At 40.9% G+C, this 144,179-nt stretch overlaps 3 protein-coding genes across 11 annotated transcripts; 2 read left to right on the top strand and 1 right to left on the bottom strand.

Moving 5' to 3' along the window:
* Nucleotides 1-28,227: 28,227 nt before the first annotated feature.
* LOC133509631 (signal-induced proliferation-associated 1-like protein 2) lies at nt 28,228-130,225 on the bottom strand. Of its 7 annotated transcripts, XM_061836861.1 has the most exons (22): nt 130,031-130,225; nt 79,905-81,667; nt 76,796-76,929; nt 73,831-74,019; nt 69,669-69,843; nt 69,190-69,293; nt 68,185-68,342; nt 67,115-67,691; nt 60,502-60,776; nt 54,789-55,043; nt 53,028-53,174; nt 51,392-51,495; nt 51,230-51,318; nt 50,001-50,374; nt 42,192-42,467; nt 41,305-41,358; nt 39,835-39,973; nt 36,605-36,824; nt 35,183-35,314; nt 32,993-33,110; nt 30,496-30,571; nt 28,228-29,776 (listed from the first exon to the last, which is right to left on the bottom strand). In XM_061836861.1, exons 2-22 carry the CDS (start codon nt 81,322-81,324, stop codon nt 29,630-29,632), a joined length of 5,163 nt encoding a protein of 1,720 aa, XP_061692845.1. In that variant the 5' UTR covers nt 81,325-81,667; nt 130,031-130,225; the 3' UTR covers nt 28,228-29,629. The 7 variants fall into 7 exon arrangements, with proteins under 7 accessions (XP_061692845.1, XP_061692838.1, XP_061692839.1 ...); XM_061836854.1 differs by lacking the exon at nt 41,305-41,358 and having other exon boundaries at nt 130,031-130,224; XM_061836855.1 differs by lacking the exon at nt 41,305-41,358 and having other exon boundaries at nt 130,036-130,224.
* Nucleotides 130,226-131,249: 1,024 nt separating this feature from the next.
* Nucleotides 131,250-133,754, top strand: map10 (microtubule associated protein 10). The gene has a single exon (XM_061837942.1). The coding sequence runs from the start codon at nt 131,357-131,359 to the stop codon at nt 133,634-133,636; it is 2,280 nt and encodes a 759-aa protein (XP_061693926.1). The 5' UTR covers nt 131,250-131,356; the 3' UTR covers nt 133,637-133,754.
* Nucleotides 133,755-135,142: 1,388 nt separating this feature from the next.
* Nucleotides 135,143-141,204, top strand: ntpcr (nucleoside-triphosphatase, cancer-related). 3 transcript variants are annotated; one of them, XM_061837880.1, is made up of 6 exons: nt 135,145-135,250; nt 137,377-137,448; nt 137,606-137,768; nt 137,851-137,953; nt 140,074-140,283; nt 140,727-141,204. In XM_061837880.1, the coding sequence occupies exons 2-6, from the start codon at nt 137,445-137,447 to the stop codon at nt 140,793-140,795; spliced, it is 549 nt and encodes a 182-aa protein (XP_061693864.1). In that variant the 5' UTR covers nt 135,145-135,250; nt 137,377-137,444; the 3' UTR covers nt 140,796-141,204. The 3 variants fall into 3 exon arrangements, with proteins under 3 accessions (XP_061693863.1, XP_061693864.1, XP_061693865.1); XM_061837881.1 differs by having other exon boundaries at nt 135,188-135,224; XM_061837879.1 differs by lacking the exon at nt 137,377-137,448 and having other exon boundaries at nt 135,143-135,250.
* The last annotated feature ends 2,975 nt before the right edge of the window (nt 141,205-144,179 follow it).

Raw genomic sequence — 144,179 nt, 5'->3', positions numbered from 1 at the left:
TTCCCCCTCCACTTTTCTCATTCACGCACATATATTCTGTTTTACTTCGGCTAATCTTCATTCCTCCCCATCTTTCTAATTGTTCCTCTGCATGCTCCCTGCTTTCACTGCATATCACAATATCATCTGCGAACATCATGGTCCAAGGGGATTCCAGTCTAACCTCATCTGTCAGCCTATCCATTACCACTCCAAACAGGAAGGGGCTCAGAGCTGATCCCTGATGCAGTCCCACCTCCACCTTAAATTCCTCTGTCACACCTAAGGCACACCTCACCATTGTTCTGCTGCCATCATACATGTCCTGTACTATTTTAACATACTTCTCTGCCACACCAGACTTACGCATGCAGTACCACAGTTCCTCTCTTGGTACTCTGTCATAGGCTTTCTCTAGATCCACAAAGACACAATGTAGCTCCTGCTGACCTTCTCTGTACTTTTCCACGAGCATCCTCAAGGCAAATAATGCATCTGTGGTACTCTTTCTAGGCATGAAACCATACTGTTGCTCGCAGATACTTACTTCTGTCCTGAGTCTAGCCTCCACTACTCTTTCCCATAACTTCATTGTGTGGCTCATCAACTTTATTCCTCTATAGTTCCCACAGCTCTGAACATCCCCTTTGTTCTTAAAAATGGGAACTAGAACACTTTTCCTCCATTCTTCAGGCATCTTTTCGCCCGCTAGTATTCTGTTGAATAAGTTGGTCAAAAACTCCACAGCCATCTCTCCAAATTGCTTCCATACCTCTACCGGTATGTCATCAGGACCAACTGCCTTTCCATTTTTCATCCTTTGTAGTGCCTTTCTGACTTCCCCCTTAGTAATCATTTCCACTTCCTGGTCCTTCACTCTTGCCTCTTCAACTCTTCCTTCTCTCTCATTTTCTTCATTCATCAACTTCTCAAAGTATTCTTTCCATCTATTTAGTACACTACCGGCACCAGTCAACACATTTCCATCTCTATCCTTAATCACCCTGACCTGCTGCACATCCTTCCCATCTCTATCCCTCTGTCTGGCCAACCTGTAGAGATCCTTTTCTCCTTCTTTCGTGTCCAACCTGGTGTACATGTCTTCATATGCCTCTTGTTTAGCCTTTGCCACCTCTACCTTTGCCCTACGTCACATCTCGATGTACTCCTTTCGCCTCTCCTCAGTCCTCTCAGTATCCCACTTCTTCTTCGCTAATCTCTTTCCTTGTATGACTCCCTGTATTTTGGGGTTCCACCACCAAGTCTCCTTCTCCCCTTTCCTACCAGATGACACACCAAGTACTCTCCTGCCTGTCTCTCTGATCACCTTGGCTGTCGTCGTCCAGTCTTCCGGGAGCTTCGGTTGTCCATCGAGAGCCTGTCTCACCTCTTTCCGGAAGGCTGCACAACATTCTTCCTTTTTCAGCTTCCACCACATGGTTCTCTGCTCTACCTTTGTCTTCTTAATCTTCCTACCCACCACCAGAATCATCATACATACTACCATCCTATGCTGTCGAGCTACACTCTCCCCTACCACTACTTTACAGTCAGTAACCTCCTTCAGATTACATCGTCTGCACAAAATATAATCTACCTGCGTGGTTCTACCTCCGCTCTTGTAGGTCACTATATGTTCCTCCCTCTTCTGGAAATAAGTGTTCACTACAGCCATCTCCATCCTTTTTGCAAAGTCCACCACCATCTGCCCTTCAAAGTTCCTTTCCTGGATGCCGTACTTACCCATCACTTCTTCATCGCCCCTGTTTCCTTTACCAATATGTCCATTACAATCTGCACCAATCACAACTCTCTCGCTGTCTGGGATGCTCAGAACTACTTCATCTAGTTCCTTCCAGAATTTCTCTTTCAACTCTTGGTCACATCCTACCTGTGGTGCATAGCCGCTAACCACATTATACATAACACCCTCAATTTCAAATTTTAGTCTCATCACTCGAAATGATACTCTTTTCACCTCCAAGACATTCTTAGCCAGCTCTTCCTTTAAAATAACCCCTACTCCATTTCTCTTCCCATCTACTCCGTGGTAGAATAATTTAAACCCTGCTCCCAAACTTCTAGCCTTACTACCTTTCCACCTGCTCTCTTGGATGCACAGAATATCAACCTTTCTCCTAATCATCATGTCAACCAACTCCTGTGCTTTTCCTGTCATAGTCCCAACATTCAAAGTCCCTACACTCAGTTGTAGGCTCTGTGCATTTCTCTTTTTCTTCTGACGCTGGATCCGGTTTCCTCCTCTTCTTTGTCTTCGACCCACAGTAGCTGAATTTCCACCGACGCCCTGCAGGTTAGCAGTGCCGGGGGCGGGCGTTGTTAACCCGGGCCATGACCGATCCGGTATGGGATTCTTTAGATGAACGCTCATATTTGTTTGGCACAGTTTTTACGCCGGATGCCCTTCCTGACGCAACCCTCTGCATTTATCCGGGCTTGGGACCGGCCTACAGATTGCACTGGTTTGTGCCCCCATAGGGCTGCATTTGAGAGCCAATTCACAATCCACCTCAAAGTGTTTGTAGTTTGTACTGTCTGTCACTCACAAACTCAAATTATGAGCGTTAATGCTGGCAATCCACCAAATGTAACTTGTTCCTAAATCACATCGTCTGAACGAGAAATACTAACTGACAACAACAATGAAGGAGAACAAAGCCTGCATATTTACTTGTGGGCATGTGGTTGTTGGCAAGAGGAGACTGTTCAGAGACAAGTCACAGCGACAGGGTGTGTGTGTATGTGGTTATGTTTTTTGTTTGCTTTTTGCGATGTCTACCACTGTACTGTATCCTGAAATTCCATGTTTAAGTATTAATGATGAATCTGCTCATGCCAGGTAGTAGAAACAGTATCGACTAACAGACAAAAATTAATGCCGAGTCAAGCAGTGACAGCTCAAACGGATACAGTCATTTGGAAATTGAAAATGTAGGTTTTTGTGGTGTTGAGGCAAAAGCAAAACACTGCATGAACAAAGTCCATCCATCCATTTTCCGTCCCGCTTTTACCGCTCGTACCTGGAGAAAACCCACGCAGGCACAGGGAAAAAACACAGGCTGGGCCCAATTTAAACGGAAGCTGGTGTGTTAACCAGCCATCCACCCTGCCCCCCATTAGCAAAGTCCAAAAACCTAAATTAAAAGTAACAAAGAAAAAAAAAAAACAACACACCAAAGCAAGAAACATGTTGTCATGTTTCTTGTTGTGGTAACTACAACATTGTAAGATACCATGACACATTATGACCAAGCTCCAACATAGATTGACTGAACACGGCGAGCTAAATACAACCAAACTGACAAGACAAAATGTACACCTGGACAAAGCACAAGCGGCTGGAAGGCGCTGATCTATAGATGCAAGGAACAAGGTTGATGAGAACAATGAATTAATGTGTGGGTACACACACATCAAGCATGAACTTAAACAACAAAGTAAATCTTTTATATATGCCTAGTCTCGAGATGTGAAAGATGAAGCTGTTTTTCTTTTGTGTTGTTGTGTGTGTGCCAAAATTTTAAATTTTAATGTCACAACTCTCTGTATTTACCACATGAAAGGATCTGCCGGTTCCATACAATCACTGGCGTGAATGTCATTATGGTTTGGATGGGCTTTTGTTCAGGCCCTGGACTCAAGTAATTACCACCTAGCTCCACCTCTAGTTGTTATGGTAACGGTGGGGCCACACCCAGCAATAGAGGGGATGGAGTAATTGGCTCATTTATGTGAAACAGGACCGCCCCCTCGAAAGCAGATGATTTCAAAAAGGATGAAAAAAGGAAATGAAAGTGTTCTGTAAAAATTGACCCTTTACGTATTTTTTAAAAAAGCATTTCACAGAACCGATTAGAATACACAGAATATTTGCCTTTTCTATAAATCTTTGGTAATACTGTACGTCTTCTTTAAACTGTAGTTCCCCACAAGCAAAATTACAAGAGGTATAAAGTGAGTCTTCAGGCCTCTAGCCTACCATCTGCCAGTGCCTGAGAAGGTAGACGCAAGTTACTGTGAAGCACCAGGTTCACGTAGTGTACTGGGCACCAGACCAGAAGTGGTCATGCTGTCGCCATGACTGCAACTGAGATGACAACCAGTCAAAGTCCTAATAAGACTGTTTTCACACTGATACACCGCAGGGTTCCAAAAAATATTACGTTCCATTCTCGTCGGACTGTTTTCCACATTCTGAGGTTTTGTTTTTATCAAGATGACATATTAAGATGGTTTCAACATCTGTGGATTTGCTTCAGATGTCAGCAGTAAAACCCGATGACCATGTGTCTTTCCAAGTGTTTGCAATCAGACGCTTTCCATATCTGCTTTTCCTCTGATCTCTTCGACACAGATGTTGTCTCTTGAGCACAAAGCGCTCCCTCGCTCATATTCTATTCATTTCTCTTTCAATTGCTTAGCGCTCAGCTGCACCTGCGCCACCACATTCCCTCCTTATTTTTTTTTTACCTGGGGGGAAGGTGAGCGAAGAGGTTGCTGATTTATATTCATTTGTGGATGATCTCCGAAGAGCGAAAAAGCCAGGCAGACATACTGAGAGAAGGACCTTGTGTCCCCTCATAGAATCATCGAAGCACCTTCACTACCGCCGAAACAGGACCCATTCAATCACTGTGATTCTACCCAAAGGCTTGTCCAATCAACTTGTGACCTGGAACAGAAATTAATCACCACACCGTCGCTAATAATTGATGGCACCAAGCAGAGCGTGTACATTTCAAAGGCCAGAACATGTGGGGACCTGAACACGTCGGAACCTCCCCCACATCCTTCCCAGCATTTGAGTTTCTCTTCTAAGGCTAACTCCTGTGCTTCGTCGTTCTTATTAGTTCATTTGATTGATTACTTTGGTTCAAGATGTTTTCACTCACATGTGCAAGTACAAAAGGTTGAAGTTCAGTCATGCGCATCTGCCTTTCAACCAAGATGGATGAATTCAAACTTCAGATAGCCACCTATGATGAGTTAATCAGACTTTAAAATATGGTGATATATTTCAGTGATATGGCTCCATGGGTACTTGAAAAAAATATATAGCTATAATTAAATGACTAACCCTTCGTTTCAACTAGGCTTGACATATATTGGGAGACAAACTGGATCACGAGCTAAACTCGCTAAATTAGGAAGTATGTCTGAGGCAAAAAAAAAAAAAACTACACAAACATATTTTGTATATCACCAGTCACAATTGCTCATTTTTATCACTCAAAATATCTGTAAAAAATACCACTGTTCTTACTAAAAACCTTAAAATTAAAAAATCTTTATATCTGTGTAGATTCACAATCATGCAGGGTGAATCAAGGAAAACAGACAACGTTGTTTGATTTTTTTTTTAACTGCTTTGAATGTGAGTCTTACTTACTTACTTACTTCACATAACGTTACATCAATCTTCCTCTTTTCTCAAGACCTCCTGTTGGCGCTGGTCCATTTTTTGCAACAAGTACCCCCGGAACCACCACCACCACCCAAAAATGCAAAAAGGACATAAGTTCATCCCTTTGACAAATGCTGAACTGACCTCACACAAGCAATACAACGTCCTACTGTTGTAACACTGCATGATTGTTTCAACACTTTGGAGAACAGATTTCTCCAAACATCCAAATCTTGCAAGCTACCAATTGTATATAATTGCAAGACAAGAGAAGATGGTTAGATTACAGTGGAGAGCATCAATTTCCAAAATACACAACCTCAAAGACAGTGTCAAAGCAGTACATACTATATATTTTTCTTACCCAGGTCAAGTTAAACGGCTACTAGCTGAATAGCAGAAGATTCCATATGTTGTTGCCGTACCGTGTGTGGTTTTACTAAAGAACATGGTAATTGTGCTCAGCAACAGCTTGGAGGGTAATTGTGCGTGGTGTCTCTAGAAGCCCCTGCAGGCACAGAGGGGGATTTAAAAGGGTTCGAGAAGGGTGGGAGGCATGACGGATAACGGCTTCGCATCAGATCTCCTCTTCATTACCAACGGACCCACTACTGGCATTAGACAATCTGTCAATCTATATGTTGACATACTCCAAATGCTTGAGAGGAAGAATCTGCTCATGGCTTTCCATAAGAGTAGACAGTAGCTACTGTCAAGATCTTGCCGTGGGAAGATCCTCCCGCAAAACATAGTTTGCCCGGTCAACAACATCCCCTCTGGAGTTCGATGTAATGTATAGACAAATTGTGTTTAAATACTTCCCAAGAAGAGAATAATTAGCTTCCAACCGGGGTGCCCGCCATTTCTCCTCCACATTAAGGTGAAAATAAATTGTTTCTTGGACCATGCAGTGCTGACTATATAAACCTGTGTTCCCCGTCCACAGACTGTGAAACTGATTAGCACAGGTTAGTGGTGTGATTTGCTGTCTTTGTGTGAGTGGACAAGCATCATTTTCATGAAAGTCTTCATGTAATAACTGTTTCTTGTCTCTCTGCTCACCATCAGAGAAAATATTGTCTCCCACAGGAGAGTCTCAACATTTTTTATGATTAAAAGAGAAGTGCTCGATGAAGGAGGCCATTTGTCAGAATTGAATCTTTTCTTTCTGTAATGAAGATGAAGTAGAAATCTGGCAGAGAGACAAACCACACCTTCAAAACCTATAAAGTTATCTCACGGTGTAAAATCTACCAGGGGAAAGGTTGCATTGATATCCCTGATTTAAAATATCTTCAGAATCTGAGAAATGGATCATCTACTTTATGATTTATATCATTTATGTCTACCTGCAAAAGGGCAGCCGCTCGACAAACATGTCGTCCTGCTGGGGACTGATGATTGATGATGGGGTCTGCAAGAAGCACGTCGCTGACCGTTTACAACTGTGACATGTACTAATGAGATGTCTGGGAGCAACAAATCACTAGAACCATTAAATGCACAACAACTAAAATCAATGAAATTAGTATGCATCTGGGAATTCCTTTCATTAACTTGATCAGTAATAGAGTAGATGTGAGGTTTTAATACTTTGAAATTTATTGTTGCTGATTTGCATTCGTAGTGTTGGGTTGGTGGAGGGACTGGTGCAATCCAGCGCCTGCATCCTCTAACGTGTGGACCTGTGCAGTTTCCTGGGTCCACCTGGACTGGTATTGAGCAACCGCCTCCACAGTTTTGGTACTATTTCTATTTAGGAATACATAAGTGACAAATAAAAGTTTGAGTGAAAGCAATTGCTGCTATCCAAGCTATCAACAACCCCTGTCGTCAACCAGCTGCCCTACAATCGGCTACGTACTGTCCATCCCAACAACTGACTGCTGAGCATCTGCATAGTATCTCAGCCAGCACAACTATTTTCGGTTGTCATCGTGTCCTAAGCATTCTGTTAGATTTTTCTAAAAGCTATTGACTTGCAGTGGTGTGAAGTCAGGACCAGGAAGTGCACTGACCTCAACACTGACTGCTGACACTCAACCACTATCTGACATAAGATTACAACTCAAGACACATGATTGATAGACTGCTGTAAGTAAATGCATCAATAAATAAGACAACAATGGGGCTAGCTAACAATGTGCTTACAAAGCTTACAGAGTTGATAACATCAGAAACTGGAATTTGAAACTTACCTTCACACTGTAGTCATGGGAATACTGTATATAGTTTGACATGGACAGCAGGAAGCCTTCGTCCTTCATGGCAACAGCTGTGGAGGAATTCCCTTTAGTACAGCAAAATTTTTGGTATGTTTGTGTTAAGCAATCCTTTGAAGAATGCAGTCCTTTTGCTTCATCAAGTTGACTGAGTCCATACAATGGAAATTTTGTTGTATGTAGTCAATTGACTAACAACTACTTGGTGTAGTTGCCAGAATATACAGTGGACAAAAAAAATATTTTCCATTAGCAATACAAATGAGTATGAAAACAAAATGCTTTGGGGGGCTAAGCACCCTACAGATCCGCATTCATCCATTTTCCATCTTGAATGTCCTCCTTGGGGTTACGGGTCAGCCAAAGCCTATCCCAGTAGACTTTGGTGGCCAGATTAATCGCAGGATACATACAAATAAACAGCCCATCAATCATAGACACAGCTATAGGCAATTTAGACTGTTAAATTAAGCCAACATGCATAATTTTTGGAATCTGGCAACACACCAGAGTACCTCGAGAAAACCCACAGCAGCATTAAGACAACATGCAAACTCCACACAGAAAGGCCTGAGCTGAGATTCTAACTCAGAACTTCTTGACTGCGACCAAAATGTGGTAACCTAAACCACACCGTGCTATCCCTTAACCAGGATGTCCAGACAATTAACTGATGGATAATTTCACTAAGATAGCTGAGTGACATGTTTCTTTTGTGTCTCGTGCTTCAAGGTGGAGAAGTTCAGGTTCCTCTGAGGCAATGTTGCACTGACTGAAGTACTAACTACAATTGCAGAAAAATGAACAGGAAAAGCTGCTTTTGCGGAACACAACAATTGTTTGGTGGTGCACTTCTGAGTGATTCAGAGTCAAGGCAGATGGCAACAACACACTCATCAGATAACAGCCATTTTAGTAGTATGCATCAGTCAAGAAACACTGTGTTCCCTCCCATAAGATCCTATCTGCTTTGTACCAACTGTGTAAAACAGGGCAGCGGAGTGGCACAGTGAAGAAGGTGACAAGGAATCTGGCAAAGAAGCCATTTGCTCCAAAGCTGATAACCACTGACCCAGACATTATCGTCCTGAAGCCCTAAAGGAATCTGAATGTGTGGCGTCACTGCCTCCAAACAAGCATCTCCACGCTGTCACATACGATCTACGTTCACAGGGTGGGACAGTCCTCGTTGTGAGGGGGAAAAGGACAAAGAACAGCACGACTAGCTGCCAACTAGGAATGTTGATACAACACAGAGATGCTGCATGTGCCAGCTTTAACCCTTGACTGTGAGAAAGAAGACGTGAGGTCCGAAAAAAAATAAACCACTAACTTGTAATGATTATAACAACATGCAGTACATAGAGCCCTGTTTAGACAGATACTTTGGCTATAGTATTTTTGCACAGATTCTAGTGACCAAATCTTTTGGCTATTTGGTAACAAAGCAAATTATTCTCATTAAGTTAACATAATAGAAAAAAAAAAGAAAAAAGTCTTTGGTTTTGTAAGAACAGCTTTCCTGAGCTTAACATGTCAATTGCGTCATCCCGTGAGAACTGAACTGGTCATCACTTACAATGATGGTTATTTTGGTTGAGCAAGACTGTGAAAACATAAATTTGGCTTCAGGGCCCCTGGCTTAAAGTGGCCCTAAATCCTACTTTTAGAGTCGTTTCATTCTGAGATTTTCTGTTTTCATATGTCTGCCAGCAAATTCATTTTTTGCGAGCCAGAATACTTCTAAGATTAGTAAATCTGCCTCCAGGGTACAGGCTTGACCCAGAAAGGGCTTCAGGCAATGAACCATATTTGGTAACTGGGTGAGTGTTCAAAAATGGACCACACATGCCTCACCATAATCAAACAGTATATATTTCTCCCACCCAATCAGCACAGAACATTCTAATCATGAAATTGAGAGAATAAAATGAAATGTACTGTCCTTATCGCACATTTTTATGATACCACATACACGCATGCACACGCGTGCACATGCACACACACACACACTGTAGTTCCAAGGTGTTTCTATTATGTCTGTGACATGTATCAATCAAAATAGGTTATAAAAATAAATACAGTAAGCCAAAATCCAAAGCAGCTTTGCTTACCTTTTGGTTTCTTATAGTGACATCCGGAGGTTGAACTCTGACTGCCATTTGAAAGCTGCTCTGCATCTAAAAAACAAAAACCATACAAACATGTATATTCACACCAACTTTGACTGATCATATTTTTTTTCATTTATTTTCTGAACAGCAAAAAAACATGAAATAAGATTTTGGGAATACTGATCTGGAGTACATGTGGAGGTACTGTCCTTCAAAGCACATTACAAAGGGATGGACTATGAATGCAACCTCAGTGTACAACGAAAGATTGAAGTACTTAAGTCCCTACATGTACACATAAGTCATACATGCATTACTTTTGTTTTTGTTTTCTGCATCACTAGAATTCATACTGAAATGAGATCAGATCACTTGCAAATCACTTTCAGTGAGGGCAATACAGCCTCAGAACCAGGTTGGAGAAACTAATCACATTTGCTGCGTTGTGAACAAGGCCTTTGTTGAACAATGTGTGTTTATTTTGGAGTTGATGGAGGCAAATATAGTAGTAAAAGCACACATTTCTGGAGATGGCTAAAACAAACAACAATGGTAGCACTGCACTCTTCGTTGTTGTTTTGGTTTTGAAACACATGTACCCTGAGCCCTTTTAACATGTCTTCCAGATAAATGCTTGCTGTCTTCACTCAGAAATCAAAACGGTGTCATTGAAATGTCTTGAAAATGTGACACCTTTAAAACAGTGTTGCGTGAGTGTAAAATTCTGCCTTTGAGGAATTCCATTTCAAATCTTTCTTTCAGTGTTTTTTTTCCTCTTCTTAAAAAAAAGCAACACACAAACACACACACACACACGATCCGTTTTTGGCTGTCCCTATCTTTTTCACTGCAGTTTGAATGGTTCAAGAGGACACAAAACCTGATGTCTTTGTGTTTGTGCAGACATCAGCTGATTTCCTTCTGCCCCTGGCAACGTGAGGAAACAGGAGAAAAAGAGAGAGAAAGAAAGATTGCAAAGTCACTCTCCCCAACGTGGCGTTGCAGTTTGAATGCTTCCTACGATGCAGCCTTGTCCTTGAGCTCATGTCCACTCCCTCCCGCCTGAGCTATCTTACTGTCAGGCTGTTTGTAGGTTTTGGCTGGAGATGAGAGCTTCCTCCGATGCCGTATCACAACACGACACTGGTGAACACCGACTGTTCTTTTCAACTGTCTACACGAATTACAGTTGTCCTTTTCTTTCTGCCTCTTTCTGCTCGCTTCCTACGCTGCTTGGGACTGGATTGGGCTGGCCCTCTGACTGAAACTTTTGCACTCATTAAATCCTGTCGACAATTGTCTGACTGTCCTAGCAGAAATGTGCTAGTCAAAAAGTCCATTAGGGAACCAAAAAAAAAAAAACATATTGGAAGCAACCCTGTCACTACAAAAGATGTTTGATTTATAGTCCTACATTATCTTATTGAGCAGCGCAGTGGACTGTGGAGTTGGCTTGTTCTGCCTCCGCTAGCATGGGTTATTTTGGCCATGATGGCATCCTAATTGAATACTTTAAACTGTCCAATGACGTCAACGATAAGTTATTTGCCTATGTGCATCCTGTGAATGGGGACCAGTACAGGGTATCAGATGCAATGGACTCCAGTTGTCTATTCACAGCTCACAAAGGTGAATGGATGGATGTTTATCTGTTTAACTTATCTGTTTAACCTGTTTTTTTTTTTTTAGAATAAAGAAAATATTTTTCATACTATTTTTTTTAAATCACATAATTAAATTCCGTTCTATACTTTAGCTGATTAGCCGGTGTGTTAAGCCAATAAAAGCAATTTTAAGAAGTCTATGTCCACTGAATGCAAAGTGCAAAAATTGCATGGTTTTACTGCCTCATAAAAAGTGTGGGGTCCAAAGTTACATCTTTGCGGCACAAAGGCTCACTAAAAATGGCTAGCATGATAGTTGTTAGAGGTTGTTGCCTATAGCATGACGAGATATTTCTCCGGCGTTATGCTAATTAGGTGCTGGCAGGAGCTTTGTGTTTCCTTTACACATTTGGGATGGTACCAATAACCTTCAGTAAAAAGCTATTCATACCATAATTAGGACATGCGCACAGTTTTCATAATGCATTCTTAAAAGGGCAAAATCAAGCAGCTTGCTGAAACTAAAAAATGTATTCAACATTTTGAAAACTCATTCATTTTTTTACCCATCCAATCATTTTCCATCGAGTTGATCCTCATTAGGATTACATGTGGGCTGAAACCTACACCAGCTGATTTGGGGATAAAGGCAGTGTACGTTCTGGACTGGACTCCAGCCACTCACAGGTCATAAATAAACAAGTATCGACAAACAAGCATTTATTTTCAGATTCACACTTGGTGCAATTAAAAATCTTGATTTAACATACCATTCATGTTCTTGGATTCTGGGAGGAAAGAGGAGTACCTGGGGAAAACCTGCACAAGCATGGCGAGGACATGCAAACACCACAAAGCAAATTATTATTATTATTATTATCATCATCATCTCATCTCAGATGTCTTTAGATAACTGTCCTTTGATTTCGAGGCCGATCCATAAAGTGGGATTATTCTGGTGCATACGTTTCACCTCATCGTATATATGTAGTTCAATAAGGTATTTGGATAGGTGCCCGGATAAGAGCATTCAGCTCTGCAGCCACCGCTCGGGAATGACACTAATCCATGTGAGGAATGTGCTAATAAGTCTTGTATGCAAGTGCTCAGACAGAGTGCAAGGCAGCTGGCAAAGACCAACAAGTCAACTCATACGACCGTGACCGCATTTAATCAGCAGCAGCCTCAGATAATGACAGTTGTTGAGAAGCACTGCAGAGACAAACACAAACCTTGCAAGTATACTACACTCTAATACACATTACACCATCATAACATACAAATATAATAAATAACATCACTTCAGTCGATTTCTATGAGCTAAGATGATTCTTCTTTTTTTCCATTGGTATTAAATAAGTGGGATGAGTGAGTATATTTAAATACAAAGGAATTAGGGAGAACAATCATTCTTAATTGAAATACTTGTATTGTGTTTGGTGATGCGTCTACCACACGTGGATATAAAATTTAACGTTTCTGTGGTTAATTTGTTTCACACCGTCTGACTGACAGAGAATAGTACAAAACCCGATTGCAATATTTCCTTTAGGAAAGATTATAAAAACCAAGGAATCTGTTCTCGACCGCCAAAAATATGAACAAAAAATATTTTTTTTCTCGAAATTAACTATAGCTTTACATAAACAAAACTGTGGGGGAAAATGTAAAGTATTAATGAAGTGGGTAAATGAACATTCAGTTTGATGTTAATTGAAGACTCTTAAAAACCTAGTATAATGCAAAGAGGCCGCAGAAAGGGAAGCCATTGAGCTTTTTTGGGAATGTCTATATTGTTTTTGGCCTTCTTTTTCAAATGGCTGGAACCTTCTGTTGCATCAAGTATAAAGGGTTGAACAGATGTCAAGGCTTATTCACTTTGCGAGCTCTTATGTACAAAAGAAGGCAATAACAAGCCCACCTGTCTGTGGCAACACAAGGACAAGTTGAGCTAAACATGTCATAACGGGTCAAATGTTGGCCATTGGAAAGAAAAGCACTTGTATAATAATGGTTTGACCACATTTTTGGGGGGTTATGGAACTTATTTATCAATTGCACTCAAACGATGGTGTGGCACAATAAAGTGTTGTCAAACATTATATTTATTACTTACATGGAAGACACAAGTCTCGATACTTTTTGAACTCATCAGACACGCTTTGCTGTCTGTTGACCCCCACTCCCTAACTTGGGAAATACTTTGTTTGGATGAGTGCGCATTCATACTACGAAATAAACGGCCAAACGGTGGTTGTACGAAAAACCGGACAAAATCTAGACCGAAAGATTTTTTTCACCTTTAACCGGTCAAAAGTACATCGAATCATATTCTGGGCTACAGAATAAATTTTTACGACATCTTCCAAAACAAAAAAAAAAAAAAAGAAAGTTCAACCACTGAAAAACAACATGCTAAAACCCGGGGAACAGTTCTAAAAACAGTGGGAGAAAAAACACTTTGCGTTAAAGGATTCTGTGTTAATATTTTGTGTCATCATACATTGCCTAACAGGAGTCACTAATGGAGTAGTGGTACACATGCCTGCCTTTGATGCAGGCAGCGTGGGATCGATTCCTGCTCGGTGATGGTGTCGATATCTGCCCTGCGACTGACTGGCGACCAGTTCAGGGTGTAGTCCGCCTTTTCCCCGAAGCTAGCTGGGATAGGTTCCAGCTTTCCCACAACCCTTGTGAGGATAAATGGCTTGGATAATGACATGACATGACATTGCCTGACTTCGGTGCAAGCCACATGGGTCAATTGGTATTATGTGTTAAAATACTTATGGCAGTATTGTTGAGTATAAATGAGTGTAAATAGGTCTGAATAATAATATTAGCACTAATGCAAACACAAGGGTTGTCCAGTTAAAATAGACTGTCCATCCATTCATTATCTGAACTGCTTATCCTGTTCAGGTTTCAGGATTTTTCAAAGGATCGACTAGACCCTGGACTGGTCACCATTCAATCACAGGTTACAAATAGAGTCAGACAGACAACCAATCACACACACGTTGAGACATGCTCCCATTGTAAGTAGGTAATGAAACACATGATGAAGAAGTTCGGCAAATCAACTACTACACCAGCAGTGAAAGAGCACTACACAGTGCTTCTAAATGATTGATGAAACAAATTAAAGGTCTGAAACTGAAGACAATGCTTTTATTATTTTGCATCCATCACTACCACGAACAATAGTGTTTTTTTTAAGATCAAAATGAAAATGTCTATCGTGTATCTGTTTGCTCCAGGAGGTGTCCTCCTTGCTGATGCTGACCTCTTTCCCCTGCTTACGTCCCTATTGAAATGGCTGCAAAAGGCTAGAAGGAGAGCTCTGTACACTGTGCTTGCGGCAACTTACCACTTAAGAGTTTGTGAGAGATGAAGTATTGATTTGTTTGTTGCTGTAACAGAAAAACCCTCTTAGAAAAGAAAAAAAAAGGCAAGGACAAAAAAGGACCATCTTATACTGTACAATATGGCTACAGGGCACGTTACCCACATCTGTTGGTGTGCAAACAAACCCAGCATCAGTTGAGCTTGGAGGTTGACAATAAACCCCAGAATATGTTTGTGCCCAGGACGGAGCATAGGTAGACAAAGCAAGACTTTTTTTTTCCTTTAGACTGAAATTAAAAGAAATACACTCTTACAATATATTGCTGAGAGCTGTGCCTCACATCACAGAAAAGGAGAAAAAACACCAGTCAATATCAGGTGAGTATTTGCCTCTGTGTGTTAGCTTTTAAAGAGACATTCCATCGATACGTTTTCATTGGCATTTCAGCTCCTAAACAATCAAGAGACGCTGTAAACTTAGCTGCATGACTTTCCTTTGATCGAAAAGAGTAAACACCAAGGAGTTAAAACTATAAAGAGAGAAACAATTTTTCCTCGATTATGTTGCTGTAATGTTAATATTGGTAGAATCGCCCCTCGGATCTAATGACATAAAACTACTCGTCTTGTAGGGTTAATTTGGGGCGATTGTTTCCACATCTGGATGGTATCAAATCACAACATATCACAGCAATCCCTGTTAAAATTCTGTCACGTTAGTAATAGTGGTTTTTTTTCTTTTTTTTTTTTTTTATAAAACCACTATATTGTAGATTCCAGTATTATAACACTGGAGACTCGGTCTTGGTCTCAAGACAACATTCTGAAGGACTTTGGCTTGTCTCGTACTCAAAAATCTTTTGGTTTTGACAGGGTCTAGGAATGGCCAGACTCGGGATTTCCCATCGAGATTGGTCGAGATCAGCATCATTCTCCTGTTGTTGAACTTAACGGGATATCATTTATTAACGTGATTATGTGCAGAAACAGATGGTAAAACAGCAAATATCTTCAATTTATGTGTTACTAACGCCCAACTACCGCCATAATGATGTTATGACCAGGGTACATTCCCCCACCTCACTACTCCCCCACCCACATAAACACACAGACACTAGCAAAAGGTGTGAGATGTGTATACGAAACTGAGGAAGCATGATATGTTCACTAACTGAATGCTACTTAAATTTTGGCCTCCTCAACCACAAAAACTTCATATGTAAAAAAAAAAAGATAAAGCAAACACTCTTGTGTCTGGAAATTCTGTGTTTTTCAACTCACTGAAAGCAGGGACAACATCAAACTTTAAACTTAAAATCATAAAACAACAGGTCACCTTACATGAGGCAAATCTAATTTGGTCTTTCTGATTTGAATATATCTTCAAAGAAAGATTTCTCTTTAACAGTTCCACCTTCTGGTGGTTTTTAAAATGGATTTTTTTCTGGTATTGGTCTTAGCTTGTTTAAGTCTCAGTCGTGTCTCAGCCTCACCTTGCCTCGGTCATGGTATTGACTCGGTGTCGACTTCCAAAAGTTTGTGTTGGTCACGATGAGTTCTGGTCTTGGGCAAGTCTTCGTCTCAGATACCGTGGTCATTATCACAACTTTAGTAGACTCTATGCAGGTAGCCAATGTAACTAAATTATTAGTTACAAAATTTTTAGGCACTAATAATTTACATTCTACTAAGGCGCCAGTCGGTGGTTGGTCATTCTCTGGACGTCTTTGGCAGAAAACAGAACAGAATTGGTTGAAAAATGGAAAAAAAAAAGATGTAGAAAATGTAAACAAAAACAAAAGAGGTGGAAAAAGAAAAATCAGCTACTGGACTCCATTTATTGCATCTGTAGACCCTAACCCTAACCCTGTACCGATCCAAGACCTGAGTAGTAATGCAGGTCTTCGACGAACTTATTTCCAAGTTAAATTACATTCTATGAAAATGCCAAAATATGTTACAATAGATACATCAGAATATTGAACACCAATCTTGACTGTAATAAAAACGGATAGACTGCAATAGCACAAAATTTTCAGACTTTCCATTTTTCAGCAGGCGTCTCAAATGCCGCAATTGTTCTAAGAATCCAACTACTGCTGCCACTTTATCAGCTTGGCAGAAAATCTCGAAACCAAACAATCCCAGTTTCCACTGTGTCATTTGTTCCCAATCTGGCACAATCCTGATTCACTTATGAATGGGAAAATATGGCCCATATACGAGTACATTTGAATTCGGAAATAGTAAAACATTTTTCACAAATATTCCAATGAGCAGATTAGGTGAGAAAAAAATATTCTAAACTCACCCCACACCACAGGAAAGTGGAAAGATAGATAGAATCTTTTTGTGACATGTGATAATCTGACTTTTGATGACTTTGATTAGAACATTAAAAACAGAAAAATGCTCATATCAGAATTATCACTACGTATGTACAGTATCACTCCAGGAAAAAAAAAAGCACCTACAGCAGTGAACTACAAAATCACTTATCCCAAATGAGCTCTTTATTGTTGACTTGCTAATTATCTCTTAAATTCTGACAATGCTGCTATGAGACAGTGTTAGCATGTGAATTGCATGGGCTCATCATAACAATGTTTTTGGCACAGGGCATCATGTGAATATGTGAATATATGATGAGACTTCATCTTGCACACTACCAGATCCTAGGTCTGTTTTAGTCGCAGATGGTGGCTTATTAGATCTTGTATATTGTGTGTGTATAGTGTGAAGCACACAAGGACCAGTGAAGCAATTTGTTTACATCAACCACACTTTGGCATAATGATGCTTCGTGATGGCTTCACGATACCTGAAAGAGCGGAGGGATTGCCAATACCTCCATCTCTTGATCATACAACTTCCTGGGAGTCCCTTCTAGAAAAAACAACAAATAAATGCATCGAAACCTGAGAACTGTTATTTTGTTTGGTCGAGATAGTTATGATTTTGCATGACAGTCCAAAATTCAATAATCCCACATAATATTCTGGTCTGGTCTGGAATCACTTTACAAAAAGAAAAGAAAAGAAAGTAAATCCACAAAAAGAAACAGAGGAAGTCATGTTACAGCATATTATCAGACTGTTGAAGTTATGTATACGAAGCATAATGGTAACTAAAAGCATTTAAATGACTTAATTATCTAGACGTTTTTCAATGATCTAAGGTGTGATAATATTCTTGGGATGCACATTTTCCACACCTTGGATCAGCCCATATACTCAGATGAAAACTACAAGCAGGAACGAGGGCAGAAAGATGTCTGTCTCGGAGATGGTGTAGCCCTGTTACAATGTTCATTGTCTGTCTGAAAATACTGCACGATACACTGAGGAGAATGACAGCTCAGGGCAAACAACGTGTAAACCCCCCACCCCACACCCACCCGCTCAACACACACACATGCACATCTTTTGAAGCTGTCTGCCAAGAAGTAGCATCGCAACACCTTGAATGGAACACGAGTGAAAAGTAAGAAGACAAACTTTTTAGATATATCACAAAGGCCTGTTCTCACAATTGGGCTTTCTCAGAAAAGTAAACTCCAATAGACACTGAAAGATGGAACTTGAAATTATCATATGATTTTTATGCAAAAGGTTCTGCACAGTTTTGTCAATTAGTATTTTGTAGTCAACTCTACCCCTATCAACCCCATTATGTCTTTGCTAAAAGTAGCACAGCATGTCAGCCATGTTTTTGGAGTGTTCTGAAACTGGACCTGCCATTGGGATCCCAATGTGAATAAGTGGGCATATGTATGGCACTCAGGCAGGGATCCTGCTGCTCCACTTGACACATTCAGTGCCACTGCGTGCGAACATACATGGTACGCAGTTCAACATATTTTAATTGAATGCGATGATTTACAGGGTGGCACGGGGGTGCTACTGGTCAGTCCGTTGGCCTCACAAAGCTGTGGTTCAAATCCCGGGGCTGCCTATGTGGAGTTTGGATGTTCGCCCCGTGGCTGCGTGGGTTTCCTTCGGGCACTCCGGTTTCATCCCACATCCCAAAAACATGCATTATTAATTGAACACTCTAAATTGCCCGTTGGCTTTATTGTGAGTGCGACTCTTGTACGTCTCTCTGTGCCCTGTGAAAGGCTGTTGCACAGTTCAGGGTCTACCCCACTTCCTACCCAATAATAACTGGGATAGGCTCCAGGACTCCCGCGACCCTTGTGAGGAAAGGTGGCTTTGAAAATGGATGGATGGATAGTTTACAATTTTTTAGTTCTCATGAGATCAATACTTTCACAGTGAGGTGTAAATTTAGACGGCAATATACAAAGTCAAAGTTCACGATGTCTAGCTGATCTAAGGCGATTCTGCCAATGTTGTATTTCCTCCTCCTCCTGTCGATCTAGCCATTTACCATGCAGCAATGCATTGTGGGTGGTCACTCTTTGCAGATGCTGTTGTGGTTTGATCTCCTCGAGCTGCATGAGCCACCGCTGCAGCTCCCCCGCTTAATTACATTTGCCACAAACTGGAGAAGAGGAAAGGGATAAGGGATGTTGCTGTTGTTGATTTTTGTGTCTGGTCTGGTAGCCCAATGCCTTAAACAAATGTTTTTCTCAAAAATGATGAAGCTGTGAGAAGTGTATAACCTCAGCCAAGAAAGTGCTGACTTGCTGGATTGTGACTCTTTGTAAATACACACATCAATTAGACAGACGGCATCGTGAGCTTGTGATGTCACTCCAGGGAATAAGCATTCTATTGCTGAGATTGAATGTTTTCATCAGGAGAAAATGGCTGTTTGCATTTCATTCTAATGTTCTACCATATTGATCAAATTGGGAATCGATGCAAAATAATGCCTGAGGGCAAAGGTCAAGGCATTGTTCATGGATTTAATTAGTCCATAGATGGGTAACATGAGCTAGAAAAATCCAGCTCAGAGTCTGATTGTTCACACGCACACAATTTTTCATTTATGCAAAAACATATCATACTCAAGTATTCTAAGTGATATTTCAAGGGCAGAATCAGGTATTTAGTATAAGTGTTCCTTCACCCCACTTGAGTGTATTTTTCTTTTTTTTTGTCTTTCCACATCGTAAATTAAGCTATCACTCACTCAACTGAAAACAGGTGAACTTTAACTTGTACTTATTGAAGCGGATAATGAACTATTCAGCGGAATTATTTTACAGCGGAGCATGTGAAGTTGAATGCCCATGAAGTATGACATTTGGGTGTTTAATTGGAGCCTGCATTTAGCCAACAATTTCAAAATGGTAATGATTGTTTTTATAGTCAATAAAATATAGCCACTTGTTCCAAATATTCCACGGTGTAATCTCACCCAAAGTCAGATGGGATAGGCTGCAGCTCACCCACAACCCTGATGAGGCGATCTAAGCCATAGAAAATGGATGGATAACTTGAAGCCTTGATGTCGTCTTTATGACAGATTTCAGAGATGTGGGGGATAGAATATTCCATGTATATATATTATATGTATATCCATATTCAGCAATCCTCACTTGCAAATGTTTGTCCAATAAATCAGCACTGTAAATTTGAGTCTTCAATGACAATGTTAGTTGGGTAGAGTTGCAGATCAGGTTACTACAATTATAATTGACATTCAAAACCATCCAAGGATTTCACAAACAGTGTTGCGGAAGAATACATCCAGCAGAAAGTATCCCTGGGCACTTTTCTATTCCCTCATTAAACCGAATCCATCCTAGTCAGAGTCAGAGGCGATTTGCAGCCTATCCCATGTGATTTGTGGTATAGCCAGGAGTGATCGCCACTCATCACAGGGCACATAAAGCCAAACAAGCATTGACACTCACATTTACACCTACAGACAATTTACATTCTTCAATTAACCTTACGTGCATGTTTTTGGAATGTGGGAGGAGGCTAGCGTATCAAGGGGGGGAAAAAACAGAAACATAGGGTTAACGTAAATTCCCCAAGGGGAAGACGTGAGTCCAAACTAAAAACCAAAACTTTTAACTGTGTGGCTGATATGGGACTTACTTGCTCTACTATTGGACCAACTTAAAATTGTACTTTTTAAAGGAATATCAACTGAAACTACGGCACCCCGGATAGCTTCTTTTCTTTCACAGTTCATGTCAAAATGTCACAAAACATCACCTATACATCCATTTTAATGAGCCACTAATCATTTACAGTTGATAAAGTTTTTCCGTATATTGCCATAATTTCCTGTTGGAAAAAAAAAGGTTTCAAAAGCTGAACAAATCACCCTCAGGAGATTCATCTGTACCTTCTTTCTTTGTTATATTATAGTACCTGTTAAGCATGAAGGGGTATATTTTCATGACCATCTTAAATCAGTCAAGGTGTGTGGCTTGACTGTGCGTGGAGGTAGGCTAGATCAAGTTTTTGTAATTTGGGCGATGCAGACGGCCAGTGTATGTAAAAAAAAGGGCCGTCAGACCACTATGGTGTGTCAACAGGTGACTTCCTTTATCACCAATCAAAGCTGCTCCTCTCATTCCCTTTCAATGTGGCACAATAGTTTTTTTTTTTTTTTTTTTGGGAAGCATGCCAATGTTTTACTGGTGGAAATAGCCACCAGAATAGATATGTATGAGAATATAGCCGCTTATTCTCACAAGGTTCACGGGAGTGTTGGAGCCTGTCCCATCTATCAACGGGCAGGAGGCGGGGTACACCCTCAACTGGTTGCAAGCCAATCGCAGGGCACATGGAGACAAACAACAATCTCACTCACCATCACACCTAAGGGCAATTTAGAGTCTTCAATTAATGCATGTTTTTTGGGATGTGGGAGGAAACTGGAGTGGCCGGAGAAAACCCACGCAGGCACGGGGAGAACATGCAAACTCCACACAGGTGGGGCTGGGATTTGAACCACAGTCCTCAGAACTGTGAGGCCGAGACTCTTACCAGTTGCGGCACCGCCACAAAAAAAATTTACACACACACACGCACACAACACAATATATCATCTAGGAGCTTCTCAAGGGAACTCAAAGAATTGAGCAGACAGAACACCCCAAAAGGCAGATGTCCAAGATGGTGGCCATCGTTGACCCACAAGGTTGAGGTTATCAGTGCTGACACATGGCTGCTCCCATCTGCCAAATCTGCTGCTCGTCTGGCCTCAACCCCTGATGTAGTTGTTTATGCCCATCCTCTTACTTCAGCATAGTGAGTTGAAATCATACCCTGTGCTTCTTTGTCATTGAGGAGACAGGTAAAGAACATTAACAATGTGGTCATTATTGCGCTACTGCCATAATAGGACAGACACCTTTCACAATTGGACCTTATTGTTTCCATACTACACATCTATCGTGCATTGTAGCAAATGCATTTAAATGCTTTCAGTATATCGGCAGTATCTACATAAAATTTGCGCTTGACTATGCTGTAGTTAATGCTATGGGGTTTCTCTGGGTAGACGTGCTCCAGCTTCCTCTTACATTCAAGAATGTCTCTTGGGTTAACTGAAGAATCTAAATCTTCCATAGTCTAAGCGTGACTGCGAGTGGGAAAGGTTGTTGGTCAATTGAAGCTGTTCTTAACAAAGTGCTAAATGATAAAAGGTTAAATACTGACTCAGGAAAGGGGTAAATTTTGGTCTTATTAGATCTTAGTGCGGCTTTTGATAGGGTAGATCATAATATACTGTAAAATAGGTTGGAAACGTTTGTAGGGCTAAATGGAACGCTCCTTAAATGGTTCATGACCTACCTGGAGGAAAGAAGCTACTTAATAACCACTGGAAGTCCTCGATTTCAACAAATGGAAATAACCTATGGGGTCCTTCAAGGGTCAGTTCTTGCACCCCTCCTGTTCAGCTGTATATGGTACCCTAGGGTCAAATTTTCTAGAATTTCAATTTGACTATCGTGGCTATGCAGATGACACACAGTTATATTTAGTAGTGTCTCCAGATGACTACACCTCAATTGAGGTGTTGTGCCACTGTCTAAAGCAGATAAATAACTAGATGATACTAAATTGTTCTTCAACTAAAACATAACAAAACTGAGATAATTATTTTAACTTAAGAAAAGAAAGAAAATTGCTATTTATAAATGCCTAGACTTACTATCTTTTAAAACCAAAGACCAAGTCCAAAACCTTGGTGTTGTGATAAGATCCAGACTGACTCTCAACAGTCATACCAAATCAATTACTTTTTACCATCTGAAGAACCCATCTAGAAGGCTTGTATGTGTCAAGCAGACCAGGAGAAGCTCATCCATACTTGTATCTCAAGTTGATTTGACTATTGTAATGGTCTTCTCAAAAGTACCGGTACATCAAACAGCTCCAGGTCATTCAAAATGCTGCATCTTGGGTTCTGACCAAAATGAAGAAGTCAGAGCATATTATTCCATTTTAAAGTCTTTAAACTGGTTTCCAGTCAGTTTTAGAATAGATTTTAAAGATCTGCTATACTAAATGGTTTAGGTCAGGGGCGCGACGAGTCGTTCTGCAATATTGGCTCATGCTGTTATGCAAGGCAAACAAACATACATTTACACATAAAGAATCCTCAATGTACTTTAAAATAAATGTTTTACAGTTTTGTAGTGGTTAGATCTTTGTGACTTGGTCATTCTATTTCATCATTGGTCATTGTAAAAGGATGTCAGCCGAACCCTAAATAGTCGAGCCCAGAGTCCAAAGCAAACATGGTGAAGCAGAATTTAGCTATTATGATGTACTCAAATGGAATAAGTTGCCAAAAGAGGTGATGTCAGGTCAAACAGTGAATATTTTCAAATCCAGGTTAAAATCTTTTTTCCCCATTGCATTTAAGAGTACTTCCACTTTTCAATTACATTTATTGCACTGTAAGCTGTTTTAATCGTACTTTTATTTTCATCCATCCATCCATCCATTTTCTGAGGCCCTTATGCTCATGAAGATGCGGGAGTGCTGGAACCACTCTCAACTGTCATTCGGCAGGAGGCAGGGTACACCCTGAACTGGTTGCCAGCCAACGGCAGCGCACATGGAGACAGACAACAGACACACTCAGAATCACACTTAGGGGCAACTTAGAGTGTCCAATTAATGTTGCATGTTTTTGGGATGTGGGAAGAAACTGGAGTGCTCGGAGAAAACCCGCACAGCCCCCGTAGCTGAATGTTTTTCAATGTATTTGAATGGTTTTAAGTCTGTACAGTACATTGCGTTACCTTGTGTGTGAAAAGTGCTATATAAATAAATTTGCTTTGCTTTGCTTTATAGGTACCTGGTTATTGTCGGTTGACCAGTTCAAGGTGTACTTTGCCCCTTACGTTGAGTCAACTGGGATAGGCTTAAGATTACTTGCAACTCTTGTGAAGACAAGCAATGCAGAAAATGGATGGATGGATTAATGCACATTTTTCAAATGTCATGGGAAGCTGCAGTACAGACACAATGGTAGAAGCACACTATGGACTGGATACCCAACCAATATAGGCAAAGAATCATTCACACTCATATTCAGACATTCTTACCAATCACCTATTTATAGTCTCCAAATTATTTATAAGTTTTTGGAATGTGGGAGGAAGATGGAGAAAACCCAAAAAAGCATGCGGTAGACACACAAAGTCTTGAATGGAGATTCCAACTTCAAACCTCAGAACTGTGAAGTGCTGAATCAACAGCCCAAATGAGGCTGTGACACTTCACCAATAGCAGTGGTGGGATGGATAGAGCTTTGTCGGATTTTGTGCAAAAGGCTGGTAAGGGTGCAAAATCAATGAGGTCATAATCTGTTCATGTGGCCAAAGCTTGCGTTGCATGACACAGTTTTATGGGAAAGCATGTGCAAAAATGACTGATATTTATCGATCCCACATTATTTATTTCCACAATTTGCATTTGACCTCCTGCTTCCACGTTGGCTCGATCACAGCTCCAGGTTAAGCTTTTATACCTCTTGATGGGTAAGTAGGGTTACGATACACCCCCTCTGTCACACCTTGCGTTCACCCTGTGGATATCGATATTCCCATGACCCTTCCTATCACCACACAGACCGGGACTGAGATGTATGCAACTTTGCATAATCAATATGTTTAAAAAAACGTAGCATATGAACACCTCGTCAGCAGAACCTACCCACTCCCAGCAAGAGGAGGCCAATTGAGAATCGATTGCATTGCTCATCGCTCGAAGGCTGAAAAGGACGAGAGACAAGGACATCCATGGACACCGAGATAATTCCGCCCTGCTGTATCTATTTGTTCCAGTCCCTCAAACTCATTTACACGTTCACCACAAGAGACAGGCGTGACCTTTGGAAAGGTTTTCCCTCCTCTCTCATTCTTTCTGATGTGTTTGAGGTCAGATGGGCCAGCAGGGTGGCCATCATTCATAGGGTACGTCCCTTCTCTGGCCTCATTACGAGGGTTTTCACCTGTGACTTGATTGGCATGTGTAGTGATGGCTGTGTTGGGATCTGAGAGGCAGATAGAAGAGTTCACTGTATGTTGCTTTAGTGGAGCTTCTTCCTCTTCAGTCTGTATGTCTGTCTGAGAGGGGTGGGATGAGGCCTGCCTGTTCCCCAAAGACCCAGAGGGAGTTTCAAAGTAGAGGGATGACAGATAAGCAATCCTGCTGAGAGACTGAATCCTGCTGTTACGCCTCCCAGGCACACATCACTTGAGAGTTCTAGCCTGGCCACACACAAGAGGGTTATGTTTCAACCTGTACTCGTATGTTTGTTGGCAGTAATACCCAAAGACTACTCAGATAATCCTCGCTGAACCAGGAGGAAGATTTAAATCCAGATCCTGATGGTTTTGAGTGGTTAACACTCCAACTTCACAGTTCTGAGCTCTGGTATTCTTAGCTGAGTTTCGACAGTCCTGCGATCTGTTTACATGCTCTACCCATGCTTCTGTGGGCTTTTTTGGGACATCCACCTTCCTCACCAATCCCCAAAATATATATGTTGGGTTCATCGAAGACTAAAGTACAGGTTTCAAACTAAGGTGCCAAACACAAATGTATTTTTTTATATAGTAACTTAATTGAAGTTACTGCATTTGTGTGTGGTTTTCCAGCTCCACAGTTGGAGACAAGACAGTGCTCCAGTACCAAGAACATTACTGGTGTCTCCCTTCTTTCCTTGGTGAATACAGTTATCACTGCCGGAGGAAATAAATATACAGTAGATATAAAAAGTCTACACACCCCTCTTCAAATGGAAGTACCATGGATTTAGCGATACAGAAAATGAGACTAGGATGAACTATTTCAAAACTTTTTCCAGCAACAATTTGCTTTGCTTTTGAAATTGAAATTAAAAAGTAAAAAAAAAAAATGGGTTTGCAAAAGTGTGCACACTCATATCTGTGTTCAGAATTAACACGTTAAGTTGGAGTCAACATCTAGCAGCAAGCATTTAGTGCCTCTGATTGACCCCAAATAAAGTTAAGCTGTTCTCGTTGGCTTTAACAGAAATGTGTTTCTAACAGAAGGCTTACAATGAATAATGAATAGTAATAATAAGGAATGAATAAGCGTAACACTGATACAGAAGTTTGATACAATAGCAACAATTAACATAGGCTGACCCTCACATGGTCGACAGATACGCAACCCCACCACCTCTGCACCCCACACACAGCCCCACCTTCTCCACTGTGCCAGCTGTGCTTTGGGCACTTTGAGTCCTATTGTGAGGAACATGATCCCAACTATGGTGACAGTCACAGCAGGCGAGGATCTGCTGAGGGATAACCATGTGCCTCTCTAATGTTGTGTTTATGGAGAAGTGCTGAGGTATGCTCCATAAAATGCTCAAACATTATTTCCTTGACTGTAAAGTCTAGTTGAGAAGGTTTTAGCCAATTGGATGCAACTTTTCTTCTAGTCAGCATGAGGCCAGTGTGCCACTGCCTGTCTCCGCATATGAATCTGAATCCAGCTTTCTCAGAATCTCACTCCATTTGGCACCTGTCTTTGGCTGTCGTTTGAACTCACGATCATAGCCTGCGCAGCGCCTGCCTGTAAATCTCCCCCATCTGAAACAACACTGGCAACACTTGCACCTTGGGCCGAAGCGGCCCCCCCATCTGCTGTCCTGGCAGCGTGCATACGAATGGAGATTATCTAGTTAATCTCAGTCCTCAAAACCAGAGCGCCTCCACATGCACGCACACGGCCGTGCGGCCTTCTCTGGCTGGACTGAGGTCAGATAGCGATCACGAGGTTCCCGAGGGAGTTAGCGCATGTGGTCTGGTAACATGACCTCTGCAGGTTTGTTCACTGGGACATCATTTTCGAAACCTTGTCCGCACTCGATTAGCAACGAATGCATTATGAGAATGCGTGCAACTCCATCACGCATATGGGTCACAGAAAGATTAAAGAAGACCCCTAAAAGACAGGACAAGAGGTCTCACTCTTGCTTTATCCACAATACACCGGGTGCCTGAGAACTTTGTGACACAATAGGCCACATGCTCCGGCAGTCCTGGAAGGAAGTGGCAGACAAATTGGACTGTTTTTCAGTGAACACTCAGAGGGAATTGCGATTAATTATGCAGCAAGCAGGTCCTCGCTGTCCCTGCAGTGAAAGCAACATCTGCCATTTATTTAAAGCCATCCGCATCTCATAAACACATTACAATTTCATGTTCATCTATTTTGTACATCCTAATATGAACACAGAAGACTCATTCAAGATTGTTTTCCACATAAACAAATGCGTTACTACCTTAATTCAAAACATTTTTATCTTAATGCAACACATCTTCCTTAATGTAACAGTTAAGATCTTAACATCAGGTGTTAACAATGCCTGGCAGCTGGGTTGGCCACAATCCGACAGTACAATTTGACTACAAATATATTTTTACAAGCTTCTGAAAGCCATAAACAACTGTAACCCCTGAAGAGATTAGCATGGATGTTTCCATAAGACCAGCTTCAGCAGAACAGCACATTTTATCTTCATGAAAAGATGAAAAGAACAGCACGGGAGGGATTTTGATTGTTTTCTGTCATTGAGAAACAGTGGCAACTTGAAAAACAATTTAAACGCAGAACACACTTTATCATTCTTGTTTTTTCTACCTATTGATGTCATCGACCCAACTAATTTGTCTGATTCCATTTCATTTTTGTGGCTGCAGACTCGGTGACCTTGTGAGGTTCACGTCATGACCACTCTTTGGCCGCCGTTGTTCATCTTTTAATCAATGCTACAATTAAGGTGCAACCACCCCGGGCGAACTGGATCCTCTCCCAGCTGACTTTGGGCAAGAGGTGGGTGTGGTGCACCTTGGTTTGGTCGCCAGCTATTGCGATCTAATGGTTCAAATAAACAAAATAAGCACATTTATCTTTAGGCCATTAAAGTCTATTTTGTGTGTTAGTTGGCAGCCTACTTTCTGGTCCATGGCAGATGAGGAATAGACAGTTGGTCATTATGAATCCGGGGGACGGATTGCGGACTTTTATCCAGCTCTTCATCAAAGTGTAATGGGCTCTTCCTTTCTCCCAATTTTCTGGAATCAAATGAAGAAAAGAAACACTAAAAACAAATATTTCCAACTACATTTATTAAAAAAAATAGAGCAAAACACAAAAACAACAACGAATGTTTCCCCCTCCCCGGCTATGAGACAGAGTGACATGTTTAAAAGCATACAAACCAGCACACTGTAATCTAGCAGCATCCAAATGTTGGAATCTCCAAGGTCATCATTTATATATTTAAATATACATTTCATTTTTGTTTTTTGCTTTTTTTTGCCCTGCCCAGCTACACACTTTACAACATACACAGAGCTTTATATGTCCTTAGTGCACAAAAAGAAAATCAATGACCCTTAATAAAATAAACAACTTTAGGTTAAATAAGCTTAAATAACAGTGTTAAATACAAGACACTTCTGTGGCCAGTATGTACAGAAATAAACACATTTGGCATTGCATTTGTGGTTCACTGATGCTTGCTCGAACGCCCTTAAAAACAACTGCAAGAGAATACCATTTTTCTGCGCTAAACTACACAATCTCACACACACAGGCACAGTCTCACACACACACACACACACACACACACACACACACACACACACACACACACACACACACGTTTCTATCAGTGAGCCACAGACAAGGCATGTGTTAAGAAAAGCCAAGAAAAACAATCCGATTTCCACCCAAGAGTTTTAGGCACAATCTCCTGCTTTAGAATACAACTGCTTCATGTTTCGGCTAACTTCTTCATAGTTTTATTCCTAACACAGTTTCATAACTACAACTTGTTATTGCTAGGACAGCGTAACAGTGAATGGAGACTACCGACAATCGTGTGTAGGGAAAAGCACCTTTGAACATCAAAACTGCTGCCGAAATGTGACACTTCATCACAACACTGAAGGAACAAAAAAGTGGAGCTGAGTTGAAATCAAATGAAAAGAAAAAGGCGCAAATGTAAACCCCCCCCCCTTTTTTTGAGTCACTTAGGGAACCAAAGAAATCTCAAGTTGAGGTACATTCATTATTCCGCTGTACTTTTCACCCAGGAGTGGATTTCCTGTTAAGCGTGTACCATTTCATGAAATCCTCTTTCCAAGCTAGCTGTTACAGCGTGTGGGGCGGAATACAGCTGTAGGTACAGTACAGTAGACTGACGTGATGTACAGTACGTAGGTAGGATACAAGTTGACTACAGTAAATGAGCTTTACATTCCACTACTGTAAGAGGATCTCGTGGAAGAATTCCTTCCTCCGGCTGGAGATGAGGGGATTTCCCGAGAGGACTCTCAGGTGGCGTGAGGGAGATACTGTTAATGTCAGGGCCGTTCACATATTATATGTCTCTCCATCCTGGAACTCTTTCTTTTGTCTTTGCGAGACAATTCACAAGTGTTTTCGACGGGTCTGGGAGCTTTCAGTACGAGTCGAGTGTGCGACGTCCGCCTCATCCATCTCCACCTCAGGGCTTCTTGTCTATGCTGTGAAAGAACCACTCGGTGAACTTCCTGAGCTGAGCCGACGCCGTCTGGCTCTCCTCCTGCAGCCGCATGTTGTCCTGCCTCAGGTGCTGCACCTCCTCCTGTAGCATCGCTTTGTCCTCCTTCTCCTAAACACACAGTCCAGAAGACCACTTGAAAAAATGGCGGCGATCACGAATTAGAATTGTTGAAGATGTTTGTAATACGTTCACCAAAATGTTTTGATCCTAGGAAGAATACCAACTTGTCAAAACTATACTACGTAGATTGCTGCAAATGACAGACATGAAGCATACAAGACATAAGCAAACCAATGCTAATGAAAACAAGTCTCCTTAGCTATTTTTCATTTTTATATGCACAAGCTTTCAAGCTCACGTTTACACTGTGGACCATTTAGTCTTCAATCAATTAACCTAACAGCCATGTGGGAGGCAGCCGGAGTACCCAAGCGAGCATGGGGAGAAAAGCCAGAACTGAGATTCAACCTCTAGTTTCAGAACTGTGAAGCACACGTGCTAACCATTTTTTTTGAAGAGGTGGATGAAAGTGTTGACATTACAAACGATTTTCGTGATGAAAGAGAGATATTAACATAGCAAAGCAGCCTTTTTAGCTTGATAAAAGTAAAGTTGCTCCAGCATTTCTAAGCGAGCGATTATATCAGCATAAACATGAAGGCCTGATACAAACTGGCAAGGAAAGCAGGCTTTTGAATAAAGGGGGACAAGCAGCTATTGCGCAGTCCTCACAGGCCAGTCTATTCTGAGCTTGGCTGGGATGGAGATCGGTTGCAAACAGAACAGTTAAAAGCTAAAAGGAAACATTTTTAGGGGGGTGAGGTTACCTTTCGGAGATCATGCTGAAGCTGCCTGAGGATCACTTCGAGCTGGTTCACTTTTCCAGTGAGTGTAGACGGGGAGCTGCAGCGTGAGAACAAAATAATAATAATAACAAAAAAAGTTGTATTAGTCATGCAATGATGAAATTCTTGAATTACAGAAGAGAGTCCCCACACGGAACAATAAATTTACCAAAAATCCCAAAATATCAAAGTTTAAAAAAAAACATGCAATGAGAGAGAAGAATGAGTATACAAGGCAACTTGACATGAATAATAAATAATATTGAGACATGTGAATGGCAAACTCTCAAATTTATATTGTAGGTACAATATACTGAATATGAAATAGGGATGTAAAGATATCTATCTCACGGTTTAGTTTTATCATGGTATTAATTTCAGGGTATGATATAATTAATGCACAAACAAGGGAAATCTCACAGTGTTGTAGGAAGGTTCACAGTAAATGTCAGGCAAAGAGGTGAAAGTAAGAAGAACGCCAAAACCTCTTTTTTGTGCTGCTCTTCTACTTAACTCATGTCGAGTTCTCAATAGGTTTTAGTAGTTTGAGTCCAAAAGTCCAAGTGAAGTCATAAACGTAGGAAGAATCATAAAGCCATAACAACCCAAAGTTTCTTTTTACTGTGTTTAGTGATACTGCAGGATGGTTTATTTTTCTGAGCAGCCTCTGTAATGTTTTCATTTGAAATGTGGACAGTTCATTTGAAGAGAGGGAATAATGTCAGATTTATTTTGGCATTGATAACTGTATTAGTATAGAGTGGATGGGTTTCATTATTTCATTTTTTGGACCCTTGTAATGTATGGTTGGAAGGATATGGTGCAATGGGGAGTAAGAATCGTTATTCTCTCACCGTGTGATGTTCTATCAGCCAAGACTTTTAACTTGAGAGAAACACTCACTGGTATATCACTTAAGAGTGCTGCTGTTACAATACAATTAGCCAGATCATTTCTTTAACGGGGACTGTTGGTGCCGGGCCTCTGGTGCTTCCCTTTGACGGCTGCAACTGGCAGGGATGCGACTTCGCAAATAGGAGGTCCACTATCGGCCGATGCCTGCTAGTGAGTCAGCGTTTGCTGGGATGGGTTTGGCGTGATCAACATTGCGCTTCTCGCTGAATCGATTATGACGTATCGGTCACAGCGGCGACAATGAAGTCTTGGGAGTTGTTTCTACATCCCTTTTTGGTATTTTCCATTTGTTTTCAAGTTTCAATATGGACCCAAGAAAAGTAATGGATGGACTTTAAAAAAAAAAGAAAAAGACTATTTTGTGAGGAGTATATCAATGGCACATGCACCGCAAAACTTCCTAGCAGGTACACTGCAATATGAAAGAAACAACTCCATAACTGTCACTATTGTGGGAAAAAAGGGACATGTTTTCGATGCTAACATGACTGAGGGAGTGAATTATCTTTGAAAGGACAGAGAAACTTTGAATTTGAAACACTGTTGCTGATTTGGCTAAACCGGAAAACAGCTACTGAGTGATAGCATTTCTGAGATTATTTTCCAGAAGGCAAGACACGTGCACGCCGATTTAAGAGAAGATGATGCAAGCCAGGAAGTCAATGAAAAGTGGATTTCTTTCTCTGTTTTGTTCTTCATAAATGTAAAAACATTGCTGTCGTTAAAATGAAAGGGTTTTGTGATTTCCAACTGGACATGAATGCACCAGAGGTACTTGTGACACTGTCAGGGTCAGCAGGTCAGCTGCATTTGTGTCAAGAGAACAGTTCTGCTTGTTGCTGCTGTTGCTGTTAACTTGGGTAATAAAGAGATTTATGATTGATCACCCCCTGTCCTGTTTTTAATACACAGTACTGTATACCTTTATGATGTTCCGTTTTTATATACAGTACTACATGGGTTTATTGAGTTCAATGTTTTGATATACAGTACTGTATACATTTTTTTGTTAACGTACACAAACTATGAAAATAGGGACTTTTGTCAAGGCTGTCTAATTATTTCTATGGAGATAATTATTTTAAAAGTACTAACATTTTGATTTATAAAGAACGTTAAAGAACCAAGGCGGCACAGTGGAACAGCTATAAAACGTTGGCCTCACAGTTCTGCGGCGTTTGCATGTTCTCCCCGTGCCTGCGTGGATTTTCTCTGGGCATTCCGGTTTCTGCCCACATCCCAAAAACATGCAACACTAATTGGACACTCTAAATTGCCCCTAGGTGTGACTCTGTGTTTCCAATGTGCGCCGCATCTGGCTGGCAACCAGTTCAAGGTGTACCCCACCTCCTGCCCTATGAGAGCTTGGATAGGCTCCAGCACTCCCGCGACCCTTGTGAGGATAAGTGGCTATGAAAATGGATGAATGGGTTAAAGAACCAACAAAGTTAATAAATTGAGGTTCCCCTGACCTCGCTTACTGTAATTGAGAGTGCAAAAGCGAGCAGATCAAGTCATTCACAAAAGTGCTTGCTTGGGCTTTTACGCTCACGTCGGTACGTACTCGGCATCCAGCGCAGCCCCTTCCGCCTCCACAACACGCCTGGTCAGCTCTCTTGACAGCTCCAATGCTTCGGCTCGCTGCATGTCCGTCATGGTGCAGAAAGATGCCACACGCTGGTCTGCAGACACAAAATTTTAGGTCAGAATGTGCATTAAAAAAAACACATTCTGGTTACAATTGAACGACTCATGAAAGCCAAATATGAAAATGTTTTTGTTTTAAGAGTGTTAAAAAAAAGTGATGGATCCTCTCACTCTCCCACAGAGCGATTAGGAGGCAGACAATATGGAACAAGGTGGTAAACAGAGCATTGAGTCCACCCCCTCTGAGTTTTCCTCTGGCAGCTGTTTGGTTCTTAATGGGCTGAGAGGAATCAGGCATGCTTATTTTCCCGTATCAGGCCCTTAAGCTTTCTCAAATCCCACTGGAAAAGCCAAATTTAGCATGTTATGCTCTGGACTGCTCAGTTTTTCAGGCATAATACTCTTTGCCCGAGTAAACGCATCCTCTCTGTCCTGCGCCCATGGTGTGAGACAGAAGATAGGGAAATCTGCATATTCATAGGAGAGATTAAGAAAAACCCTTCCTTTAATGTTGCACTAATCCAGTCAGAGACAAAAAGCTAATGGAGTCTGGAGATGGATGCTGAGACGAGCCAGGAAAAGGACACCGAGCTTTCATTTACATATGAATGAATATTTCCTTCATATTCCACAAACCTATTTGAATGATTATAGACAGAGAAAAGCAGTTTTTGTGTTTTAGGGAACGCAGCACCCAGCTTCAATGGACAAACAGATGAAACGGGCAGTAGCTACAAGTCTTGTTGAAATGAGGCGATTGAAATGTAATATTTTTCTTGCTAAAATGTACTACACTGGTTGTGCAACTCCTTTGTGCGAGCGTTTGAGGGTGAGTAGTTGCAGTAAATGCATAGATCCAAGTTGTGCTGGTTAAGCATACATGTACACGGCACAACAAAAGAATCGCGGCACGTTCTACTCCAACAACAAGCCGCCATCACTACACGCTGTCGTTCTCGTACAGTTGGCCTGCTTGTCACGGCCCGAATCGTCGTCACTGTTTCTATTCCACTTAAATGCATTGCTGTGGGGCAAAGCAGCAGAAAATGCGTCATAGAGAAATCTGAATCCGGAGTTCCTATTAATTATGACAAATGAGTAGTCACATGCTACATTGCCCGCTCAGTGGACTCTGGGGTCAGAGGGAGTTCAAGCATGCTGGCACTTCTGTGACAAATGGGAAATACTGAGCAAGCAGTCTGGTAAAAATACTTTCAGCTTGAACGAAATAAAAAGAGCATGATGCTGATTATGAAGAAATGATCATGTGTGTCATCCCTTCTTAAATGTCATTCAAGCGTTTTCTGATTAGATAGGGCCAGTCACTGTGTACCTCCTGAGAAGACAACAGTTTGTTATAAATTTGGGTGGAAAAAAAAATTGGATGTGGCATGGTTGAGGTATTTCTGTTGACATGCTCCTTTTCCTATGTTAGCACCACAGTATTATGCAAAAAATCGATTTCAGTTAACTTTGATGAGGAGTTGGCTGAGGAAGAACACATTAAATTACGATTTGTATCGGGGGGGGGGGGGGTAGCAGGATCCAGGAATGTATCTCATGTATCTATAATTGTGGATGACATTAGAACTAAGTAGAAGACAGGAGTGCAACAGTATTTTGTTATTATATTAGTATCAGAACAAGTTTGCAAATGGCATGCTGCTGAAAGCATTATATATTCCGTTATTCTGGGAGAGAGGAGTCTACCTCATAAGCAGTATTCTTGGCGGAGAAAAAGCTGCACAACCAATTTTCATGAAATGACCACTCTGTGTAAAAAGAGGCCAAAATCCTCCCGAAGGCTGATTACGTACTGAGGAGTAATATGTTTGGCTTACAGTGTTAAAAAAAAGGCTGTATTTCCAAGCATAATCGCTTGACAGAAATCAGAATGAGGCTCAGAGAAGAGGATAACAGGCAAACAATTTCCAAAAGTTGTCTCCATGAAGAGACAGGAAGAAACAAACAGTATTCTAAACCTACCTACACATGCAAGAGAGAAAGTTCTTGCAGACTGCAGACAAACAAACACATAAGCTAAGCAGCGAAGACAAAGGGCAGGTGGGGTCTAGGGGGCGCTAGCAGCTTCAGGAAGGCAGGTTACCTTCAAAGGCTCTTGCTGCATCAACCAGGTGAGACCAGTCCAGGCCTGTGGCAGTGTCTGGGAGGGGCATGAGGCCAGGATCGCTGGACTTGGACCTGTCTGCCAAGAAGCCGTCAGAGAACCAAAACTCATCTGCAGAGACAGCCGGGTGCCCAGATCAGTGTCTAGGCCTGCTCCTCATCTTGGAGTTGCCCATCAATTTGCATCAGGTCATATATGAAGGGTCAGGAAGGGAGTGGGCATCAGGTAGTGGGAGTTGCAATCTCACTTCATTAGAATGCATATCAACAACACCAAGCTTCAAAGGAGGCTTAGTTAAACAGCTCATTTGAAATCTGGTATTTAAGACAATATTGAAGCTGAATGCCTTAAAATGCAAAATTAACTTTCGAACAAAAGCCTGTGCACGATTCCGTGGGGTGACATTAAACCAACTTCTCTGCATAACAATAGCAAAACGCTGACCGAAAGGCAATAAATTACTTGTCAAAGTGAATATCCTCATGTTTCACTCCATATCACCCTTCTCCGCAACTGTCTTCATCCGAGCCCCAGCGGTAAAAAATATTCAGTATAATTAAAAGGCCACCAGCCCGAAAAGAGGCATTTCGAGAAGCGTGAGATGGGAAGCACAGAGAGACGGTAAGAGAACCGGAGCTGATGTTTCCATTCTACTTAGGCACCAGGTTGAGGGATTCACTGTTTAATAAATTGAGCTGTTTCAAAATTGGAAAAAAAACCTGACAGCCTCTATTCTCAACCACCCTTCAAAACAATCAGGAATCCATCAGGATGACAGCTAGACGAGGCTGAGGAGCCAAGCACCCCCCACAACACACACCCAAAAGCTGTTTTCTGTTTAGCAGCTGAAGCCTGTGACGGCTGTGGAATAATGTGGAAATGAGACATGAGGGACAAAGAAGGAAAACAGACAGTGACTGATGAGTGAATGATGCATCGCGTCTGACACACACTGTCACACCAGGCTGGAAACACGGGCATGTTCAAGTCACGTTGGAGCTGAGCTCAAAGACCTGCAGCGGTGCAAACAGGACACATCCCACCTCTTCACTATTACATATTCAGAGACTGCTGTGGCAAGATGAGCCAGCAGTGACAGGTGTCGGCTGGCTGCAGGCGGCGCAACAAGACTCTTGTAGGCATCATGCCGCCGAAAACAGACTTCCAATTAGGTGGCGATGCCAAGGAGTTTTGTTCAAGTGTTTTGCTGGCGGGGCCAGTGAAATTGTTTGATACAAGTAGCTCTTCAAACAAGTATCTATATACTGACACTCATTTGCAACAGAGCCTTGCTTTTGCGAAGAGGTACTTCAATATGATGACTTGTTGGCATAAAACCATACAATTGGAGTAAATATTGTGTCACTTTATATTTATCTTCTGTAGCAAGCTTGTACTTACTCCGCAGGTTGGACTGCGGCTGGTTGTGGCTCATGCGAGGAGGCAGTGTGCAGTGGTAAGGTGGTGTGGTGCTGAATAAGATGTCATTTGGCATGGCTTGGTCCAGCATGGAGCTGTGGGAGCTGGCGTAGGATGAACCTTTGCGGTTGCTACATACACTCTCGTCCGATAATGTCCGGTACAGGGAGTGACGTGGGGAGAGATTTCCTGTTACAGACAGCTGGGTGGAAAAAAGAAAGAAACAAGAACAACTTATCAAAACGGAGCCATCAAGAACACCAAAACACTTTGTGTGCGATTTAATCAGCACATCGGGTAGTTAAGGAGTTAACAGAGGCGATAACATCCATAATTTGCAGGAATACTTATTACAACGTAGGAATCCGCTACACATATCTTGGCGGTGCAATAGAATGTGGCTAAAGTCAGTATCCATCATAAAAGAGGAACACAAAGCACACCAAAAAATTTGTTAATGTAAAGGGATGCATCGTGCTGGCACACATAGAATAAAAGCAACCTTTTATTGTTTGTACAGTTTACATGTGGTTAATTCATTTACACCCGTATCAAAAATCAGCTCAAGACATTGCTTTTATAGTTAAGCATTTTATGATATTATATATAGACTATATACCAATTAAAAATGAATATATTGATTTATATAATTAATATTTAGTATTTTACATTTGGACAGTTTGAATTAATTCACTTCACATTTCACATCAAACAAACAAATCATAAATCGCATTCTGCTTAAATCCAGAATACAATACAACAGTTTAGTTGCCATCACAAAACACTTGCCTGTACATTGCTACTTTTGCAGCTCTATTAGAAACTTCTGGCGTAGGGTTTTACCCAGGTCCTATCAATAGTGGAGTCTATGCAAACATTTTTGCTGAGACTAATGCATACTTACTTAAGGTGGTATATAGTGTGCAAACTGCTCTGTCTGCCTGCGCGCCCTCCACAATAGGCCAAGAATGGACTCCCAAAGGCCAGTGCAGCAATCACCATACAAAGTTAAGAACAACCATGGCATGACAGTTGGAAAAGCATTTTCCTCCTGAGTGGGACGTCTGTTTGTGGAGCAGTATTCCACAATGGATACATACAGAGTTTCAAGGCTGCGGCCGGAATTTTGACAGGGATCTCCAAATGAAACACGCAAAACCACACAGAGCGACCAAATCCGTCATTGGCCTTTTTAGCTTACATAAATATTGCTGGAGAGGCATCAAAAGTAGCCACAAATGATATGCGGGGCTGTCAGCCAGATGGGTAAATGTCGGTCTTCAGCCTCCCGACTGTAACCAACACTGACTGGCATCCACGCAGGCCAACACCCAACCATCTCTATTTCAAAGACAGAACTGCCGCGAAACCCACAGTGAAAAGGTAACAAACTAGCCCATCTTTAGAGTGAAGATATACTGTAATTCAAAGCAGTGTACACACACTGCCTCCTGACAAGCACTCAGAGGGTTTTACTTGAGATGGTTGTCTTTTATTGCAACTTCTCCAATCCTACTGTAGAAGATTAAACACTGGTAAGTTCTCAGTCATCAAAAAAACAAACAAAAAACAAACAAACAAACAAAAAAACTTTTTAACTACGATTCAGAACGCTCGCTCACATGGAGCAAAAGTAGCTCAGATTAGAGCACAAGTAAATGGAGTAAATAAAAACATATGCAATTGAGCTTTCCATAAGCACCCTTTTTTTTTACTGCCTTTATGGCTTTCATCAGAACATGTAGGATTTCTGGACCTGATGCAGACATTGTAAAGAATATATCGAAGAAAACCTTGCATGCTTTTTCTAGGTGCCAATGGTTATCATCACTGGAAAAACGGCCACGCTCATATCAGCTGCACTAACACATCCACCTATTCCCCCCCCGGTTATCTGACTTTTTCTTCAATGGACAAAGCCAATAAGTGGTACATGGAAGCCTTTGACGTGCCACTTGGGAGGATGTGTTGGACAACCACCTATTCAGTTGCCTGTTTGTTTCCCACAAGAGAAGCAATGCGGTAGAATAAGCTGCAAACCACCTTTCCTTTACGTCAACCGCACAATAGGCAGCCTGTCTGTGGAAAGGACGTCCCAGCGGACATCGTGGCTGCCAAAGAAAATCTATCAGCACCTGCTTACCCACACAAAGAACGGCATCGAGTGGCTGCCGGAAGTGATACATGCGCTAACCTTTACCGTACACTCTCTTTGATTACATAGAGGCCCGATCGCGTCACAATGTATTAAATTAGAAATTATCCAACAATGTTTCCAACATTGACATGACTGCAATGTGACTCCTTTTCATGCCAGCTGATGATTGAAAACATTCCCTCCCAAAGAAAAGAATAGTATGTATGCATTAGGATTACACAGTTTATGTAGTTTGGGCATCTGGCGGAGTGCCGTGTTGCATGCGTCTCCCTCCCAGATTGCTTTTCCACATGTGCATGTTATCAGACGGAGGATGTGTGCAAACAAAGGCTTACAAATTAAACTCGCAGGGCCTTTTTGGGGTATGTGATTGAGCTCTTCTTAGCTATCCAGCGAAAATGAAGGGAAATGACAAAGAGCTGCCCAGACACATCTGTGTTCATTTTACAACGGAAAAGATCTGTTTTACAGTGTAAAGCGAGTGCTCAAAAAACATGATGATCAAATCAGTCCGCCACGATGCTTTGTGCAAGGACACGGCTATGTGTCTTCCTCCTCTCACGAGGGAAGAAGATTTCGTACAAGAATTGAGCACCATCCAAAAATAACCTATTTGTGCATCTCTAGGGTCCCTTCCAGGAAGATAATAGATAGAGGACAGCAGGAGGGGGAGAGATGATGCAATTAAGTGCCTGTAGAACCCAGCAACAGCAAACATCATTCCATTCTTCGCCTTTAATCCATGACATCCCAATAAAGCAGACTCAGGCTCTGTTATAAATTGAATTTACCAGTCAATAGTGAGCAAGATAAAGGTTCTAGTGTTGAGAGAGAGGAGTTGTAGCCGCAGTGTTTGGCTTGCTTTTTCTGTCTTTTTGGTTCGAGGTTATCTGCTCCGGTTCAAGCTTTCAATCCGGGAAAATAGTCTAAAGTGTGTTTGCTCATATTTGTCTGTGCTTGATGTTTACAATGCTGTGTTGTCATGTTAAAGTTTAACAGGTTTCATTTGCACACATGCCATGCTAGATACAGTAAGGCTAATTGGTGGCCTCACCTTTTGACCCCTGCCTTCTCCTGGTGGACTGTCGGGCAGCATCATTTTCAGATATTCCTCCTTTGAAAGTCTCCGTAATGATTTTCCGTCCCGCTCGGCAGCCTGGAGGCGGCAGCTGGCCTCCTGTGCATATAGCTGCCTAAAGACAAGACAGAGGGGACACAACAGCGGAACCTCATCAGCAATGACATGCAAGCCACGTCCTGCAGGGGAGACTTTGGGCCAGGCAGCCTGGGTTCAGCTACAGAAGAAACTATGTTAGTATCACACAAGGCAACTAGGGTGGACCTGATTTTGCATGCCAACATCAGGCGTCAACAGTGTGTGAAGGATCAGAGCTGGGAAGTGTGAAGAACACAGCCAAGCACCGTGAGAGGGAGGAAGGGGAGGAAAAAAGGATTTGTAGATGAATGACACATCCAGAAAGAGGCGCAAAAATATTGGACTCCAGAGGAGTGCTCAGATAGCACTGGAGGAAGCCACAAGAGCTGCTGGAACCAGAAGAGGTGGTATGTTTCGGTTTGTGAGCGGTTGAGAACATTCAGACGCGTTTTAGAGCGAGCACTCGGATGTGAGCGACCTATCCGGTGAAGTCAGCTATAAGTGAGCAGCCAGGGAGGATGGCAGAGTGTTGGCACTGCTCTTGGCACCGATGTTGGCAGAGTGAGAGATGCCCAGTGAGAAATTACAACACACTGGCATGACTGCAATGCTTAACATGTAGTGTGTACACACCAATTAGGAGTTCCACAGTGGGAAATTATTCACACCACACCTGTCAGGAAAGGATTATGTAATTTTCTGGTTTATACTTTTTACTAGAACTGTCTTTTAATCTTTAGTCCTGGCTCTTTACTGATTAGCCAGATACAAATGCCTGGCTAATTGCTTTGGGAACCACCTTGTTATATTAAGGACAACTACAAATACATTCATCATGGGTAGTTATTAAGTCATGAAGTAAAATATCTGCCATTACTGGTTATTTTGTGAATAATAATACAGCAGTGTGTATTTAAAACCACCTAACATGCCACTTGAGCTGATAAATATCAAGCAATTTGAAAAAAAATATCATCAGATAATGATGTCCAATTAATTATTTGTGCTTTTCATTATTTTCTTTATGAATAAACTATATAGTATTAAAACAAGACGTTGATTTTGTTTGGAGGAATTAAGCTTGTCCAACTTTTAGTTTTATTTTCCAGATGGAACCTCAGAGTGTACTGGCTGGGTAGTTGATACGAGGACGTTTGGGTGAACGGTGAACAGAAATGCTCTTCTGCAGAGACCTAGTTGAAATGTCATAGCCACTGATGCACAAGTCATTAACCTCCACTTATAGTAAGCGACCATCTTGAGGGAGTGATGTGGCATTCTGGGAAACAGGAGGGGATTGTGTGTATGGGGGAGGGTCACAATGGTTCAAAGCTCAGGCCACAGGGTTGATTTCCACTGATTGTGTACCTTGCACGCTCAGACAGCATTTTGAGAAGGAGTGCTAAAAAGCCCTCAGCTCCTCTGGAACAAGAAGGAGTAAGTGGAAAAGAAAAAAGGTTGCGTTAGCAGCACCATTACACATCCTAAACAGTGTTAGAGCAGGTCAAGAGTAACTTCATTATTTTAGAACTATATGTGGAAAAAAAAGATTACACCATTCATCATGAGACAGACTTATGTAGGGTAAAATAAATAAACAATCCAATGGGGAGAGGTAAATGAATTATGGGGGTTTTTCATAAGTCTGCTGAAGATGACTTCAGCACGTGATCAATCACGGACGCCTTAAGAACAAAATTTTACAGACGAAATCAAATTATTTAAAAGCTGGAGCAAAGTTTTGCCTTAGCAAGTCTGAGGCTTCACAAAGACTTTGAACAAACACACAATCAATGGCTTCAATGGCTCTGACATTCACAGACAACCATTTCATCATCAGCGGGCCTTTACGAGCCCAAACCAGGTTGAGTGACAGCATGCATCGATCTCCCTTTGCATTTTTCCACGACTATCCTGTAGTTGCCATCCCATAGTAGTTTGTGGATCGCTCCTTGGCATCCACAAGAGATCTGCTACAGGCTTAGGCTGGCCGTCCACAGGGATCCCCCTTCTGCGGAACGTTCAATGACCACAAGTGACATGTGCCAAGTGTATTATGTCCGTGGCTTCATTGAGCGTATTTATTCTGTAGCTGTCTGCCTTAATCAGATTGAGTTTATGCACACTGAGACGTCAATGGATTGAGGGGGTGCTTGTATTGGAAGGGCTCATTAGTCCTAAAACTCAACTGTAACTAATTATACTCGGGCAAAATCTAATTTATTTCTCCATCTTTCTCACAAACACACACTCACCCACACTCTGAAATGTTGGGAGTTTCCTCAGTCCTGTGTGCATCAGCAGCATCATTATCAGTCGTCTTCACTGGGAGATTGCCATCTGGCAGTGTATGTGTCTGTCCACAAGCCTCAGAGGTGGGATCCAGCCCACAATGGGGTCCTGGTCCGTGGTCAGGCTCGGAAACTGCACCTGCGCTGCTGGTCTGAGGGATGGTGTACACCTTGGAGCAGTCGGCGGACATACGATATCTGGCACCACGCGCCAACGGACTGCCAGAGTGATGTGAGCCGCTGACCGAAAAGCAAAACAAAAGAAAATAAATAATGCAACTCAAAGGTTAACCACACATGAATGGATTAAACACAGACAAAAAACTATGAATGCATAAACAAACATGAAGTGAAAAAATGATAGCTCCCCTCTATCAAAAATCTGCAAAAAAAAAAAAAATAAAAAAAAAAATCCAATATATCCATTTGAAGCCAGTCCTGTTCTGTTCAAATACACTCTTCCTGTATAAAGTCAAATAAGGTCAGGTTTCAGGTCAATGAGGATCACCAAAAGGATTAATTTTTGTTAGATGCCACAATAATGAGAGAGGGAATTTCTTAGAGAATTTTATATTTTCTTCAAGGTCAAAGGTTTACAAAAAAAATCCTTAGTATCGAGTAGCATTTCCTTTGAACTGTATGACTTGGGTCAAACGTTTTGGGTAACCTTCCACAAGCTTCTGACAGTACTCTGCTGGAATCCTGGCCCATTCCTACTGACGAACTGGTGTAACTGAGTCACGTTTGTCAATTGCCTTGCTCGGACAAGTTTTTCAGATCTGCCCACAAATTTTTAGATGGGATTCAGATCAGGGCTTTGTGATGACCACTCCAACACATTGACTTTGTTATCCTCGAGCCACTTTTTAATTCCATTTGGAAGACCCATTTGTGCTTACGTTCCTGGCTGATGTCTTGAGATGTTGCCTTAATATCTTCTGGTAACGTCCTTTCTTTATGATGCCGTCTATTTTATGAAGCGCTCCAGTTCCTGCCGCAGCAAAACATCCCCACAACATGAAGGAGCTACCTTCATGCTTCACAGTAGGTATGGTGTTCCCCTTTTTTCCTCCAGATGTAACGTTGGTCATTATGGCCAAACAACTCCACTTTAGTCATCAGATCATAGGACATGTCTCTAGAAGTTAAGATCTTTGTCTTGGTGTCTTTTTGCAAATTGTAATGTGGCTTTTGTGTTTCTTTCGGAGTAACTACTTGCGGTGCAGGACTCATTTCACTGTGGAAAATGACTTTTTTTTAATTTTTTTAAAAAGCCTCGTCCAGGATCTTCACAAGGTCTCTAGCTATTGTTCTGGGGTGATTCACAAAAATCCAGACCAAAACACGTTCCTCTCTTGGACACAGAGCTTGTCTCCCTCTTGATGCGTGATAGCTGGAGATTCCCATGAAGTTTATACTTGTGTACAATTGTTAGAACAGATGAACGTGGCACCTTCAAGCACCTGAAAATGGCACCAACGATGAGCCAGACTTGCGGAGCACCACAATTCTCTCAGATTTCCTCCCTGATTTTCTTTTGATTTTCCCATGATTTCAAACAAGGAGGCAGAGGGTTTGATGCGTGGCCTTAAATACATCCCCAGGTGTGCCGTCAATTAACTCACATGTTGTCTGTCAGTTAGCTTATCAGGAGCATCGAAAGCCATGACCTCATCATCTGGCCTTGCCTATGTTCTTTAAAGACAACACACTAAATGTGTATGTAAATTTTTGACCTCGAAGAAAATTATACAAGATTCTTTAAGAAATTCTATCTTATAATTGTGAGATTTAACAAAATAAAATAATTTGGGTGATCGTGACTGACCTGAAAAAGGAGAGGTTTAGTCTGATTTGACTTCAGAAAGTGATGTCTAAATAAACCTCTGGGTTCAACTGTATATGAAGATCATTCAAATGTACGTCTTCTTATGGTCTTCCCAAATATTGTATTGACTTCTACATTACATGTTCAATAAATGTGTGGAGTAGAATCAGGGACGATGGCACAACTGGTTAGAGCGTTAGCCATCGCCCTTCTGAGTGAGGTGCACTACTGTTTTCTCATCATACCGCGAAACATGAATTCATGGGAGATTCTAAATTGCCCTTAGGTGTGATTGCGAGTGCAAATGGTTGTTTGTCTCCATGTGTCCTGCGGTTGGTTGGAAACCAGTTACTGCCTGAGGATAGCTTGGATAGGCTCCCGCAACCCTTCTAAGAATAAGCAGCTCTGATAATGGATGGATGTAGTATCACCATGTGTAACATGACGTCGTGCTCAAAACATTAAGTAGATTTTTTTTGGTATAATGACAGTGTAATAGAATAATCACAGTTTCATTTCTTATTTTCATTTCCTGTTTTCTCATTTGTGATTGATTGTTTGATCTGTCAAGGTGGAGAGTGGTGACAAATACTATTGTGTCAGTGAAGACTGACAGCGTGCAAGATACACTTGTCACAGGTCACAAAATGACCAAGTAATATAAAGAGTATAAACAGTTTCAGATATTCATGCATGTCAAATCTGGGATGTTGTGAAGCTAAATCTGTGCTCTCCTGTTGTCAATTTAGATTTGTTCTGAAAGTTCGAGCTTCAATTACTAATGCGCAGTTTTTTCCCTCCAATGATGAGATACAATGTACAAAAGAAACTTTCTTGGAAATATGACCACTGGATTATGATTAAGATTTGGAACTTTAATGTAGAGGTTGAATCTAAAGGTTCTGTTGTAAGTTTTCTGGTCCACTTAAAAGCATTGCATCACATGAACAACACATTGCACCGTGCAGCATACCTGTGTAGCTTGTGCATAACCTGCCATGCACACATCAAAAAAAAAGTTGCAGCGTGGGGAAAGCTGCAGAGCTCATCTCTCATCATTGACCCGTTTCACTCATATGCTGTGATGACGTACTCAGTGTTCCTCTCCACGCCACATATTCCCGAACGTGGCCGCCTTCTCAATGGATTTTGCAGCATAATTCAGGGATGAGCATGACCAATTTGAAAAAACACTGAAAATGTCTGTCAATTGGGGGTGGGGGGGGGGTTTGAGTTTCCTCCTGGATATTTTTTGCTCCTATCGGAACACAAAGTGCACAGCACTTTGGCGGGAATGTCTTCTTTTTTTATGTGTTCGGTTAGACATGTTGATACCGTTTTTGGTCCCATCTGCACGGTTACACTTTTTTCAAGCTATGCCCATCTGAAATAGTTTTTGATTCCAGCATCCTTGTCAAATGCCCTCGCTCGATCTCCATCCCTTTTTTCTAACACTTTCGCCATCGTAAAACTTTGAACACACCGTCACTCAGTTCGCTCTAAGTCCCACGCGTCATTACTTGGCTAACTAACAAGTTACACTGCAATTTCTGAGAACCGAGAACACATGTACATAGCAATGGTGAAACTCGATTAACCAGTAACATGATTGGATCGTTATACTGTATAACTCTGTTGTCCAATCGAGTAATCTGCCGCAAACAAGTTTTAATGTTTATGTCGCAAAATGCAAATATTTACGCTACCGAGCAAGTTAGAACGACATATGATAGTCGTGCTTGTGCTAGCACTAAGCTGAACTTGCAGCTCAGAGCCCACCATCAAGAGGCATGCACACGATAACAACCCCTCCCCCCCCCACAAAAAAAAAAAAAATTTGTGCTTATCTCGAGAATGGTCATTTTGGTCTGAAAAAGTCCGAAATCCGCCGATCGGCGGAAAATTATAATCCCTGTTAATTAAATGCATCACCTGGTTATTTCGGTCCATTTGTTCAAGCAGACACTATTCCACGGTCGCCATTGTTGTTGCTTTGTTCCTTGTTAAGGAAAGGAAAGCAAAAATAGCTACTGGAAATGACCATATTGTGCCGAGGAAACGCCATGCTGTGTCGTTCTAGCCAATATCAGCCGTACCGACACCTCTGACTTGGAGAAAAACTGGAGAACATTTTCAAAACTTCGCCCGCTGGTTGTGCTCGAGTATAAAGGTAAACTACGCACAGGATAGCCGCGTTGACAGGCGCAAGTATAAAGAAGGCTTAACACTTAAAGTTGGCATTAGTTGGTGGTAGTTTCCCATTTGCATATTCATGACCATCTGGGCCACAGCCTGCTAAATGTGTCCTGCTGCTGCACTGTTGGTTCAAGTGGTCAAAAGAAATTTCATGAAGAAAGGAAAAAACAAATATCAAAGCAATGGGTGGTGATGGTACAGACTAGTTCTGTATGTTGAGTTCTATGCTGGATCATAGATACACACAATTTTAGGAAATTATGGAGCCATAATAATACAATTTAAAAACACATAAGATTTCAATTCCAGTCCATCCAGTGGGTGCCAGACTAGTCTTCTTCACACCACTCCTCTTTTCCCAGATGGGCAGCAGTCTGGTGAGGGGCACTTGGACAGGAATGTGATGAAGCCCTCCCCCATGTTGCTGCTTCCTGACAACAACTCCACCAACAATCCTCAACACATCTGGATAAGTCAGACTGAGGATCATCATGAAGTGGGGAGCAGGGTTAGGTGAAAAGTGCAGTTGTAGCCAGTAAATAAATATCATCATGTTTTTAACAGAATGGAGAAGATTGTGTTTTGGGGCTGATGCACTACATGTGTGAATGTTACATGGGATTGTGTGGCTAACCATATAAAGAGGAATAAGTTGGTGTATTTTATCTCAATAACATGACACCCTATAAATAAAGTGCAATGGAATTAAGTAATGGTCCGGAGGGGATCAAAGGGTTTGTTTTACCCATTATTGGGCAACTTCAAATTCATCCTTATGGCCCCTTCACACCATGACGTTCTGGCCAGCGTCCTATAGCGTTTGAGGAAACGTTGGTAGTCGCCCATGGTCGCCGGGAGAGCCCCAGAGTAGTGTTGTTTCCACGCCAGTGAAAGTCAATGATCGCTGGGAATCGGTGTTCTCCGCCGGTCCGGAAAAAAAGTTTTGAACATGCTAACCCTAACCCTGCTCGTGATGAAAGAGGCTTAGCTTACTTACTAGCAGCGCTAGTTGCTGAAGTCCGCGCCATAACTTTTTTTCTTCTCGGCGGCATGATGCTCACTGTTCTAACTCACGACAACAACTGAAGTGACTATGAACTTAAAAACGTTTTAGTGCCGGTTCCACTGTAAAAATTACACGCCAGCAAAACACTTTTCTGTCATTATTCACCCATTGGTCACACGCTCGTCTTACGTTGACAAATCGCTCATCGCGCCTCAGTGACGCGCTTGCACACGCTAATGGTTTTAAGGGTATCTTATTTGGTCACTCTTACACGCTTTTCGTGCGTTAGACACACTTTAAGTCATGCGTTAGACACACGTTAATCACACGCCACATGCGTCATCCGCGTTTGAGAACGCTGAAAAATAGAACGATTGAAATGTTCAGAGGACGTTGACCAGAACGTCATGGTGTGACGGAGCCATTACGGGGTAAAAAATCTGTAAAATCTCTTGAGTCATAAATGACTTGACAAATTACTTCAAACTGGACAAGTATGTCCTATCAGTGCACATAATGTAAGAACCGTAAGGTGTGTTATGGTTCGGCCAACAAATGAAGACTTTGGCAGAGAGAAAAGCTGTTGCATCTTACATGATGATGAATTTGTTATGCCAAATGTCAGGACACAGATCATGGTTTTCCTTGGAACGGGTTGTAACATATTTCACGTGTTTATAACGCTACCTAAAGCCCAACTGACAACCCTATAAACATTCTAAAATAGATATTGTAATGAAAAATACATATGACATTATTCACTTCAATGTCTATCCGAAAAAAAAAATAGTGGAGAGCGTGTCATCCATGCACGAAGTCTCACTCGACATCCCAGTGGCAGCCATACTGCCTGCAACCTCATCTCCAGATGTCACACTGGGGTAGTCGCCATTGAAAAGACGAAGTGGCACCTGCTATAGGAGAGGAACAACAGAGATTTTCAGATATTTCTGACACCCCTTCCGACATGGAAGCTTTTTTCGAAGAAGAGAACATCTCACAATCAAGTGAAGTGAAGAGGGCAATATTACCCTATTGTTTCGAGCAATATTTAGATGATATCCGGATCACTTCTAACTAACAACAGATTCCCCGACAGTTTGTATAACAGTAAGCAGCGTACTCAGGACGATCCATGCGCGGCCAAATCGTCTCCCTGCCTGATCCACCTCCGTGGTGCCGATGAGCAACGCCAACGGATGAACAACGCCGACGGATCGCCGCCGCCGTAGTCCCCCCCTACTATTATTTTTTTTTTTAAATAGCTCTATACACCTACCTGTCATTTGGAACCCACAAAACTCTCGTCCTTTGCACCTGTGCAATCCATTTTTCATGATGAACCGGGTCTTTTGGAAACATGAAGAGTAAATCCATCCTCCCGAGTGTTCGAACAATATCCAGCAATACAACGAGCCAGCATTTTGGCTAACATGAAAGAACAAAGAGCTACCTTCTCGCAGGTAAAACTGGTATGAAAACACAAACCCGCCTGAGTGGGCATCTGCAAATAACGTCACTTCCTGCTTCTCCTCCAAAACAAATCCCTCGAGAGGATTTTCATGGCGGGAGTTACAAAAAGCCATATACGTCAAAATCATGTTGTGTGGTGAAAAAATGGATGGGTCCATTCCGCCTGCCTTTTTTTTTTTAATTAAAAACATACTATAAATCATGCTTTTGGTGTCAGTTGGGCTTTAAGTTCTAAACGTTGGCATAAAAAGGAATGTCAGCTTCCATTATGACAAATGTACAATTAACAAATGTGTAACTGTAATTGTTCAGAGGTTAAATTGGGATGAAAACATTCCCCACAAGGCTGAGCAACTACAGTCTGATCGTGCTTCCCCTCACTTGTGTATGGAACTTAGATAGAGGTCCATTGGGCTATATTGTGGCTGTGTCCAAATATTTATTTTTAAGTTATTTATAGTTGACCAATGTGTTATTTAATATGGATGATAACATTGTGCACCTTTATAGTGTTGGCCCTCCATCACAAAGATCATGGTTAACCTTAATGACATTTTAGTCACAGTTCCTGTAACTTAACACAACACCATTGAAACTATTATTCAACATTAGGAAGTTGTATATTTTGTTTGGCATAACTGTGCCACAGCTGTGCTGTTGACTTTTAGATCTGGCGCAGTGTATTGTGTCTTGCATATGATTCTCATTCATGCTCATCAAACTATTCAAAGGCACTCTCGTCACCCATATTGAAGCATATTTTTGTCACTTATTGTTAGTGACTTGCAATGCGTATTTATGGAACTCGTTGATGTTGATGCTAGTCTTTATTATTTTTTTTTGTGAGATTCCCAACAAGCTGAATGCATCAATTTTAATGACAACATTTTTAGATCATTTTAAAGAGTGGCAGGAGTACTCATTATGGTTGTATTTAACTTCAGTAGGTAGAAACCTAAAAGTCACCTACTGAGAGGCTGGAGTGAGAAGAAGTAAAAACTTTTTGAGTAGTATCCATTTAATGTTTGCTCTTAAAATGTCACTGGAACAGGAATCCTTAATATTACCTAGGCTCAAAATTGTGTCACTTTAATAGTTACCCAGATATGGCAAGATGCTAAGTGAATTACTTTGTAATGTAGCCGTTGCTATAATTTGTCCACCATGGGAACTGAATCAAGCAGTCCACAATATATCAAACACACAAAAAAAAGAAAAAAACAGTGCAAATAAAAATAATCACAAGTGTGGTTAAGGCGATGTGTGGTACCTCGAATGTGAAGAGATCTCACTCAGGTCTCCGATGCTTCCCTCTGTCACATGACTAGCCATCAAAGCAGAAGCGTAACCCTGTGACAGGTACGGTTTGTTACGGTCCTCTTCCGGTGCACCGTCTTCATGGTGCTCTGACACCCACGGGTGTCCCTGTTCCCCCGACCTGCTCTGCATCAACACCCGAGTGCCAGGGATCACACAGGGGTTTGTGTCAATGCCACTGTCTGTTGAAGCCCCTTTGATGTAAGTAAGACCCAAGATCTCCGGATCCATCAAATCTCCTGAGCCAAAGTGCTTATCATCACTGTTGCTGGAGGCATTGCTTGACAGTGTGTTGCTACTTGAGTGGCTTGAGTTCTTATCACCCATCTAGTACAGCAAGAGAAAAAAGATACAACATATATTAGACAGGGTAAAATACTTGCTGCAAATAATTCTTATCAGTGTTTTATTATGGACAGTGAATAATTATCAGCCTTGTTTAACACAAGTAGTGATAGTTGGGCTTGATAAACTTGTTTAAGTCATGGGACCAAGTTTATAGTACTGTGCCTTAAACGTAACCTCCACTCAAATTAAATTACCAGCCACGCATTTATTTACTTGACTAGAAACATGCCCATCATGTTTTGCTCAAGTCGCTTCTTAAGTCGTGGGGGTAAATTAAAATCACATCATATTAAATTAAAAACAACTACTAAAATGCAATGCTGGGGAAATTGGGGAAATATTGTACAGTTCCAGATGAATGGTTAAACCCATCATCTCCAATGAGGTGATGTAGCTCTGGTTTAAAGGACATATTGTTGTTAATGAACCGGTCACTGCTGTCAAAATAAAAACTGAAGGAAAAAAAAGGGACAAAGCATTAAGTTTAGAAAAATATACACAAATGAAAGAAGGGCTACAATATTGAATATAATCAAACTTCTGGGGAAATGTATCTGAGCGATGAGGTGACATGGGACACAAATTTATGAGCTTATTAGGGGAGAGTGATAAAACTAAAAAGCGGTTAGCAGTGACAATATAAACACACGCTGCACCAAACCCTAAAAACAAGGAGACGGTGACCTTCACTCTAACTTTGATCGGAGCTGAAAGGATGGATTATAATACAGGTGCATACATAGGTTGCATTCATCCAAAAAACATTACCGTTCAGAGGCAATTGAGTCGAGTGTCTGCAACATGTCAAATCGAGAGAGACAGACCGACTTTTACCCTGGAGAGCTTGTTGGGGGAGTCTTTGCTTCCTTCCCGCTGCTTCAGAGGGTTCAGGATCTTTGTGGATGGGATGTGCCATTTGGCCTCTGCAGAAGAAAGTGGACATGTAATTATTAAAGATCTAGAGTACTACCTTTAATGGTTGGATTGAGCACTTACCTGCTGATCTGGTCCTCTCCAGAGTTGGCTCTCGAACCCTGTGAATTTCTTCATCCCCCCCTTGGATGTCTCCTGCATGCTCATGAAGGATAGGAGAGGGACATCTGCAGAGAGAAACAGGAAGAGGGAGGCGGTGAGCAGTGTACTGCACAAAAAGAAAAGGCTTCAATAGAATTTCTGCAGATGTAATGCAATTAGCATGCAGTCACTGAGGGCCAAAACACTAGATCTCAGAACACAGAAGCAAACAAAAGACCTTTCAGATGACTCAGCAGTACAGAAACTATCTTGCTCTCGAGAAAAAAAAGAGGAGCCAATTCTTCCAATAGGGTTTATAGTTAAAGCTGTTAAAGCTCAAACAGGTCTGTCTTCATCACTGCGGTCATGCTGCCTTGTGATCTTTCCCAGTGACCCTAGCTGCAGAGGAATGGGCTAGTCAATGTGTCTTGTTTTGTTCTACGCAGAGTCAGCTCTGATGGACCACGGCTATTCGGATCAACGTGAATTTAGTGAACGTTTGAGGCTGCTGACAGGAAGGCAGCAGCATGGAGAAAAACCTCTTGTCATGGTTTATAACCTCTTAAAGAAGAATATTGGTCTCTGGGAAATTCTGTTCATTTGCCAGTGTAGTATCAGGTTGTTGTTTCCTTTCGGCTTGTTCCTTTCAGGGTCGCCACAGCGTATCATCTCAGATGAACGCATATATATGTTTGGCACAATTTTTACGCCGGAATTGCCAGTGTAGTATCAGGTTAAAAACTGTTATTCCTGCATGTTGAGCATGGCAGGACATTTCCCAACACTGTAAGATAAAAGCGATGACATCTAAGTAACAGAAACAAAATCTCAATCGATTGGTCTCTCAGGATTTGACTGAAGTATACTATGTATATTGAATATCTAATTCATTTCCAAACCAGACATTTTGAGTCCCCTTTTAAAGTTCTCAAGGCCTGGTTCTTACTCCAGTTACAGTAATCTATTCTTTACAATGGTTTTACCAATTCATTTAAGTGTTCTGGGAACAGAACCAGGAAACAGTCTGAAATTCCAAAGAAAATAGAAACACTTGGCTTTTCAACCAAATTGACTTTCTATTTCAGATATGAGGCGTTGACCTTTGAGGTTGACATTTTCTGTGAATGAAAAGGTTTTCAGACTGATTTAATGCCCCTCCTTAAAATTTTCCACTGATATCTCATTTGTCCTGTCAGTTTTAACCCACTACTGCAAAATTCCCAACGAAGGAATTACCATCAAGGTCAGGGATAAAACACGTGCTGAAACGATTTAGCAAGTTTACTTGGCAGATTTTTATGAGAATTAATAAAGAGGAAAACAAGCACAAGAAGGTTTTTTATTTTAATAAATATTGGATGAACAGAATAATTGAAGTACTATAACTCATGTCTATTCTAATTCTGCCCTAATAAATACTGAAGGAAGGAAAAGAGGGGTATTAAAAGTTTTTTGTGAACAATAGGAAACTTCTATTTGGACAGATCTCTGTTTTAAAAAAAAAAAGGATAAATAAACATTTTGTAAAATGACATGTTCCATTATTAACTTCAAATAACTCTACGATTGTAGCATAAGCTACAAAAAGCTGTGTGTGTGCAGTTGTGTGGTCATGTACCCATCATATCCAGGCTGTTGGGACCAGGAGCTGCTGCCACATGGTCCTGGATCGCTAGAGGACGACTGGTTACTGGGGGAGCTCCGGTAATGCTGCTCTCCCTTGTTACAGGATGTCACCTTGGGATTCTCCAAATCCTGCATCATCCTATAGACCAAACATGGGTTAAAACCAGAGTGGATACATAAATAACGTATTCAATGACATACAATCCAAAAGCTATACGTAATGAAACAATTACTGAAGTCATTTTGGTTGCAGTGCGCTGGAAGCTATCTTCATTGACTTTGGACAAGAGGCATCCTTGACTGGTCACCTGCCGATTGCAGTGAACTGTGAAGCAGGGCACTGTGCTGCCTCTAAGCAGTATTAATTTATCAATATATGGATTAAAATAGCCTGGTCAAAAGGCATGTTTTTCTGCAACATTTTGTGTGCTGCATTCAAACACAGCATTAACAATATATTTTGAAATAAGTCAAAGGCAACATATTGCCAATGAGATACCACGTTTATTTATTGCAATGCATGCAATATTTTCTCCTGTGGTTCTTTCTCCCCTCTGCAGCATTTGGTGGTCTCGAGCGGAACGCTCTCTTTGTTTCCGCAGTAATTGGAAGAGATGAGTTGTACGGTGTCAGTGTCCCCGTCACCCACTCTTCAGTGGGGCGCAAAGGTGCAGGAAGTGTGGAAAGGGAGTTGTACACAGAGTGAAAGAGAGAATGGAAAATGGTGCTCCCACTGACAGAGGGTATGATTAGGCAGAGGAGGCGGCCTTATCCCAGTACAGTCAGAACAGGGAAAACCACAGGGGGTCATTTTGACACTGGAAAGATTATCATGACTGTGGGGCTTTCATTAGAATGAACAGATCACTCTTTTATATTGGCTGGATGGACATATCCTGAAGCAGCTGCCAGAAAAAAATAGACAGGGAGCTACAATTAAAAAGAGAAGAATGACATGCAGTGAATTCATGGAGATTAAAATGTTCCATTTATATTTATGTCGATAGGTCGAAACAAAATCAGCAAATAATGAGTTTCTTGTTTCCAATCTAACCATTTTCTACACTGCTTGTCCTTACTGGGGTTGCAGGTGAGCAGGAGCCAATCCCATTTTACTTTAGTTGGGGGTGGGAGGGGGGTACATCCTGGAGTGGTTGCCAGCCAATGACAATTTCTTCGTTGTTCAAAAATGTTGCGAGTTCAACTATGGTATATGAAAAGATGGGATTTTTGGGATGTTGATATTTTATTGAGAGCATTATTTTTTCCCTGAAACTTTTTTTCTATGACACATGATTTTTCTAGACTCTTTGCCACAGGCATCTGTTTTGAGATCATGCTCGTTTTTATAGTTCAGATATCTGAAACTAGGTTAAAGTGTATACCTCAAAAGTGATTTTGCTTGTTGTTGTCAAAAACAGATTTCTTGCTTCACCCATGCTACAACACTCAAAAGTGGACCCTCTATAAAGTTCAGCAACGCAATATCCCATAATATTCGGGATTCAACCAACATTTATTGGAAAATACAAACAATTTTGTTAAGTGAACCTCCATCATCACAACCTCACAAGAGATGGAAATTATTTGTCCCTGGGTTTTGTTACACTTCATAGTTTACCACTTCTTTTTACAAAAACACACCATGTGTCGGCTGATCTTGACCGTAACTCGAACAAGAGTCTAATTTCCTATGGTTAGTACATTACCACCAACAACAACAATAAGTTAAAAACCAAGACAATGAGAATACCTGGATCCATCTGGTAACTTCCTATCAAAGGATGTGCTTCGTGGGATGGCGCCCTGATGCGGTTGCAGGATCTGCTGGCACTGGAGGCGATCAGGAACCTGGGTAGGTGACCCTCTGGACATGGGAGCTCCAGCAGCTGTGGGCACCCGATGCCAGGTGGTGTTCCTTCTGAAGGGCGTCTTGTACTCACAGGGTGTACCCTCACTGTCGACTTTGTACTCTACCATGGGGATGCGATACAACTCAGAGCACCCCCTGAGAAGAAGTTAAAGAAAGATGGTTGAAGACAGTTGGCAATGAATAATTAATGCCACGATAGCTACAACCTGCGTTGCGTAAAAATTGTTAACAATGAATACATTAAAATTTCCATCATCTTTCTCATCCAAGTCCTCTGGAAAATCAATTAAAGAGAAGCCGTATGCGTCCATATGTCAACTTATTTACCAAGTGCTAAGAGTACACAAACTGTGTGGCCAGCAGTCTGTTTTTTAAGGTTAAAGAAGTTACTCTTCAAAACAGGATTGGAAAGAGAAGCGAAATGGAACGTGAACATTATGCTAAATGATGCTAAATGGTTCAGTGGAGTTGAAGTTTGAACTCATGACTTGATTACTAATAATGTGGAACATCAAAGCCTTATTAACATGTAAATTAGTGAATACTTAATGTGAGGAAAATATTCCCGCAATAAAGTTGGAGATAATTTGCTGTGGACTGAGAATATTTCCGTATGAATAATAATAATAATAATAAATTATACATCTATTGTATCATAGTCTCCAGTTGGTACTACTTTATATTGATGACTGACTGTTTCTAATAAATACAATTACATAGTTACAATAATTGCAATGATTATTGCATCATGCATGATCATAATAATGCATTACAGGGCTGCTGGAGTTAGTTAGAACACAGCACTGCTGCGATAACAAAAAATGTCCTCTTTTACGATGATCACACCGCCCCCCCCCCCCACCACCACCACAATCGTCTACATCACACATTCAGCAATTCAACTATTACATTAAAACTGGCAATCTAAGGGGTCATTGCCATGATCATTTCATTTTCATTATTTCATTAACAACAGTGAAGCTCTCTGAAGCAGACAGTTTTATGTACAGTTGCCTGCCCCTCCAAAGTCTTTTTTCCCAGAATCTACCTAGGGGGAAATCTCATGTGTACATTGCTTTGATTACAAGTACAAGCAGAGACGCTTGAGGAGGACATTTAATCCATGTGATAGAGATGCTTTCATCAAAATGGGCCACGGCTGGCTAGCTATGTACAACAGGCATCTGATTGGGGCTGTATGTGTGTTACACGAGTCAACCATAAAATCATCCTCCCCTTTCTCCATGAGCACCATGTCACTCATCTTACACCCATATGTCCAATGTCAACATTACAACTTACAAACATCTTATGGTTTTAATTTTTGATTGACTTCATGTGTAATATGTATCATACAACAAACATGGTGTTCACAAATGGAACAGTGAATATTGAGTGGCACAACAGCATTTTGGATTCTTTTCCAAACATAAAAGGGGTGGGAGGATTAATTGTATAGTGGTTCATATTGGTAGCCCAGGCTCAATTGGTGATCAGCCTGTAACAAGGCATTGTGGACTGTACCACTTGTTTTAAATGTATCCATATTTGGGCCTCTGAATAAAAACAATATAAAGAAATACGGATGGATGATTCTCCGCTGTATTACTCAAGACCAAGTTAAATTTATTCTTACTGTACTTTTTTTTAAATGGTGGTGGATGGGCGGAGGGGAGTGAATGTTAATAGGTGTTAAATCTTCAACGGTGTGATACTTTTTTTCCTCAAGTCTGCGAACCCACTCATTACCTTGATGAACTGTGCGTACATAGTAATGCCATGTTGCCACACACAATTACTCCCTCAAAGACTAACCATGGTTAACAGCTTGTCAACAAGAAACGTCTCAGTTTTTGTTTCTGGCTGTGCTTTTTATACAAGAATGATTAAGTAAGTAACAAGGTATGATCTAATGTTACAGCTCAGTGCCTGTCAGGCTGACAGTTGAAAATAACCACGGAATGGGGTTTCCTACTTTGAAATATATAGCGGACCCTCTTGTCTTTCTGTGTATAAATCATACCTAAACAGCAGGAAACAGTACTAAACCTGAGCTCGAGCATCGTGTTGGAAAAACATTCATCTCTCTGAAAGGAGAGAAACTGGTGAGAAACGCTTCCTCTCGAATCCACCCAGATATTCATAAGATAGGACAGCTTTACTTAAGGGCTATAAATTTGTCCACGATGGCCTGCATAATTGGATGGAGAAAGATGAAAAATACAACTGGTCATTCCAAGATGTCATACCTTTCTTTGGAAGAAATTATTTGACAACACCAATCACTATGACATTACTGAAAGTAAGACAGTGTTCACTTAGCCAGTTGGGAGGCAATCAACTATTGACACTTAACAAAATAGAATAGATGTGTGGCAAGACCTTGGACCTCAGTCAGAGAGCCGTCACTTCAATGACATGGCCAGGGATTTAAAGAAATGCTAATCCATTCCCACAGTCCGTGTCACAGCAAAGAGCCAAAGAGGTTATGACCTCCATCAGCCCTTTGTAGATCATCATTGTCCAGAGGTTCATTAAGAAGGTATGCTACTTTGCAAAAAAAGAACAAGGCTCCTGATGATTTCTTTGCCAAGTAATCTGAAGGAAAAAAGGTTCTCCTGTATAATGTGAAGGGATTAAGTGGGAGAAATTTCTGACCCAGGTCGTGAATGTTTTTGTTTAGCTGCTTTTTCTTCCAGAGTATCATCATCCAAAGTGAAAAATCCGTCTTAACTTGAGTCCAGATGAAATGTGGCCACAATGACAAGTCTTTATGGCACTTCAAACTAAAGGTCACAAGTGGCCATCTAAATGCTCTCATACTTTCATACGTTAACATCGGGGGTCTGGAGCAGATTGAGCCCCCTGTAATTTTGAGATAAACATTAAATCTGGGGATCACACCAACTCATTCAATATTCGGTCGACTCTCTAACTTGAGAAATCCACGATCTTTCTTTGTGTGTGTGATGTAGCTGTCATCATGTATTTAAGTCTACATCAAACTAATTTGTAAATTTAAAGACTGTATCACCAAAACACTGTCTAAAGAGTCATTATTGTCATGACAGCTCCATTGAGCTTTGTCTTTCTGTCTTCAAAATTCTTTACCGGGATGATGGAAAAGCCTCTGGAGCTGCAGTAGTGGGCTATGACCACATCCAGCCCTTAGTCTCAAAAAATATACTCATGGGTACAACAAATGAAAGAGTCAAATCAATTTTGGCTTAAGAGACATTGGTTTAGAACCATTTTAATACACAAGCAGCTCCAAAGTGAGTAAGATCAACTATGATTTGACAGGAATCCCAAATTCATCCATCCATTTTCTGTATCGCTTAGCCTCACGAGCGCCGATCTCAGATGACTCTTGGAGAGAGGTGGTGTACACCCTGAACTCGTTGCCAGCCAATCACAAGGTACGTAAGACAAACAACCATCTGCACTAAAATTCACACCTACGGGCAATTTAGAGTCACCAATTATCCTACGATGCATGTTTTTGGGATGTCGGAGGAAACGCACGCAGGCACTGGGAGAACATGCAAACTCCACACAGGCAAGACGGGATTCAAACCCTGGTCCTCAGAACTGTGAGGCAGATGTGCTAAACAGTCGTGCAATGTACCAACAGGAATCCCAAAGGAAGCAGGTAAATAAACATATATTCATGCAATTTTTTTGTACCGCTTATCCTCACTACATTCACTTTCCAAATGACATTTGGTTAAGAAAGTGTAATAGTGGACCTATGAAGCAGGTTACATTCTCTAGAGGCCATGGGACTCTAGTCCATTGTTAATCTTTCCCCCATCCTCTGGGTTTTAGAGGAGTGACTGGGCCCTTCAAGCCCCATCTGAATTCTTTTCTTTTGAGGTCATTGTGGAGAAAGCAGAGCATTCATTGTTGACTGCAGCACTTAAGCAACTTAAAGATGCAGAAAGCCCGAGACAGACAGACAGACAGATAATTCAGAGGCTTCAGGATTCTTCACATGACCTCTCCCCTCTTGATTTGATCGAGGCTTGGGATAATATTCACAATACCCTGAGATAGACGCTTTTGGTTCCCATGAGACAGCAATAATTTGTGTGTTCGTCAAGTGAGGGAAATACCCCAGTAAAAAGCTCCACACCAGACCATGTATGTTATCTATAGTAATTCCCACTAATCTGCCAGAGGCATCTGTTTGCAAATGCCATATCCAAATCAAACAAAGTTCAATATGTACAGTATTGTCACCTCGTAAGCACATACAGAATAATTAGCTGCTGACATTTATGGCCCAATGCCCTACTTGAGCCATGTATGATAGTCATAAAATAATATCCGAAGTGCTGTTGACCACAGCCTTCACTAGCGATCCAACCCAATTGATTAACGTAACTGGCACAATGACCATGCCAAGAGCTTTAGTCGCCCGTGCTGTAACTCGTTTAAAAAAGCTGGCACCGTTTTTGTACACTTTCAACTTCCACAAACTGCAATTATGATTGTATCATTGTTTATGATCACCAATCTTAGTAAGAGGATTAGACATCAGTTCAGCCAGAGAGACTGCTGTGTTGGACTCATAGAGGAAGAATATTAGGCAACCATCTGGGGGAACAAATATGCTGCTCCTCTATTGCCAGATCAGAGAGGGGAAAAAAAAAAAGAGTTGAAACAGTGAAAACGTTATTTCCCATCACATATCATGATATACAGTATACATCATATATTTTATGCTAATGTTAATCAAGCCATTGATCTCACCCATAGAATGCTTTACTGGACAGTATTTTGTATTCATACACTGATTGTGTTTTTTTTGGAGCAGCAATACCCAAAAGACAACTAGCCCTTGCTTATTGCTGGGTAAGTGGAGGCAAAGATTACGGAATAATATGAATTTGTGGTATCCTGAAACATCCGCAAAATAAGCATGATAATTTGATTGTGAAAGTAGTGAGATGAAACAGTTCACAAACTGCTACTCATTGATACTCAAACTGGGCCTGAAATGTTTTCACGTTTGGGCGTCAAGGAGGAACCTCGTTTGGCCTTGAAGAGAAAAATTCAGTATAGAAGTGATCTCGGTGCACTGTCTCGCAAAGAAAAAAGGTACTTTTGCACAGTCCATTTATCCTCATCACATCATTTGAAATATGCTTTTCTCTTTTTATTTCAGGGGAAATGGTGTCTCATCATGGGTGAATGTCTCCAAAAAAGCCAACTCCTCCCATTCAAATTCCCGAAGATAAGAATAGAGAAGGACAGAAATAATAGCAATCTACAAAAGTGAACTGTAACAGGGAGACTTGAGCCATTAATTGAAATGTTATTCCCATTATTATTAGCGAGACACCCTGAATGTGGGTGTTATACAGGTACATCCACTCACAGAGAAACTCTGTGGGGAAGCAGCTGCCAACATCAAGCAAAAAACCACTACGTAAGCATTTTTCCCCACTAAATTTACTCAAATATGGGAGGAAATGTCAAATAGACAAATATGAGGAAGTCCACCGTGTAGAGGCACAACAGCTAAAAAAACTAACAAAAAAAACAAGAGCACTAAGCCAAAAATACATGATGAAGTTGTGTTTCTTACCTTCGAGGGGTCCCATCTTCATATGGTTGGATGATGACCACCTTGACAGCCACAGAGGTGCGCAGTAGGTCGATCATCTGCTCGTGGGTGAGAGTAGCGACGGCCACCTTGCAGATTTCCACCAGTCGACTTCCTTGTCTCAAACCTGCCTTCCAAGCAAAGCCAAAGGGCTCAACATCAGCCACGATTCCCTCAAAGTTGACGTGGAAACCGAGCTGGCCCAGGCCGTTGCGTCGTAAAGTCATCTCTATTGTCTCACAGCCTCTGGTCGTGACCTGAAAATGGAATAAAAGTCAGTCTGATCTGCAATATGAGCATGCGGATGAAATAAAAGGTTTTTGAATCTGAACGCAACTATCAGAATGGAGTGACTTAATTTTTGGAAGAGCAAGTTTTTGGAAGGGCAACATTATTTTGATTTTGATTCTTTTCAGAACTGCACGCCAAAAAACAAATTGCAGTTAAAACTAGAGCTCTGTTGTATTAAAACAATATTAAATGGCCCCTTTCCAGTTCAGCATCACTATAGAAGAAAAACACACACAAAAAGAGGTCACGGACAAAAGCAGGCAATCTATTTATAGCTTGACAACAATTTGACCAAGCGATTCGTAGGTCTCACTCCAGCATGAGTGGTCCATGTCACTGGATGCTTTCCCAACATTCTTTTCTGTAGAAGCACTGGAAAAGAAATCACGGTGCACTCAATGAGTTTTAATCACTCGCCAGATTAGTCCTGGTTCAGTTGTGGTTGACTGCCTCTGTATGCATCAGTGTGGCAGCTGGCTTCAGGGACACATTAACTCAGACTTTGGGCTGTCAACACTTGACCAGATTCTCACACTAGCAGAAATCCTACCCTGCTGTGCGAGCGGAGCCCAGACAACCATAGCGGTCACTACGAATCAATTGTGTCCTCGGACTGAGACACAGAATCATGAGGGTTAAATAGTTTTTTAAACGCTTTATTTCCCCATTGGCTAAGAGTTATAATCACAGTCTACAGCCTACTTGTCAAATCGACTTGGACAAGAAGGGCTTTAATAAAATAAAGGGTACACTAAGATTTAAAAAAATAAATAAATTATGTTAAAATGTCACCTGCAAAAATATACAGCAAAAAAAAAATATATATATTATATATATATATATATGAGGTTGTAAAAATGTTGAGGGTCTGCAGAAAATATATATGAAAGAGAAATGTGAATATTTTCCTCAACATCATGGAGCGCAATATCACTGGGCCTATCTCGTAGCTTTTGAAAAGGGTTCTTGAGGCTCTTTTGTTTAGTCAGTGCGTAAAGTGAACACATCTATGTACTTCTCTCAGTGACACTGGGATGCAAGGGTTTGGTTGTAACATTTTAACTGTTAGTGAAAAGGGTGAATTTTGCAGTGTTATTGCAACCTGTTGCCATGTAATTGTAACACTACCTGGAGAGAAATGTATTCAACTGATGGCAAATGAAAGTCTCTGACAAGTTTAGGAACAAGGGAATCTTGAAGATTAATGCCTTCAATGTCATAGTATTCAGAAAAGATTTGTCCACCCCCTAGCATCCACCCCCCACCAAAAAAAGCACTGTCTTGGGAGACCTCAGCAAAATCATTGTTCACAACATTGAGCATCTGATGTATTAATCAAGCAAAGTCTTTTTCTTTGGCTTTCTTTGTCATTTTTGTGACATTAACAACATGTAACGGTGAAAGTAATTGAGAAAAATGTGATAAAGACCATTGAGCCAGAAATTATGTCCAGAGTCTAAAATCATCTTTGTTCTCATAGCTACTATAAGATAGAAAAGGGGACAATAATTAAAAAATAAATAAATTTATTCTGAAGCGTTACCTCTGTTCTGTAAAGTAATCCATCTCTGTACCAGTAAGTCACCATAACCAAGGATTGAGTACATTTGATTGCTTTTAACTTTTCCTGTTAAAATCAATTTAATGTATTTTTACTCGTTTATTTAAGAAGAGTAAAATATTATTAAAACATTGCTTGCTAGTAAAAAAAAAAATGCTTAATGATGCTCAGAAAGATGAAACCTGGACATACTTCTTCACCTCAAGATCTGTCTAACATTGTTAAGCAGTCATTAGCTAATCTTCAAAGATAAAAACCTTAATTTAACATAGCGGCAATAGACAGGCTTTCATACAATTACTTGTCACAAATGCCCACCAGTTAGGAGTTTTGGGATGTGGCATGTGACCAGAGATTGAACCCAAAATAATCAAAAGGGTTATACATGGTGAATACGGCAGTGCGACAAAAAAAGGAAAATGTAGCATGCAACTTTGCAGAAAAGATTAAAATGTTATAACCCTTATAATCTAAATCCAAGAAAATGTGGCAAACCAGTATATAACAAATACTAAAAAATATATATATTTATATATATATATATATATATTTTTTTTTTAAATAAATCAATGTATCATTTTATTGTTCCAATCCAAATAATGTTTTTATCAATACACCCACAGGAAAGTTACAAGAAAAAGACCACAAATCTCACTCTGATGTGTTGTTCAATAAAATCCAAACATGCGGCCCTGAGCTCAGTGGGGGCCTGGAGAGCAGGATGTTATCACAAAGCTCGTCATGGTGCTCTCAAACAGGCAGGCAACACAGTGTTATAATGGCCAATAGACTTTATTCACATTACATCACTTGCTCTACTGTCTGGAAATACTTCCAGTGAAAAATGAGCTCGGGTCAATTTCCTGGACAAAAAGGCCAACTCAGATTAAACTGGGCAGGGTCAAGTTAATCATTCCCATTTTATAAGGCAACCACAGTTGGCCACTCGCTCACTACCGGTAGTACTTATTATGACTTATTGTGAGACATCAATCCCATGGGAAAGAAAGAGCTCTGTAAATGTGAGAAAGATTAGCATGGCCAATGAGGAAGAGACATCCTTTGGCTAATCACAAATGTTAATATGAGCTGCTCTCTTCTTTCATATGAACAATGTACTAACTTAGGTGACTACGTTGTAGAATTTGAGAATCTTTTGGGACCTGTACATTATGCAATATCTTCATTGTTCCGCTGCACATCTTTTGTCTCTTAATTCTCCATTCTCATGCTTGACCTCTGGCAAATTGCTTTTCTTCTAATTACTGGAGGACAGCGTTTTTCATTGATGTTACTCATTTGAGCAGAAAAGATCTGGCATTGGTTTAAGTTCAAATTACTGTCTGCATTTGTTCGTGATTTACTTCTCATTTTTGAAAACAAGCTCAGTGCGCAGTGTGTTAATGTGCCAAGTTTTTATTTCCAGAGCCACTACACACACACACACACACACACACACACACACACACACACACACACACACACACACACACCACACACACTTTCTGGTGCAATAGATGCAATAAAGAATAGGGGAAATTTAATTCGTTACGGATGTACCAATGCTCTCTTGTAAGAGGGAAGCTTGAAAAATTGCCAAAGTTATTTTAGGGAAGTATCTTATTGGTTAGAGCATTGGTTTGGTAAACCAGGGGTCATGAGTTCGTATCTCACTGGGGCCTCCATTCCCCAAGAGGGGTTGTGTCATGGAGGGCATCCGGCATAAAAACTGTGCCAAACAAATATGAGCGTTCATCTGAGATGTCACGCTGTGGTGACCCCTAACGGGACAAGCCGAAAGAAACATTATTTTAGGGAAATATATGAGTACAAAAGTAGGAAAGAATCATGTACAATTCAGATTTGGATTGGGATATTTTTAAAAAATAATGATCTGATTGGAGCGTAAAACATCATGCAAATCCCAATCTTCAAGTACCAGGCACCAATTGTCACCATCTTGACTAAATATATTCAAAATGTTGGACTTTTTGCTTTGGACCAAGATATAAAAAATCTGAGCCCCAAATGACACTGTGTGACCTAAATGCACATGCACTGTACAGAATGGACATGAGAAGACATGGATTAGGTCGGTAATTCTGAAAATGAGCAACAAGTCCTAAATGTCTATTGTTAGTCTCGTAGACCCAATAACTGTGACCGTATTTCCTCCCCTAAACTGCGTTGTGTCCTGTTTAAAAGATAACTACTCCCATCATATTTATCAACTCAAAAATACTGTCTCAAATCTCATGAACACTGATTGCCAATCCCATTAAAATGTTGTTTTTCCATAATGGTTATACTGAATTGAGAGCAACTCAAATCCATCTAAATATGTGACCTAAATAATTGGCACCTCTGTTGAAGGTGAGTGATTAGGAAGAAATTACAAAAGGTGGTGAAAATCCTTTTTGGACCGTGTTGATTTTGTGGCAAAACAAAAGTCCTACAAACATAGTATTAATAAAACTAATAACAGGAGGTTTGAACAGAAACATATGAGACAGAGGAAAATGAGCAGTAGAATTATTTTTGCAGAATGAATTTAGGTTCCACGTAACACAGTGAAGAAAATAAGTATTTGAACACCCTGCTATATTGCAAATTCTCCCACTTGGAAATCATGGAGGGGTCTGAAATTTTCATCGTAGGTGCATGTCCACTGTGAGAGAGATAATCTAAAAAGAAAAATCCAGAAATCACAATGTATGATTTTTTTACCCATTTATTTGTGTGATACAGCTGCAAATAAGTATTTGAACACCTGTCTATCAGTTAGAATTATGACCCTCAAAGACCCGTAAGAAGCATATCAAGGTTCTGGCGTGGCCTAGCCAGTCTCCAGACCTAAACCGGAAAGAAAATCTTTGGAGGGATCTGAAACTCTGTGTTTTGCAGTGACAGCCCAGAAACCTGTCTGATCAAGAGAATATTTGTGTGGAGGAGTGGGCCAAAATCCCTCCTGCAGTCTGTGCAAACCTGGTGAACAACTACAGGAAATATTTGACCTCTGTAATTGTAAACAAAGGCTACTGTACCAAATATTAACATTGGTTTTCTCAGGGGTTCAAATACTTATTTGCAGCTCTATCACACGAATAAATCGTTAAAAAATTATTCATTGTGATTTCTGGATTTTTCTTTTTAGATTATCTCTCTCACAGTGGAGATGCACCTATGTTGAAAATGTCAGACTCCTCCATGATTTCTAAGTGGGAGATGTTGCTATATAGCAGGGTGTTCAAAAATTTACTTTCTTCACTGTATAATGGTAAAAAGGGGTCTTAATTATGAGGTTGTCATTATCCTTGCTTCCATGTTGGATTTTCCCTCCTTGTAATGTGAAACGGTAAAAGCAGATGACAAACATCTTCAAACTGCAAAGTGGCATTAATCTGACTCTTAAATCTTGTGCTATAGCTACAGCACACAAGATTTAAATAACATCAAATGAGTACCAACAGTGGTGGCACTGTGGACACGTGGTTAGAGTCTGTTGTCACAGTTCCAAGGTCCAGGATTGAAATCTCAACTCCAGCTACCCTTTGTGGAGTTTGTATGTTCATCTTTCCCATGCATGCAACAGATACTTAATTACAGATAATTCTTCTTTCCACATTCCAAAACCATGCATGTTAGGTTAATGGTACACTATTGTCCATAATGGTGAATGTGAATGCTGGTTTATCACTGTGCCTTGCGATTGGCCAGCGACGCGTCCGGGGTGTACTGAGCTTCTCGTCCAAATTGAGCTGGGAGAGGCTCCAATGCACATGCCACCCCATTGAGTACCACTGCTATAGAAAATGAATGGATTGAGTTGCAACAGCATCACAGTTAGTCCATGCCAGCAAGGGCCTTCATTACTGTGAGCTAACCAATTCAACTAACCCAAATGACTATTAATCTGGAAACCAACCCCAAACCAACAGTTGTGCAATAATCTGTTCTCCATTTTTGCAAATCCAGAATAGAAAATTAGTCATTTACAGTGAATATGGCGAAGTTACAGCAAGCACGTCGAGCCAGTGATGGTTGTGCAGACATTGGGATGACAAGTGACATGTTTCAACAAAGCAACAAGATTCCAATAGTAAGGTCAGTTCTCATGAAATTGTTAGCCATAACTGTTACGCCATAACTTTATAGAAAGAGTTGCAATTAGTAACAGCAGTATTACTGACACTAACACAAAATTTTAATGTATTCCACATGAAATTGGGAACACTTTTTTGTGCGCACACACACACACGCACACACACACACATGCATTCAACCCTAACCCTAACCCTAACCCATTCATTCATCTTCCATACCACTTATTCTCACCAGGCGTCGTAGGCGTGCTGGAGCCTATCCCAGCTATCTTTGGGCAAGAGGCATAGTCCACCCTGAACTGGTTGCCAGCTAATCGGAGGGCACATTTGAACAAACATCTGTTCGCATTCACAATCACATCTACAGGCAATTTAGAGTCTTCAACTAATGCATTTTTGGGAACGTTGTAACCAAATAAAACCCATACAGCAACATGTCAAGTCCACACATGCACGCATGCAAAATTCTCTACATCACATGCAAAATTCTCTACATCATATGTGGTGGAGGGATCACCATCAATCTACTCAAGTTACTTGAACATTTTAGGTTTAAAGCACAAATAACAAATCATTGCTTCTCCCATCCCAGTTTTGCAAGAAGACAGGGACTTTAAAATAATTGACTTGAAAGACTTACCTCTAATCTTTGCACCATCTCCCGGATGTCTTCTCCACAGTTGTCATGAGCAGACAACATGACACACTCCCCCCGCTCATAGAAGATCTTTATACTCATAATCCCTGAGGTCCAGCCAATGACATCGCGACAAGAGCAGTTGAAAACCACATTTTTGGAATCCTCCTCAATGAGAACAATGAATTCGTTGGATATGCCGAGCAAGCAGTCCACATCTGTCGACTGGCCAAAATCCCGGGCCCGAACGCTCCAAGTGATGGCTCCAACACTGAACACGTGTGCGTCCTTCCTGGGTTTCACTTTCTCCTTCTTCTTGGCTCCGAGGTTAATAAAGCTGAATTTGACAGCAGAGTCAATTGTTGCAGTGCTAACAAAGTTTTCTGCCAGGTCCTTGAGGTACTCCTGCCGCGTACGGGTCGCCATGGCGCGGAACTTCTCTGACTTATGTGCTGCATTTTCTCCATTTATGACTTTGGCAAGAAGGAAGTCCCTAAAAACTGCGGATTTCGGGAAAGTCACAGACTTTGGAATAGGGGGACCGAATGGAGGCACGTCTTTAGACCTGGACACGGCCACACTGGAAAGCAATATGAAATAAGTGTCCACAGAACTGCTCGTGCAAAAAGCAGCAAATAATATATAACATGATGAAAACAAGGTAGAGTTAATCTCGCTCTTCTGCTGTTGAATGTACTCTATGGTTTTTATGTTGACTCCAAAAACACACAACTTTGTAAGTTACAAGTTTTAGGTGTTTTCATAACCATCATTACTGAGCAGATCAAAAGACTCACTTGTCATTTCCCACTGACAAATACTATGAAGCCATAGCACAAACCATAGAGAACGATCAGTAGAAGATTACCATTACCCTCCCGGATTAATAGCTATTAAAATGGGTGGCGCAAAGACATTTATGGTAAGCCAATCACAGGACGAACACAACTACTTATTTTGTCTTAAAGCTATTTAACTGACTCTCATTCCAAAGTAAAATAGCTGCAATATCTGTTGATTTGAGATGTAGCCACACACATTTAGATTTTGAAAGGCACGCTTGTTTTATTTACCTGTAGCAGACATTATCAGTGCAGGGATTGTGGACTTTGACGATGACAAATACATGCTGGAAATGAGAACGGATGCTCTTTGGAGTAAAAGGAAGGGCCCCGGGCTCCTGGAATACTATGGTGACAATGTCATTGCCAATGTGCCTTTTCCGCAATAACTAAAAACAAGACAGGGACATCTATTTTATACAAAGGGAAAAAAATGTGAATGTGCCTTTTCCTGATATAACTAAAAAACAACACCAGGACATCAACAGTTTTATAAAAGGGAAAAAAATGACAATTGCTGTCAGGTAGACTGTTTTTAATACTGATCATATGACTAAAATATCTTTAACATTCAGAATCTAATCTCTATTCAGAAAAGTTTTTTTCTCAGTGAGTCAGGAACTTTAGGAGAGAAATCGTTGATCCCCAAATCTAATTTAGGCAGCCTTTCTGTTGATTTGTGTACTGTATTTTCAGGATTAAGTGAATTTAGATCAAAGCTTAAATAGAGGCAAGAGAGGTAAATGTGAGAGGATAGTTGGAGCAATTTGCTACTGAGGAAAGATTATCAAGGTTTAAATTAAGTGACCCAGCATTGTGACATACAAATAAAAGACAAATCACAAGTGTCTGAAGTCCTTTTGTTCATTGCGCATTCATGTCAACACAAAAAGTGAGTAAAAACTCAACTAAGGGGACCTTGATGATTGCATATTTATGGGAGCACTGGTTGTCGAGCAACGGCGACAATAATTTAATTTCACTTATTAGTGGAGATAGCCAGGTCCAGCCCCTGGGGATGCATTGATTAAAATCCTACTATGAGGTCGCGTTGCCTTGGCAATGCTCCGTTTCAATGTGATGGGATGTTATTGTGCAAAATGATTTTGGTGGGGCAGACTGGCTGCAGTCATGAATTAAGCCCTCCTTTTAGGAAGCTGCTTAGAGACTAAAGTCGTGCATCAAACTGGTTTACAACAAAGGGATGCTATACTAATGTTTGTGGTGTTGACTGACCTGTTGTCTGTTGTTGGGGGTGTAAGGGAGCATGGTGGATACGTGAAACATCAGCTCATAGTCCTTGTAGGTGGTGTAGAGAGAATGTGTGCCTGTGGAATCAGCTGGGGGGGGAGGGGGGACGGGGACAACTTAGTCTCATGTTTAAAGAACATTTTTAATTGCAATCAGATTGAAGACGGAAATTCTTGCATCGAATAGGCAAATTAATTGCTATTATCTTTGAAATCTCTGAACTCCTGCACAGAATTATGCCACCATAAGAGGATGTTATGTCTTTCTTGTAAGATTGTACACTAATCGAGACTTACTCAAACCGTTGGTTACACCCATCTCCTGTAGCTCACTCAACTTGGCCTCACTTGCATCAAGGCGCATTTTACACATCAAAATAATTCAAAATGAAGAATTAAGTAACTGCTATTCCAATTATTATTCCATATTTTTTTTCATTATTTTCTTTGAGGGGGTGATCTTACTTTTGTTATCTAGCTGCGCTCTGTACTTTGTGAACCCTTTGAGACGAACTCTCTGGCCCAAAAGATCCAAGAACTCCTCCAGTGCTGGTCCAGCGCTCTCGTTATTGTACATCTCTTCCTCGGTGCTTTGGCCAGCCTTACAATAAAGCACACCGACCTTATGCTGGAAACTTAGCTGGAGAGAGAGAGAGACATACACACAAGCACACACTCAAGAGAGTAAGTATAATTTCCCGCTGGAGCTTTGTAGCATACAAAACACTTGTGCATACTCTGCATGATGCACTCAAAAGCCTGAGAGTGCCCACTTGTCATGTCACAGCTAATGTGATGGCTTTCATAACCTCTTCTAGGCCAGAGCTGAATTCCCCCCTTTGTAAAGTAAAGCTAGGACATCACATGGGCATCGTGTTAAGCCTAAATCGTAACCCAGTTAATACGTACTACATTTGCAGCTGCAGATCATAAGCAGTGATTTCAAAATATGCACTTGATCTCACATGAAAGCTTTTATTTTGACTACCATTATTATTACAGTATCGAGCTTTGATAAAGATATGTCTAAATGGCAAAGTCGAGTCCACAGTCAAAATATAACACTACACTTTATCTGTTTTGTTTTTTATTGCAGGTAGTATTACTGGCCAGGTCGAAGCGGCATGTGGAGCCTTCTCCACCATCAATTTTTAATGGCTCACTGCTCCTTGAAACTGACCAAAACAAAGAGTCAGAGGGGAAATAATAAATGACCGTGAGCCTCTGTATTTGGCACCTGTTGCCCGTATCCTCACTTAAAGACATCTTGAACTTGACCCAGCACCAATAGGTCTTTACAGCAAAAAAAAAAAAAAAAAAAAAAAAGGTTTCTGTGGATCTGAAAAGTAAAAAGCAGAAAAATAGAATTGCTTTTTTCCCCCCCTCCCTTACAGGTCATCCGCTCCTGGTGTACTGCTGACACTGTTGTCATGGTGACTTCCCCTATCAGGAAATCTGGTGGTGCTAAAGTGGCAGCACTGACAGAAGGGTTATACCATGTCAAGCAGTGGCAATGGGAAGATGAGGTTCCTTCCCTTGGGAAAAAAAGCAAATCTTGGGTTCATTTAACCTTCCTTTTTTTACTCTTTTTAAGACACTGGCCAATGGAAATAACAATTACATTGACAGTAATTAGATTGGTGGGACGTTGCCATTGCTTGTGCAATCATAACAGCAGAGAGAACACGTGCAATGGTAAATCTCCTGATATAAAGCTCACAATATAGCTTCTGTAAGCGTTTCCTGAAGTAGTTTCAGCTCATGAAACAGTATGACAAATAGGTTCCTCTCCTCCATGGCATCAAACCACAAAAATAGAAAAACAATGGAAGTTGTCCAATTATAAAAATTATCTAGTATTTATGTTTCCAACAAAGTTCTAGTGAAGATACATATGGAAGACAATGGCAGTAAATCATTTATTAGAAGGGTACTAGTTTCTAACACCATAAACCTAGTTTCAATCTTGTTCCCATCGCTCCTTGTAAAAAATTTAATGTATAAAGTCTGAGATAATGTAATAAGGATGGTAATGGAAAGGGTCTGGGCCTTTTCTAGATGGAGGGAACAGATATTTTAGATTTTACATGAATAGCTTACCTAAGACTATGATTTATGATATATAACCTAAAATCACATGCCCAAATGTTTTGGAGGCTGATGCATTTTCCAGTCCATGTGCACACATGTAAAATACATTAATGTGTTCATATCTCCTTTTACATCTTGGTCATTAGAGCAACCGAATGTGCAGCTAGGAGGGATTTTCTCTCAGCAAAACCGATCATGTAGATACTCTGAAGACCTCTCACAAATCGTGGAAACACATAATCTGATAGACATGCAAATGAAAAAAAAAAACATCCAACTGTTCCACAGTCATCACTGTACACGCACAACCATGAAACGAAAGGCTGTTGAAGTTGGAATCGTTCCTGTCACATTACTGAGGGTCTGAAAATCCAATTTACACAGCAACAGTCATTTGAATGATCAAATCAGGAGTGTAAACTAATAAAGATCCCAAATATAAAAGTGGTGACTATTGTAATTCTTCATCTTTTAACAAAGTTAGCTTATGGTTATGAGCAAATCTATTGCAATCTTAATTACATTTAACTCACTTTAGAGAGGTCACTTGACTCCTCGTGTTTACACTGTGGAACTAAATCCTGATCTACCAGAGGGAAATGGCACTCATTCACATTTTAAAAGGCAATCCCCTGACATTTGGAAGGAATGCTTCATGCTAACGAATGTAATTACCCTGATAAGTAGCCATATCTCTAATAGGCAGCCTCAGACAACCAAGTGCAATGTTGCTTAATCCCAGCACACTTCTTTCTGTCCAATAAATCCAATACTGTACCTGTAGGAGTTCTTATCAATAAAAGAGCACTTACATGTAGATAACGTCATGTGACATCCTGCATCATTCAAGCAAAATAACCTACCAGCACAGAATCACGTTATTGAATGTGTTACTTCATTCATCACCTCAGAAGAGTCTAAATAATCAATGCAGGTTGAGTGTGTAGGATTTATAGTCATTAGAATTAGGTGTGACATGCTGTCTAAGGTCCTTAGAGCGGCTGAAAAAATTCCACTAAGTCCCATTTTAAAGTGAAATATAGTTTTGTTTTTAAGTAACTGAATGTAGTTGATGAAAACAAAATACTGACAACTACTGTATGTCATACTCAACTGTGGAAAATTTAGGCCATAATTCCAAAAGTGTTTGACACAAACACAACTCGGGCCATCATCCAGGGCTCTATTTTTGGAACTAGCTCAAATCCAGGAATGTGCTTGTTGTATGTCTGACCGGCTAAACATGGTTTTGGTAATTTTGTGGATCGGCGTACCCCCAGAGCATTTAAAAGAGGGAGGTCTACTCTGGAGTGGAGGTTGTCACAGCAGACTTCAATCCTGTCCAATCGAAAAGGCTTCTTTAATTTCCTTTAAAAGCATCACAGTCGTCTTGATTGAAGATCTCTTTGAACGAAAAGAGGACATAGAAGACGGGAAACCTTACTGTGTCCAGAATGAGCTGGTGAAAACTGCTGCTGACTTTATGTACTTTATCTATTGTACACCCCCTCCGATGACAATCCCCCCCCCCCCCCAAGCCGGTCAGTATGTATGATGACGATGATGATACCACTACTACTACTAATACATAAAAGCATAAATAATCAGGCAACAGGGTTAACGACTTGGTTAGCACATCTGCTTCACAGTTCTGAGGACCAGGGTTCAAATCCCAGGCCCCTCTGTGTGGAGTTGTCCTAGTCCCTGTGTGGGCTTTCTCTGGGTACTCCGGTTTCCTCCCACATCTCCCAAACATACAGGGTTGGTTACATGGGGACTCGAAATCAGGTGCGTGCACATGTGCCAAAACTTAGAGGTAGTCTCAGTAGGGATAAGTTTACACGAACTTTCTGAGTCCAAAATTTCCCGCCACCAAGCGCATGCCAAAGGGTTCACCTTTGCTGGCCCGCTTGGCGTAGATGGGTCTGCCACTTTGGCAAACACCTGCAGCGAGTCTCGCACTTGTATGAAAATCAAAATAGACTATTTGTAAAGATGAAGCGCACCTGCACAGTCGACGAAAAAGAGCCCCTGGTGTTTAATTGTTTTTCACCATTTCTTTTTATTTGTTTTTTGGGCATTAATTAAAACGGTGTCCAGTGACGTACTTGGTTCCCCCAGCTTAAACCCCCCCCCCAAACACACACACACACACACAACTCCCCACCATCCCCATCAACAATTAACCATTGAGCATGGCGGGGGTTCAGCACATTCAGAGGACACACTCACAGCGTTTGAGAGAGCAAAGAGCATCTTGATTTTTACTTATTCATTTTTTTAAAGTATTCTAAAGCCACATTTCACATCATGTACTCTCTTTACCTTGAACATTGCTCAGCACAGCCATCACCTCAGTGGCAATCTTATGAGTTTAACCTTTTGTTATGACTTTCCATGTCTATGCCGTTAGTCATGAATAAAGGTGTTCCCAAAACATATCCAAAAATGTCAAATTATTTGGAAGAAGGCATTTTCCATATATGCATGTGCTCTTGAACATCCAACATCACCAATTAAAGAAATCTGCACTTACCCCTTGTTCATCCAACTTCAGAAGTTGCTCTGGGACTTTAGGAGAATTGATTGCCAGCCTCAAGCATTGGATATTGAGTTCTGGGATGACATATTCGAGTACTTCCTTCAGCGGCAACCCACGGGCCGTCCCATGTCGTGCTGTGGATGGAATTGCATCTTCCAGGATCGCTCCTCGGAGGGTGGTCAGCTGTCAGGATACAGATGGCAAAGGCTGAGCACCTACGATATGCTCTGTTGTATACAATATCTACAAATTGGATACAGCATTGAATACCTCTAACCTACAGTATGAGAGGGGACATTTATCAGAGCTCTAATCTGATGCTGTTAAGTGACATTCTACACCACTCCACACACGTTGTTTGAATAATAACAAATTGACCATTTTGAGTAAAACTGGGCAGTATTATCATTTTACTATTGTATTGTATAACTTCCTGGAGGTGTAGCAAAAGTTGCCGTCAAAGTATGAGGGTTACGTCTCTGTGCTCTCTCCTATCTTGTAGGGCAGTGTGTCTGGAAAACAATGATTTGATGATGGCTTAAAACATTTTGTACCAATATCAAAATGGGTAGACATATCCTTGCTGCAAGAAATCCAGTTATACAGTGATATAATTTCATGTTTCGCTGTGCTATTCAGGGCAACGGCTCATTACGTTAAAATAGTCTATCCGAACACTAGACGTTAAGTGGTATTTTAGTGTTACGGCCATTAATGTGCTGGTAATAGTTGAATCACACAGCTTTAAAAGATGTTGTCTGTAACGAGATGTTGTTGTTTGGAACATTACGGGCACATTTACACCTATGAAATTCCCATCTGCTTTAAAAGAGACTGTCTGTAACGATATGTTGTTGTTTGGAACATTACAGACACATTTACACCTATGAATCTCCTATCTGTACAGCCTGTGGACTTACTGAAAATGTCAGCAGGCAATGGCTGTCTGAGATAGTGGCATGCTGAAAAGCAGATTACTTAACAACAAGCAAATAATGGGACAGAGAGGCAAAGAGCGCTGGGGCTTAATGATAGGAGCCCATGCAAATAGATGCTCCAGTGGTTTGGGAGTTCAAATTGCATGCTACATGGCTGGTTTGCATGACCCAGATACATTGTTTTATCGAGGGAGTGCTGCATACACCCAAGAATGGTACTGGATATCAGTGACATTTCTTTGCCCGACACATCTGTTGCACCTGAATTATTCATTGGTTGAGACCACCATGCATCTATCAGTGTGAGGGCTCCTGTACCAACAGGGACCATGAGATGGAGCATTCCAGATTGTGGATTAATAAAGTTGTATTTGTGTGGGTGGGGGAGAGCGTGCAAGGCCAGTAGCAACTGAGCCATGGCTGTCACAGAACCACTGGATGCAATTAAGTTTTTAATGTAGATTTGGGGAGCGTAAGCTTCCACTTCTTTTCATGGCCACTCAAACATTTCTGCACATAGGCTTGTAACAAAGGAAGGAACTCAAATGAGGCTGTTGAGCAAGGCAGCCAGTATGTTTGGCATCGCAGAGGCTCAGTCTAGAGAGATCTGCTGTTCACTATAATTAGAGAACACAATTTCCCACCACTGGGATGAAAATAATTTTACTTACGTTGAGGAAACAAGAATTTAAAAAAGATATATGGGCAGGAGCTGGCTCCATGTCCATTTTTACAGTGACTTAAAATTCACTGGGATTTGATTGATAAGTAAAAACCCCAACAAAAATCAATTTGAAAATGAGCATTTCCTTGCAAAGTGAGATGTATCCCAGAGGGCAGGGGTGTCAACCTCATTTTTGTCAGGGCCACATTGTAGTTATGATGGAGAGGGCTATTATGAATGTGAAACCATATAAGCATAATCGCCTCATATTATTACATACAGTATGCGGAAAAATGAGGGGGCTTCATTTGGCCCCCCGGGCATTGTGTTTGATAGCTATGCCACAGGGCAAGTAGTTTATGACATGGTACAGTAAATTGCTTTAATTAAACTGATATCTGTCACCAATGACGTGGGCAAAATGTCGGAACTGCAAACTGTAATGTAGCTTTGATTGGATAGATTAAACAAACTAACGCAGCAATCATCCATGCATCCATCCATTTTCTGAACAGGTTATCGTCACTCAGGTCGCGTCTGTGCTGGGGTCTATCTCTGGACTCTGAGCGAGAGGCAGGGTACACTCTGAACTGGTCGCCAGTCACTCGCGCGCACAGACAAAACCATTCACAGTCCCATTCACACTCATGGAGAAATTGGATTTGTCCATGCATTTTTGAGATGAGAGAAGAGAAACCCACACAAGCACAGGGAGAAGATTCAAATTTCACATGGGTTTGCCCTGATTTGAAACCATGTATTCAGAGATGTGAAGCAGGTAACCGGTCATTCAGCTACAGTGCCATTAACCGATAAATTAGCTTTTATTTTTTTCTTTTACCGATATTCAATAACCACTATAATCAATTTAGATAAAAGAAGAGCAACAGTGTGTCTTGAATATGAAATACATTTAATCAAATGTGATAGGTGCCCTGCAACTGTGTGCCAACCACTTCAGGGTGTAGTCCGCCTGTCGCCCAAAGTTAGGTGGGATAGGCTTCGGGACTCCTGCAACCCTTGTGAGGATAAGCGGCTTGGAAAATGGATGGAGATTGTAAAGCTTATCTACTCAGAGGTGCATTCATCAGACATGGTAATAGCTTCTGTGCGTCACCTCTGTACAGCAGAGGTTACTTATTTATCTGAAAACACCCTTGTCCTGCCTGAATGACCTCAGTGACTCAAACGTGCTGAAGGCAATGTGAAGAATAGCATTTAAAAGCACGTTTAGAAGACAGGTCAATACACTGACAGGAAGTAGGTGTCCCTACCATGGATTTGTAATAGTTCCAGTCCGATTTATGACACTAAGCAGGGCGGAAAGAAATAGCAAACATCAGAGCATTAATTTTACCTGACTGGTTCTGAAGGTGATTCGATAGTTGTACTGCATTCCATCTTTCTCCTTCCCGTCATCCAGCCGCTCCCTGCGGATGCTGACTGCCACAGGTCCCAAATGGTCGTCTACCCCAAAATAGTTTTGATGCTCTGGAGATGCATTAAAAAAAGATCAAATTAATCTCAACAGTTCAACGTTGACATTTTTTCGAGACCTTTCTCAGGCATTTGTGAAGACTTTTTGAATAATGATTGAGATAAAAGTGCAGCGTTTACTTTGACAAATTGTCTATGGATATGTGGTGAATTGAATCCTGTAAATGATTCAAACTTTAAAAGTCCAGCTTTGACAAAAGATTCAAATAAGGGAGGAGATTGTAAAATGAATGTTTCAAATTGATTCACTCATAATTAGAACACAGAAGAACTTGGATTTATTATAAAAAATGTAACAAATGAAAATACAGCTTTGTAAATGTCACCGTAACTCATCATTATCAGTATACCCCATTTTCATGTTTGATATAGATTTTTTTATTATTATTATTTAGACATTAAGAACTTAATGACAGTGGGTTTATATTATTGTTTTTGCATATGGAATTGATGAATTTATGATACCAAAATATACCATTTTGAGACTAATCCTGAAAATGTGAAGATTCTTTGGATCATGGTCATTATCATTTCTGCAGAGGTGAGATGTTGTGTCCATGCCACTTGCACTGTGTATCTTAAACGTTATTTTTTTGAACTGACTAAGAGCAAAGCGCATTTTACCATTAATAATAAATAAACTGTATTAAAGGAAGCCAAGTTTAACCATGTGAGAAATCCATGGCTTGTCAGGAATGGTGGAGTGAGGGGGAATGCTCTGTGAGGCATGAGGTCAAACGTTGGTAGAAGGCCAAGAGGCAACTGAATACTGATGGTGTTGAGTGCAGCTGAAAGTTTTTTGTCAACACTTTTGCGTAACATGTCACTGCCTCACATCACTCTGTTGAACATATGCCAAAGGTTAAGAAATTGATGGTTTGGGTTGTCATTTCAAATAACACCTTCAGGTCTTCTTGCCACCTGCAATGCACTGCCACTTCAAAACACCATGAGCAACATCGCATGCATCACTTTTAACTTTAAATATCTGGCGGGAGGCGGCACGGTGTACGACTGGTTAGAGCTTCTGCCTCACAGTTCCGAGGACCAGGGTTCAAATCCCGGCCCCGCCTGTGTGGAGTTTGCATGCGCCCTCTGTGCCTGTGTAAGTTTTCTCCAAACCGTCCAGTTTCCTCCCACGTCCCAAAAACATGCATTCATTGGAGACTCTAAATTGCCCCTAGGTGTGATTGTGAGTGCAAATGATTGTTTGTCTGTATGTGCCCTGCGGTTGGCTGACAACCAATTCAGGTTGTACCCTGCCTCCTGCCTGAAAATAGCTGGGTTAGGCTTCAGCGCTCCCGTGACCCTTATGAGGATGAGCGGCTTAGTAAATGGATGGATATTTAGTGCTATAGAACAACACCGTTTTATAACATACAGTTTTAAGCCTCTTTAGTTGAGTGCCTTTCAAAATACAAGTGACAATACAATACAATGTGACAATGACCAGATCCTGAAAGAGAGCCTGGCTGGCTTTTGATTGTGCATAAACACAAACATTTGGGCTGTCTTGGGGAACAACACCCAGGCTCATGCAAATATGGCTTCAAGTATCTGTGAGATCAAATGGAGACTGATAAAAGCATCCTTTTAAGTAGTGACACATGGTCATGTCTGTGAGAGTCTCCATCTTTTTTTGTGCATGGGTGTGTATGCATCTGAGGTGATGACAGACTTGTCTCTCCAATAAAACACCTCATATAAAGGGCAATGGCTACATTCAGAAAATGTGAAAAAGCATCATCATTACCAAAGGAGACGAACATGAAAACCAAAGTGACAGCTGCAGAAGGTACTTCAGCTATACAAACTATGTACATGTGGTCGCCTGTGTTACCAGAGACGTTAAACACTATACGGAACCATTTCATGGGAGAGTGAAGGAGGGAGGGAACCTTTCACAGTCAATGATTAACCTAAGAACTTCAATGGTACATTTAAACATACATTTCTAGTCTCATTAACCTCACGAGGGCTTTGAGTGAATTTACAAACTGATACTGAGCATAATGTAAAGCAGAGCATGTTTTTGAGGACATTCGGGCATCTGCCAGTGTTAAAAGATGAAGCAGCTGTTTTCTGTGGGGCTTAAGGTTGGGAAATTCAATCTGCTGAGAGCAGCCAATCCTAAAACAGTGGCAAAACAGACAAGCATAATGATGTGATGGGTTGGGCTGGCATGGGTATTTGCAGCCACGCTCACAGGTGTTTTAATGGGGAGATCGCAGACCTTGGCGTGGTAACCTCTGACCCCATAGTTTCAAAAGAAGGATTCTCACAGACCATTGCCCCCCATGCAGAACACAACATACCCTCTCGCTTACCTCTTACTTCTCATGACCAAACACAGCTTCGCAGCAAGGCTGAGAGCAAAATGCAGAGAGGACATGACCGCTCCCCTCCCAAGGAAGAGAAACATGCACCAAGGACAATCCAGCTATTGTCCTAGCCCTAATATCCTCACTTCCTGTACAAATAACTGGGATGTCAAGATATCTGATATGATGAGCTAAGGCTGTTCCACTGGGGAACTTGGTTTCCCACTGTACTGGCTTTTTTTTCCTCCATCAGAGAAATATATTCCAAGGAGTTGTTTATTTTCAAGGCTATTGTTGTGGCAGAAACCATGAATAATGATCACTTCTACTTGTATTTTGTGTAACAATAATGTGAAAAGTTCAGAAAATTGCAAAAGTATTTAGAATGCTGACATGGATACGAGTGAAATCAAAATTAATGTCCACCACCACAAAAATAGCATCATTTCATCAGTTGCCCCCATGCTATATTTAGAATATTGCCACGATTTTTACCTCACTGTTAACCAGCACCTCCTTGACAGGCTTATATCAAAAAGTAATTTTGATCCCCAGGTCTGAAAGATTGCTGATAAAATGATAGACTGTGTTGCAGGACTAGAGATACATAGACAGATAAACATCAAGCAAGATTGAGAGATTTCTTACCCTTCCCATAGAAGAACTTGTGGTAGTAGTATGCACCGAGGTCAATGTGCTCAATGATGTAGCGTTTCACCTTCTCCCTATGAATGGGCTGGTTTTCTCGAGGCACCTCCAATACAGAGACGCCTGCATTGGTGCAGTGGGAGCTTAGCGAGGATTCAAAGGAGCAGCTCTCTGACAGTCCACTGTAGTTGGCACTGTTGGCTCTCGAAAGCGAAATCTTCCTTTCTCCCTCACCGCCAATCTCGTTGCGAAAGTGCGGACAGCCCAATATGAGGCTATTGCTCTTTCCGTCCCCCTCATCGGCATCCAAGTTCTCCTTTGGGTTCAAGTCTTCCCGGCTTCCTAATGGTGACTCAAAGAAGACAGCATTTCCACTACTACATCCTATTGCTCCAGCATCTGGTCCTGGTCCAGGTAAAGCTGTGGCTCCCACACCAGACAGGCCCCCAGCAGAAGCAGCTGAAGCCCCAGTAGTAATGTTCTTCCTTTGGCTCAGGTTTGCACGGTTTGCTACAGCTTCACTGATGTTAAAAAGAACACTCTGAACGTCATAATGGGCAAAGCATTTTTGAAAGCTCAGTGGTCGCCGATCGTCCTCTAGAGAAAGTCTCAAAGCATCACTTTCGCTCTTAATTGTCCTCAACTTCCTAAACAAAGACGTTTCAGAGGACTCTGACTTAAGGCGCCTCATGAAGGACTTCTCCCGTTCTCTGCTGTAGAGAAGAGAGCTGTCTATGTAGTCGTAGCCTGGAATTGTGACAAACTCCCCCCTGGCTATCTGTGCTGCTGTCTGTAAGCTGGGAGAGAGGGAGGCGTCACAGCGCAACAACTCAGGAAAACCCACAGGTGGTACACTGCGGTGGTCCAAGGTATCCACTCTGTAGCCCTTGAGCATGGTAAAAAAGCCATCCCCACTTAAACCTTGGCGGTCAATAGAAGATGTACTTCCATATTCACGGTGTAAAGAAGCACCGGTGTTCGGATTGACAGCTGTCTGGTCTACAATGTCTTCAGAATCAATGTCGCTGATTGTGACATCACTGTTGCTGCGTTGACGAATAGGATGAAGACCTTTCAATGGTGAGTGGCTCAGAAGGTCATTCAAGGTATACTTTGCATCAGAGTAGTCTACCTCCAAACAGACTGGTTCATCTTGAGGAAGTAATTCCACAGTATGGTCCTGCTGGCCGTTCTGAAATATTTGTACCACACTCTGATAGTTTGGTGCTGGCCGTCCATCCCATCCATCTTTCCTTGGAGGCCATTCTGTTACCCTAGCCCTGACACCCATTTTAGGCATGGCTGGAGTACCATTTGTTTTGCCAGGACATTCGAGTTTACCCTGCATGTTGGAGCCTGGGGGTCCCATGGTACCATTGAGGGCTTTGAGTTTTCTGCTAAATAACTCCTCTGACTGCATTCCTCTGTGTTATTCTTCTGGGCCTCCCACGACTCCTGCAAGTTTTGATTTATTGTCCGTCACCGGGCTCAAAATACTCATATCTTGAAAGCAGACTCTTTGAAGAGCAGACTCCTAGCACCCTTCTTCATGATATCACGTGGTCTTCTCACTGATGAGAGAAGAAGAAGGGGTCTCTTTCGTGAGCTGCCCTTGTCATAATTCACAAAAGGCCACTGGTACAAAAATTGACAAACAGCATTTGGATGTCAAGGACAAGTGGCTGAGGAGTGCTGAGGCGCTGAAGAGTGGAATCTTTTCCCAGTGTGCCGCCAATGTAGAATGACGGCTGGAAGAGGTGGGCCTACAAGGACGGAAACACAGAGGGAAATATTAACATACACACAGATAATGTGCTACAAAACCTTTAACATTGACATCTTTATGGAAAACATTGGAAAAATAGATCTTGTACTTTCTGATGCAGCTCATTATGATGACCCAAACTGTTTGCACAATGATAGGTTGGACAAAATACTGGATTTTATTGGGACATGTTTATTCCAAATATGACAGAAAGCAGACCCCTCTCATTACGATACACCTAAGACCTAAACCGTTTGCATACTTTTACACTGGACAAAACCAAGTGCTGTATTGGTATTAGAATTCCATAGTGTACACAGCAACGATTTTCAACTTTTATGGAGCCAAGGGACATATTTTTGAATTGAAAAATCTCACAGCACACCTATAAGCCAAAATCTATGGGTACTTACTGTATGTATTTTCTGCCATCTAACAGAAGAACATTTATTTGCTCTGTCACTTTGTCTCACCGATATAAATATATGAATAAAGATACATTATTTCGTGAAAATAATTTTTAGAGCACTTAAGTAAAATTTGATATTTCCTTAGGACACCTTAAGAGCACTCACGGCACACTAATGTGCACCGGCACACTGGTTGGGAATCACGATAATGCAGTATCACCAAATGTAGCTGAGTGGTGTATTTAAGAAGAGTTGGTAAAATTATGGCCTGATAACTTAACAGATGTATATCAGCTTGTCTGATTCTTAACAGATGGTGGTGAAGTGAAATATAGCAACAGAAGGCAGCTGTTCATCTAGATGTTAACATGTTCAAATACAGTATCTGGCACTGCCTGCTGGATAAGACCTGCAAATCATATGGCAGGGATGTTTTTGCATATTCAAAAACACTTTTCATGCAGTTTTATTGGTTGGAAAAAAGTTAAGAAAAAAAGGGAAATTGGGCATGACAAATTTTATTAACAGAAATATACCGTATTATGAGACAAAATTCCCAATGTACTTCTGCTAGCATCAACTCTGAAAAAGGTTTCGCTGATCCCACCCTCACAGCTAAGTCAGAGAATAAACAAATGGGACAATATTGACATTTGTATCCAACAGTCCTGTAAATAGTAGATGGACTGCAATTACAATGTGCCACTCCTCCTAAAACGAGTAGTCAACACATTTTCTCTTTCCTTTTGCTGTTTGGAGTCCTAGCTGACTACTTTGCAGGCAACTGGGAATGAGGCATTGAGCAAGAATTGATCCCATAATGGCTGTGTGAACATCAGCAATATCTTGCATTAGACTACCAATGACTCCAAAACACCAACAAAGCTACGGTACATAAGTACAGTATCGTTTACAGATTTAGGAATAGTCTTATTAAACTATTGAATGTGAAATTAAAATACACAGCAAAATAAACACACCAGCCAGTCATAAGCCAGTGGGACGGGGGCGGACCCAAATGCAGGACTCCAAGGCAAGGGCATGATATTAAGAGTGGTTTTATCCCAGAAGGAGGTCGAACAAGACAAGGCAGTCCAAAACATGTGGAAGCACAAAAACGCTACGCAACAGGCATAATCCAAAAATGCGCACAAGGTCCGATGACTATGAGGCAAACTAAGAAACATGGACAAGAAGTGGTCAAACGAGGCACAGGCTTGCTGTGACAAGGGATTGCTCTACACTAAACTTTGAAACTTGCACACAGTGGCCGAGTATCCCAGGATGCAATAAAACGTATGCAATGAACTGGCAAATGCCGATGACACATTCACTACTTAAGTACTTGGTCAATTAGTGTCCAAAATGCAACAGCTGTCAGAGGTGGTACTGCCCAGGGCAGTGGTTTGGCCCTGCCCCTCACAGGAAGCACCGCCCACAGCAGTGGCGAAGCCATGCCCCTGACACAACCTTATAATAATAGCAGAATTCTAACAACACATTCTGTATATTACGCGTTCTATGTGTTTTATAGATCCTGGGGCCACAATGGAGGAAGCTTTAAAAAGTATTCATCAGACCGAACCAAGGAAAACTACTTCAAGAAAATAACGACATGTCACTACAGAAAGAGTGAACATTTCAATGCTGACCTAAATTATATTTATGGAGCTCAACCCACAGGCCCCAAACATTTTGAATTCTTTCTTTACTGTTTTTCTGATATCTACAATCAAGTAGGTGGACACACAATTTTGGAATGAAAATATGTATAACATTTAATAATGGAGATATTTAAGCATGTCGGTCCATCTACGATATATATAATACATACTAGTATAATTCCATTTTGTCAATTTGTAGATACTTCCCAATGTTTTCATCACGTTGATCTAAATTTCTCCCAGAGACCTTCATCTTAGTTTAAACGGCTTTGTTTACAAGTACCAAATGGTGCTATTTACATAAGCAGTATGCAATGCAATGCAATGTTATGTGGCTAAAAATCAGAGCAAAAAAATAAAAAGACTGCTCTCGGAAATATGTTACATCTGGTAACTGATGAATAATTAAATATAGAAAACACAAGACACTGGGACAGAATTAGGATTGGCCCTTAGTTTAAGTAGACGCTAGATTTAAACTGCCTTCCTTTTTCAGTTCCATAAAGAAACCCAAAAATTATCCCAATCATAAGCGATAAACAGTCAGTCACACAGTAAGCAAATAGTAAGAACAAACGTATTCCAATATTAACATGTAGGAGGAATGGAACACCAATCACAAACACAGCAGAAGATAATGTGTAGCGAAACCCACACACTAAATCTTTAAGAGACCTTTTGACATGTTGTCAAGTAAAATCAATCTAGACTCGATTTTCACTGGGATAGCCTCCAGCACTTCCGCGACCCTTGTGAGGATAAGTGGCTCAGACGATGGATAGACTTTTTACTTGACAGAATATGCAGAGCTGCTCCAAAACTCTCATTACACAGTCACAAATTGACCTCTGCAAGTACAGATATCAGTGGCAATACTGCAACACATTCTTATGTCTTGATGCTCAAAGTAGATATAAACAGAAATAACTAGAGTTGCGAGCAGATATAAATCAGGCTCTTGCACCCCGGCCCCTTTTAGGATACTGGTAGTTTTAGCTATTGCCATGATGGAGTCACCACTGAAACTATTTAGGGGGAGTCTGAAGGCCTGCCCTGGAACAGTGGTTAAACAAAATTGGAGTACGGGCTGCTAATGCCAGCTGGGCTTCAGGTTGGACACCACTGCCGTCAGAAAAGTGCAAAGACTTGTAAAATGTTATATTGAGTAAATGCGGGCCGTGCAGAAAAGGAAGATAGCCTACAAATGGTTCACAGCCCGTAGGCCGGACACCACTGCTGGAGGACGAGTGCAAAAGTATGACTCATGCAAATGTTGAAAAAAAATGCACTGCTGTCAATTGAGAGGGTAATAGGTCAATACCTGTTGGGTTTGGAATATGAATTGTAATTAAGTTATTGTTCGTGGCGGGGGTGTTACACGTGTCTGAATTTTCATCGCCATAAGCTAATAATAATAATAATAAAAATAAGAATATAAAACGTATTTGATTAACTGTAAGCATGTCCTGTATTTTGGCAACATCAGAACAGTAAACCCTGTTAGATTATGTTGAACAAAAAGCTTTTGATATCTTTTAATGTCCCAGGTGTTGAGATGTCAGTCAATCGGATGAAACCTGTACAAACCTTCACAAAAGTGTGAGCCTTAAATTTTCCAAAATTTAACATTTAAAATGTTGGAGGTCACATCTTTTTGGGTTTCGGATGCAGGTTGTAGTTTTATTATTGTAGGTGTTGGAGTGCTACATGTACCTGCCATTTTTGGTAGGTGTGATGCCCCACGAATAGCTCTTTAATGAACTGTGTAAAAAAAGGGTCAAACTGTACATTTACAAGGTTACAGATCACTTCCGGTTGGGTGTAGGATATGTTTATTTTTAAAATGTGTGAACGTAGAGGTCAATGGGGCGATGTGTGAGACGATTTTTGTAGACCTAGATGAAACGTGCCACGAATTAGACTTTTGATTTTGTGGCAAAGTGTGAAATGCAAAGTAAGCCCAGCCCTGTCATATATTAAATTAGTGGGGGGAAGAGAGAGAACACTTGGATAACTTTTAATGTCCCATGTCTTGTCATGTCACAGACAAATTTTGAAGTGAATTGGATGAAAGCTGTATGAGGCGTTCACAAAAGGTTAAACCCTCCAAAAATGCAACAATGTACTGGCAAGTCACTTCCTGTTTTGTTAACAATATGGCTTGGACAGACTTTTTTTTGTGCATCTGGGTCTTATGCATCCCAATTTTCTGAACTGATGGTCAAACATATCACCGAGTTGTCCTGTGATGTAGTTTAGGCATACGTCTAGGGGCTGAAAGAAAACATGAAATTATATGTCACGAAGCCCAATATGTGTGCAAACATTTCCCAAGTTTTTGTGAATGTTTAGTGCCTCAAAAAGAGCCTTGTTGATGATGATAAAATAATAACTTTGCCTAAACATTCACTTCTTGTAACAGTACATCAGAAGACAGATAAAATACATTATTAATGAATGCAGAGACATATAAAACAGACCTTACCAATCACTATTAATTTGCAAAGCAAAGCACCTTGAAAGTTTCCCCTGCTGCTACGAAATGTGATGTTAAGAAGACAGGAGTCAGGCAAATAGCCTCAATAATTTGCCTGCTTCTCCTTGTTTATGTTGCCACGGAGGGTCAGGAAATGGTGAGAGGGCTTTTATTTCATGTGGGAGACAGCAAAGCATAAACCAATGGGCACGGTGGTCTGTATTCCTCTTCTCTCATTCTAATAACTTGTTTGCTTGTGACACTGAATAAGAACACAGTTGTACCACATCTCCTTCCACCTCAACACGCCACACCCTCAACTAATGGGGAGTGTGTGGCATTCTCCATGGTCAGTAGAATCAGTAGTAGTCAGTAGAATTGACCTGAACCTGGCTGTTCTCTGTTCACTCCACAGTAGCAGCGTGTGCTTGGGAGGCGGGTAGGCAAGCTGTGTGCCTAACAGGCTCTTATTACTGAAGTAATGCATAGTTATTATGGAAGTTTAAGACATAGCTTGACAAATCATAGGTTGGATTGAGAGAGATGTAATGATGTACAGAGACAAAAACAAAGAAAAGCAGAACATGTATCAAGGTGTAATCTGTAGTTACACACAATGAAGAATATTAATCCATCAATTTCCTGAGCTGCTTATCCTCAGAAGAGTTGCGGGAGTGCTGGAGCCTATCCCAGCCGTCCTCGGCTGCAGGAGGCGGGGTACACCCTTAAGTGGTTGCCAGCCAATCGCAAGAAGGAAGAGTAATAAAATATTAAAGCTAATGGCCTCCTTCCAACCTTAGTTGCTAATGCCATACGACTGTATATGTAAGTGAAATATCTCCATATGTTGAACATGGCCAACATTGTTTGACTACACAGGGGTCCTTTGGTTGGGTCACAAGGCAAATCCAACAGAATTTTAGTAGTCAGAAGTCCCGTGTCAAGGTATGGATTGCGTTTGACCTTTTGTTACCACTGTAAGTATATCACCAAATAGCACAAGTACTTGGATCAGTAGACAAGCCAGACAATAGACATTATTTCTCCAAGTAAATGTAGTTTGCGCAGTTAGAAGTGGGAGCAATTAAAAAGACAAACACCTGTCATTATTACTCGATGATTCTATCATTTAGTTTTGAGGGAAGAGAATAAAAGTTAACAGCTCACTATATATTTTTTAAGTCCTATCTACTTTAGAATAACGGCGTTGAAATGAAGTAACTACTCAGATGCAATGTAAGTCAAATAACTGCCCTTTTGAGTATCCGTTTATAGCAAAGTAGCTATAAAAATGCAGCCCTATGGGGGCACAAACCAGTGCAATCTGTAGGCCGGTCCCAAGCCCAGATAAATGTAGAGGGTTGCATCAGGAAGGGCATCCGGCGTAAAAACTGTCGCAAACAAATATGAGCGTTCATCTAAAGAATCCCATACCGGATCGGTCGTGGCGCGGGTTAACAACACCCGCCCCCGGCACTGCTAACCTGCAGGGCGTCGGTGGAAATTCAGCTCCTGTGGGTTGAAGACAAAGAAGAGGAGGAAACCGGATCCATCGTCAGAAGAAAAGAGGAATGAACAGAGCCTACAACTGAGTGTAGGGACTTTGAATGTTGGGACTATGACAGGAAAAGCTCAGGAGTTGGTTGACATGATGATTAGGAGAAGGGTTGATATTCTGTGCATCCAAGAGAGCAGGTGGAAAAGTAGTAAGGCTAGAAGTTTGGGAGCAGGGTTTAAATTATTCTACCACGGAGTAGATGGGAAGAGAAATGGAGTAGGGGTTATTTTAAAGGAAGAGCTGGCTAAGAATGTCTTGGAGGTGAAAAGAGTATCAGATCGAGTGATGAGACTAAAATTTGAAATTGAGGGTGTTATGTATAATGTGGTTAGCGGCTACGTACCACAGGTAGGATGTGACCTAGAGTTGAAAGAGAAATTCTGGAAGGAACTAGATGAAGTAGTTCTGAGCATCCCAGACAGCGAGAGAGTTGTGATTGGTGCAGATTGTAATGGACATATTGGTAAAGGAAACAGGGGCGATGAAGAAGTGATGGGTAAGTACGGAATCCAGGAAAGGAACTTTGAGGGACAGATGGTGGTGGACTTTGCAAAAAGGATGGAGATGGCTGTAGTGAACACTTATTTCCAGAAGAGGGAGGAACATATAGTGACCTACAAGAGCGGAGGTAGAAGCACGCAGGTGGATTATATTTTGTGCAGACGATGTCATCTGAAGGAGGTTACTGACTGTAAAGTAGTGGTAAGGGAGAGTGTAGCTCGACAGCATAGGATGGTAGTATGTAGGATGACTCTGGTGGTGGGTAGGAAGATTAAGAAGCCAAAGGTAGAGCAGAGAACCATGTGGTGGAAGCTGAGAAAGGAAGAATGTTGTGCGGCCTTTCGGAAAGAGGTAAGACAGGCTCTCGATGGACAGCAGAAGCTCCCGGAAGACTGGACAACGACAGGCAAGGTAATCAGAGAGACAGGCAGGAGAGTACTTGGTGTGTCTTTTGGTAGGAAAGGGGAGAAGGAGACTTGGTGGTGGAACCCCAAAATACAAGGAGTCATACAAGGAAAGAGATTTGCGAAGAAGAAGTGGGATACTGAGAGGACTGAGGAGAGGCGAAAGGAGTACATCGAGATGTGACGTAGGGCAAAGGTAGAGGTGGCAAAGGCTAAACAAGAGGCCTATGAAGACATGTACACCAGGTTGGACATGAAAAAAGGAGAAAAGGATCTCTACAGGTTGGCCAGACAGAGGGATAGAGATGGGAAGGATGTGCAGCAGGTAAGCGTGGTTAAGGATAGAGATGGAAATGTGTTGACTGGTGCCAGTAGTGTGCTAAATAGATTGAAAGAATACTTTGAGAAGTTGATGAATGAAGAAAATGAGAGAGAAGGAAGAGTTGAAGAGGCAAGTGTGAAGGACCAGGAAGTGGAAATGATTACTAAGGGGGAAGTCAGAAAGGCACTACAAAGGATGAAAAATGGAAAGGCAGTTGGTCCTGATGACATACCGGTAGAGGTATGGAAGCAATTTGGAGAGATGGCTGTGGAGTTTTTGACCAACTTATTCAATAGAATACTAGCGGGCGAAAGATGCCTGAAGAATGGAGGAAAAGTGTTCTAGTTCCCATTTTTAAGAACAAAGGGGATGTTCAGAGCTGTGGGAACTGTAGAGGAATAAAGTTGATGAGCCACACAATGAAGTTATGGGAAAGAGTAGTGGAGGCTAGACTCAGGACAGAAGTAAGTACCTGTGAGCAACAGTATGGTTTCATGCCTAGAAAGAGTACCACAGGTGCATTATTTGCCATGAGGATGCTAGTGGAAAAGTACAGAGAAGGTCAGAAGGAGCTACATTGTGTCTTTGTGAATCTAGAGAAAGCCTATGACAGAGTACCAAGAGAGGAACTGTGGTACTGCATGCGTAAGTCTGGTGTGGCAGAGAAGTATGTTAAAATAGTACAGGACATGTATGATGGCAGCAGAACAATGGTGAGGTGTGCCTTAGGTGTGACAGAGGAATTTAAGGTGGAGGTGGGACTGCATCAGGGATCAGCTCTGAGCCCCTTCCTGTTTGCAGTGGTAATGGATAGGCTGACAGATGATGTTAGACTGGAATCCCCTTGGACCATGATGTTCGCAGATGATATTGTAATATGCAGTGAAAGCAGGGAGCATGCAGAGGAACAATTAGAAAGATGGAGACATGCACTGGAAAGGAGAGGAATGAAGATTAGCCGAAGTAAAACAGAATATATGTGCGTGAATGAGAAAAGTGGAGGGGGAAGAGTGAGTCTACAGGGAGAAGAGATAGCGAGGGTGGACGACTTCAAATATTTAGGGTCAACAATCCAAAGCAATGGTGAGTGTGGTAAGGAAGTGAAGAAACGGGTCCAAGCAGGTTGGAACAGCTGGCGAAAGGTGTCTGGTGTGTTATGTGACAGAAGAGTGTCTGCTCGGATGAAGGGCAAAGTTTACAAAACAGTGGTGAGGTGATGTACGGATTAGAGACGGTGGCACTGAAGAAACAACAGGAAGCAGAACTGGTGGTGGCAGAAATGAAGATGTTGAGGTTCTTGCTCGGAGTGAGCAGGTCGGATAGGATTAGAAATGAGCTCATTGGAGGGACAGCCAAAGTTAGATGTTTTGGAGATAAGATTCGAGAGAGCAGACTTCGATGGTTTGGACATGTTCAGAGGCAAGAGAGTGAGTATATTGGTGGTAGGGTGCTGAGGATGGAGCTGCCAGGCAAAAGGGCGAGAGGAAGGCCAAAGAGAAGGTTTATGGATGTGGTGAGGGTTAGAGGTGAGAGACATGAGGGCAGTTGGTGTTAGAGAGGAAGATGCAGGAGATAGGCTAAAATGGCATAAGATGACACGCTGTGGCGACCCCGAACGGGACAAGCCGAAAGGAAAAGAAGAAGAAGCAAAGTAGCTATAAAATTCTCCCCAAAAGAGTCCCTAATGTAATTTTTATTCTTTGATATCAGATAGACATCATCAATTTAGAGGTAGAGAGCAGTCCATCTGATCTGCAAGATCTTAAAACAATCCGCCGACACTGTGACCTGATTAGAAGATGATAAAATACAATGACGAAAATTAAAAGATAAATACTCATCTATCAGTGATGTTCCTTTCATGTTTCTTTCCTTTCCTTTTGATCACTTCGGCAGTATGACTAAGCACAGGTAGAAGTCATCCACCCCAAAACTATTTTTGATAGGTTGTACTTCTTTTATTTTTCAAACATTTATCAGCATCGGTAGTTTTTCCTTCTAAAAATTCCCACTACAACGAATGCATAAATCAATTTATTCATTGTTGGTTACATGCAGATACTCTGATGATATACAACAGTAATTACAATCATAATCAAAGCTGGAACAAGGATCTCTATTTTATGGCGGCACGATGGGAAACTGATTAGCACATCTGCCTCACCGTTTTGAGGACCCAGGGTTCAAATCCGACCTCGCCTTTGTGGGGTTTGTATGTACTCGCCGTGCCTGCGTGGGTTTTCTCCCGATACTTTGGTTTCCTCCCACACCCCAAAAACGTGCATGGTAGGTACTTTGAAGACCCTAAAGGGTTCTTTACACTCACACGGATGCAGACTGTACTGACGTCACTGCAGCTATCTTGCAAACAGTTTGCCTTTATATTCGAATGCAACCCACATGCGCAGTTTTGAAATAATACTCCAGTTCTCATCCAAGTTGGGGGTGCCGCTATGGTTGGTATTGGCTAGGTGATTACAGGGTAGAGTTTACTCAGCATTTGTGGGTCATTTCTGGTTACCGTTTTTACATTCCTCTCCGTAACAAGGAACAAAGTAACAACAGTGGCGACTGTGGAAGAGTGTCTGCTTGAATAAATGGACCTAGTTCAAACATGCAGTCTAAATGGTGATAATTATTGCACAATAGATTTAGGATCTGAAACATTTGTGTAATATTGTATTTTGGTCCTTTTGGGACATTTCTTATAGATGACCTGTAGATTAAAAGTCACAATTGATGGGAAAAGAATTTATCATAATTTAACTCTTTATATTTCCTTTAGCATCCTCCAGTCCATTTTGCCCCAGGATCAAGGTCAAACATGTTTCGCTTCTACTATAGCACCATGCTCCTTTGAACCTTGAGGTCATCACAGAACAGTGATTATGGCCAATTACCTTTAATAAAGCTATATTTAATCAAGCAATATTACTCTACCAAGCAGGCAGGAAGTGGAAGGTGGCCTTGTCCCCAACATATTTCAACCTCCAGAGGGAGAGGCCAAGCCTTGATGCAATCATCCTCTCCTCCCACAGCCAAATTGGGTGCAATGTAGGTTAGAGGCCAAGATGATTACACCAATTTTCCACCTCATGGAGTTCATCATATAGCGAATCAGGCAGCACTGCAAGAGGAAGCAAATTTCCAACATATTCTGGGCTTTTATTATTGGCCTTTGAGAGCTTCATGGTGACAGGCTATGGCTTGTCAGACATTTGGATGTGTCACGCAATGTTCATCAAGACCCACCAGGAAGGTGAAAATCCAAGTGTAAAGCAAACAAACCCAAGGCCATGTTGCTTGTGCTTCACTGACCATTTGAGTCCTCCCTAACCCCACAATTAAAACAATGAGCCACATTCCATGTCACTCCACAGTCGAATGAGATCACATTTAGGCTGCAAACAGTGTTTATGTTTCACCCTATTTAGAGGTGATTTATTACTCTGTCGGGGATCTGTTTTAAGTTTTCTATGGCAGTGGTCTCCAACCACTGCTCCGCGGACCGGTACCGGGCCGTGAGGCATTTGTTACTGGGCAGCAGAGAAAAAATGACCAATTTATATCATTTGTGTTGTATTACAATTTGTGTGTCAAGGTCTTTTATGTTGCAGTTTGACCTGATCTTTTCCGCCGCAACAGCTGTGTGTTGCAATTGACACGTCAAGATTGCACAGAACGTGTCCATTCCATGGCTAATGGTGGCAGAGCTCAAAGAACGAATCATATCGTTAATTAATTCAGTTCAATTAATTTACTGAAAAAATTTGCTCTTTTGAACAAAATATTCGCAAACAATACAACACAATTCGGGGAGTCCTTCTTAAAATTTGGGTTTATTGCAACAGTTAACTCTCATGCACCAAGTCTGCTCTGATACAGATACAGTTGTAGGTTTCTGCTCGACAAAGGTAGAAATACTTTTACGAAGTTAAACATCTACTCTCATTGAGGAACTACAGAACTACAGTCTGGTCTCGCTGGCTACAACAACTCCGATGCCCACCTCTGCATTGCCCCCACAGTGCAGCACCAAGAACGGTGAAGGAGGACACAGAAGCACACAAGTAAGCGTGTCTGTATGTGTGTGAGTCTATAAAACATATATATACTGTATATAATATTATATATACACACACCCACACACACACACTTATCTGGTCCGCGGTGCAAAAAAGGTTGGGGAACACTGTTCTATGGAATTTAAAGTGTAAAGTTTGATGAGGGTGATGAGGTAAAATTATAGGAATGTCTCCCTGAGAGTGAAAAGTGAAGGCTGCCTTAATTACTCTGACATCCATCCATTTTCTTAACCGCTTATCCTCACGAGGGTCGCGGGAGTGCTGGAGCCTATCCCAGCAATCATTGGGTAGGAGGCGGGGGAGACCCTGAACCGGTTGCCAGCCTTTCACAGGGCACAGAGAGACGTACAAGATTCACATTCACAATCCAACAGGCAATTTAGAGTGTCCAATTAATGTTGCATGTTTTTGGCATGTGGGAGGAAACCGGAGTGCCCGTAGGAATCCCACGCAGCCACGGGGCCAGGATTTGAACTCCAGTCCTCAGAACTGTGAAGTCAATGTTCGAAGTAAATAAAAATGTACATCGACATGAATGGAACAGGAGATCAGTGCAGCGTCTACGCCAATGAGGACTATGTATCGGTCCATTGTCGGAAAGAAGGAGCTTAGCCGAAAGTGAAAGCTCTCGATTTACTGGTCCATCTGTATTCTCACCCTCAACGATGATCACGAGCTGTGGATCAGGACTGAAAGAATAATATCATGGATACAAACGACCAAAATAACTTTCCTCCCCGGAGCACCGAAGGTCTCCGGATGACTATGGTTCATTTGAGGTTTCATGTCACTGTCTAAAGAAGATAACTGGATAAGCCAAAATTTTCTTCCACAAAACTACAAAAAAAAAAAAAAAAAAAAAAGGGAAATAAAGAAAAGAGATTTGCTGTCAGGAAAAGACCTGGTGTCACTCCAGGTCTGAAACTTTGGTGTAATAATAGATTCTGACCTGACTTTCAACAGTCATGTGAAATTAATCACAAAAACTGCCTTTTACCATCTGAAGAACATATCTAGAGTGAAGGCTTATAAATATGAAGCAGATAAGGAGAAGCTCATCCATGCTTTTATTTCAAGTAGACTTGAATATTGTAAAGGTCATCTGAGTGGACTCCCCCAAAAGAGCAGTAAAGACCTGCAGCTCATTCAGAATGTTGCAGCTCGGGTTCTGGCCAGAAGAAAGGCATCAGAATATATTACTGTACTCCAATTCTAAAGTTTACACTGGCTCCTAGTCAGCTTTAGAATAGATTTTAATGTTCTGCTACTGGTCGATGAATCACAAAATGTTAAAGGTCCTGAATATGTGAAATAAATGCTAATGGAATATAAACCCAGTAGAGCTCTGACATCGACAGACTCTGGTCAAATAGTGGAGGACAGAATCCAAAGCAAACAAGGTGAGCAGCTTTTAGCTATTATACTCCAGACAATCGGAATCGAAATGCTGCTTCTCCGCATCAAGAGGAGCCAGATGAAATCGCTCGCTCCTCTGGATAGAATGCCCCCCCTCAGGACACGTCCCTGGTGAGGTATTCCGGGCAAATCCCAACAGAAGGAGCCCTTGGGGAAGACCTATGATACGCTGCCACAATTTATTCGGGAGCACCCAAGTTCGGTTAATGGTGTATAGCTTTAGGTTGACGAGCCTAGCCCTGAGTCATACAAGACACATCTTCGACATAGCAGGCCAACAGGTCCTATCCTCCAGCCCTTACAAATTATAAGCAACTATATTAAATCTATCACGAAAAGCATTATTGTAACACAATAATCAAGTACACAACATCTCTACATTATACTGTAAATATGCATCTAGTATACTGTAAATGCTACATAATGCTACTGTTTGAGTTAGACTTACTATTGCTGCTACTTACTTACTACATACTACTTACCACTTTTTGTATGTGTTCGGTTAGACATGTTGATACAGTTTTCGTTCCTATCTGCACAGTTACACTTTTTTCCAAGCCATGCCTATCTGAAACTGTTTTTTACCCCAAGGTTTTTATCAATTTCCCTGCCCCGATTTTCATCTTTTCGCTCCAAGACTTACGCCATCCAGGCAAATGTGCAAGACCGTTTGATAACATATGTGTACGTATGTCTATAAGTTATAACTATGCTATAGTAAACAGAATGCTTCTCTATGAAATGTTAACAGTGAAAATACCAACAAAATACCGCCAAAATGCTGCCGGAAATCGGAACGTTGTCGTCATTATAAACACCAAATTTAATGCAAAAAAATAGCAATGCCGTTTTCCGCTACCACAGCTATGATTAATTTCACGACAAGCGTTGCCAATCGATGCTGACGTCTGGTCTTGATCACAGCCTCGCCCCATGTCAAGCCGTACCCCCCTCCCCCAATTTTCTCAACGGATTTACATGTTTCACAAAAATGAAAATTTAAGCTGAAAAAACTCGGAATTCCATGGAAAATTCTCATCCTTGCAAAATAACATATAGTTTTGACAAACAGCCATGAAGTAAGTTTAACTCAAGCAGCAGTGTTTATATATATATACACACACACACACACACACACACACACACACACATTTATAGTATATATATATGATAGATGAAGAAGACGGATGGATGAATATGACAACCAAGAGACTGTCAGAAATTGCAGTTGCAAGCGGCACTTTTGCCAACATGTAATTAAACATTTAAAAATAGGTGACATAAGATGACAGCAAAAGGTTGGGCACCAACATTTTAATGGATTTTGATTAGTTTTTATGACATTTGTACTTTTGTCATGAACTTTGTGTCAGTTAATCTTTCTCCAGCAGACTGCACTAAGAAGATAAAAGTACACAAAAGCAGACCTTCGAAAGTCTACAAGAAATTTGTCATTTTAAAAAAGTAATCTTAAAAGGCCTGGTAATTTAACTGTGATAGTAGAGTTCCAAACGAGAAATGAAATGAGTCCTGGCAGTTAGAGGGACTAATGTCACATTGAAGGAGTGGAGGTTAAGATGAAACTTTCCTCAAGCAAACATGTTCATTTTAACCATAACTCTCATGCATTAGGCAATCGTAACCTTAAGACTTAGAAAATATGGGCCTGGAAGAATCTCCTCCACCATAAACTAGACACCTCAATATTTTATAGACTGTATCTGTTTACAGAAACGGTTGCAAAGAAAATATAGTAAAGGCCCAAAAAAACACAAAATGCATTTTCTTCTTTTTTTCTGACCCCAAAATATATTCTTCCTCATGAGACCGAATCATATACCACCGTCTGATGCAGCTGATTCTAGGATTCTAGAACCTTGCTAATAGTGGTAAAATCTAAGTTTGTTTTTTTTTTCCTCATTACATGGGCGAGTAGCTAAGAACCTGATCATCTGACTTCACCTTTTCTTTGTGGCAAGACAACCACCCCAACACCCCCAATGTGCTAATATAGCCTGTAGAAACTAGTGCAGAGACGAAAAAGGCATGTGTGAATAGTGCGGGGTGGGGTTGGGGGGTGGGGTTCACAACCTTGAGGGATGTATGGAAGGCAGTGAAATTAGTGTCTGGTTTACTGAGGTTTGTTATGTCAAGTGCTTAAAAAACAGAAAATAATGGTCTTCATGTGCTACTATAGTGGAACCTTGATGAAACAGACCCCAATATAACGGATATTGGATAAAACGGACTGTCGGGACTGAACAATGCGTGCAAATGTAGGTTACACTTAATTAAAATGCAGTTGACAAAATCTGTTAGTTCCAGAAATGCCCGCCGCTGTTCACTCATGCTGTGGTGCAATGCAGGCAGAGAATGAGACTGATGTATTTCTAGGTGATAGATGTACAATATAACTAGATCCGTTTCCAAAAGACATGCCTCGTGTGCTGACGTGGCGCCCATGTTGAATGTGAGGAATTGATGTAGTACGGCTGCATTCTTAACTCTGAAGAATACAAAACAAGTCTTTAAAGTTTGAAATGGGCTTTTTTGGGGGGGATACAGTAACAGCTTGTTTTTGTCAAGGCAGTTGGAATTAGGAAGCACGCTAATTTCTCGCCTCTCATGAAAGCAAGTTGCCTATGCCAATAACTTTGTATTTTGCTCGTCATGAACAAAATGAAAAAGAAAACAATAATTTTGAACTGTACAGTGATATGGGTTTATATCACCCCTAAAAAGTCCTTCAATGTAATGGACAAACGGCTATGTTGGATGAACTCCTGACCCTGTTAGCCCTATCTATCAATGTCCCAATGTATTTTAAAACTCTTCATGGCAGGGGTCGGTTATTACTGTGTACATACTGTATATTCATTAATTCATTAATCTATGTTCCGCTTATCCTCAATGTGTAGTTAATTTAAAAAGTTTTTTTTTTTTTAAATAGAAGGGATGGTTCGGCACCTTGACAGAAGTAACAAGAATACAGAGTAGTGACTGATGTTGACATAGCATGGAGGTGAATGCATCTATCCATCCAATTGGAAATGCACTCTCTCAAGCACAACTTAGAGCCAATATAAGCAACTTAAAATATGTCCTTCCTCTACAAACAGGATGGAACATTCAAAGTAAAGACAATGAAAAACTTTAAAATGAGAAAGAGGATTATATCGTTCAATCCCTTTCAATGCCCCAAAAAAAACTTTTCCAGCTACTGGAATTATGCGCCAAAACCCTACAACCCTTTTTTTATGAACAAGTCATTCCATAAACGGAGATTTAAGAAAATTAACAAAGAGTAAACAATCATTTTATATAATATACTGGCACAGTGGCTGGTTCAAGTAAAATACAGTACCTACAGTTTTTTACACTAATTCAACCGTTACAGCAAGAGGATGCACTTCTTTTCAAATAAGAGAATTGCTTATTTGTGTCACACTTTTGAGCTATTTCTCCAATTACTAGTTTGCACCTCATCGGTTTGCTAAACTACATATTAACCATTTTACTCGTGGAACACTGCAGCGTCCAGCGCTAAGGCACAGAGATTGTTCACATTTTTAGTTTTTCTGAGGAATAAAACGTTGAATGTTACAGTTATTATGACGAATATGTTTGACAAATGTGCGACCTGCAACGATTTAGACAATCACATTGTATCAGGTCAGCAGGCTTAGTACCCTTGCTGCTCAGAGACTGTACTACAAAGAGCTCAGGTAACTTGTTCTACTTCAATAACCAGAAGAGCCATGCTGAATTGGTACCAGGCAGTCGGAAAGGGGTTTGACAGGCAGTACAATTCAAAATTCCACCAAAATATTGGAGAAAAATATGCCTCCCTAAAGTTAACTGTCAACAATCATGAAACAGTACCTCAGCAGAAAGAAGAGCTCAGTTCTGTGAGCAGTAACGGATCGATTTGTATGTTTTATATTTCTTTGACATTTATTTCAAAAGAAGTCCAGCCTCAACAAAGGTTGTTGAGTGAAGAACGTGAGATAGGACTTGTAAATAGCAGGGGGTTCTGTAGAGTGGGCTATTCTTTTCTTTAGTAGAAATTCCAAATGCAAACAAAGTGGTCGTCCAGCATCCTGGAACAGCTTATATTCAAAAGGTTTCACTTTAAAGTAATACCTGTATACGGTTTACTGTTTTTATTCTCAAATATCAACCATTAAAAAGTATACATTAATAACTGCATTTTGCTTATGACAAAATCCATGTGTACATTGGGACCACCAATGGCCTCACCCACCCAGCAAAAATCTCCTGTCAACCAACCTTTCCGACATGACATTATTTCTTTCGGCATTTGGACATGACTCATTCACAAAGGTATTATGAGATCATTACGTCACTAGAGATAAGAAGACAAAGGCGTCTACTACTGGAATGTGTGTTTATACCATAATTGGTTATTTAAAGAGGGAGCAGCAGAATAGAGGAAGCCAGCAGGAGCCAGATACTTTTTGTTTACATCGCAGCACATACTGACCTAGGCCGCCCTAACGGCAGATGTAGAACAATAAGGAGAAGGTGGGGGGAGTCAAAGCTTAGAGTATACACTGTCTTATAGTTTCCCCTGCGCCTGCTTTTTACTATGCACAATAGGAAATATCTACACTGGCTAATTCCCAGACCCAGGTGCACAGACTTGTGAGAGAACACATCAAACAACCTGTTACATCTGCCAGAGTTGTTCCTCTTGTGTGAGCTTGAAAAAAAGACTTTGCACACTCTGCATAAAATTCATGCTTTGCTTCTGAATCTGGAGGATTAGACAGGAATCTGCACAAAAAGGAAATTGACGGATACAACAATTCAGCATAAATACTGCCAAAAGCCTCAGAAAACTCAATGAGACGTCTTAACAAGAAAGCACTCTCACAGTTGGAATACAAGAACCAAGAAGAAGTGTACATTACGATCTTGCTCCTGTTGGCTGTAATGCAAAACCAAGGTCACTGACCACCCCCACACCCCAGAAGGAGTCTTGCCACACCTCATTGGTCAACAGTTGTCCCCTCAAGCGTAAAATTTGTGAAAAGATAGCCATTTGTTTTGTCTTCAACTTTGAGGCCAGGACTGGTGGTTATTTCAAATAGGCCTTAAAATACATGTCGGTAGAGAACTAAACAAGTGTGTTTTCCTCTGGGTCCGTTTCAGCCAGCAGTAGCTCCATCTGGAATGTGCGAGCTTCAGAAGAGTCTAAAGCACATGGGTCACCTAGGATTGGACTCCATTTAATTGGTTCACAGAACAGTAAGTATTTACCAAGCATAAACTACACTCCCACTGCTCTTTTAAATCTCAGTCAGTATGTGCTCCATCGGCTACAGACAGAAAGGTCTGCCAGGATACACTTGTGTAATATGTCAGTGAACCAGAGGGAAGGAATCATAATAAATCCAGTTAGTGCATACGATTCAAGTCAACAGGAGCAAACATTATATTTTGTGTTTCTCTGGAAAGACATTTAGTCTTTCATCCACCACATCTAGAAGTTTTATTCTGATCACAAATGGGACATGGAAGGATAGAATGATATTTACTTGAACCCAGTAGACAAAGCATGGATGAAAAAGGACTGCAGAACTACCAGTTAAGCCCATGCCTGTATTTGTGATTTTCATTCATTACTATATATCGCTTTTCACTACCTCAATCTAATGAAAATATGACATTTCATTCATCAGCTTCAAAATGTAATTTAATCAATTCTAACAATATTGCAATGGCAGCTAATGGCAACCTTTACAAGCCAAGATGGACATAGTTATGGTCAGTAATCCATGAAGGGACATTTTAACGACAATCTTGTTCCTTGATGTAATCACATTATCAGGGTGGGGTGAAGCCGTATAAGGCAGATGAATGCTTTTAAAATAAAAGTGCTCATGATTTCCATCTATCCATCCATTATCTGAGCTGCTTATACTCACAAGGGTTGCGGGACTGCTGAAGCCTATCCTAGCTATCTGAGCTGGTTGCCAGCCAATTGAAAGGCATGTGGAAACAAACAAGCAGTCACACTCACAATCACCGTTTGTCTTCCAAAATAGCACAAGAGTGATGTGATCGGTGCTGTGAGCAATGGGGAGCATTAAGCCTCCTCCCGGCCTGATTGAAATGGGGTTTCTCCAGCTCGTTTGGCCAACCAGCTGGCTTTCTGCCCAGCACATGCCAGGCAGCACATTGCTATTGTTCTATAGTTGTTACAGGGGGAGCTGGGAATTAAAATGGACAAGACAACACATTTCCCTTGTTTATTTACATGAAAACAAAGCAAGGACTATTAATGCATTTAAGTGAGTGACGAAGTGAAACATCCATATCCTTTAAATGAATAGATAGATAGATAGATAGATAGATAGATAGATAGATAGATAGATAGATAGATAGATAGATAGATAGATAGATAGATAGATAGATAGATAGATAGATAGATAGATAGATAGATAGATAGATAGATAGATAGATAGATAGAGATGTATGCTGTTAACTGCAAAGACAATGCAACAAATATTATAACTTTAGTATTACAACTAAGATACACATGCATAGCTTGTGGTGTCACTTGCTGTGAATACAGTTCTTGCAGGATGCACTCCCTGTATGTTCACAACAGAAGGAGACCATGTTCGTTTTTGGCTGCCCAAGCAGAGCCCCGTAAACAGAAAGCACAGCTCAGTGGCCCAACTCCAAAAGGGACCATCTGTCCCCTGAAGTGGGGGCTGGCCACAACAGCCTTCACTCCATTAGGGAGACTGAGAGGGACGTGCAAGTTTTGATGTGGCCTAGTGGGTCTCCAGAATAAAACAACTATTTCTATCTGTAGAAATCTCCCCTTATGTTGATCCCCAGCTGCCTGATGCCCACCAATCTACTTCCATAATGACAGGCTGTCAGTGGAAAAGAATGAAGGGAAAAAATGGTGAGAAAGGCAATCTCAATTTGCAAATAGGACAATCTGTACAGACCTGTAAGAAGATTTATTCCTTCATATTTTGTATATTTTTTTAGAACGGTGCTAATAAACTATCCGATTGATCATGACTCACTCTTCAGCTACAAAAGTGGCTGCGCTTACAACGCCAAGTGGTGCACAAATGATGAAGCAAATTACCCAGAACTTAACTGGGCTGCACTGGTTGACCCATACTTCACAACCAAAGGACCACAAATTATGAAGCAAATTGCCCAGAACTTAACTGGGCTGCACTGGTTTACCGATACTGCACGACCAAAGGACAATGATGACCATTGGAGAGGCATGAAAAGACAGCTGTGTTTAAGCCAGCAGCTGAACATTCGGTGGCTGAAAAGACCATATCCCTTCAATCATGGTGCATATTAAGGATGGGCATAATAATTCAACAATTTTTGAAGAACTTTGTCAAATGTGTATCGTGATGATTCAGTTCTCTTCATTCAATTGCCAGTAGATGGTAGTCTGCTGAAGTAGAACAATGTCGGCTTAGTTATGCACAGACAGTGGATGTTCAACTGGTCAGCGGAAAGGTGGACTTCCAATAAATTTGACCTTTTTTATAAACAATTTTAACTTCTTTGTCACGATTTTTTTCGCACAAAAAAACACAAAGACCATACCTCTATACGGCTCACAAATCAGTGAGTCAGTGATAAATGTACAAAAAACAGATCAGACTAGTCGTGATGTCCCGAAGTCCTTGAGAACAAAAACCTAAAGAATGACAAGTGTCTCCTGCGGAGTCACTCAAACTACATTGTGCACAACACCACAAAAACACATTTACACATCCTACCATCAGAAAGCACATACAAATTAGAGTGCTATCAAAACAATTCAGTCCTGAGGAATGACTTTAATAGCTGCTCAGTCACAACGATGGTCAGTAATTTCCCTTTCACAGTATGTTTTTCAAACTTCTGCTGTTGCTGACACAAATCTGGCAGCTTCAAGAGATAGAATTCAGCCCTCGGGTCACAAAATGAAAGCTCCAACACTGACAGGGGTGTAAGTTTAGTCAAGAGGAAAATATAAAGGGAAGAAACGTGATCACAAGTAAGCACAGATGTGGATGAATCACATTTATTAACCACGCAAGAGCTTCCTGTGTTGCCTCTGCAAAAACACACAAAATACTCAACTACTCATTTATCTATAAACATTTACTGTACATGATCACAGAACTGAAAGTAAATGTTAACCATTGTGCATGCATATTAAGAGATCAACAAGACCACTGGATAGTAATTGTCTTGTTTACTTACAAGAATCCTTATTTCCTGGAGCCATAAATCCTAAAAAGTGAGGATGTATATCTCTGAAAGCCACCAAAGTGAGCTAAGTGCGGAGATGCCATCTATTTGCATTAAATCAATCAGCCACTTGTTGAGTTGGCTATAATACACCCAAAAATTCACAGAGCTAAACAATCTGCCAACCCAAAAACACGGTTAAAAAAGGGGGTTTGCACTCTCCTCCTTTTCATCAAGTAGCGTGTCCCAAAAGTTTGGTGAAAGGTTGCAGAATAAGTGCCCAAAAGTAATTAAGGACAAGTCTGGCAGCCATCAGGGAGTCAATTTGGCGAACTGCAGACAGCTGCCCCTTAAAGCACACAAGCCTCTACCTCCCCCTGTGACAAGGCCACCAACAGCTGAATGAGACATCAGCATTAGCATATGTAAGAGAAAGTAGGTGGCTTCCTTGGGTGGGGTAGAAATACTGCTGGGTCTTGAAGTTTAGACGAGGGGGGTGGACGGTGGCATTCAGAGCTCCTCTCCCTGACAAGAAGGACGAGGGTGAAAAAGAGAGGGCAACATTCTGTTTTTGATTTTGTAAAGATGCACGATACATGCCAGTTTCAAAATTCTTTTTGACAGCTGACATTTGAACTGATAGAAGATGGAGGAACACGCATGTCAGTCTTGCGAACAACATGTCGACATGGCCGAAAACCCAAACTAGAATTGCCCTTGACTTAGAGTTACTGATCCATCTATCAATTTCCCAAGCACCACTATTAACGTCTGTGGCTGAATACATACAACATAGGTGCTTTCTCATTTAAATGCTACAGTCTGAAGAATTAGGTGAGATATTATTTGGAGTTGCAAATATTCACGTGCTTCCAAAGAAACACCTTTAAACCTCGATAAAACGGACTCTGTTATGACAAATATCTAATAAAACAAACTGTTGGGACTGAATAATGTTTCCAATAATAGTTTCCATTTGTCAATTAAGAGAGCAAGAGAGAGAGAGAGAGAGAGAGAGAGAGAGGAGAGAGAGAGAGAGAGAGAGAGAGACATGGCTCTGAGGAATACAGAACAGGAAAACAGAACACCAAGTCCGGAATGTGGTATTTTTGGTCCAGTAACAGCCGTGTATTTGTCAAGACATCCACCTTTCATGACGCACTTGGAACTAGGAAGCACACTAAAAGCTTCTTGAAACTCCTGCACTCACGTGGTCGACAACACCTGCATTGTATCACATGACCTACGCGTCGACCCGCGCTGCATGTCTGCGTAATTTTCTGCACACACGTCAAAAAAAGTTGCTGCATTGAGAAAGCCGTGGAGATCATCCATCGGGATTTTGTCACAAGCTGTGATGACGTACCCATCGTTCCTCCCGGCTCCTCATACCACCTGCGTCCCTGCCTTCTTGATCAATTTTTCAACATAAATAAACGTATTTTCATTTCATTTGTTCAAGAAGACACTGTTCCATGGTCGCCATTGTTGTTGCTTTGTTCCTTGTTACGGAAAGGAAAGTAAAAACAGCTACGAGAATGACCAAAAAATGCCGAGTTAACTCTACCTGGTGGCATCCTAGCCAATATCAATCATAGTGACGCCCCGGACATGGAGGAGAACTGCAGCAAATTTTCAAAACTGCACACGTGGGTTGCCATCGAGTGTAAAGGCAAACTGTGTGTGGGATAGTCGCAGTGACGTCAGTGCAGTCACCATCCGGGCGAGTATTAAAGAAGCCTTAAATCCTCACAGGTCATGAAAGGGACTCGCCTGTGATGAGGATCGTACGTCAACAATGACACCATGACCGACTACACTGGCGCGGTAAGTTTGCATTTAAAAAAAAAAAAAACATTTACTGACAATAACCTACTCTTAACAAGCATGTTGGTTTTGTAAACCAAACTGACATTAGCCAGCAACAAGTTTTGATGTGACAAAGTTATCAAATCTAATCTTGTTATATGAGGGTTGTAAAAAAAATATGTAATGGAATTCTTATACTCTAACAATGACGTTGATTTGGTAGATTTACAGTATGTGAAATTGGTTGTCGGGGAGTGTCTCAAACTTGTTTGGACACATGACAGCTAAATACAGCACGACCCTCTCGGGTAATTAACTTTTGATTATATATTCCATGTATGGTAAAACGGAATTGGTTTTAGTTTGCTTAATTGGAAAAACAGTAAAACGGAGTCATTCCAACAACTTCCTCCTGATTGCTTTGCTCTGTTACTGACTAGTTGGAGGTGGGCGCATGATAATAGCAGGAAATGACAAACTTTAATCAAGCTGAATGAATGAATGGCACCGAGTGCGCGTCTTTGTGCCACATTTTGCTTTGATCCAGCCTCCGCAGGCATGTTCCCAGCTTTGATTTGAGTGAAGGGGAAGGAAGGAGTTTTATTTGAGTAGTGGGAAGCCCCAGGAGGTAACACTTTAAATTTTCTCGTCACTGCATTCTACAGACACACAAACTATTCATCAGCCTACACACGTGCAACAGAGCCTGTGGAGGAACACACAACTCACGAATACTGCTTGTTTGCACATGGAAGACTGGGTCTGATGGGTCATTTACATAGTAAGGGGGAGTCGTTAGAGAGATAGAAACACAGGCACGATAAGCTACATTCACAAAAAAATTAAAAACACTTCTTAAAAGATCCTCTTTCAAATGCTACACACGGTGGGCCCAAATCCAAAGAAGGCATTTTAAGAGGAGCACATTACTTTTACTGTGTTCTCCAAAAGGTTTAATTGAGTCACCTGGACTTGTTCTTATTCTTACAAAAGACAAGTCCAGTTGCCTCGAGTGAATTTTTGTGGATAAGCAAAATGTGGGTAGCACATAATCCACACTATCAAAGACATACCTTTATTGTGACATTCAGGAATATATAAGTACTTGTTCCTATGGGGTTCATTTTCCACAAATTCTTGCTTAAATTCTCATTTCACTTCCAACACAATGAATATATTTCTCAGCATATTATGATCAATTTATCTTCCTGTGAATTTGGCAATCTGTTGGAAGTTTTATTGTTCATAAAGACAAATCCATCAAAACACCTGCTGATTGCATCATGAAATGTAAATTACCCACAAACAAACTGGGCCAAATCATTATTCACAGAACTGTTTGGTACAACTTGCTAGAGGTGTGGACTCGAGTCACAAATTTATTGACTGGAGACTCGACATGACAAAATGTCACGAAACATGCAACTAGACTTGGACTTGAACAATAATGACTCATGACCTCACATTTTGACTCGAGCATATTGACTTGAGAAGACGTGCCACTTTTATCGAATATAGAAAAATGAACACTGCATCTTTTTCCCCTCAGTACTTAAACATGCTCATCTTTGTTTGACTCCCGAATATTCAGAATAATGTAACCATAGAGATAACATTCTCAACAAGTATCACTCTCGGGCAAGAGTCCACCATACTAAATCTTAATTGTAAAAGTGTATGCGCTTTAACAGTTGACACTCTGTTGGGCAAATTCATGTAGAAGAAATGGCCAGGAGGTCAGTCTTTCAGAACCTAGGTAAAATAATCTCTTTATGAAAACAAACAAACAGACAAAAGCACTTTGCATAAATCAACAATAACTCCGGCCATTACGTAAGGTACACGTTCCACTACTCACTAGTAACATACACAAAAACGACAATGAACTTACCAATAAGGTTATTAATTATTCCAAAAAAAATCTATATTGTACTTTGAGAATCACGCTGCTTGACTTCACCTATGCTTCTTTTCGTTAGCATTAGGAACCAGCTTCCTATTTGTTATGGTCTGGATTATACCCATATTAGACGACGAGAAAATTTTGGTCTTTCATGATTCAGACAACTGTCATAAAATCATGCCGTATCTTGGTCAGCCACTGGGAACACTACATGACATATGATATTACCATGTACCATTTTTTGCGATCATTGGGCTTTATCTTGTAGTTGGGGTGGTAGGACCAGAAAACACGTCACCGGTCACTGCGGCCGGATGTACCCATTGCCATTGTGACAACATCAATTATAGATTGCTGCAATGTGTGTTGAACAAAAAGAGGCGAAATGGTGGTGGTGGTGTGACGCGATGCGCAAGAGTTGACATTTTGGGTGTTCAAGGAAGAATTAAGGTATGTTCACATACTTAAATACGGGAAGAACGTAAAAAAAAATCTATGTAGCCATCTAATGCTGGCACTAACATTCCCATATATATCAGCGTTTGGTCAAATATTGCCCGAAAGCTTCGGTAAACAGTTTGTGTATCTGAATAAATGTTCACAATGGCAAGTAAACTTTTGATACTCACCAGAAATGCCAAGTTTAAAGTGATGTCTATTTATATGTATGTTTTATTTGTGTTTGGGCGGCACGGTGGCATAGCTGAAAAGCGTTCTGAGTTCTGAGGACCAGGGTTCAAATCCCGTCCCCGTCTGTGTGGAGTTTACATGTTCTCCCCGTGCCTGCATGGGTTTTCTCCAGGAACTCCAGTTTCATCCCACATCCCAAAAACATGCGTTATTGGACACGCTAAATTGTCCCAAGGTGTGATTGTGAGTGCAACTGTTGTCTGTCTCCATGTGCCCTCCGATTGACTGAAAACCAGTTCAGGGTGTACCCTGCCTGCTGCTCGATGGCAGCTTGGATTGGCACCAGGGCTCCCGCGACCCTTGTAAGGTTAAGCGGCTCAGAAAATGGATGTGTTTGTGTTTGAAATTACCTCACTAGAAATCTTGGTAGAAAACAAAATGCAGATTTCTGCTATAAATGTGATGTGAATTTGAGAAAAAAATAACCGTTTTCTAAGGGACTAAACCAACTAGTTGTTAATTACTAAGTGAAATGTCTCATTTTCACATGTATTCATACTTGGTCTTCAACCAAACAAAATATATTTTATCTAATTACTTGATTAGGCGGCATGGTGGTGCAGCTGTAAAGTGTTAGACTCACAGTTATGAGGTCCAGGGTTCAATACCAGCCCTCCCTGTGTGGAGTTTGGATGTTCTCCCCGTGCCTCTGTGGGTTTTCTCTGGGCACTCTGGTTTCCTCCCACATCCCAAAAACATTAATTGGACACTCTAAATTACCCCTGCATGTGATTGTGAGTGTGGCTATTTGTCTCGATGTGCCCCGCGATTGGGTGGCAACTAGTTCAGGGTGTACTCTGCTTCATGCTCGTTGACAGCTGGAATAGGCTCCAGCATCCCCACAACCCTTGTGAGGATCAGCAGCTAAGAAAATGAATGGATGGGTGGATGGATGGATGGATGGATGGATGGATGGATGGATGGATGGATGGATGGATGGATGGATGGATGGATGGATGGATGGATGGATGGATGGATGATGGATGGATGGATGGATGGATGGATGGATGGATGGATGGATGGATGGATGGATGGATGGATGGATGGATGAATGAATGGATGGATGAATACTTGATTAGGCGGCATGGTGGTGAAGCTGTAAAGTGTTGGTCTCACAGTTCTGAGGTCTAGGGTTCAAACACCGGCCCTGCCTGTGTGGAGTTTGCATGTCTTCCTTGTGCCTGCGTGGGTTTTCTCCAAGCACTCCAGTTTTCTCCCACACCCCAAAAACATGCATGACATAATTGGAGACTCTAAATTGCCTCTAGGTGTAATTGTGAGTGTTGTCCTGCAATTGGCTGGAAACCAGTTCAGGGTGTACCCTGCTTCCTGACAGCTGGGATAGACTCCAGCGTTCCCTGCGACCCTTGTGAGGATAAGCGGCTAAAAAAGGTGATGGATTACTTGATTATTTGATAGAACTATCAGTAGGGTACTTGATTACTTGTTGCAGGCAACTGTAAGTGAATTCTCATTTCTGACAGGCCTGTTGCTATAACTTCAGAAATAAAGTGAGAAAAAGTAAGTCAAAGCAAAGCCTTTTTACAGAATAACTGAAAACATACTCCTGATCTGTTTTGAAGGGGCAAAAACTCAGTCCCTTCGCTGCCCTTGTGGATTCAGCTTTAAAGGTAAAATATTTTGACCTGACCCCTAGTTTTCTAATAAAGGTTTAATGCGCTTGTATACCAAATTTGTTGGGATGAATGAATATGGAGTTTGAAATATTGTGATTGTGTAGCAGTACATTTGCCTGACTTCGGTGTGGGCAGCTTGGGTTCAGTTCTGACTCAGTGACGGTGTGAATGTGAGTGAGAATGGTTGTTTGCGCCAACATGTGCCCTGCAACTGACTGGCGACCAGTTCAGGGTGGAGTCCGCCTTTGGCCCGAAGTCAGCTGGGATAGGCTCCAGTGCCTAACCAGGATAAGCGGTGTTGAAAATGGATTGATGGAAATAAATAAGCTACATGATAAGCCGTGATTTCTAACACTCCCTCATACTGGAATTCACAATGACAACAAAGTCTTTGTTGCTTTGATATGACATAAGCTAAATGCTTGTCCGACATCCTCCTCTTCCTTCAAATGTAAAAATACCTTTCTGACCCCACGAAGGTAAAATATTCTATGTATTAAAATGTATTACTTTTGTTAAAATAACTCAAAAGGACATGAGATTTGACTTGGGATTTGCCTGACTTGACTCCAATTTGAGGGTAAAGACTAGAGATTTAAGGCCTCTTTATACTCGCGTGTGTGGCGACCGATAACATCACCAAAGCCAGTGCAACCCATTTGAAAATGTGCTGTGGTTCTTCTCCAAATCAGAGGTGCCATTACAGCTGGTATTGTCTTGGACGGCACAGGGTGGGGTTTTCTCAGCATATTCTGGTCATTTCTGGTAGGACATTTTACTTTCCATTCCGTAACAAGGAAGAAAGCAACAACAATGGCAACAATGGAACCGCGTTTGCTTGAACAAGTGGACTTAAATGGCCAGATGATATGTTTAATTATGCTGCAAAATCGATCGAGAAGGCAGCGACGTATGTGGTATGGGGACCCAGGAGTTACGGTGAATACATCATCACAACAGCTGACTAAAATGGGCCAATCACGAGAGATGACCTCTGTGGCTTTCCCAGTGCAGCAACTTTTTTTTGACGTGTGCATGGCAGGCTATGCACAAGCTACAGAGGTGCCGCATGGGGGAATCACTGATCTAAACAAAAAAGACTCGATGGCTCATTGCCCACCAATACTTGAGTTAATCGGCAGTTGCGTGGCTATGAGAAAACATTACACAGGTAAGTTAGAAAGATTTACTTTTACACTGTTAAAGTTTGTTTGAAAAGTTTTTTTTTTAATTTTCTGATGAGCTTAATTCACTTGAACAAAGTTTTGTTTATGGTTGTTGTTCACTGTTCACTCTCTGCTTCACCTTTATAGGCTGACGGTTTTTCGCAAAAAAGCGATGTAAATATTTTCCCAAACTTCATCAGTGGATAAGCAAGAAAATACATTTTCTGTGAAATTTTTGATGAATTTCATATTACAGAACTCTGCAAATTTTATTTGATTTTCAAATGCGAGGAAACAAGTTTAAATTTTCCGTCTGAAATAGGATGTCGGAGAGACAACAAATGAACAATGCGTTTAGCATGTATTTTCCCATTGTAGGTCCTTATTTCCAAAAATATATCAAACTGATTAACTTAAAATGTAATTTTTTTATGACAAAAAATGCTTAGTTTTTTGCTATGTTATGATGGTAGTGCTTCACAGCATATTTTGGGAAAAGTTAACATGTCAAGGAAATCGAGCTCTAGGTAATATGCAAGATTTCTTGGTAGTCACGGTGTTATATGTCTTTCCTTTGCACTTAGCCTTTTTTGGCTTACCAAGTCGAATTAAAAATCTTTCATGTTACCACAACTGAAAAAATGTCAAGCTCACACGACCAGTTTTAATTCTACATGCCAAACAAAAAGAAAAACCCCACCATAATCCAACCTGTAAACCCTGTCCTCCACACGTTTTGGGAGGACCAAGATGGTGGCCAACTGGCTTCAACCAATCGACATACCGCTTGATCTGTATGCGCTATCCAGTCTTTTTTTTTTTTAGATCAGTGGGGGGGGGGTGCTTAAGTCACGTGATGCACTGTGCCCATTATCGAACACGTGACCGGAGAAGTATAAAGTGTTCTTTACTTATGACAGGCAAACCAATAACTTGGTCCCACCTCTGCAACCTATATGTGAGAAAGCCGACCAGTCATGCTACTCAAAATCCATAAGTTATTACTGTCAGTAGGACAAACGTAATAATGTTTGATATATATGAGATAACCATATTATTTAAATTTGTTCCCATTCCTCAGAATTTTAGCTCTATCAGACTAAAATGTGTTTGGAGAATTGTTGATTCCTTTGGTCAACACTGGGAACAAAGAAACAGAATGGTTGTATGGTAGTCATTGAGCCTTGCTACATAATTACAGTAGACTAAAACAGGTAGAACTGAATGATGTGGCAAGGAACAAAGACTGTAGCCTGAGTGCTTCCAACAGAGTCCGTTTAATAACCCACAGAAAACCAAAAGCACCTGTATCCGCTTAGATGGAGTATGAGTGACGACAGACAGGCATGTGATGTATTTGCCGTCCAGTATTTTTAGTACTGCTGATAACAGCGTGCTGTGTAAGGACAATGTTCTCTTGGGTTTTGTACGCAGAGAGAGGAGCTGTAAAGGGAAATGGCATTTTCTTCTAGCAGCGAGGTTGAACAGCTGGCAAGCAACAGGCAGGACACTGTTACACCTATCCACCCGCTCATACCCCTGTCAGTGTGTTCTGTAAATGTTGTTTGGATTAATCATGGAGAGGGGGGCTGAAGTGCCACCATTTTCCTCCCATGCCAATCTGAGCACAAGAGAGCATGAAAGACAAGGGGGCTGTGGGCACGAGGTGAGGCGGTGCAGAGTAAACAGTGGCTCGCATCCCTCAATCTTGTTGCTAGGCAACTTTTTTGTCATGAGTGACAGCAGATGTCCTTTATGAAACAAAAACAGAAGTAAAGTGAGAGAACGGAGAGTGATGCAACAATGAACAGAAGCCCAGTGGAAAGGTGAATAGGCATGAGTGCGGTTCAGGCAATGGGACAAATACAGTCACTGAACAAAACAAGACATTAGGTACACTTGTACAATCTAATGAAATCCAATATTTTTTTGTCAAAAATAGCCTTTATACATATGCCGTTATATTTGTTGTTTAAAGTGGTGTACAAGTGCATTCCAACATACTGAGAGATGTTAACAATATATTACATCCCTTTTCAACTGGAAAATAAGATAATCAAACCTAGGAAATATATCTTAGTTTGATGGAGTGCCGTGCCAACCCACTGTAAAGAACCATAAAAGTAATAATTATTGATTAAACTATTTTGGAGGATGACTTAAATTATGCAGGTGCAGGACAATCAACCATAGATGTGGTGCAAAAAAAAAAAAAAAACAGCAGGGACCAGAAAAGAAACAGGAGTCTAAATAAATGAATAATTATGGATAACAGGAGTGAAAGTAATTAGAAATGTGAACACAAGCATCGAAGAACACTTCGTCCACACTTTCTTGCGCACAATCATGTGCAAGGATGAAAAGAGGTGGTCACTCCTTGGTCCATGACAGCATGACTGCAGAAAAAACATCTGTTATTGGTTTGGGCAACTTTGCCACTGCCACACTCAGGATGTATTTATCTATGCCCGTATGCTTGTTTATATAGCTTCATATTTCAATATATTTTTCATTACAAACATGTTTAATATCAGTAGAGAATCCCCGAGGAGTCCTGGATTCTACCAAAGCCAAAAAAACAGATTTTGCCATAAATTAGCAGAACACAGTCCTTGCTGACATTTAAACAGCAGATATATTATGTCTCCTACATAAGGATGATGGAATTTTTTTTTTTTTGTTTTAAACAATTGTAGGAGTTAAAATTAACATCCACATAATGATCAGTCCCATCGTAATGCCTTTCATTGGACGTTAGGCAAATTAGAGAGATCAGGATGCCAGATTTGGAGTGTTACTCTGGAAATGTGTGCGGGGGTATTCAGGAAGCAAATGGAAAATGAACTGGAAAATGTAGTTAAAATCAGAATAGCAGTACAGGCAAGGCGCCCAGTGTTGTTAAATGACAGCAGAGGATGCCAGAGGCTTGCTGTGTGACCAGCTCGAGAAGAAAAGTGTGCCTCGAATCAACAAGAGACAGATAGGGGCTTTTTCCATAGATAGTAATGATGCTCATGAGGATAAGCGGCACAGAAAATGGATGGATGGATAGTAATGCAGCCAACATTTGGATTAGCTTAATGCCCAGCAACATTTAATGATTGACTTGCTTTTGTTGTTGAGGGAGACACTCATCAAGAGTGACTTGGCACACATTTGTTCAGCGAAACTGCAGAACAAACCCATAAATACGTCAATTTACTGACGGCAATTTGGATTTATATCAATAGAGAGCAAAGATATAAAGAAGCAAGTTGAACGAGTATCTACAGTGTCCCCATAGCCCCTTCTGAAAAGGACTTAACACCAGTTTAGTTTATTCGACAGACAATTGTCAATATACCAGGAAATAATGTCTCATCTGAGCCATGCAGGTGTTAACAATATACATTATAAACCGGGAAGAAAGCAGAGATGGAGACTCATTGTAGCTTGGACTTGAGTAGACTGGGGTAACTGGTTTGATGATTTGTGATTTGAATTAACAAAAGCTAAAAGACTTGAGACTTCATTTGGAGTTGGGAGTGAAACACTTGAGACTTGACTTGAGACATGATCTCATGAAGACTAGAGTGTTGTTCATTTTATATGTTCAGTTTAAAGATAAAATATAAAACTAAGGTATTTGAGTGTACTCTTGGTGCACTGTCATGACATTAACATTGAACTTTGTGTGTTATTTGAATACCCATTCTGCTTAGTAAATATCTGTTAATTCCTTAGTTTGTTCCTAAACTCGTTACAGTACAATAGTTAACTAATATTAGCTTTCAAAATTCAAGGTTGCAGTTGTTCAAGGATTGATTCTCTAGCCAGAACTACTGCATGTTATGTCTACTCCCATAATGATTCAGCGGTTACGAGAAAAGAATATTTAGGCATGGTTCCTATTGTTGAAATTATTATTATTTTACTCATCACTAACAATGCCATTTTTGAGGCCCAAATCATGCATGGAACCCTGAGGAAATTTTGGACGTATATCGGACCTGGTGAAAAATGTGACTTTCTGGCACCCCCTAGAACTAAGCCTAAACAACATCAAAGGACAGCTCAGTGATATGTTTGATCTACGGCTCAGAAAATCATACAGCTTTCATCCAATTCACTTCAGAACTGGTCTGTGACTCGTTAAGATATGGGACATTAAAAGTTATCTCAGTCCCTCACCCCCATTGTACTATATGACAGGGCTGGGCTTGCTTTTCATTTCACACTTTCCTATAAAACAAAAAAATTCTTACATTACATCCAAGTTTCATTTGGAGTACATTTCATTTAGGTCGACAAATATCGGGTCACACATTGACCTCGACGTACACATATTTTAAAAACACATATCCTACATCCTACGAAGTGATCTGTAACCTCATGAAAGTACAGTTCGACCCTTTTTTGCACGTTTCCAGATGCAATACTTACAGTACATCAAAGAGCTATTCATGGTACACTGACATCACACCTACACCTACCAAACTTGGCAGGTATGTGTAGCACCCCAACACCTACAATATTGAAACTATAACCCAGATCCTAAACCCAAAAGGAAGACACCTACAACCATTTATTGCCAAAATACACGACACGCTTACAGTTCATTTACATTTCCGGTATGTTACACGTCTGGCAACAAACATTCAGACACATGTAGTACCCCCAGCCATGAACAATAACTTAATTACAAGTCATATTCATTTGCATGAGAAATACTTTTGCACTTATCTCCAGCGTTCGTGTCCAGCCTACGGCATGCGAGCTATTTTGTGCGTCTCACATTTACTGAATATATAACCTTTGACAAGGCTTTGCACTTGTCCGACAGCAGGGGTGTCCAACCTACAGCCTGGGGTGTATTGCCAGCCCATACACCAATTTTGTGCAGCCACTATTACATTACAGGAGTCCAGACTGTTCCTAAATAGTTGCATTTCAGGAGAGACCAACCTACAGTATGACCCTACTCCATCAAGGCAATACCTCAAACTGCGAGTATACTGACAAGGGCTGGCATGCGAGAGCCCGTTTATATCTTCTCGCAACTGTTATTTATGTTTGTATCCACTTTGAGCATCGAGGCATAAAAATGTCACTTTCATTGTTAGACAGTAAAAAGCCTGTGTTGCAGTATTAACACCGATAACGGTATTTGCACAAGTCAATTAGTGACTGTGTAATGGGAGTTTTGGAACAACTCTACATATTCTGTTCAGTAAAAAGTCAACATACACAATCACTCTTGAAAATTGGGCCTAGATTGTTTTTTTCTTGACTGGATGTGAAAATGCCCTTTTAGATTATTTTTTTGCTGTACAATATCTCCTGCTGCTTGTGATTGTGTTCCAATTCTTTCACATGTTAAAATTGAAATACATTTTTTGTAGTAACAACCAATTGCTTACTGTGTGACAGATCGTGATTATCTCTTAGGATTGGAAAACAAAGGCAGGCAGTTTAAATCTAGCATCTACTTTAACTAAGGGCCAATCTTAATTTCATCCAAGTGTTTTTGGTCTCATTGATTATATATTGAATTATTCATCAGTTACCAAATTTAACATATTTCCCAGAGCAGTCGTTTTGATGCTCTAATTTTTAGTCACATGACATTGCCTTGCATGACACCGCTTATGTTAAATACCACAAACCAACTAAAAAACATCATCCAAAAGATAACCTCTTGCATCATGCCTTCTTTCCTTGCCAGAGGTCATGGCAAATCTAGTTTCAAAGTAATTCTCAGCCACCTGTAGCATCATATTTTATTCCAGAACTTACTCTGTAATTAATCAAAGTCTCCAAAGAAAAAACAATTATGTATAAACCATTTAGAAAGTTTGGGAGAATCACGGTTCCCATTTGTCATACAGTCGTGCAACTTTTGTTTTTCTTTTACCCTCTCGAGCAACCTGTAGACAAGTCAGGAGAGACAATTAATGTACATTACAAATCAATATGAGAACAGAAGACCAATTTTCCTTCATGCCATCTGAAAACAATGACTACTAAGATGTATTCAGATTAAAGATACCAACAAAGTGCACTCAGATAGTGCTCGGAGAAGTATAGACCGCAGTGCAATTGACCACGTACTGGCCAGAGCTCGGTAAGTGACTGAAGGCGTGGACAGACACTGGGAAGAGTGGATAGAAGGAAGCAATGGGAAAGCGCCCGAGTTATTTCCATTCCCCCAGCCCGTTTATGGAAACATTATAGCAGTGAGGCTGTATTCTCATGGAGCAAGAAAACAATTTGGGAAGTGGGAGGCAGAAGTAAGTGAAGGAAAGTGTGGGTGAAAAGGGAAGGAGGGGCTAATGAAATACTTCTTTTAGAGGATTTCTCTTGAAAAGACCATGGTCTGTGTGTGTTCTGCATTGTTTAGTTCTCCCTCTGGCAGAGGCCACAAAAGCCCCTATTTCTCTACCGTGAGCGTCAAGCCTTATTGAAAAAAGGGCCATGAAAGGCAAGCAACTATAACATGTGCCAAGGTGACATGGCTTTTCCCTTGTTAACGCTTACATTTAGCATCCAGAGTCCACACAACAGAGTCCTCATCGATGTGAAGAATTACTCTGCAAAAAGAAGTAGTACATCTGTTCCACGTATTTGCATTTCTTTGGTTGGCATCACAATGCAGCACTTGACTCGATGGAAAACGAACATTCTCAGTCAAGCGTGAGAAACCCAGCCCATCAATGAGGACTTTTTCCACTATTTGGTTTCTTTAGGCACTGTAACAGCACATCGCAAAAAGCTGCTTGCACAGAATGCAATCTGTCAGCCTTGAAACAGACTGGCCCAGTTTGATTGGCTCTCATCAATTCCTATTTACTCTGTGTTCTTCAGAGCAGAAAGGGGACCAAGTGCCATTTTAGGACATCACAATGAGTGCTATTGAGCAATCTGCAGCTCTAATTGCAGAGTGTGAGGAATTCGCCACATCTCTAGCAATGAGGCCCAACAGCTGCAGCTGGTATGGCATGCGGTGGGTGTGTTAAAGTGAGGTTTGGCTTCTAAAAGGGTGTCAAAGACTAAGCCCCACTGGGCGCCACCCATACCTATGCATACTGTAAGTACACACAAATGCTAGCAGGCAAACACACCGACAAGTTACTAATCGCAATATGGACAGGACCAAGAAACAAAACACACGTTACTTCTTTGAAGTTGAAATTCGGTTGCACCACAGTGCCCTAGGTACACAACAGCTTTCACAGCTTTTCTGTCCCACACCCCTACAACAACACTTTTAACATGCTTTGACACCACTGACAAAAGTACTACCCTTTGTGATGATGATGGGCCAATCCAAGTTTTACAACACCTAAAATGTCATCTTACCAGGGAGTGTGACCCACCTTGTTGGGGAAGCCACCCATATGCAGACCCCCATGAACATGCATTTTGGTTCTAAGATGATTCATTGTTTTTAATGGTGAGCAAAAAAAATGTTTCAGAAACTGAAGGTTAATGTAGATGTATCTCAACTTCCCATAACTGAAATCATATTGTTCTTCTGCATACCACAAACAAATTTGGATGAATTTAGACAGGAGCTCTGGTGGTTCTAGCCAAGTACTGCATTTTATTTCTCATCAATTATTATCTACAGCGCTAATACAGACAGAAATAAAAGTACCCAGTTACTTTAAGTACACAGTGGCTTGTTATTGGGTATTTCTGAGTGATGCACCAAATTTTCAGCAACTGAATTGCAGTTCATTATTGTTTTTTGGCTCAAAACCTCTGTTGGCAGCAAAACAAAATGGCCGAAACACCGAGGCCAGTGAGCGCTTTTCTGACGAAAGCTCCGAGGGTCAACAACGGTAAGGTGGACTGCTTCGTGGAAGTCTCAGTCTCGCTGTTTAGCAGCTATGTAGGTCCATCAAAATACAGGTACATGTGTAGATTATATCTTAAAGGGCAGCAATTTCCTAAGAAATAGCATCTAGACATGTCTACAAACTGTACATTGACCATAAAAAGTGCATCCAGGAAGAAGTCATGAACGTGCTTGCTCTTTTTTCCTCCATGCACATCCCTATCCTCTTTCCTGAAAGCTAAATGGGTAAAGTGTTCAGAGAGATAAGTGCAGATGAGTTCATTCCATCCTCAAGGAGCCAAGTGCACTGGCGCAATCTAATGTGAGGCCACACAAGTGATCCAGTGACCTTTAACCTTGAGTACTTATCAAGGCCACAGATCTGATGAGGCGAATTTGAAGTGCGTGTGAGTTGGTGGGGCAAATAAATTGAGAAACATTGACCATAATCCCCCACAACAGTTGTAAGAGGTATGGCTCTGTTGTATTCCTTCAAACATTCTCTTTTCTGAAAGATAAAGCAACAGATTTTCAGAGAAAACATCACTAGTGGACAATTTATGTCCTTAAGAATCATGTTTCATGGGGTGGCTTGGATCAATGAATGTGACCTTACAATTACCATTATTATTTTTTTTAATAAAACCATTCATCGAGGCACAGACCTCTTTGGTACTTCTTTCTTCGGAGAGAGAATTTAGCAATGCTTATCGTCAATAAGGTCCTGGGTATGCTGGAGCCATTCTCAGGTAACTGCGGGCAAGAGGCAGGTTACACCCTGAACTGGTAGCCAGCCAATCCCAGGGCACATTTAAACATACAACTCATCGCACTCACATTCATACCTATGGGCAATTTAGAGTCTTCAATCATCAATAATAATAAATATAAATAAATATATAATAAAATACTATAAAATTAATTAATTAATCAAACCTAGCATGCATTTTTTTTTTTTATCTGGGAGTGAAAATGGTGGATATGCTAACCAGTTGCCCACAATACCCCCTCTCTCAAGGACAAACAAAATTCAAAAGTACACCATTGTGTCATATAATTTGCCATTACAAAGATAATGTTTTGATTGACTGTCAAAAAGGCCTCAATCTAACAATATTTTAAATTATTGTGGCTGTAATTTTGCAGCATGGTGAAACTCTACAAAATTATAATGATAGCTGACAAATATTTATTGCAGTCACATGACTGTAAAAATCATTGGGAACACCCATAACACTGCTGCAAACTACATACACCAAACTGGAGATATCAAACATTTTGAGAAATCAACACCTCTCTGGTGGCATTGCAGAGAGGTTCCACGGCAACCAATAAAGAGAGCTCAGGCAAGGAACACACACAAGCAATGGTACTGTGGTCAACAGTAGCCCAGGTCAAACTTGTGCGACAAAGAATAAAAAAAGAAACAAGTGACATGGAATATATTTTTCAACCACGGAATTAGCATTGCTTGGCTAAGTTGATGCTACTTAAACATATGCTGCTGCACACTCACACTCACTCAAAATGAGAGGTTGAGATAACTCCCAGTGCCCGCTCCTCTTTATATACACGTGCCCACATTGCATCACGTGACCGAGCACTGGCACAAATGGGTTGTTTTCACACACGTCACATTTTTGCTGAATTACCCACACACCACTGCGCGCTGCCATTTAACTTCTCTACCTAACGCGTACCCGTGTGTCTATGGAATGCTCTTGTTAGTGTTTGTGTTTTTGTGTTTCACGGGTGTCTCGGGACTCAAGTACACAAGAGAGGACTTGTTAATCATCAGAGAGCCTTCTTCTGACTTTTCTTCTGACTTTTTTTTCGACAACTCTCGCCAATTCGCTGAAGCTTTTTCCAGAGTTGCTAGTCAGCGTGCTTTTCAAAGCCTCGCGATTCGGTACACAAGTCCAGCTGTGTAAGTGGGGACATCGTCTTAACGCTTCCGACGAAAGACTTTGGACATTCTGTGGCCCTGTACATCACGGGGACTTGGCTTTGTGGACGATTACCCAACGCTACTATCCCGCTGCCCGGTCTCAAGTTCCATCGTGCTGATGTGTCGCCAAGCTAAGAACCTTAATCGATACTTTTTCAGAAGGCCAACATTACTGTTAAGATTGTTTTTTTGTTAGTCACTTGAAAGATTTGAGAATTTTGTGAAATACTGGATTTGTCTATTCTTTTGTCTTTCTGTCATTGTCAACAAATTTTAAACAAACATTTCACCTTGCTTGTGGTGAACTAATATACAGGTTTTACTTTTGGAAAAAACGGAATAAATGGAGTTTGTCTTGATATTAAAAAAAATAATATTCCACCGCCTTTCATTTTCCATGTTACCATACAGGTAAATGCTCTTCCTTCGTGATTTCTCTCACATAGAGTAAAAGATCAAGGCCACAATGCTGCGCCTTTGTTACACAGTCCTGAGTCCTATGATGTGTGTATGCCAAGTAGCCTAATAGTCAGTCTGGGCTTGATGTGCTGTCGATCGCGTCTTCAATAAATGCAGTTAGAAACATAATGTCGTCCACCTTGCCTGTGTATGTGTAATGGAGCTCAGGGATAAAAAATGGCCGCATCTTGAGGCAGCCGAATGGGTGACGTCACGTGTCGCCGCACGCAGAGTCCTGTCAAAATCAACTCATCTGATTGGTCTGTTTTAGTCACATGCTGTGATGACGTACTTAGCTTTCTACATTGGTTCCTCAAAACTCCCATCCCACTTCCATTTAGTGGACCTACACCTCCTCGCCCCCACCTTCTTGGTCGATTTTGATCGTAATTAATTAAACGCATTATCTGGTCATCGAGGTCTATTTCGTCTAGCAGACACTGCCACGATCACCATTTTTGTTGCTTTGTTCCTTGTTCGGGAAACTAAAAAGGGCTACTGGAATTGACCACGAAATGCAGAGAAAAGTCGAGCCTGTAGTGTCCTAGACGATAACAGCAGCAGTGACACGCCCGCCCTGGAGGAGAACTGCAGCACATATTCAAAACGGCGTGCATGTGTTCCACTTGACTATGAAGATGAATTGCACGCGAAACAGCCGTAATAACATCAGTATGATAACCGCCCACACGAGTCTAAAGAAGCCTTTAGTCTTCCCTTCCACTTTGTGGTAAAATAAGTCTCCAGTGCACACATGCAACTCAGGATTCTTTGATGACAACAAAATACATTAATAGGCCAAAGGCATCAGTTAAGTAAAGTTATTTTTGTTTCAGTACTAAGATACTAATGTGCCGATTTGATGTGCATAATGTAAGTGCAATCAGAACAGTGAGGAACACCACAAATATATTCCATGAAAATTTATGGGACTTTGTTTAAAAAAAATAAAGGTTTGGACAAATTAGCTACATAAAAGAATGTTGTAATTAATTCAAATTCCACCATGGTCTTAAAGTAATATAGGACAAGAGAATGCATGGCTATTACATTAAGTATCAACAAAGTACACATGGCTATAGTGTTGGTCTAGCTCCCCAATAAAAACATGCATTTATTTAACAAAATGTATTACCATCTGATTTATGGCTCTGTAAAAATTAACTTCAATAACATCCACCAACTAATGCGTCGTCAGTTATTTTACAAACAACACTCTACTTTGGCCATAAGCAGACAGCCGCTAATATGTCATGTCAGACAGCTGGCAACATAAAGGGACTCGACTCAACCCCCCACTCTCGCCCCCCCCCTAAAAAACAGACAGTTTCTCACGATTGATAAAGAGCTGTTTAGGGAGAAATTTCCTTCCTGTAAGAAAAAAAAAAGGGAGATACCCACAAGTCTTGCAGATTTCCAGCAGTGCAGCGCACAAAGCAGAGCAACTTCAGAAATAACAGCAGTATTATTCATGAATGAATGAACTGCACGTGAAGATCTCAGGTCAAGGATTTAATTTCCATGTAAAATATACATTGCTTCTTCTTTTCACTTCTACATTCTCACACTGGTTGCTCTCCCTGGTGAAGTTTAGTGAAGGTGTCTGAGGCAGCAATATCCAAATACACGAACATACACTCTGGCTGACCACTTCAGGGAACATTAGTCACAGCTTTGCTCCACTGGACTTGTAATTACAATCAGCCTCTATCAAAAACAAGCGTGTTTTACGCTTTAAAAGTCATCGCATGGCTACTTGCCTTGTCTCCATTTGAAACTAAAGCCTGCAACTGGTGTGAATATAATATGGTAATATACAGTGAAGAAAATAATTATTTGAACTTCCATCAATGTTAATGTTTGGGAAAGTAGCCTTTGTTTGCAATTACAGAGGTCAAACGTTTCCTGCAGTTGTTCACCAGGTTTGCACACACTGCAGGAGGGATTTTGGCCCACTCCTCCACACAGATCTCAAGATCAGACAGGTTTCTGAGAAACACGGAGTTTCAGCTCCCTCCAGAAATGTTCTATTGGGTTTAGGTCTGGAGAGTGGCTAGGCCATGCCAGAACCTTGATATGCTTCTTACAGAGCCACTCCTTGGTTTTCCTGGCTGTGTGCTTCGGGTCATTGTCATGTTGAAAGACCCAGCCACAACCCATCTTCAATGCTCTGACTGAGGGAAAATAAGTTGTTCCCCAAAATCTCATAATAGATGGATGTGGTCACCTTGGAAACAGTGGTCCCAGCTCGTTTCAGTTCATTGACCAAGTCCTGTGGTGTAGTCCTGGGCTGATTCCTCAACTTTCTAAGGATCATTGACACCCCATGAGGTGATATCTTGCATGAGGCTCCACTCCGATTGATATTGACTGTCATGTTTAGCTTCTTCCATTTTCGAATGATTGCTCCAACAGTGGACATGTTTTCACCAAGCTACTAGGCAATTTCTCCATAGTCCTTTGCAGCCGTGTGGAGTTTTACAATTTTGTCTCTGATGTCTTTGGACAGCTCTTTGGTCTTGGCCATGTTATAAGTTTGAGTCTTACTGATTGTATGCGATGCACAGGTGTCTTTATACAGCCAACGACCTCACACAGGTGCATCTGATTCTGGATAATACATGGAGTGGAGGTGGACTTTTAAAGGTGGACAAACAGGTCATTGAGGGTCAGAATTCTATCTGATAGACAAGTATTCAAATAAGTATTTGCAGCTGTATCACAAATAAATCGTTAAAAAAAAATCATACATTGTGATTTCGGGATTTTTCTTTTTAGATTATCTCTCTGACAGTGGACATGCACCTACGATGAAAATTTCACACCCCTCCATGATTTCTAATTGGGAGAAATTGCAATATAGCAGGGTGTTCAAATACTTGTTTTCGTCACTGTACATATATCAATACATACACACACACATTTTTCTCTGCAGGCCTCACTAGGTTATATAACGGTAATATTAACTCTCTGAAAATAACAGCAGTTTACCAGTAAACAATTTACTGTTTTTTCTACTTATTGGCATGCCTGAAGAGATAAAGGTGTCACTGACTAAAACTAGGTTTATTGGTGTATTGAATGTATTGTGTATAGAAACAGTGACATGGATACATGATTATTATATTTCACTCCTTTGTCTTTTGTATATTGAGTTGAAACATAAGGCAAAGAGTAATTGGATCTCTGGAGACATACAACCAGTCAAATCAGCTCCATCACAGGAGCATTTTCGGTACGGTGGGAAGGAGGTATGTGCACCAAATCCTCTCTTATCTCCCAAAGAAGAGTGACTGCCACCACAAAGGTCCCCATTTTTTGAGCCCACTGACTCAAGTTAACCCAAAATTCATGACTGGTCCTTGGACTCGGTGACCTCCAGGTTAATGAATGGCCAGGGCTTATTCGTTCCATTGTTGTTGTGAAATAGATGCGGAGACAAAACATGATGGGAGGGTCAGCAACTTCTAGCGGCCTCTCTCTCCTCCAACATTCCTGATACAGACATTAATGAAGCCTTAAGGGACAAAAAAGTGGAGGCAATTCATCTTGGCAGGACCAATTCTCTTACATGTTTGCAAATACATAATTCTTAAGTGTGACAGATTTTGGGGTGACACTGTGAAATGACTGACCTTCGGATACAAAGAATCCTCAAAGATTCTCTCTAGCGGCATTTGCAGTGGGTGGAAATTGGTGCGTCTATTGCTTTCACTCGACTGCAAAATTTGCCATTATAGGTCAGTGAAGTAGTCGAAAGCCACTAGGATGACCTCATGCTCACTTTAGTTTATGATAAGTAAAGCGCTTACCAGGATTACATCATGAAGCTCTCCACCTGCTGCATGACTGAGTTTGGACAGGAAAATGATGTGGGATTTTAAAGAAGATCATACATGAAGTTGTGGTGGAATGGTGGTGCGACTGGTTAGAGCAGTGGCCTCACAGATCTGAGGACCAGTGTTTGAATCCTGGCCCCACCTGTGTGGAGTTTGCACATTCTCCCTGTGCCTGCGTGTTTTTTCTGTGCACTCCGGTTTCACAAAAACATGCATTAATGGGAGACTCTAAAGTGCCGAAGGTGTGGTTGTGAGTGAGACTCTTGCCTGTCTCTATATGCCCTGCGATTGGCTGGCAACCAGTTCAGGGTGAACCCCGCCACCTGCCCAACGATACCTAACAGTGGCTATGCCCTCCTGCGACCCTTGTAAGGATAAGCGAGTCAGATAATGGATGGATGGATGCATGAAGTTGCAACTCAATATGTTTGTGTTTACTATATATCCTCAAATAGTGGCGTATGCTCAAGCACACAATGTGTTAATTGTTAGTTGTGTTGCCCGCACATAAACGCCTCCCCTCACGGCATCTTTTTTTTTCTACAACAAATAAATATCAGGTGAGGCTACCAGAAGAAAAGCACTTTCTGCAGGATCTACTCCAGTCTACCATGAATGTAGAACTCTGGCTGTAGATAGGAGATGCTGTATTTTATCTCTCCTCTGCAGTCATACTGTGCATGAGCAGGCAGGAATGGCAGGAGGCTCAAACCTTTAACCTCTCCTTTGACTCCGCATCCCAACTGTTCCTTCGTCTCTCCGAATCTCTGCTGTGCATTGCCAGAGGTTGACAGGGTCCACACCAGGGATGGCATGATAACCACTTGACTTTTGTCATTATACCATCTGTTTCACCTAAGAAAACTTCCTCTCTAGCCATCACACTGCTTGTTCCTGTCAGAGCAATAAGACGATGAATGAGTGACACAATTTCAACCAGAAGTTACAGTTATACAATTAAAAGACAGTTTCTTTTTAAAGAGCATTAAGACACTGTCCAGGTGGGCAGAAACATTTTTGTTCAAATTATCTGATTCACCTACATGATAATAATAAATGAAAAAAAAAAATCAAACAACTGTCTTTACTTTTGATTGAGCCCAGTACAACAATTTTGTGTACCCTGGAGTTGCTCATTTTGAGTTTCTCAATGGAATCTCAACAGTAGTCAGGAGGTAGATTAGTAGAAACTTTTTTTCCCCATTGCAGGAAACACACCATGATCCTCCATAAGTATACTCTGAGGCCTAACCATATCAGCAAAACCAGATTAGCCCCAGATTACAGCATACAAATAAACCAGCAAAACAGGGTATGACAGCTCATACAGTATGTCCTCAAGCAAAGCACACTCTAATATGCCATCACATTAAATTTCTGCACGTCTCATAAAGAAAGAAAATGTGGCTCTGTGAAAGGCTGCTGTCTATAGTTACATAGAGACATACACCATGATGGCACAAGATGTTAAACCATGTTTAATACTATTACACTGATTGACATTGCATTACTAGGCTTTACAGGATCAGGATTTTTAGGGTCGATCAACTGGTTAAAAAAAAAAACCAAACATAACCGATCACCGATCCGATCACAAGAAGGAGCAATGTTTCTATTTAAATGACTTATTCATTTACTGTATATAGTTGTGCACTGTATCTTCAAAAGTATTCTCTAGCATTGTAGACAAAAGGTGAATCTTAATTACCTCTATGGGGCATTCAAGTATTGGGCACTGACCTAAGTTTAAACTTTAGGTCTAACCAACATGACAACATGACAGAAAAAATGGGTGCTAAATTAGAATAATACAATTACTTTATTGTAATTGAATTACTTCGCACACAATGAAACTTTAGATAACATTCATTGGAGCGCCAGCATGATTACAACAACCATGAGTGCTAGCACTCGCTTTGTGCGCTACAGAACGTTTTGATACCAGTTTACGACCGGTATAGAATTAATGAATGAACATCATCGCCGGAGACCGTTTTTCCTTATTTTATAATCACCCCCCCACCTCTAATTACGAAATTAATCCGCTCTGTAAGTAATTTTTTTACGTGAATTTTTCGTAAGTAGAAGTGCATTTTACATGTAAATAGCCTAATCCGTTCCAAGCCAAAAATAAGCATTCAAAGTACATAATGTAAAGAAGAATGAAAAAATATGTTAATTTACCTTTGGTGTTGGGCAACTATGCAAAGAGAAGTTTGAGTGACAAGTAAAAGGCATCGTCGGGGACGGAGGAGGAGGCAAACGTTTCAGAACCGAGGGAAAACAGACAAATGTACACACCCACACAACTTAATTCCACTAAATATTCTTGGGACCCATGGCAAAGAAAGATGAATAAACTTGCACAAAACTCAAACGAAAAACTCACAAAAAAGTACTACTTTTCCATTGTGCACTAGCTTGTGACAGCATGTGACAGCGGTTACGTAATTCGATGACAGTCGAGTCTCCAAGGAAATGAAAAGCACCATGGGTAAAAATTGACATATTTCGTAGCCAATGGGATCCCAGGAAGATGCTACAGCGATAGCCAATGGGAGAGCAGCTCTATCGTACCACACAAACAAAGATACAGGAAGTGCATCATGGGGAAACGTTGATGTCCCTCCGAGCCAATGGGATGCCAGCAAGATGCTACGGCAATAGCCAATGATAAACCAACATACAGTAAGTGCATCATGGGTAAAGACAGACATCCCTCCTAGCCAACGGGATGCCAGGAAGATGTGATGGTGATAGCCAATAGGAGAGCACCTCTACCACACCCAATGACGAATAAAAACTGGATTGCGCACTCTCCATCCAACATTGGTTCCACCATGGTCATCAGGCTCTGACTTCCAGTCAGGGCAAAAAGCATGGTAAACAATACACACCTTGTTATGGAAAACAATGAGATAAATCTATATACTTGGGATGTTTTCGATCTGGAGAGACATGAATATAATGTAAACATTTGCAACATGCCCGGGAAGGTTTAAAAGATGCAATGACACATACATATGTAAAAGGAGGTACAGACCTTCATAATATTGTAATTATATATTTTCTACATTTCTAATTATAATAAGTAATTATGAAGGTTAAACTGAAACACACTTACCGGTGATAAGTTACTTTGTAACCGCCTGCACGATTTTGGCAGCTAAAAGCGCAACAAGAATTAACCATATTGACATCAAAAAAGCTAAGCCTAACGTATTCCAATATTATGTTTCCCAATGTAAAATTGTATGGATATCAAAGGATGTCAACTTTCACATGAAATAGTACCCAAAGCAATGTTTTGCCTTCACTGGAAGTTGAAGCCGAATTACCACGTGAAAGGGGTCTGTGCATTTTTAGTAGTTTTTGTTTTACGCCATTGATCGCGCCATACAAACCAGGATACAGGATGTTTACGTTTGGTGGAATTTAGGGGCTCCGAATCCAGCGCCTATTTACTCCTTTTGTATCCTGAATTTTCCTTCGTAACTAGACACAATATTTTTACGAGGAGGTCTTTAATTTCGTAACCTGAATTTTTTGTTACTAGCGACGTTCGTAAGTAAAGGTCCACTGTGCTTCGATTCTGATTGCTGCGGAGCGACAGCACTTTTTTTGTATTTTTTTTTCCACAATGTTTAGTGCAAAGCACCCACATTGTTTCACATGCTGACTCCAGTTGGAGCACATGAGCAATTCATAACACAGCACAACCCAATGACAACATCTGCTTTCCCTGACAGCGATAACTGGGCTTTAAACCTTCAATAAATCCAGACTGCAATCAAAACAAAAGCTGACAAAAAGATGAGGAGAACGTCTGGCTCTCACAACAGGAGCAGGCAGCATGTGATCCATGGCCGCTGGCTGGTTGGTTTTAAATCAACAAGATTTGGCTGGGGAGGCCCAATTGGGACTCTCTGCCAGCCAGCTGGTCTGTGGGACACGAGCAGACTATGTTTCCTGAACCTCGTCACATGCACGGGGTCCAGGGGAATGCGAGGCACCAATATACCACCTCAATGCAGGTTTATTTGCCCCTAAAAACATGATGAGTCAGCGGAGCGATAGGATAGATCCTGACAAGCCTACAGTCTAGGTGCTAAGTACTGCAGAAGGCGTGGTTTTACAAGAAGACATACCTGTTAGGTAATTTCCCATTACTGAACCCTCCCTCAGTAGCTCTGCATTATGGTAACATCTTAATAGGGAAATAGTCTGTCTCAAACACACACAAGCAGTGTAAAACTAGAGGGGCGTCTCCAATGCCCAGGGCAACAAGCCATCCTAAACAACCTTGCAATGATAACTTGAAATGTCCCGGAGGCATGACACAGGAAGCAGTCTCTCTCCTGAACCTGACAGGTGTCTTATTGTTCAGCTGAGCACACATTGTGCAAGTAACTTTACTTTTGAAAGGCATAGCTATCTGCTTCGATTACCCATTGTCTGTTTATTCATGCAGAAGGTGTTGTTAGAAATAGATGAGAACACGGTTCCTCTTCAAGGGCCTGTTCTTCACGCTATTAGAACAGAACTTCTTTCCAACTGAAAGACCTTCCCCTGTGCTGACTGTACAAAGGCAACACAATGGGTGTGTGCTTGGGCTTGTGTCAGTCATGTGCATTCAGTGGCTGTATCTTCAATTTAAAAAAAACATGTTTTTAACCTTCACAGATGTTCTAAAACAAAGTTTCAAGTACAGTTGCTCACGAGCATACACATGAACCCATATTCAGTGGTTGTTGAGGAATCACATAAATAATGAGAGTAAGACCAGTGCACTATCATTGCACATTATTTACAAATCAATACTAATGTTATGTCCCCTGAGGGTAGTAGTAAGATGAAGAATAAGAATATAATTTACTCTTTGATTTTAAAATATCTTAAATATGATAACAAGCCATATATTGGAGATGTTTGTGTTCAACAACCAAAATCAAAGTATGGAAATACTGTACATGTTCCTTAATTAAAGTATATGGGAACAGGGGAAAAAAAAAAACCATGCTTATTTGTTTGAAAAAGATGAGATTGGGACTGTGAAACCAGCGGGAGATCATTCAGAGCACATTAAATTATGCAATGATAATTTGCATTTGAACTCCGGTTTACCGTTTGAAGCACTTTATTGTGAATTTAGATCTTGTGAAGATTACATTTCCTAGAGGAAGAAAGCAGTGGGTAAGGTTGATTGAAGATAAACATGACGTGACTTGTTTAGTCTCTCAGGGGACGGAGTCCACAGAGGCTGTCAGCAAAGAGACAGTACATATTGCGGACCAGGAGTTCAAAGATTATGTTCCTGCACAACGCAATTTGATGAGAGATATTAGTGCCTTGATACTGACAATCCACTGTAGCCACCAGTAAATAATAATAAACACCGTCCGGCCCTAGGTAACTTTTATAGTGAATAAATAAAAAGCATACTTAACTTTCCAATTGTCTTCAAATACTGCAGCGAGAACGTGAAGCCTTTAAATTAACAATCAGACAGCGAAATCTTTGTCGTCCCCTGCCGCTTGAAACCAGCACTGATCCCACGGAACAACCTTCCATTCAAAAACATTTTAAGGCGAACCCACTTGAAATTCTCATGTAGTCAACACATGCTTCATCACCACTGCCAAAAAGAAGGCACATATGATTTGATGTAAAAAAAAAAAAAAAAAAATATATATATATATATATATATATATATATATAAGAAAACTTAAGACACTGAGTCAGTAAGTCAACAAGCATAACCCTTTTGTTAATATTAATTGAGGAATATGTGCTAGACAGACCCATCATTCGCCACATTTGTTTTGAAGTGAAAACACTGTAAAGTCACTTTTTTCTTCAACTCTCGCACTAAAATTAATATTTTCTATACCGTGTCGCTCCTTGCCAGCACTCCACACTTTTAAGCTACAGCACCACTGTGTCCGTAGCTCCGAAGAATGTACTCAATTTATAAGAGCAAAAAACTCCCGAGTACGCCTCACCTTACATTGAGAGCGTCGCCAGTCGACCAGCAAAGTATCCTTATCGGTGGGCTCGGCGCCACACTCGCACCTTTCTCTTTCAGCTCGAGCCTCCAGACTGAAGCTCAGAGCTCAGACATCCAACAGCACAGCACCTCGCTCGGCGATGACAGCATGCCGGGAGAAAGTCCCCGCCCACCGGTGCTCCTTCTGCCCTGTGTGTGGGTTAGTCAGATGGTTTATTTACATGGTGCGGCGTGCGTACGTGTGTGTGTGTGTGTGTGTGTGTGTGTGTGCGTGTGTGTGTGTCTGAGACTAACATGTAAAAGCTTAAATATTCATCACAAGTGTTAAGGCGTAAACTGACCTTATTAGCCTATTTTTTGTCGGCCCCACACCCAGTGGGTTCAACAGTGGCACCGTCTGGCGAAATACCACCAAAAGGTCTCCCAAAATCGTAATAAATCAGTATCTTGAGCAAACGGCAATCGTTTTTTTTTTTTTTTATTTTTTTTTTTTTTGCTGTGAAAAGGTTCATTGTTATTCTTATTTTTGATTATTCATACACATTTTTGTGAAAATAATTCATTCCACGTGGATGTGGATACTGTTATAGCAGCCCAGTTGATGTTGAATGAACGAAACTTCACTTCCCATACATCCTCATTTAAGCGCCGACGTCCAAATCTTGCGACATTTGTTACCATGGCGCCGAATGAAACTGGAAGATGACCCCCCCCCCAGGCGAACCGTTTGTTTTGTACTTTATCCGTAATCTGTGATCATTCTTTCTCACTTAAACATCCATTAATAATTGATTTAATTATTTTAACAAAATAATTATTTTATTATTATTTTAGTTTCGTGCCTCATAAGTTTTTTTTTTTTGCTTGGGGGGGGTAAATTTACATTATGTTGATACTATTTGCAGACGAATTTATTGTTTTCTCTATATTATGTCAGGTATGAGGAGGGATACAAAGGCAACACGATAATAAACATTTTGTTAACCTAAAATTCATAACGCATCTAAGTTTTACTTTCAGAAGACCCGTGTTTTTACACAGGGCTCAAAGTGAGTGAAAGTCCTATCCATTATTATTATTATTATTATATTATTATTATTATTATTATTATTATATTATTATTATTATTACCACAGCTGTCCACAACTTTATATAATACCAAATCCTGTACACTGTATATAGCGGAAATGTTTGGCATTTTGCGAGTTCTGAACCGGATATCCGACGGGGATCTCTATCTGTATTCTGACGTCATCGTTGACTTGAACGCAAGAGCTAACAGCTAGCTAGTGGGCTAGCAGGAGTTCGCGATGTTTTTGTTATGTGCTGTTGCCACGTCGCTAATATAATGTCCAGGCAGCAGTGTGAGAACCAGAGACAAGAGACTCTATTTTCATTCGAGCTTTTGGTGGAGTTTATTCGAATTGACGGAGAAAGGAAAATCTCCGACGAGCTTGCTGTTGGAATACGACTGTTGGATTTTCCGACCCTGCTTATTTATCCGCCTGAGCTGAGAGCAGATGACACAATTCAGCACGACAGTAACAGACGATGGTTGTATTCTTTTAACAGAGGCAAGTCTTGTTTCTTCGAAATGGATCTTGACTCTCTGCATAGGCAACTCACCAACACCCCTGTCTATGTTATGATTCTCGATGTCAAAGACGAGATACCCAAATTTTTAGGGACGTCCCTCATCTCGTTGGCTACAATCATGAACAGAATCAAACACGATTCCCTTCAGCACGGCGTAGCTAGTTGCTCATCATATGGCGAGAGGGGGTGCGTGCGTGTAAACAATCTTGCAGAGGAACCGATTGGAGTTATTTCTTTGAGTTATAAACTGCTAATGGTAGGAGTCAGTCTACCACCACATGTGACGAAAAATATGCCGGTCTACAGAGAACAGTGTGCTGAAGAGGCCATCATGAAGAAGAGTACACATCAAAAAGTGCATTCTGGCTGTGTGAGAGTTAATTTGCCCACTCAGGACAATTCTGATGCTGGTGGGAATAATGTGGATAATCAAGCTGTGTCTACTCAGACAGAAAATGACCGTATACGCCAAATTCCTCACACAGTCCAAGAACAAAGAGGTTTTGATGAGGACCTTTCTGTGTTTTGTCCCCCGTGTCTTTATTATTGTAATTCTGGCAAGGAAGAACGCCAAAACAAAGGAAATGAGTACAGGTTAGTTCAACCTGACTCAAAAGCTGGAACACACAAAGACACTATCTCTGAAAATGCAACTGAAAATTCCTCAGCAATAGACGAGCCTGTGGAACAGGGGCTTAAAATGTCAAGTGTGGCTCCCAATGTCCTTGAGGAAGCTTTGAAACCGCTACCTCTCCTAAATGCTCTTTTTGTTGAATTGTCACAGTTAAATGTCTACAACCAGCACCACCAGCCTGTGTCGAATCAACCGGCCCTACCTTGGATTAATAAAGCATCATCTATTGGAGCTTCAGATGGACAAGTAGACACAACAAAGAAGTCAAAGTCAAGACCAGAGCAGGAAAGCAGCCGGGTCCACTGTCCTCATTTAAAACATTTGCATTACTCCAGAAATGTTTCTCTATACAATATGAAGGATGAACCTGAAGGACCAATGCAAAACAAAGTTCCAATTGAGAGGAAAGTAAACAGAAAAAAGTTGGTGTATGGAATAACTAAAACATACAATCTAAGGCGTCAGAAAAACTGCACTGTGGCGAAACATCGCGACTGTTTGACATCACACGCGCCCAGTGAAACACGGTCAAATACAAGGAAAGGAAAGAAAGCGGCTAAACTCAAGAGTTCGATTCCCAAAGAGAATAAGGACACACAAAATCTGGAAGTGGTCGCTGTGGTGCAAGATATGACAAAGCTAAAACATGAAGATAAATTCAAGTTGGAAAGTCCTAAGCAATGCAGCAAATTTCCGTCTTTCTCAGTCCCTCATGTTGAGGATGGCAATGATGCCGCTAGCAACAAGCTTCCTGAAATTAGCCCGACATGGTCTAAATCGAAGAGCCCAAGTGTGAAGCTGGACTCTTGTCAAAGTACTAGAAACAGCAGCCAAAGGTCATCAGTGTCAGACCTCAACAAGGAAGAAGACTATGCAGATGACTTTAACAGTTTTGGGGCCAGTGATGCAGACACCACCACCAGTCCCGAGCCTCCAAAACCTACATTTCTCAGTGGATTACACACTTTGGATTCAGACTCAGAACCTGTCAAGGAGAGACCTCTGCTCCCTGCACCCGTTAGAGGTCAGAGCCCTGTTCAGCGGGCTCTAAGGGGTACGCACATCATCCAGCTTGGATCAAGAAACTCTGCGCTCAGCTTGTCTTCTGATGATGACGAGGCAGGATTAGCCTCTGTGCAAATGTTATGCTACAAGAAACAAGAAAAGGAAGAGAGTTCTGACGCGACGTCACCGAAGGGGCAAACCAGTGAGAGCAGCAGTTTCATTCACCGAGGTTCTTCAAACTCTCTGTGCTCTGCTCCATTGGGGGCTGAGGAGCTGGAAGATGAGCTTGGATCCCTGGACTTTAGAAAACAGTATCAACATATTTCTGAACTTGTGGCCTTCAAGCTCCCTGGTTACACAATGTAAACACTATTTCTGTACCACATACATAGAGGCCCTTATGGGCTTCTAGTGTTGCACACAATACTGGTTACATATGATGTGTGAATTTATATTTGAAATAAAGTAGAAAACAAAGCCTCAATTACCGGGTTCAATTCTGGACTTGCCTGTGTGGATTTTGCATGTTCTCCCCGTGCCTGCGTGGGTGTTCTCTGGGCACTCCGATTTCCTCCCATTTCCCAACACGGAACATTAATTGGACAGTCTAAATTGCCCCTAGGTGTGATTGTGAGTGCAACTGTTTGTCTGTATGTGTATGTACGTGCCCTTCGATTGGCCGGTTCAGGGTATACCCTGCCTATTGACAGCTGGGATAGGCTCCAGCACTCCCCGTGACCCTCGTGAGGATAAGCGGCAAAGAAAATGGATGGATGGAGATATATATATATATATACACACACACACACACACAAAATTGGGATTTGTACTCAGATTTCATTTGAAATTCGGGATTAACCTAAAATGCAGTACAGTATACCTCAATTTGACATCTCAACTTTTGAATGCATGTAAGTATTTTTTGCACAGCTTGCTGTTTTCTGAGACCTGCAGAACATCGACTGCCACGGCTGAAATCAACTGGATGGTTGCTGTGTGCAGGGTTTGCAACTAGTTTTGAAGAGTTGTTGCATCATCGCAGATTTAACAACTAATGAAAAATTAACTTGAACTTTATCCCTCCAAAAATGTTTCAGCGTTTTAAGTGTCGGTGAAATGTTAATTAAATTGTCAGGTCCTGTTTTTGTCTCATGATTTCAAAATGTGAACAGGATGATGAAGAGGATTTGTACATTAAAAAAAGTTGAGACAGGGTCGAATTCAGTTCACCTGTAAAGGTTATGATATATTTTAGGCCTGATATATTTTAGGCCCATCCTGTCACCTGAGAGCTGAAGACACCTAACCTTTTGTGAACAGTATATAGGGCAAACACCACACCTTTCAATACATTAACCATAAAATACTGTACATTATACACCAGAGTGTATAAAAAGTGTAAGATGAAGCTCTGGGCTGTTACTGCTTTTGGCATAGAATACTAACTGTAATATGCAACAACTGCATTCTCATCTGCTAATGATATTTGATGGGGAAAGTACAGTTAAAACTAGTGTAGTGTGTTTTTACAGTTGTGAGTTATTAAAATATTACAGAAAGCAATATACCACATATAAAGTACATCAGGTTATGTACTTTTATCCTTTTCCAGTACACCTCTAAGTTTTTTCTTCTATGTATCCATTTCGTTGCTGACGTTAAGCAAAACTACATATTCAGGTGATTTGTTTAATTGTGGGCACATTTTCATACCTTTAATATATTCACTTCAACCGAATTTTGAAATAATCCATGCTCGAATGTGTTTGTGTGTGTGGGGTGGGGGGGCAGGTGCTTGGTCGAAAGCATTATTGTTAGAAGTACAATACACTATAAAAAGATCCGTATGCATTAAAAAAAAAAAATCGATAGCTCCACGCATGCGCAAGCTTTGTTTGCGGAAGTGAAGCAGTGAGGCAGGAATCCGGCGTTGGACCCTACACCAAATGCTCAGGCACGTCTTCTTGACAGGACCGCCAGGTACCGTTAGCACTGAGGAGAATTGCTAAACATTTAACATATTGACTTATTGCTCGTCAATATTAAAAAAACCCCAAAACATTTCGATCTGGCCGATAAAGTCGTGTTGTTTCATGTGATGTGACTAGTCGCCAGTGGACTCGCGCTAGGTTTTCCCAAGTACAGTATACAGTACTGTGAGAATAAAAAAGATGAGGTACTGTTAAACGGGGGTGAGGGGGGTAGTCCATGCCCTAATAATGTTAATATTGTGACAGTATGCGCCAGAGTTCAACGAAAAGATAACTTTCCAATGTCGTCAGCAGAGTACATTTTTCCTCGAACAACGACGACAAAGTAATAAATTTCGAGTTTACGAACAACGTGCAACGATACCTAATTACAACGACATGTGTATTTTTTTTGTATATGGAAAAGTGTGTTGTTCACACGAAATCCATTTTGCCAACGAAAAATTTCATGGCACAGCGTTAAACAACTGGCTCAAAAATGTGCTGGAATAATGATCTCATCACAATTTACTAATTTATTTCGTCAGTGAAATCTGGGCTTTTTGATTGAACTCAAAGCTGGTAGACTCAGAGGAAGCCAAGACTTTGTTGAATTAATGACAAAAGGTGGATACAAGTTTATTGTAGCCTATGGCAGAGGGGAGACCAAGTCATTCCTTTGCAAGCCAATAGTACTGTGAGTCTCAAGTTTTTGCCCTCGAGTCCCGAGTAAAGTCTCACGACATGCAATTTGCAAGGACTACACTTAGTTTAGTCTTCTAAAAAAAAAAAAAAAAAAAAAAAAATCATTTTTTTGTCTCACCATCAAAAGTCAAATCAGATTAAACCCCTTCTGTTTTAGGTCAGTTAGGAGAACAAAAATTATTTCATTTGAATGTGTTTTGGTCCAGAATATCCGAATTAACCCCAGAACAAAAGACCTTGTGAAGATGCTGGATGAGACTGGTAAGAAAGTGTCATTTTCTAGAGTGAAATGGGTCCTGCACCAACATGGGAGTGAAAAGCCACACACCAACAATTCATTACTCCTAAAGAAGCATAAAAAAGCCACATTATAATTTGCATAAAGACACCAACACAAAGATCTTAACTTCTGGAGACATGTCCTGTGGTCTGATAAAACTAAAGTGGAGCTGTTTGGCCAAAATGACCAACATTACATCTGGAGGAAAAAGACCTGAGAACATCATACCAACGGTGAAGCAGGTAGCAGCAACATGTTGTGGGGATGTTTTGCTAAAGCAGGAACTGGAGCGCGTCATAAAATAGACTGCATCTTAAAGGCGTTACGTGGAGATATTAGGCAACATCGCAAAACATCAGCTAGGAACCTAAAAGTTGGGTGCAAATGGGTTTTCCAAATGGACAATGGCCCTCAGCATACTGCCAAAATGGTTAAAAGGTGGCTTGATGATAACAAATTCAATGTTTTGGAGTGGCCATCACAAAGCCCTGATTTGAATCCAAAAAAAATGGAAAATTTGTAGGCAGATCTAAAAAGGCATGTACAAAAAAGGCAACTGACAAACCTGACTCAGTTACACCAATTCTGTCAGGGGGAATGGGCCAGGATTCCAGTAGAGTACTGTCAGAAGCTTGAGGAAAGTTACCCAAAACGTTTGACCCAAATCATACAACTCAAAGTAAATGCTACTTGATACTAAGGAAATGTATATAAACATTTGACCTTGAGGAAAATAATATAAAAGTCTCTCCCCCATCATTGTGGCAAGTAACAAAATTAAATAATTCGGATCTTTACTGACCTGAAACAAGAGTTTCATCTGATTTAACTTTAGACACTGAGACAATTTTTTTTTTTTTTTTTGCACAGTGTATGTAAACCTCTGGCTTCAATTGTACTGTGTTTGTGTGTGCAATATATACTCTGTGACGAAACTGGTTAGAGCATTGGACCCACAGTTCTGAGGACCGGGGGTCTAATCCCGACCCGGCCTTTGTGGTGTTTGCATGTTTACCCCGTGCCTGCATGTGTTTTCTCCGGGCACTCCGGTTTCTTCCCATGTCCCAAAAACATGCATCCATTGGAGACTCTAAATTGCCCCCACGTGTGATTGTGAGTGCAACTGTTGTCTGCTCTTTTGTGCCCTGTAGTTGGCTGGCAACCAGTTCAGGGCGTACCCTTCCTCCCGTGACCCTCGTGTGGACAACCGACTAAGAAAATGGGTGAATGGATGCAGTAGCTCACGTCCTTATTGTTATGTTGCGGCACTCTCTAACATTCCTGTTACTTTGCTGTCAGATGAATGGAAGTCCATCATGAACTGAGGATCAGTATGTATAATCTTCATTGCCAATGAGTTAAACCATATTTTTGCTCCAGGTGTGGGTAAAACCACGTTGGTCCACAAGGCATGTGATGCACTGCAGTCCTCGGGCCAGGCGGTAGAAGGCTTTTACACGGAAGAGGTCAGGGAAGGAGGCCGCAGAGTGGGGTTTGATGTGGTCACAGTGAGCGGAGAAAGAGGCCACCTGTCTAGAATAAGGTAGAAGGAATGTAAAACAAGCTTCCCTTGTTTTGATGTTGTGTTTGTATAACCCCACGTTGCACTGCATTTCACCCCACAGAGACATTGGGGGTGACTCTCTCAGCAGGCAGGAGTATACAGTTGGGCAATATGTTGTGGATTTACCTTCATTTGAACGCCTGGCCCTCCCCCTCTTCAAAAAGGTAAACCACACGCTGGGGTGACCGTTATAATTAACCCTGTCAACAGATCATAGAACGCTGCCTTTTATTTCTGCTTAACAACTCATCAAACCTTTTGATTTTCTCAAAACGCGGGGCATAATTGGAAGCCTGTGAACACTTAAATCTCAGAGTGACATTTTTAGTATCAGTGGTGCCGTCTGGCTGTCACTGACCATGAATATGCTGCTTGTAAAGTGAGCCCAGAGTGCCGCCTACACATTAGCTGTAAGGGAAGGTGTCATGGTGCTGCCTGTTCCTCTTATCTCTTGTACCAAAAAAAAAAAAAAAAAAATGGAAACACAGCAAACCACTTTCCGTTCTTCTATACTTAGTCACATATTTTATTACATGTTGAAATGATGGTTTTTACTCTTGTTGGACGTAAACAATGTGTTTTGCGATGAATACAATCCAGGGAAAAGCAATGTAACTGAATGATTTGTTGATTATCTTAAAGAAACAAAGACAAATGTGATTTCCTTACTTCAACAACAGAAGTGCTGTTGATTTGCTCTCAACTCTTTCATAAAGTACACTAAGGTCTGCATCCAAGTGTGTGTGTGTGTGTGTGTGTGTGTGTGTGTGGGGCGGGGGGTTTCCAGAATATGGTTGATGTATGTGAAAACTTGGCATATAGTAACCCGGAAATGAGGGATTATCTGAATTATCTGGTACAGAAAGACAGGTAAGAGAAAAAGAAAAAAGAAAATCAAATCACCACCTCGTCAACGGATTCTGTGAACTCCAACCTGAAGAAAACATGAATTGTCTGTTTCTCTTTGATAACATTATCCCATTCCCAGATTATTTTCTGATCATGTATTTTAATCACAATCTCTGGCCATATACATCAAATCTCAGACACCATGGATTTACACTGATATCAATGCAAATGTTGTTACGTAGGACAACACAAAATGTTTTGTTAACGGTAATTTTGTTTGGTAACACAGAGCATATTGCATAAAAGTGGCATGTCAGATGGTGGGAAAAGTCACCTTGGCGGCATTAACTGTAATGTGGTCCTCCCTGAGTACAGACCTGTAAATAGTATTTATGATGGATTGCACAGGATTTCTCATGATTCATGTAAAAATGATTAAATTAATAATTAAATGATTATATTTGATGCTTTATTAAAAAATGATCGACAAGCTGTTGCTTAGACAGGGATAGGTCTTACAATAACTGAGTAATTGGTCATTCATTTTCCCAAAAATTCAGTTATTATGATTTCTTGTCTAATAATGTGCACCCATGCCGCCCCAAAGTCTACCTCAAAATTCTGGAAACCCCTTCCACCTTTGTATAATTAATTTTTACAATGCATGATTTTGCTTCTACCCATATGATCAAAACATGAAATATTATCTTTATTTTGTTGTTTTTTTTTTCCAAGAAGAATTCTAAAGTAAAGCACTTTCTTTGAATATGTCACTTTTTTTATTTACCTGCGCTTATTTTGAAATTCACAACCCTACTTTTAATTAGTAAATTAAAAAAGACAGTTATGCTCATTTGTTCGATTATCCAGTCATAATTTGTAAAATGGGTACAATTCTTTAAGAATAGACGTAGAATCAGGTGAACCACATTCAACTTTATTTTAATGGGATTGAAATTTTAAAAAAGAATTATCATTAAACAAAAACATAACTGTAAAGAAATTAATGATGGTTGTTCAGTCATCAGTCATATTAAAAAAAAAACAGTATTTCACAAATTCTGCCGGATATATAAACCTTTGATCAGAACTATACATACATATATGCAGTCATACATACCCCTTGTCATATGAGAATGAAACTGTAGGCTATCTCTTTTATAACCAGTAGGCAGCAGTCGCATATTAGAATGAAAGTGTACACATTTCTCATAACCTCTAGGTGGTGGTGTCATTTTGGAATGAACGTGTACAGCTTTTTCAAAACCACTACATGGTCACATACATTTATAAAATGTGAAAGTTCCACCCCCACGCCCCCAAATTTGCCCCATACACTTATGTATAATGCGCAGTATTAACTCAACAATTTTGGGGAGGAATTGCGGATTATACATGAGAAAGTACAGTACATTCAATGCTATCTTGTGTCCAGGTGGGCTTGCAAGACGGGACCGTCAAGAAGGTCTTTGTCCTTGACGAGATTGGCAAAATGGAACTCTTTAGCCAGCCGTTCATCAGGGCGGTGAGACAGACGTTAGACTGCCCTTCCTGCACCATCTTGGGCACCATCCCCATCCCCAAGGGGAAACCGCTTCGTCTGGTAGAAGATGTGCGAACTAGGAGCGATATCAGGGTCTTCACTGTGAGTACAAACAAGAATACTGTACAGTAGCTAGGAAAATAGGGTGTCGGGGGGCAGGGTATGTAGGTCAGTTTTTAAGAGGTTTTAGTATCTGTAGGCCAGTGATTACCCTTTATCGCACATAGTCTTATGAGGCAGTCAGTCTGTTGTGTGTTGTGGCCGGTATTATCCCTCTCCTATAGCAGGATTACCAGGAATTCATGCCTGACTGATTAAACAACAAAGGCTTCACATAAATGTCCAAAAGATTTATTATGGGGGACTCAGTTATGGATATTGTTGTGCTACCAGTGTAAAGACATTTCGGGAAGCATTCTATATGAATAATTTGCAACTTTACTAGATTCACCACGATGATCCTACCTTGTGTTCTTTGGGTTTAACACCAAATGTTATCCATTTAGGTTTCCAAAGTAATATTGTTTTTTTGTTTTTTTGTCTAGGTGTCTAAGGAAAACAGAAATGCCATTCTGCAAGATATTCTATCAGCACTTCAGGAGTGTTTAAAATAACACTGCTAGCACAAGGATAACAACCCTAGAGAGGTAAACATGTGATTAAATTCAATTGACGCCTTATTTTCTTGTTGAAGTAGGCATCTCGATCATACAACATGGCTGTGACGCGACCACCCATCCGCTCAATGAGCACACGTTCTACGTTTTGCTTTGTGCCTGCTCAAAATGGATTCTGTGCTGAATAATTGAAGGCTCACATAGCAGGTTACCTTGTGTTGTCAAACTGTTAGTCTTCAAAACTCTGTGCAATGATTTATATTTTTCCCGAGTAAAGACATTGAGTCGATCTCTTCAGATCATCTTGAGGAAGTGCTCTTGAAAGTCCAATCAAAGGACTGTACTGTATTTTGTCATTTATATTTTATTTGTAGAATACCATGAAAAATAAATATTTTTGTTCTCAGTTGTTTTGAGGTTTTGTCATTATTGGTTCCCAACTTCCCCTACATTAGTCTGATTATCCCCCCCCTAAAAAATGCTTTCTTGGCAGGTAGAACACAGAGAACAATTTTATTGAAATGTGTTCAAACTTTGTTTGGTTACACATATTCTTGAGGTGAACATGGGACAAAGATTTGTCTTTTTTTGAAGAATGTGATCTTCCCCACAATTTTTTTTCACTCATTGATTTTTTTGGGAATTACAAAAACATTGAAACATTTGAAACATTAATGATGGGTAAAATTATTGCGAGATAAAAACATTCCACAGGCCATAGTCAACAACCTGATCAACTATACTGCTCTGCCTGAGGCATGTTGTGGCCATAGCAGATCAGGATTTTTTTTTTTTTTTTTTTTTAAGGAGATAATAATTTTCTACAACACACTTCCCCTTGGGAGCAAACACGAGTGTTGCATTTATATTTTTATTCAGAGCAGTTAAACCACAGTCAACAGCGACACAGGCTGGTTGTGTCAAAGTAATGCTCTCCATTTTGGCTCAGTTGTTTGAAGGCACAATAAATTGAAAGTGATTTCCATACAAACAATTTTAAAAAGTCACCAGAAAATCCTGTTTGGTGGGATACATTATGGTTAGTCATTGACCATGCGTTTCTAATTTAAACACAGCTTCATTTGTACATCTTATCGTATTGACCTTCACTATATTTCTTACCCCGAGGTTCACTTGAGAATTTTCTGCTTCAGTCCTGCTTATCATGTTTTCTGTCCATATGGTCCCAGATTACCCTTAAAGTTAAATATTATTACTTTTTGAGGGATTTGGGAGTTGTCAGATTGCATTGATGTGGGATTTAGTTGGTTGCTGGTGGGTAGCATATTAACTAAGTGACATCTGTAAAACTAAAGAAAAGTGAACCTAGGACACATATAATGCATATTATTAATGTTGTATGTTACAGTTTATACTTTCAACAGTAGCAGGTACTGAGGAAACTGCCTATCAAGAGCATGACAAGTTCATGTTTGAGTCACATGAACTTCACTCTTGTGAGCTTGAACAGTCAGGTTGATTGAAGCTTTTGAAATGCATGAAAAAGCCTAGGCACAAATATTGGCCTCGGGTCCAAAGCTCGTCCGGTCATTTGAAAGTGAAACTAGACTTTTGGCTTATTTTTAATATTGCTTGCATAAGTGTTGTAAGCTGTCAGGCTGGCCGCAGCTCGAGAAGCCAGCTGTGATGTGCGTCAGACATGCTGCTGCGCCAGCATCTGCTCCGTGGCCACCTCTGACACGGCTCTCCATTAGCTGGCACTCCAAAGCAATGCTGCAATAATGCCGCTTCTCAGCTTCCATCGCAATATGACAGTGTGTGTTATTTTGGGCACAGACTTAGTGGATAATTGGAGATGAAGCGGTCCACAGTGCGGTAAAATCCACCACTCTGACTGACACGTGGTTGTGAGCACCCTGCTGCATCGGAGCAGAGTGATTATGTAAGAATGACACGGATGTTTGGCAGGTTTATCACCAAAGTGCTGTCTGAATATTCCTGATGTATCATCATCTGATTAAATTAGTTGTCCATATGGTTATTATGTGTGTTTTTTCAAAGTGACCGTTTAAACGCCCATCGTCTTAGTTTGAAATTTCACTGGAGGTCCAAGGGCCTTTATGACTGATATTTTTGATATTGATGTTTTTACTATAAACCGCAATTCCAATGAAATTGGGACATTGTGTTTACCCCCCACCCCCTCAATACAGCCAGTGGCTTTGTATTGTCTGGGTGAAGTCCCCGAAAAAATAAGTTGCTCGGATAGCAGTATATGTTGGTCCAAAATGTGCATGTACCTTTCAGTATTTATGATGATGTCTTCAGAGATGGTGCAGGTTACCCATGCATTGAGCACTAATGTAGTTAGAATTAGCAACATTTCGGATATATGGCTTTTGCATTGCATGGTAGAATTTTAACTTGCACTTACAGCTGTAGCGAGAAACTGGGTTAACTGGCAAAGGTTTTCAGATGTGTTCCTGAGCCCACCTGACAATATGGTCTACAGAGTGATTCCAGTTTCAGGGCCACCTAAAGGATCAAAGGTCGCTGCCATTCAAGTTTTTGTTTTTCGGCTGCGTGCAGGAATTTCTCCATCAATGCATCCATTTTACGTACCACTTATCCTTACCTGCTAAATAATGGTAATATAGCGTAAATAAGTAGAAAAGAAATTTAGTAATAAGTACTTTCTCCAAGGTCATTAATGGAAAGGTCAAGGGTGGAGCTTATTGTTATTTTTTTTAGATTTGCCTCTGGCTTGGTACCCCTCCATAATACATGTACCCAAGCTAAATAGAAACAGTATCTGTCCATCCTAAGAGAGAGCTGTACAATACGTGCTATGTTGGGTGGTTGTTTTATGTTGAGACATTTTAACTAGTGTTACAGATTTAATTTGTTTCTAGCATTATTCCTTTATATGGTTATAGTCCTTGATAAGTATCAGTAACACTGCAGACGAGAAATTGTAATGGCGAGAGGCAGGGTACACTCTGAACTGGTTGCCAGCCAATCGTAGGTCACATATAGAGAGACAAGCATTCAGTTTCACACCTATGGACAGGTTAGTCTAATGAATCTACCAGGCGTGTTTTTGGAATGTAGGAGGAACCCAGAGTACCTGGTGAAAACCGATGCAGGGATGGCAAAAATGTGCAAACTCCACACACGAAGGCTAAAGGCTGGTTTTCAACCCACGACCTCTTAACTGTGAGGTGATGAGCTAACCACTTATTATATGCCCCCCCCCCACTACTTCAATTCATTGAGCATTCCAAAAACATGGATGTTCTATTAAAGTGTACCCAATCAGGATAACGACCTGATGAATGAATGAATGAAGGAAAAGAAAAAGCGAAATATGTTACATAAGGCTTCAAAATGCATCTAGACTCTACCTCCTGTCACGGCTCC

Source organism: Syngnathoides biaculeatus, chromosome 12, assembly GCF_019802595.1.
Source record: "Syngnathoides biaculeatus isolate LvHL_M chromosome 12, ASM1980259v1, whole genome shotgun sequence".
Taxonomy (NCBI): Eukaryota; Metazoa; Chordata; class Actinopteri; order Syngnathiformes; family Syngnathidae; genus Syngnathoides; species Syngnathoides biaculeatus.
Note: the sequence above shows the minus strand (reverse complement) of the source record. Positions and strands in the feature narration are given on the sequence as shown.

What these genes read in the sequence shown, in the direction of transcription:
- LOC133509631 (XM_061836861.1), bottom strand. Translation starts at nt 81,324, where the DNA reads ATGCAGTCAGAGGAGTTATTTAGCAGAAAACTCAAAGCCCTCAATGGT. An exon ending in ACTGATAATGTCTGCTACAG is followed by an intron (nt 67,692 to 68,184) that starts GTAAATAAAACA and finishes ATTGCTTTCCAG; the next exon opens with TGTGGCCGTGTCCAGGTCTA. An exon ending in GAGAAGGCAGGGGTCAAAAG is followed by an intron (nt 36,825 to 39,834) that starts GTGAGGCCACCA and finishes TTTTCCACCCAG; the next exon opens with CTGTCTGTAACAGGAAATCT.
- map10 (XM_061837942.1), top strand. Translation starts at nt 131,357, where the DNA reads ATGTGCTGTTGCCACGTCGCTAATATAATGTCCAGGCAGCAGTGTGAG.
- ntpcr (XM_061837879.1), top strand. Translation starts at nt 135,217, where the DNA reads ATGCTCAGGCACGTCTTCTTGACAGGACCGCCAG. An exon ending in CTTCTTGACAGGACCGCCAG is followed by an intron (nt 135,251 to 137,605) that starts GTACCGTTAGCA and finishes TTTTTGCTCCAG; the next exon opens with GTGTGGGTAAAACCACGTTG. An exon ending in GGCCACCTGTCTAGAATAAG is followed by an intron (nt 137,769 to 137,850) that starts GTAGAAGGAATG and finishes TTCACCCCACAG; the next exon opens with AGACATTGGGGGTGACTCTC.